This window comes from Lagenorhynchus albirostris, chromosome 11 (genome assembly GCF_949774975.1).
Source record: "Lagenorhynchus albirostris chromosome 11, mLagAlb1.1, whole genome shotgun sequence".
Taxonomy (NCBI): Eukaryota; Metazoa; Chordata; class Mammalia; order Artiodactyla; family Delphinidae; genus Lagenorhynchus; species Lagenorhynchus albirostris.
The window spans coordinates 4,970,878-5,113,192 of record NC_083105.1 but is presented as its reverse complement, the minus strand read 5'-3'; the positions used below and the strand labels follow the sequence as shown (position 1 = coordinate 5,113,192).

Genomic DNA, 142,315 nt, shown 5'->3' with positions numbered 1-142,315 from the left:
CCCCATCCCGCCCCTCTCTGCTGGGGCTGCGCGCTCTGTGCGGCCACGCTGCTCCCAGGGCCTCCTCCCTGGCCGGGTCCCTCGGGTGTCCTGAGAGCTGCCAAAGTCCCAACTGCAGCCCAGAGTCAGCTGGGTGTGCAGGCGGCCTCAGGTCTGGTGACAAGCTTGGCCCGGGAGGAGGGCAGCTCCTGGTCCAGCGCCACCGAGGCTGCTTGAGACCAAGCAAAGTGCCCTCCTGCCCAGCAGCTCTTGCTGGGGGTCGAGTCCTCTCAGGCTACCTGCAGAGGCCAGGCGCCCGCGTGCCTCGCGCCCCACGTTTGGGACATTCTTGCGCCCGTGGGGCTCGTGTGGGTGCTCCGGGCCTCGGACTGTGGTCCCTGACAACGTGCCGATTGCATTTCACTCAAGCAGCCTAACCCCGGCCCGTGTCTGGGTATCCCTGGAAATGTTTGCGTCCCCTTGTGAGGGACAGAGAGGAGGAAAGGCTTGCCGGGGGCAGACTCGTCCGCTGCTGGGCCGGCTCGGGGGCCACAGCGCCAGGGGCTCTGCCAGGGCTGCTTCCAGACCTGCTCGCCTCTCGACCGTGGAAGCCCCACTTGCCCACCCACAGCGTGGTGCCCAGCGGCCGTGGCCTAGGGCCCGCGGCTCAAAGCGAACAAAGGCACAGTTGCATCATAGGAGCATCTGGAAGCCTTTGGGCTGCTTGTTTCATGAGAATACCCCTGACCCAGGCATCCAACCTAGTTCGTTAAAGAATCTTCCAAGAGATGCTGGAGATAGAATGGCGACAGCAAGAGCCTTGCCGGTAGCGGATGCCCAGAGGGTATCTAGCCACTACTGCTGCCGCGTGATGGGCTTGGCCGCGGAATTCGCGAGGCGAGCCGGAATCCCAGGCAGCCCGTTACCCCGGCCGGTGAGCTGCCCTCCCCGGAGGCGCTCCCCACCCCGTCCTCCTGAGCAGCTGACGCTGCTCTCAGCCCGCTGTGTGTTTACGGAGCACACAGGACAGAGGATGCCCGACCCCGGAGAATTCATCTCCTGCGGTCCTGAGATTGGGCACGTTCCATTGCCAGATTATTCCTTTTGCGACATCAAATAATCCATGACCTGTGGGTCAGCTCTCACCGAGGGTACCACTGCTGGGCCAGGGATGAGTTGAGGATTTGTTTTCTTGTAAAGACAGAAGTACCCCCGACAGACAGAAAGCAGGTGGGGTCACTGGCAGTGGCGGGGCAGGGAAGGAATGACTGCCTAATGGGTGTGGACTTTCTTTGGAGCAATGAGAAGGTTTTAGAACCGGATGGAGGTCGTGACTGCACACTGTTGTGAATGTACTAAGTGTCACTGAATTGCTCGCTTTAAGATGGTGAATGTTAAGAATTTCACCTCAATCCAAAAAAAAGTACCTCTGACAACAACTGATACATTGTGCTCTTTCCAGGCACCTGCCTCAGAAACCTTCACCACCAGATGGAAGTGGTGAGCATGGCCGCCGTGAACAGTTGTGTAGGTTGTTCACTGCCCAAGGGCATTGACATGAAGGGCTACTATCAAGCGGGTCTCTTCTCACCTAGCGCTGGAAGGCGTCTGCCTGGAGGAAGGAGCTCCCGTTTCTACTTGACTCAGAGGTGCTCTATGGGCTTCTCGGCCATGATAGGATGAGCCCTAATGCTTAGTCTTTTTCATGGCTTTTCAGGGAAAAAGTGACACCATGGACATCATCCTCCCTCGCCCCATCCAAGCGGGTGGCTTTCCTGTGGCCAGATGTGAGCTCCTACTTCTGAGATGGGTAAAGAAATCAGTCCTTGTCCTTGAAGCTCAACCGTGATTTAGTTCATGACTTCCTACGCTGAGCGCGCACGCAGACATGTTGAGATCCCAAGAAGAACTCGGCACGTTGTGGGCAGAACCCGGGGGCAGGGGAGAGGTGCCTGCTTTTACCACAAGTGTCCAGTGTGGATAAGGGAGCCGGGCAACGACATCTTCCTATTTCTCCTTTCTTGAAAAAGTTGAGAAATGCAAGAGCGACCATCCTTTCAGGAATGAGGAGGCGTTCTCAACGGCTCAAGGACTCTCTGTGTGAAGTCAGAGACCTCCATCTGGGTTCCGTCCGGGGAAGGGTGGGCTCAGTGAATTGTCCCTGAGGACTTGGTCCAAAGGACCTGTGCCTGGGAGATCTGGGCATTGAAGTTGCTTCCACATTGCTGAACCCAAACCACGTACTGCGTGAAGTCAGCTTCGCATCATTTTCACAGCAAAGCTGATGATGGCTGGGGGTACGTGGCTTTCTGGGGGCAGGACAGTGTGGGTCAGAGGGTGAACTCCGGAGCCAGGCTGCTCCCTTCGGATCCTGGCTCTGCCCCTTACTGGTTCTCCTCTGCCAGCCTCAACTGACTCTTCTGTAAAATGGGTATGTTAGTACCTGCCTCATGGGGTTGTTGTGAGGATTAAATAAATGGGTAAATACGTGTAAGGGCCTGCAGGTCACATAGTCAGTGCTTTGGGTGGAGGGTACTCTGAGGTTGTTTAGAAATCAAACCAGCTAAGGAGACGCTGACATCCTTTTGAGCAAATGAAAAGATCCCACTGTGTCATCCCGGCCGTGCAGGCGGCCGAATGCTGGCAGGCGGCGGGGGCTGCTGGGGTCTTCTCCTCGAGCAGTTCTGGGGGTGCTCGTCCACCCGAGCATCTAGATGGGCTGCGAAGAGGCCCTTCTCTGGGTGTGAGAGGCAGGAAGGTGGCCCCGCCTGCATCTGCAGAACCTGGTGTCCAACAGATGCCTGGCTGGCTTGGGGTCAGAGGGGGAACAGGCAGAAACGCAGAGAGAAAGCTGAAGGGGGCTCCTGTGTGGGCAGGAGTTTGCACGAGGGGCTTCCCTGCAGCTCTAAAGCCGACACCTCTGTCCCCGCAGCCGGCTCATGCCAGGCACCCTCTGTCAGGGGTGGTGGCTAGGGGCCTGGGCACCCGGTCTGACTCCCCGCCTCATGCAGTAGGGGGAGCTGGTGCCCGTGGTTCGGCCTCCTGTGGGCTCTGGGCTGTAGCGGGTCTGAGATAAGACACCTGTTTTGGTTATGCAAGGTGAGGAGGTTCTAGAGAACCTGCAGGACAGAGGAGAGCCTGGGCTGACAATGCGTCACACACTTGAGGTGTCCTGGAGAGGGTGCATCTTGTGTCGTGTTCTTACACACACACACGCGCGCGCGCACGCACATACAGCATCGCACATGAAGGGGCACAAGGAAACCTTTAGAGGCAATGGTTGTGCCTGTTACCTGGTTGTGGTGATGGTATCACAGTGTACGCACATGTCCAAACTCACCGAATGGTGCACATGACATACATCCAGCTGCGTGCGTGTCAGTGACACGTCAGTGAAGCTGTAAACGGCGGAGCAGTCGGGGGGCGGCCGTTCACGAGGTGCAGGCTGGGCCTGGCGTCGAACTTCTCACCCAGCTGAGCCTCCTGTTCTTCTCCCCACTTTTCAGCTGGGTAAACTGAGGCTCCTTACTAGTCATCGTCCCGGGTCTACCAGGTGTCAGGCAGTGGACAAGTATATGTAAATAGTCTCACTGCTTGTGCAGGAGAACCCCTGCTTTCAGGGGGATGTGAGTGAATTCGGCCAGGACTTGCCTGCATGTGCTCCTTTGTGGGCCCCAGGGTTACCGTCCTGGGGAGAAATCAGAGGGTGTCTTGCTTGGTCCCCACAGTCATGAAGATGTGCCTCGCAGAGAGATGTTCAAAAGTGAAGCCACTGCCGACCCCAGAAACCGGGCCCCGCGAGCCCCTCTGCGCGCCCCTCCGGGAGCCGTGGGCACAGGGCTTCCTGGCGCTGCGCTCTCCTACATCTGTACAAATCCACGGCCATTCAGACTGGAAGCAGATATTTATTTTTATGCAGATGAGATTCTCAAGAGTGTGTGATGCATCCGAGCTCTTATGAAAGCGGAACATCTGCAGACGTGCGCTGCTTCCATTATGTTCTGGGTTTAGGTTGTGTCAGCATTTATGTTTCCTTAATATGAGAAATGCCAGCACTGTTCTTCCAGGGCTCCTGCTGCCAGCCCCCTCCCCCCGGGCCCCCTCATCTAATCATTTTTTTTATTCTCTTGCTTCTGTTGTTTTTAGTCACAAGTTTGGGAAAAAAGTCACCTATTTCAGCTATCTGAGTGAGCTCCATGAACACCTCAAATACGACCAGCTGACCATCCCCCCGGAGGTTCTGCAGTGAGTGAGACCCTGTCCTGGGAGGCGTGGGCTACGCCCTCGAGCTTCCTTGGGCCTCCGTCCCATCCCGTGAACGCTGAAGGCTTAATTTTCAGACGTGTGCCCGGCCAGATCCGGTTCCGAAATCTGCGGCCTCAACAAAGATTCACAGTGAAAGATGCTAACTGCTGACTCAGAGCAACGAGGCTGAGGATGGCTGTGTACACGGATGAGATGCGTTCCTCACCCACCACTGCAAAACTGATTAACAAAAAAAAATCAGCCACGGCGGTAACTGCTGTTCGCTGCCTTGGCGTTTACCATTCTTGCTTTGGAGCAGAGAACGGGGGCGATTTCTCGGGTGTGTGGATGACACCGTGGACAGCATGAAAGGTTCCCAGGCCCATTGCAGGTGTTCTGGAGGAGAGCCCACCTGGTGCTTCCGGCTAGAAGCCTAGTTAACGTGTCTACTGCTTTGTTTTATACAGCAGTGGTCCCCGACTTGGACAGGGCGTCAGGTGGGCGGAGGGAGCCCAGGAAGGTGTGTGGTCGGTCCCGGACCCACCGTTAGCTCTGGGTGGAGCTCAGTCTCTGAGCCCTGCCTGAGCACCCTCTGCCCTTTGCATCACCCTCTCTGGGGGCTCAATGGAGCCCCCAGAGAGGGTGCAGGGTCCTCACCAAGCTGCACGCAGGTGAGGCCGGCAGCCCCGCAGGGGGAGTGGAGATGTCGCGCTCCCTCTGGGCGCCAAGTCACAGGCACTGGGGATATTAGAGCCGTGTAGGGAGTGTGTCTGCCCACAGGACACTCGCAGGGAGTGGGGCCACGAGTCGGTGACAGTAGGAGCCGAAAGAGGGGCTGAACCCAGCTAGGGAGGGGACCGGTGAAGAGGGGATATCAGGGAAGGCTTCCATGAGGAGGTGACTTCTGAAGTGAGTTTCAGAGGGACTGTTGGCTAGATCGAGAGTCCAGGGAAAGGTGTTTCCTGCAGAGGGAAGCTCTTGTGTAGACACGTGGGTGAAGTATTGGCCAGGGGTTGGTAAGAGAGCCTGGACACTTGACAGAGGTCGGATGACCCTTGCTGGCTTGTGTGTGTCCCGTGTGTGCATGTGCAAGACAGCCATAAGGCACGTGGGCCCAGAAGGACGGGACACTCAGGTGTCCTGCAGACCTTTGTGGGGCATCTGCCCCCAACAGCACCTGGAGCCGGCCCCTTGTGGCCCGAGGCTTCTCGCCTGCAGGGTCACAGCTGTGCTTCCTCTGTGTCCACAGATACGACGAGGAGCTTCGGAACCTGCACGCGGGCAGGCTGCCCCCTCCCACAAAGACGGCCCTGCCGCGGCCCCTCTGCCCACCCAGCGGTTTGGCGTCAGTCTGCGATAGTAAGTCAGCCTCCCCGTGGTCTGCCCTTGTTTCCTGGGAGGGTGGGATGCTTCCGTGTGCCGGGGAGTTCTCTCCAGACCTTGGCCTCTGCATCCGAGCTTAACCCTGCAGGAAACCTGAAGTGTGAGCTTGGCACTGAGGCCGGAGTGCCCGCCGCTGTGTGTGTCTGTGTGCAGAGGACCCAGCCGTGGGCAGGGAGGGGGCGACCCCCAGGCCACGCTGGGATACCTCCCACCACCTTCCACGTGAAGTGTGGCCACGTGCTTTGCTCTGGCCAAGGAGACAGGAGTGGCCGCGGGGCGGATCACCTCCTGGAGGGAGCTTCAGGGCCAGTTCATAGTTCGCCTCTCGTGGTGACGGAAGCCGGGTGGAGATGGTGCCTCGCTGGCCTGCGTCCCTGAGTGACCACAGAGTGCCTCCCACTGACACCCACGCTGCGGGAGGGCACGAGTGAGGGGCGAACTTCTGTGGGGTTCAGCTGCCGGGATTTAGGTACTCTTGTTACCACGGTGTGTCCTACCCTTCCTGCCTCATCGTACCCTTATTAGGCCACATGACCTTGAACTCACTCCCCCTCTCAGCTTGTTTCCTTATTTCTAAAATCAGCAAGTTGGATGATGTGATCTTTAATCTTCACTCCTTGGAAACGATTCTGGGCCAACTGTCCATGCCAACTTTGTCTCTTTTAAGACTCATCTCACCTCCTCCAGGAAGCCTTCCCTGATGCTCTAGACTGCATACAGGGCCCCCCTCTATCGCAACCCAGATCTGAGCAGGCTGCTGTGGAGAGTCCCGCCAGCTGCTTTCCCTGCTCAGCGACGAGCCCCTTGTCCTCCTCCTATTTTCTGCTTCTGACACCAGGCCAGGTGCTGAGGCACCTGAAATGATGGAAGATGAAGGGGTTGTTTTAACCGTACAACCACCGTTGGGCACTTGGGTCTGAGCTACACGATGTACAGGGCCTGGAGGGTGGAGGATCCCGGAGAGGCGTATGCTCAATTTCATTTGTTAGTAGCTTCTTGTTAGAAACTTGCATGTGATCTGTTTCTACATAAAAATCTGATGATCTTTAAGACCCATGTTGGATTTTTTTTTTTTTTTTGGTTGCACTGGGTCTTTGATGCTATGCGGGGGCTTTCTTTAGTTGCGGCGAGCGGGGGCTGTTCTTCGTTGTGGTGCACGGGCTTCTCTTGTTGTGGAGCACGGGCTCTAGGCACATGGGCTTCAGTAGTTGCAGCACATGGGCTCTAGAGCACAGGCTCAGTAGTTGTGGCGCATGGGCTTAGTTGCTCTGCAGCATGTGAGATCTTGCCGGACCAGGACTCGAACCCGTGTCCCCTGCGTTGGCAGGCAGATTCTTAACCACTGTGCCACCAGGGAAGTCCCCGCGATTGCCTCTTTAAATTAATATTTTATGCTGTTTCATTGCAAATGACTATCATAAAATTGCAATAAACATATTAAATAAAGCACCAAATATGTAATTTGTTTGGACTATGAATGAATGAAAGTCATTAAAATTCATAAGCAAATCCTATTCACAAGCGTTAATTCGCTGAAGTTCAAAAGCACACAACAGAAAGCCATCACCTTAGAACAAGCTAATTAAGGCAAAATATTAAGGGGAAGTCAGAGATTCAAGAAGTCTTTGCCTGCCTGCCATCCCTGAAGTGGGACAATGGAAACGGACATGTGCATTTTGTGCAGCCCCATCTGGGCAGCTGCGGGAAAGTGGAAAGAAGGAGGGGGCTCCTTAGGGCAGAGGAGCGGAGGCAGCTCACATCCCAGCTCTAGCTCTTTCCAGCTCTGGGAAGGCAGTCTTGTGGCTTAACTTCTCACCCTAGTCTCTTCCTGTGTAACCGTAGGTATAACCCCGCCCTCCGCGCCCTCCAGGGCCACGGGATCTTAATAGGGTGTGCAGACAACGTGAGCCAGTTCCTGCTGCCCAGTGCTTTTCCTACTCTGTTCCTCCTTCTGATCCCCTCCTCCAGGAAACCTTCCCTGATGGCTCCACACAGACGGGAATCATCTGTTGAAAAGACTATTCTTTCCCCCATTGAATTGCCCTGGGACCCTTGTAAAGAACTAACTGACCGTACACCTAAGGGTTTATTTCTGGACTCTCAAGTCTATTCCACTGATTTGTATGCTGGTGTCACACGATCTTTATTGCTACAGCTTTACGGTGAGTTTTGCAATTGGGAAGTGTGATTCTTCCAACCTTGTTCTTCTTTATCAAGATTGTTTCAGCTCTTCTGGGTCCCTTGAATTTCCGTATTTTAGAATCAGCTTGTCCATGTCTGCAAAAAAAAAAAAAAAAAAGCAGCTGGGATTTCAATAGGGATTGTGCTGTCTCTGTAGGCCAATTTGGGAAGTATCGCCATTTTAACAATATTGCCTTCCAATTCAAGAGCATGGATAGCTTGCCAATTTTTTGAATGTTTTAAATTTCTTTCAATAATGTTTTATAGTTTTCAGTGTACCAGTTTTGCACTTTTTTGTTAAATTTGTCAAGTATTTTATTCTTTGTGATGTATTGTAAATCAAATTGTTTTCTTAAATGTATTTTTGATTGTTCATTGCTAGTGTATAGAAATACAATTGATTTTTGTATACTGATCTTACATCCTGCAACCTAGCTGAATTCATTTATTAGTTCTAATAGGTTTGTGTGAATTTTTTTTTTTAGTATTTTCTATATCTAAGAGCATGCCATCTGCAAATAGAGATAGTTATTCTTTTCCAACCTGGATGCCTTTTATTTCCTTTTCTTGCCTGGTTGCACTGGCTGTACTGTCTGGTACAATGTCGAATAGAAGTGATGAGAGTGGACATCCTTGTTTTCTACCTGATCTTAGGGGAAGCCTTCAGTCTTCTAACATTAAGTATGATGCTAGCTGTGGGTTTTTCGTAGACACCCTTGATCAGGTTGAGGAAAATCCCTTCTGTTCCTACTTTGTGGAGTGTGGGTTTTTTCTTTCATGAAAGGGTGTTAGATTTTGTCAAATGCTTTTTTTGCTCTATTGATCTGATCACATGACTTTTGTCCCTTATTCTATTAATATGGTGTTACACTGATTGATTTGCATATGTTGAACCAACCTTGTATTCTTGGGATAAATCACACATGTCCATGGTATGTAATCACACATGTTCATGGTATGTAATCACACATGTTCATGGTATGTAATCTTTTTCTATGCTGCTGGATTTGCTTTGCTAATATTTCATTGAGAATTTTGTGTCTATTCATAAGAAATACTGATCTGTAGTCATCTTGTCTTCTGGTGTCCTTGTCTGGTTTTGGTAATACCAGCCTCATAGAGTGAATTGGAAAATGTTCCCTCTTAGAAGGGTTTGTTCAGGATTACAGTTAATCCTTCTTTTTACATTTGGTAAAAGTCACCAGTGAAGCCATCTGATCATGAGCTTTTCTTTGCAGGAAGTTTTTTTGACTACTAACTCAATCTGTTTACTTGTCAATCTATTCAGATCTTATATTTCTTCTTGAGTCAGTTTTGGTAGTTTGTGTTTTTCTAGGAGTTTGTCCATTTCATCTAGGTTATCTAATTGGTTGGTGTGCAGTTGTTCTTAGTACTCCTTTGTAATCCTTCATTTCCGTAACATCACTGGTAATGTGCCCCCTTTCATTCCTGATTGTCGTAATTTGAATCTCCTCCCTTTTTTTCTTACTCTCGCTGAAGCCTTATCCATTTCAGTGATCTTTTCAAGGAATCAACTTTTGGTTTGATTGATTTTTCTCTATCGTTTTTCTATTCCCTATTAATTTCCACTCTCATCTTTAATATTTCCTTCCTTCTGCTTGTTTTGGGTTTAATTTGATCTTCTGTTTCTAGTTTCTTAAGGTGGAAGTTTTGGTTATTGATTTGAGATCGTTTTTCTTTTCAATGTAAGTGTTTAGAGCTATTAATTTCTCTGAGCCCTGCTTCAGATGCATCCCATCAGTGCTAGTATGTTGTCTTTCTATTTTTTTTTAATATCTTAATTGGGGTATAATTGCTTTAAAATGGTGTGTTAGTTTTGTCTTTCTGTTTTAATTAATCTTAATTTGTTTTCTAATTTCCCTTGTGATTTTTTTTTTCTTTGACCCATTGGCTTTTAGTAGTCTGTTGTTAAACGTTCACGTATTGTTGATTTCTCACTTCATTTCATTGTAGTTGGAGAACTTACTTTGTATGATTTAATTCCTTTTAAATGTATTGAGATCTGTATGATCCAACATATGGCCTATCCTAGGGAATGTTGCATGGGCCTTGAGAAGAATGTATACTCTGTTTTTGGGTGGAGTGGTCTGTAGATGTCTGTTAGGTCTTATTGGTTTGCAGTGTGGTTCAAATCTTCTGTTTCTTTGTTGACATTCTGACCAATTGTTCTATTCACTATTGGAAGTGGGGGAGTAAAGTCTCCAACTGTTATTATTAAATTATTTCTCCCTTCATTTCTGTCAGTTTTTGTTTTATATATTGGTATTTTGGGGCTCTGTTGTGAGTTGCATAAATTTTTATAATTCTTATGTTTTCTTGATTGATTGACCCTTTTTGCCTTTATAAAATGGTATTCATTGTCACTAGAATACCATTTTATAACGTTTAAAAATTGTCACAACAATTTTTGACCTCAAGTCTATTTTGTCTGATATTAGTATAGCCACTCCAGCTCTTTTTAGTTACTATTGGCATGTTGTATCTTTTTCATCCTTTTACTTACAATCTATCTGTGGCTTTTAATGACAAGTGTGCTGCTTGTAGGCAACATAAAATTGGATCATGTTTTTGCCCCATTTTGCCTTTTGATTAGAGTATTTAACCCATTTACATTTAATGTGTTTGCTGGTAAGGTAGGTTTACATCTGCCATTTTACTACTTATCTCTATGTCTTGTCTTTTTTGTTTCTCTAGTTCCTCCATTCCTACCTTTCTAGTGTGCCATTTTAATTCTCCTGTTTCTTTTGCTATATATTTTTTAGTATTCTTAGTGCTGCCCCAGTGATTAGAATTGACATCTTAATTTATAACAGTCTAGTTCTGATGAATAATAACTTAAGTAGGATACAAAAGAAATTGTGCTCCATTCCTTCTCCCTTCCTTTGTGCCATTATTTTCATACAAATTACATCTTTATTTTATGACCACTGGCACTAATATACAATTCTTGCTCTATGCAGTGGCCTTTTATATCAGGGGGAAATAGAGTTGCAAACAATAATACATGTACACTATCTTTTATGTTTACCTCTGGAGTTTCCTTTACCTGTGCTTTTTATTTCTTCATGCAGAGGTGAGAGGGTGGGTTGGGGGAGAAGAAAGAAATAGAAGGACTGTGGAATTTTCAAACACTTTGGAGAAGTGGGTGTGTGTCCCCCTCCCCACACCTCCCCTGCTTCTTTCCTGTTTGGAGGAAACATCTGATGGTGACCGATTCAGGGATACTCCGGGCTGTTCATTAACGAGCAGTGCCGCACGGCTGTTTCTGCTTCTGTGTCTCTCCCAGAGCTGAAGTCTTCGGCTGGCCAGGGCCCACTTTTGCAAAGAAGGAGAAGATGGGCATCTGACTTTCTGTTCTCTTTCCCTGCCAGCTCGAAATACACTCATCTGTGGTCTCCTGCATGGATGTCTGTCTGTCCAGAGAGCATAAGCTCCTGGCACTTGTGAATGGCCTCAGGTAGGGAGCAGGCTTCCCCAGGCTCTGGTTCTAGGTCATGTGAGCCAGCCTGACTTGCCAGAACTCCCAATCCCATTAGCGTTTTGGGGACTGGTCTAGCTGATGATACAAAGCGGTTTCTTATTCTTCATTCACCCCCCAGAGAGGGCCAGCTGTGCAGAGGTGGGATTGCAGACTTCCTGGGCCTTGTCGCCACAGATGACCTCAGCACCCCCATCTCACACCAAGCCCCCGACTCAGAAAGAAGGGCTGTGGTCTGCTCCAGGTACAACAAGGGCTTCGGAGTCAGATTTTGATTTGAGCCCTGGCTGTGTGACTTCAGATAAAATAATTTGTATCTGAGTTTCAGTTTTGTCGTCTGTACAAACAGGGGCACAGTGATGAAGCCAGTGGGCTTAGGAGCGCGGCCAGTGCACAGTAGGTCCTCAGCACACGGTCTTCCTGTGATTGTCTACGTGAGCTGCTGGGAGGGGATGTGAGACGAGTGACCATCTCAGAGGGCTGGGAAGAGCTGGGGTGGCCAGTGAGGCAAGCCTGGCCCACACTCCCTGTTACCACTGAGATTTCAGGTTGTTGGTCCTCCCTCACTGTCCCTACTGTCTCTAAAAACCACAGTCCCTCCTTACTTGTATTCTTTGCATGCACAACCAGAGAAGGAATTCATGCTGTGAATTACTGTAAGCGCATCTCCCAAGGTGGGGGATACAAACAAGAAGATGTGCCGAGAATCCCCAGTGTCCTCTGGGGGCGGCCGACTGGTCGAGAGCGAGCTGTGCTGACGGTGATTTGCGCTCCGTCTCTGAGAGCACCCCTGCCCACTGCGTACCCCGGAACTTCAGTTCAGGGTCTGGCCCTGGGCCACAAACGTGGAGATAGATGCACAGGAGGGATGTGGTGTGTTAGGATTCACCCCTGCCCTGGGCATCCCCACACAACCAGGATGTACACCCTGTTTTTAATCCAGAGTTCCTGGGGTGATTGCCATTCTCTGCACTGACTCTGTCAGTCCATTGAACAAGCCTGTCTCTCAGCCAGCAAGCAGGGGCTGGGGAGGGGAGGAGAAACCCAAATTGAGGGTTTCTGCTCTATTGAAAGCAGTGATTTTATGCCAGGGCCCCCATTCTGCAGCGAGCTGGATGTCGGCTCCTTAAGTGCTCGGGCAGAAGAGAGCGTGCTCAGCTGGGAGCCCTGCGTCTGTGGGCACATCCCTCCCCTTCTGCGACCTCAGTCTGCCCCTGATCCTCCAGGCCCCTTCCTGCTCTGGAAGTCTGCTTTCAAAAACAAAACATGGACTAAGCTATAGGCAAAGAGGTCTTTCAGTAGCTCATGGGTGTGCAGCCTTTGGGAAGGTCTCAGTAGAGCCCCCTCCCCAGGTTAGTTATAGCAACTAACCTGGGCTTCAGAATCAATAGACCCAGGCTCTCTGGCTGTGTGACCTTGGGTAGGTCACTGCAGCACACTGGGCCCAATTCCCCATCCATGAAATGGGCCACCTGTGTCTGGCCTGGGACGTCGCCCAGCCCTTGGCATTCCAGTGATTTTAGTTATTAGTGCCTTTGACTTACAGCTTAAAGCCTTTCCCATCGTTCACTGTTTATGACTTGCAGCTCCCTAGAGGAAGGTTGCCAGCATCCCCACTTTCCATGTGGGAACACTGAAGCTGGGGAGGCTCAGAGACAGGCTGAGGGTCACCCAGCTCCTAGGACAGGGCCAGGACTTGTGCAGTCTGTGTGGTTCCCAAGGAAACGGAGGAGAAAGAGAGACTGCAGCTTTGGAGCGTCCTGGGAGAATAGGACCCGTCTGCCATGTCCCTTCCTCCCAGGGGTGCAGAGGGAGACCGCCTGGACGCTGCTTGGGCCCCAGGCCACCTCCTCCCTCTCAGAGGAGACACACAGGAAATCACGTTGGGGCAGGGGTAGGGAGGGTCCAGGTCACATTCCTGTGGTAGCATGGCCTCGTGAAGGCAGTGACGGTCCCCAGGGCCCCTTTGCCAAATGGACCGTAGTTCGGTGTCCTGGACGGGCAGCTTCAGTGAAATCACCAGGAGGGACTTCCCTGGTGGTCCAGTGGTTAGGACTTTTTTTTTTTTACTGCAGACGTCAGTAGTTTATTGTTTGTTTAGTCCAAACACATTCAAGATGGAAACTCAAAGAATGCTTTCCACCTGAAACAATTAAACTAGATACTGCTAGCATATAATGCTTAACACATTACAGCAATAAAGATGGTAATCCATTGTCTTCTATACCTACTAAAGCCAAGATGGTGAAGCCAGTTTCTGCTGAAGGCTCGGATTCCATCCCTGGTCGGGGAACTAAGATCCCGAAAGCCGCGCGTCCAAACAAACACACAAAACAAACCATAAACCTAAATGTAAAATTCAGAACTATACAAATTCTAGAAGATAACATAGGAGAAATCACCAGGAAACCCAGCTTCCATGGAGATTGGGACATGCAAAGGCCTGTCACTACCGGTGATACAGTTTTAATTGTATTCACGTGGACCAGATTTGGGGCGTTCTGTAAATTTCAGAGTAAAATGGAAAATAGGACTGATATCACGTCCAGCCGATGAATCGCTACAGAAGGAGCATAGATCTGGGTCATGGCCGGCCTTGCCTCCAACTCTGCCACCTCCCAGCTGCGGGACCTCAAGCTGGTCGCCTGGACTTTCCCAGTGTCCATCTCCGATCCCTGATTTGGGCTAACAAAAGTACAGTGGAACTTAAATAGATAATATACAAGAATGAAGGTTCTAGACTCAAACGCGAGGGTCTGAGTCCTGGCTTTGTCCACTTGTGACCATGTTTTCCCATAATCTGTTGCTGTGTCATAAACTCCCCTAGCACTTAACAGCTTCAAACAACAACCTTTTTTTTTTTTTTTTTTCTGTGGTATGCGGGCCTCTCACTGTTGTGGCCTCTCCCGTTACGGAGCACAGGCTCCGGACGCGCAGGCCCAGCGGCCATGGCTCACGGACCCAGCCGCTCCGCAGCATGTGGGATCCTCCCGGACCGGGGCATGAACCCATGTCCCCCGCATCGGCAGGCGGACCCCCAACCACTGCGCCACCAGGGAAGCCCAAACAACAACCATTTTGATATGTATCCTGATTTCTGTGGGATAAAGAGGGACATTTTGTAATAATAAAGAAGACGAAATAACCCTCAGAATTTATGGACCAGTAACAGCTTTAAAATACATGCAGCAAAATCTGGTAGAACCAAAGGAAAAACAGATACACGATCCTAGTGGGAAACCTCAGTACCCTTCTCTGTATAGTTGATGGAACAAGCAGACAGAAAACCAACACTCTAGAAACACAATCAGTCAAATTAACCTAACTGACATTTAAAGAACACGCACCCTAAGAACAGCGAAACAGCGCTTCCCTGGTGGCGCAGTGGTTAAGAATCCGCCTGCCACTTCAGGGGACACAGGTTTGAGCCCTGGTCTGGGAAGATCCCACATGCCGCGGAGCAACTAAGCCTGTGTGCCACAACTACTGAGCCCACGTGCCGTAACTACTGAGACCGTGTGCCGTAACTACTGAAGCCCGCGCGCCTAGAGCCCATGCTCCACAACTAGAGAAGCCACCGCAGTGAGAAGCCCGCGCACCGCAACGAAGAGTAGCCCCTGCTCGCCGCAACTAGAGAAAGCCCGCGCACAGCAACAAGACCCAACGCAGCCAAAAATAAATTTTAAAAATTAAAAAAAAGAAATTGTACGCTCAGCACTACTAGGAAATGATATTTCATTGTGTTCAAATCTATTTTTTAAAAAAAAGAACAGCAAAACGTATTCTGCTCAATTAAAAAGTGGCAGAGGGCTTCCCTGGTGGCGCAGTGGTTGAGAGCCCGCCTGCCGATGCGGGGGACACGGGTTCGTGCCCCGGTCCAGGAAGATCACACATGCTGCGGAGCGGCTGGGCCCGTGAGCCATGGCCACTGAGCCTGCGCGTCCGGAGGCTGTGCTCCGCAACGGGAGAGGCCACAACAGTGAGAGGCCCGCGTACCGCAAAAAAAAAAAAAAGTGGCAGAGCAGGATCCCTGTCAGGCATGTCTGACTTCCAGCAGATGAGGAAAGAGAAACAGACGTGTTTAGTGGGAGCCCAGGGGTCCGTAGAATGGATCACTGTGGGCAGCTCTGGCTTCAGATCCTGACTCTGCCAGCTGGGGAGGGGTGTGGTGGGATGCGGCTGGGAGGGTCATTCTTTTATATTAGTACCCGTGTTTGAAAGTTTCCTTATGTGAATCTCTGTATCAAGTGAGCACATAAGAGACTGTTAACAGCCTGTCTGAGGCAACATACTGGGTTTTCACAAAGCATCTTTTTTTCTTCGGCCACACCGCACGGCTTGCAAGATCTTAGTTCCCCATCCAGGGACTGAACCCGGGCCACAGCAGTGAAAGTGCCAAGTCCTAACCACTGGACCCCCAGGAATTCCCGAAGCATCTTTTTTGATTGATCAGGTCTCCTGGTTCTGCTCTCATGGCCAGATCTTCTCAGGCCCTTGGGCCTTCCTTTGTATGTTTCCTTCTGTCTGGAATGCCCTTCCCTCTTTTGTCCTCTGCAAGCTCCTACTCATCCCTCAAAACCCAGTTCTGAAGTTGCCCCATGTGGAGCCCTTCCCAACTCCAGATCTCCCCCATAGCACATGCATCCTTCTGGTGGAACGCTCAGACGACGCACTATCATTTTTATTATTTCTGCCTCTCTTTTGGTCACCTACTTCCTTAGGGTCCAGGCTGTATCTCTCTCTCCCTGTACGGCATCTTGGTTCTGCGTTTTCACAAAGGTGTGGTGAGGACCAGAGCCCTGTGTTTGTCACGATCTCCCATCATACCCAGGTGAAAACCGTTGCTTTCTTTTCTCTCCCCCTCAGCCTCAAAGACAAAAATCAAGGTGAACTCACCCCCCTGTGCTGAGGTACACAGTGACATACCTGAGAGAGAAAGGTGAGTAAGAGCTGTCTCCAGCCAGGGGAGGTGAGGGCTGCCAGGTACACCTCCACAGGAGGCCTCTCTGGGATCCTGAGCGCCCCACAGGCCAGGGAATTGGAGGAGCTGGAACCTGGGCAGGGAAGGTGATCGGGATGGGCAGGGCTCAGGCACAGTGGCTCCAGCCATGGGCTCTGACCCTACTGTCAGGGTTTGAATCCTGGCTCCACGGTGTGCTAGCTGTGTGGCCTCAGGTGAGTGACTGACCTTCTCTGGGCCTCTGTTTCCTCATCTGTCCAATGGGGTTAATAACAGTATCTGGTGCACGGGGTTGTCGTGGGGCCTAAATGAGGTGAAGCGTGTGTGTTGCTTCTCACAGCACTCGTCTGCAAGAGGCCCACCAGGGAAGGGACTCCTTTGGCATGAGAGAGAAGCTTGGTTTGTAGATACCATTGCCAGTGGGGTGGGTGCACTCAGTGACTTGGAGATGAGAGCCCTGTGGCTCCTCCAAGACTCCTGAGGCCAGAGCTCAGATACACGGGGCAGGTGCATGGAGGCCGCTTCTACCCTAACAGGAAGAAGATGATTGCCTCGGAGGAATGGGCTGCCAGGGAGGAGTGGCCCCCTGCAGGTGCAGGTGCAGGAGCTGCAGGGGGCGGAGCGTCAGTCAGGAAGTGGCGTCCCTGGGGGTGGTTCCCAGTGTGCCCCAAGAAGTGTACGTTCCAGGCGTAAAAAGTTCTCTGAGACAAGGCTGTCGGGCTGTCGGGTCTGTGGTTGTCATTTGGAGCTGTCACTCCTTTGACATTTGTTTCTACTTTTCATTTGTAGTATTGCCTGTTCTGTTATGTATTTCAGGAATGGAAAAAAAGCTAGTGTGTAAACAGTTTCACAGAAACTATGAAAGGGAGTCTTCCTTTTTTTTTTTTTTAACATATTAATTCCTTTATTTATTAAAAAAAATTTAACAAAACAAAAAAACAGCCCATAGTAGGAACTCACTATATATTTGTTGGATGAATATGTGAATTAAACACATATTCATTGGGCACTCAGCTGTATCCAGCCCGGGTCTAGGCACTGGGGTTGCCATGGTGACCACAACACATAACCTCTGCCTTCCAGGGGCCTGTAACTGTGACAACCACAAACTCACAAGCACAGGGATGAGCTGGTCATAGACGTCAGGGGAACCTGAGCTCTGACGCCTGGGCTGGAGGTCCCTGTATTAGTTTCCTGTGCTGCGTAACAAATAGACACAAACTTAGGAGCTTAAAACAGCATGAATTTATTATTTCTAAAGTGTCTGGAGGTCAGAAGTCCGGGCGCACGGGGGTTGGATTTTCTGCTCAGGGTCTCACAGGGCTAAACTCAAGGTGTTGACCAGGCTGTGTTCCTTTCTGGAGGCTCTGGGCAAGAACCCACTTCCTTGCTCATTCAGATCGTTGGCCAAATTCAGTTCTTTGTGGTTGTAGTTCCAAGATGCCTGTTTCCTTGCTGGCTGTCAGCCAGGGGCCTATTTCTGTTCCTAAAGGCCGCTTGCTTTCCTTGCCGTGTGACCCCTCCCTGGAGAAATTCCCACGCCTGGAATCCCTGCCCCCATGCTATGAATCTCTGTTGCCAGGAAGACCCCAGTCCCTTTAAAGAAGCTCACCTGACTAGGTCAGGCCTACCCGAGATAATCTCCATATCTTGAGGTCAACTGCATTGGAACTGAATTCCATCTGCAAAGTCCCTTCACTGCAGTATCTGGATTAGTGTTTGAGTGAATACCTGGGACCCCAGGGTCTGGGAATCTCAGAATTCTGCCTACTGCAGTCACTCAGCAAAAAAGAGAGGGACCAGCCCCTCCCCCCTCAGGGAGAGTGAACGGCACGTGCAAAGGCTGAAGGTAGGAAGGAGCATGGAGCCAACTAGAGGCTGGACGGAGGGGTTTGTCTGCCCAGTGTTTACAACAGCCGAGACTGGGAAACAACCTAAGTGTTTCTCGATGGATGAATGGACAAAGAAGATGTGATTATACATGCAATGGAATATTATTCAGACATAAAAAACGAGGAAACCCTACCATCTTTGACCACATGGATGGACTAGAGGATGTTACGCTAAGTGAAATAAATCAGGCAGAAAAAGACAAATACCATACGTTCTCATTTAATATGTGGAACAAAAACAAACAAAAAACACCAAACTCATAGAAAAAGAGATCAGATCTGTGGTTACCAGAGACAAGAGGTGGGGGGAATAGGAACTGGAAGACAGTGGTCAGAAGTTACAAACTTCAGTTATAAGATAAATAATACTAGGGATGTAACGCACAACACGAGGACTGTAGCTAACCCGGCTGCATGATACATAAGAAAGTTGCTGAGAAAGTAGATCCTAGGAGTTCTTGTCACGAGAAGATTTTTTTCTTTTTATTCTGTCTATATGAGCTGATGGCTGCCGACTGAACCTATGACGATAGTCATTTCACAATATACGCAAATCAGACCATCGTGCTGTATGCCTTAAACTTACACAGTGGTTTATGTCAATTATTTCTCCATAAAATTGGGAAAAAAAGATTTGTCTGCTGCCACACTATATTTTGGGCATTTCCTGGTTGTTCTAGAACCATCTACATCTTTGGGTTAATTATTTATTTATTTATTTAAATTAATTAATTATTTATTTTTGGCTGCCTTGGGTCTTCGTTGCCGCGCGGGCTTTCTCTAGTTGTAGCGAGCAGGGGCTACTCTTCATTGCTGTGGCTTCTCTTGTTGCGGAGCACGGGCTCCAGGCGCACAGGCTTCAGTGGTTGTGGCTCACGGGCTCAGCAGTTGTGGCTCACAGGCTGTAGAGCTCAGGTTCAGTAGTTGTGGTGTACGGGCTTAGCTGCTCCGTGGCCTGTGGGATCTTCCCAGACCAGGGCTCGAACCCGTGTCTCCTGCATTGGCAGGCGGATTCTTAACCACTGCGCCGCCAGGGGAGCCCCCACCTTTAGGTTTAAAATATGTCTTGGTTGCCCGGATGGCTGTCCACACTCCTCCCTCCGTGTGCCCCGCCCCCTCCACACCTCTTCAGCCCCGTGTCCTGGGCATCTGGGGGGCGCCCAGGGTCTGCTGGTCTGAGTGGTATCGCCCGTCTCCTCCCAGCTCCCTCTCCCTCACCGGTCTCTCCGCACCCCCCGCTTCCTGGTTCTGGTTTTGCTCCCCTCCCCCTCCGTCCATCTTCTTTATCTGTCTTTGCTGTTCCTTCCAGCTCTTCCTCTCTCACCACTAAGCCGGCCAGAACCATCCTCTTGTACAACTTGAAAAGTGATGATTGTTTCCTTTCTTTTCTATTCTGCTACAAAGCGTTTTTTTTTTTTCCTCTTTCATTCTTTTTTCTTTTTTTAAAACACCCTCCAGCTCCAGCCAACCACAGCCAGGCCCTAGGGGCCCAGCCCCCAGCCCAGAGGGGTTCAGTTTGGAGCCCGAGCCAAACCCACCGCCTGTCCCCCCTGGCCCCAGCCTCTGGAAAACCTGCCTGGCATCTGCTCCCCTGCCCCCAGGAAGGTGTCTTGTTCTCATACAATTCAGAACAACCCTGAAACAGACTCAGAGTTCTGTTGCCAGGAAAAAGAAATCTGAAATAAAAATGACGGCTCCCCTAAGAGCACAGCACTGTGAACACCAGAATTAACAACGACATTAAATCAAATCTCATGCATTATGCAGAAAGGCTTACAGTGCGAAGCACATTTGTGAAATATATGTTTCAAATTTTCTGACTCCGAGAGGTGGCCCCAAGACGTTCTCCTGTGGCTGCTTTGATAACAGTCTCCCTTTCACAAAAGATAATTGTGGAATCCTAGCTCCAGCAGGCGTGGCCCTGTCACCCTTCCCTTGTATCAAAGCACAATTTCCACAGCCAAAGAAAGCGATTACGGTGATAACGTGTTGGAGACACATGCGGTGCGTATCAGCCTAAAACAATGAAACATGATGCAGAAATGAGGGCTCCAGGGTGTCTCTATTGACAGGACGTGTGAAAGAAATTGTCCAAACATTCACTTTTGCAGAAATGACGGAGATTTTAAGTGATTTGGGAGATTAGACTGGCTGCCCAGAACTTGTAGCTGACATCTCCCAGGAATGAATGAAACCTGCCCAGAACAGAAACGTCTGTAGGCAAAGCAAGTGGCCAGTCTACCCTGAAGGGATCCAGCCTGCCGTCACTGGGGGAGCAGGCAGTGGGCTCCCCGCTTCCGGTACAGCTCAAACTCACAGCCGTGTGACCCTAGGCAAGTCATGTCACCTAGCGGGGGAGTTCAGAGTCGGAAGGCTCAGCTTGGGTTTCTGTCCTCCACGGTGGGAGTGAGGCCGGGGTAAGCTCTTTGAGCTTTTTCTTGTTTGTGTAATGGAAGGGCAGCCTCCACTCTGCGGTTCCCTGTGTGCTTTTCAACCTCTGCTTTGTGCCAGGCAATGCCAGTCTCACAATTATAGAAGTGAGGGGGATACACTTCCTGCCTTCAAGGGGCTTGCAGAATACTTGGGAAGAAAAGCAAATAAATGCACAAACTACGTCTTTTTAGAGCTACTGCAGTATGCACAGGACTCAGGCAGGTGCGGGGAGAAAGATGGGAGACAGAGGAGAGTCCCGGGCAGCTCCCAGGCTTGAGCTATGTGGGCCCCTGAGGGTGGGGTGGATGGGATGGAAGAGGCAGGGCGAACCCTGCTGTTGGTTTGATAACAAAAAGCTTTACTGTTTTGTTATCGGAAAAATAATTGCTCGGGGGAAAAAAATTCCCTGACAGAAAGTGCAAACAAAGTGAGCATCCTTTAACATTTTACCACCCAGCGAGAAGCATTGTTAATATTTGGAGGCACGGGCACTTTCCTACACTGCTCGTAGAGATGTAAATTGGTACAATCACAATTTAGCAAGCTGTTGACGTTAAAGCTGATCTGGCAATTGTAAGTCGAGGGAAATAATCAAAAACGTAGGTACAGAGCGTTTCCGCAGCATTGTCGTCAGAGCAGATAATTAGGGGCAGCCTGAGTGTCCATCAGGAGAAGGAACAGCAGAGGAATGAAAGTTACATCCACGTGATTGAATCGTGTCCTGCAGGTAAAACGGATAAACTGGATCTCTATGTTTCCACATGGCTAGACCTCCAAATATTACGCTGAGAGGGGAAAAAGCTGCAGAATGATAAATACAGGGCGCTATCACTTATGTAAAGTTTTAAAACTCCCCAATCCTATATATAGTTTATGAATTGAAAATATTACACTTTTGGAACAATATACAGAAGGAATTTTTTAAAAGTGAGTAGGAAGGAGACATACCAAATTCCTCATGGAGGAGAAGAACAAAAGGGTCTTTAACGTTTGTTTCATTCTATCTAAGTTTTTCTAAGGATTCTTACTATATCTAAGTGTTCTGCTTCCAGTATGGCTGAGTAACTCTGTTGGGATTTGACTTTCCCACAGACAACATCTATAAACTCCAGACAAAATACAAAAGAACAAAAGTAAACAAAGAGGAAACCAACAATGACTGAAAGGCACTGGAGAATGAACGAGGACAGATTCTGGAGGGAAGTCCACACTTGTAGAATGGCAGGGGCTAAGGTTACATTATGTGGCTTTTAACCCAAGCCAGGCCAAAGCTTCAATTCTGATAGAATGGCTATGTCAACAGGAGAAAATGACAGTCTTTTTGGCTTGAAGAACAGAGGACAGAATTTGGGACAACCAGAGTCCCTAGAAGGTGGATAGAGGATTCCAGACAGGAGAGAAGCAGACAGGGAGAGCCTACACTTTGTGCATAAACTCTGCTCAAAGTTCTGCCTGATCCCAGAGCCACACAAGCAGGACAGACACCAGCTAACAATAAACTGAGGTTTGAGCTACCGACTGACAGAGCTTGCAGTTTGAGTTCATCCAAGTTCAATGCCTGCTAAAGCAAAAAAACCCAGCACTCTTTAGAGAACTATAACAGAACCCAGGGTCTCTACAATATAATTCACAACATCCAAGATACAATTAAAAAGTTTTCATCATACAAAGAAATAGGAAAATGCAACCCACTCTAAAGCACTCAACAGAGCTCAATCTTAAAATGATGCCGGTGTTAGAAATTGCAGTCAAGGATGTTACGGTAGCTATTACACACATCCTCAAGTATATAAGGGAAAATATGATTAAAGTAAATGAAAAGATAGGAAATCTCAGTGAAAAATAAAAATCATTAAAAACACAGGGAAATTCTATAAGAGCAAAATACAGTATCTAAAATTATTTTAAAAAGAAAAGAAAAAGAAACCCATTGCTTGTATACAATAGGAGAATGGAGTTTATAGTATAGAGTTATCTGGAATCTAGACTAATAGAAATTACCCAGTCTGAATAACAAAAAGTAAAAGGATTGAAAGAATCTGATCAGAGCCTTAGGGACCTGTGTGACAATATCAGAATGTCTCACACGCACACATAATTGGAGCTCCAGAGGCAGAGGAGGGAGAGAATAGGGCACAAAAAAATTTTGAAAATTAATGGCCAAAAAAATCCACAATTTGGTGAAAGACATAAATTTTCAGATTCAATAATCTCAACAAACCCCAAGATAGATAAAAATCAAAGAACAATACACCTAAACACACTATATAGAGACTTCTGGGAATTATGCAGAGAACAAGGAGACATTGCATACAGAGGACCAAGGATGGAAGTCAGCTGACCTATCAGCAGAAACTCTAAGGCCGAAAGACAGTAAAACAACATCTTGTTCCAATACAACAAAGGCACAATAAAAGGCCAAAGGAGGGCTTCCCTGGTGGCGCAGTGGTTGAGAGTCCGCCTGCCGATGCAGGGGACACGGGTTCGTGCCCCGGTCTGGGAAGATCCCACATGCCGCGGAGCGGCTGGGCCCGTGAGCCATGGCCGCTAAGCCTGCGCGTCCGGAGCCTGTGCTCCGCAACGGGAGAGGCCACAACAGTGAGAGGCCCGCGTACCGCAAAAAAAAAAAAAAAAAAAAAAAAAAAGAAAACCAAGGAACTTCTTTCACTGGCAGATCTGCATCACAAACAAATGCCGCAGGAATTTCTTCAAGGTGATGGAAATGACAACACATTGAAACCGGGATGTTTAGGAGGTAATAAAGAATGTTGGAAACAATAAATAAAGAAGATGTGGCAATATATACAATGGAATATTACTCAGCCATAAAAAGAAATGAAATTGAGCTATTTGTAATGAGGTGGATAGACCTAGAGTCTGTCACAGAGAGTGAAGTAAGTCAGAAAGAGAGAGACAAATACCGTATGCTAACACATATATATGGAATTTAAGAAAAACAAAATGTCATGAAGAACCTAGGGGTAAAACAGGAATAAAGACACAGACCTACTAGAGAATGGACTTGAGGATATGGGGAGGGGGAAGGGTAAGCTGTGACAAAGCGAGAGAGAGGCATGGATATATATACACTACCAAACGTAAGGTAGATAGCTAGTGGGAAGCAGCCGCATAGCACAGGGAGATCAGCTCGGTGCTTTGTGACCGCCTGGAGGGGTGGGATAGGGAGGGTGGGAGGGAGGGAGACGCAAGCGGGAAGAGATATGGGAACATATGTGTATATATATATATATATATATATATATATATAACTGATTCATTTTGTTGTGAAGTAGAAACTAACACACCATTGTAAAGCAATTATACTCCAATAAAGATGTAAAAAAAAATGTTGGAAACAATAAATATCTGGGTTAAATAAAAGAGTACTTTCCCCTCTTAATTTAAAAGAAGTAAACAGGATTGTTTGAAGCAAATATATATAATATTGTCTGATAGGATTTATAATATATGTAGGCGTAATACATATGACAGCTGTAGCACTGAGTACAGCAGCAAGGGACTTATATTATTTCAAGGTTTCTACCTTTTACATGAAGTGGTACAATATTAATCCTAAGTAAACTGAAAAGGTAAGGATGTATATTACAATCCCTAGAACAACTACTAAAAAATAATGCAAAGAGATATAGCTTTAAAAATAGCTAAGTTAAAAGTGACTTCTTAAAAATACTCAGAAAAGCTTAAATAAGGCAAGAAAGGATAAACAGGAGGAAAAAAACCACAGGGGACAAAAGGAAAAAAAAATAATATAAACGGTAAACCTAAATCCATCTGTGCTGATAAAATTATCTCTAGTGTTAATGTACTAGACTCTACAGTTAAGGGGCAGATATTGTCCAAATGGATAGAAAAAAAAAAAAAGGGCATAACTACATGCACTTTAAAGATAGGTCAAAAGTAAAGGGATGCAAAAATATATACCACGCACACAGTGAGCGTCAGAAGTCTGGGGTGTCTATATTAATAATAAATAGGCTTTAAGACAAAGAATATTACTAAACATGGGTGACCTTTTATAATGATAAAATGGTCAATTTATTTAGAAGACGTAACTATCATAAATACGAATGTACCTAATAACATAAGTTAAACACATAAAGCAAAAAGCCCACAACAGATTTAAGGGATTTCCGTAATTGTAGTTGGAGATTTTAGTACTATATTGCATCAACTGAAAGATGAACTAGATAAAAAGTTGGTAAAGTCATAGATAGTCTGAACAACACTACCACCACCTTGGCCTAATGGACATTTATAAAGTGCTACACTCACCAACAGAAGAATATACAATCTTGTCAATTGCACGTGATATAATCACCAATATAGACCAGATTCTGGGACGTAAAACAAGTCCCAATAAATTTAAAAGAACTGAAATCATGTGAAGACAACAATGAAATCAAATTAGTAATAAAAAGCATATCTAGGAAAAACCTAAATGTGTGAAAAAAAATTTTGGGAAGAAAAAGGAGCCACATTTCTGAAGAATCCACGTGTCAAAGAAGAAATCATAATGGAAGAGAGAAAATAATTTGAACTGAGCAGTAATGCAAAATATCGACAATTGGGAAACAGAGATAAAGCAATACCTAGAGAGAAATCTAAATGCTTATTTTAGAAATAAATAAAAATAAAAAAGAACAGTCTAAAATCAATGACTAATGTTCTACCTTAAGAAACTATACATACAGGCAGACTTCGGAAATATTGTAGGTTTGGTTCCAGACCACTGCAAAAAAGTGAATACTGCGATAAAGTGAGTCACATGAACTTTTTGGTTTCCCAGTGCATATAAAAGTTGTGTTTGCGCTGTACTATAGTATATTAAGCGTGCAATAGCATTATGGCTAATGAAACAATGTACATACCTTAATTTAAAAAATACTTCATTGCTAAAAAGTGTTAACCATCATCTGAGCCTTCAGTGAGTCATAGTAGTAACATCAAAGATCACTGATCACAGATCACCGTAACAAATATAATAATAATGAAAAGTTTGAAATATTGTGAAAACTACCAAATGTGACACAGAGACACGAAGTGAGCAAATGCTGTTGGAAAAATGGTGCTGATAGACTTGCTCGATGCAGGGTTGCCACAAACCTTCAATTTGTAAAAAAAAAATGCAATATCTGTGAAGTGCAATAAAGCAAACTGCAATAAGGCAAGGTCTGCCTGTATATATATTTGACGCCACCCTTTGGACACAGCTGATTATCCAGGCCTGGGGTCCTCAACCTACTGGGCCTATTATATATATATGTGTGTGTGTGTATACACACACACACACACACAGACACACACACACATATATATATATACACAAATCAGTAGAAGGAAGAAAATGATAAAGAATGAAATAATAACAAAAAATAGACAACTACAGAGAAAATTAACAAAGCCAAACTTTACTTCTTTGAAAAGATAAATAAAATTCATGAACCCCTAGCCAGATATATTAAGATAAAATAAACCACAAATTAAGAATGAGAAAGCAATGATCACTTTAGAGTCTACAGAAGGTAAAATGATAATTAAAATATTATGAGAAACTTTATACCAAAAATTCAAAATAGGTGAGATGAAAAATTCCTTGAATAATTCAACTTAACTGAAAATGACACAAAATGAAACATAACATCTGAATAGTCTTGTATATTAAATATGTTGAAATTAAAAATAAAGTCTTTCCACAATGAAATTCCTGGCCCAGATGGCTTCACTGGTGAATTCTAACAAATATAAAGATGCTCTTTCAGAAAATAGAATACTTTCCACTTGTTTAATAACACAATTTGACAGACACTGCAAAGCAATCTATAGTCAATATCCCTCACAAACATAAATACAAAAATACTTAACAAATATTAGTAAATCAAATAAAGCAATATAAAACAGATACTAACTACATCATGACCACATAGTTTATCCCAAGAATTCAAGGTTGGTTAAACATTGAAAATTGATATAACTCACTGTATATAGAGAACAATGGAGAAAATCCACATGTTTTTAAATAAATGTAGTATAAGTACTTGACAAAATTTACTAACCATTCTTGATTTAAAAAAAAAATCTAAGCAAACTAAGAATAGAAGAGAAATTCCTCTTTCTATTAAATAACATATGTAATGGTCAGACTGTTGAAACTTCTTCCCTAAAATCAGAAACAAGATAAGGATGCTTACGCCCACCACTTCCATTCAAATTATATTGGAGGTCCTAGCTATTGCAATAAGGCAAGAAAAATAATAGGCATAAAGATTGAAAAGAGAGAAGTAAAACTGTCTCTATTTGCAGGTGACATAATTGTTTATGTAGAAAGCCACGAGGGATCTACCAAACAGCCATGATAACTAATAAGTGATTTAACATGGTTTCAGGGTATAAGGTGTTCAACCAGGAAACAGAAACCACACAATAATTTTAAAAGGAAAAGTTTGGTATAAACAATCACTAAGTGTAACAGGGAAGTAGCTATGAAGGTATAAAGTGATCCCTAAAGAACAGTGCAAGAGAGTGTACCCAAGGAAGGGACACCTGGAAGGAAAACACCCCTCCCCAAGGCTAGGATTCAGACCCCTTTGGAAAAGTGTGGTTGCAGCCCTCTGGAGGCTGAAGTTTGCTGTGTTGCTTGGGCAGAGCTGATCCACCGTCACTGGATATACTGGAAACACCCCAAGGGTTGCAGGTAAGCTGAAGCTGGTGGGTGCTCATACAGAGGGAATTGGGGCTTTAAATACTTCTGTAAGTTTAAAAAAAGAAAAGAGATGGCTCCCAGGTACTCCAGCTTACGTGGACCTTGAGTGCCAGATGCTTCTTTCCCGATGGTGTCAGTGAAATCCCTGGGGAGCTCTCTCCCTGCATGGCTTGGGTCATGTGGCCCATCCTTTAACAAAACAGCATAGCTGGGGTGGCCCCGGCAATCTGAGTTTCAACCAGCCCCTCAGATGATTCTGATTCCCACTCAGGTTTGAGAACTGCTCCCCTAGAATTACATTAAAGGCATACCTTATCTCCAAGTTTTGGATAATTTTTCTTGATCCCCCAAAAAACTGGTCAAATTACATTTTGGTAGTATTTGGCCAAACTCATTCACATCAGTGCCGGAAAATGTGTTAATTAACACATATCGGCCTCCTTGTGAAACTGTTGCAGTTTAGAGACATACGTTTTTGGTGAACTGCTAAGGCCAGAGAATTTCCTTCTGTCTGGAAGTTTTGTGAGGAATCTAGGGTTGCATTTTCAAACCCATCAACTTTGGCTAATGCTGGACACAAGTTTACTTTGGACCCACCCTCCTCGACTTCTCTCTCATCTGCACACGTGTACACGCATGCATACAGAGAGCAGTCTGCTTCTAAATGTTTAACCACTGGCTCTCCAGGAATGTAAAGCCCCGATTTGTGGCATTTGCAATTTCCATGGTGTAAATACTCCCACCATGGCCAATTATGAACTATCAACATGAAGTCACGGACTTCCCTGGTGGTCCAGTGGTTAGGACTCTGCCCTTCCACTGCAGGGGGCACAGGTCGACCCCTGGTTGGGGAACTAGGATCCTGCCTACTACACAGTGAGGCCAAAAAAAAAAAAAAAAAAAAAACCATGAAGTCAGTGAATGAGGATTTGGAAGAGACGCACACAGTGATTCTCTGCGGCTGGCGTGAGCCTGCTCTGGCGCCAGTGACATACTTCCAGAGGTGGCCCGTCCCTGGCTGGGCCTCCCCTCCACTTCTGGTCAGTGCCTCCGCGGCACCAGAGCCCCAGCCGTGGAGGCCGTGGGGACAGCTTCTCCTGCTGAGCTGACTCCAGGTGTGGGAGAAACTGGGGGTAGAAGCACATCTGCACACACCCTCTGGAGCCAGCCTTCCTCAGCCTGGTTTTCTCACCCTGCAGGGACCTGCGGGCTGCTACTAGCACCAGTGGACCTCTGTCACCTGACAACAATAGGGACCCATTCGGAGCTGCCCCGCCGGTAGGTGGGAGTCCTTCCGTTCTGTTTGGAAACCAGGGATCCTTGGGGGTGGGTGCTGGGGCCTCGTCATGCAGAAGGTGGCCAGTGGATGTAGCAGCAGCTACGGCCAGCACCCAGCGCTCTGTGGGTCCTCCCAGGGGACGGAGCAGGCAGGACAGGGTGTGGACGGTGTGGCCTGGAAGGTGGTCTCACACCACTCTCAGATGGCAGCCACCTGCTCAGACTTCTCCCCAGGACGCCCTGGGAGTCCCTGGGGGAGCCCCCAGTCACAGTCAGAGCTGCTGCTCAGGGGAGGGCGGGACATCGAGGTGGGGACCAGAAACCACCCAGCGGCATCCCCAGAAACTGCAGGCACTGTTCTCGGGGAGCCATGGGGGAGTCTGAGGGATGGGTTGGGGGCAGAGCAGAGTTTAGCTAAGAAGCCCTACCCCCCCCCCACCGTGGGACACGCAGTCTGGGCTGAGAGGGTGGGGAAGGGCAGTGTGTGTCAGTAGCACTTGGCTAGCCTGTGCTCCCTCATCTGTCCCCTCACGCCTCGGTGGAGTCACCCAGAGGCCAGGTCGCCATCTGCAGCCCCAGACTGGCCCGCTAGCCGGGTCAGGAGTGCGCATGCATGCAGCCTGGTTGGGGTGGCCTCCAGCCAGCCACAAAGGCCCCACGATGTGCCCAGCGTCCAGTGTCCAGAGAGGCAGAGTGGCCGGGAACCACCACCTGGGATAAAGTCACCTGCTGGCCGTGTGACCTGGGTGTGTCCCTTTAGGTCCCTGTGCTTCAGGTTCTCTGGGAGGGGCTGACGTGTCAGAGCAGGTCCGAGGAAGAAGCCAGGTGGGGTGGGCACACGGCAGGTCGTCAGGGAACAGGCTCCTCTGCAGGATGACATCACGGCCTCTCCACTCTGCGGGTTCTGTGGGGACGGACGAGGCAAGGGGGGCAGCCCTGGGTGGTCCCGGGGGGCAGAAGCCGCAGGGAAGCTGCTTACAGACACCCTACGGAAAGGTGTCTGTTATGGGTTGAATCCTAACCCCCCAGTATTTGTGAATGTGACCTGATTTGGAAATAGGATGACTAAGTTTAAGTGAGATCATTAAGGTGGATCCTTATCCGACTTGTTCTTATGAAAAAGGGACATTTGAACACAGACATGCACACAGGGAGAAGGCCACGTCAGGTGGAGCAGAAACGGGGTGATGAGTCCACGGAAGCCAGAAACAGATTCTGTCCCACAGCCTCAAAAGGAACCAGCCCTGCTGCTACCCCTTGATCTCGGACCTCCAGTCTCCAAACTCCCTGCTTTCATGAAGTGGCCAAAACCATACGAAGGTGACTCATAGTAGGTCCAGGCCCAGGAATCAGAGCAGGGAAGGAGAGAAAATGCCAGGTCTTGTTGAGGGAGCCTGGGGACAGCTGCACTGGGAGGGGGCTGTGGTCATGTCCCCAAGCAAGTGAGGGAGACAGCTGGGGAGGAGCAGGCGGGTGAGGACACAGCATGTGCAAAGGCCCTGTGGTGGGAGCAGTCCCAGTGGGTTCCAAGTAGCACCCGGAGGCCACGTGGCTGGAACAGAGCCATGAAAGTGGAGCAGAGCAGGGAGGGAAGCTGAAGGGGTCAGAGGAGGCAGGTCCTGTGGCCTCGGGCACTTCAGCTTCTGCTGAGCAAGGAGGGGTAGCAGGGGTTTAACAGAGGCGCCGTCACACTGGCTGCCGGGGGAAGGGGAAGGCGACCATGCGGTGATCCAGGGGAGAGGATGGCTGAGACCCAGGTGGTGGTGTGGGTGGTGAGACATGGGCACATCCTGCTAATATTCTGAGGGCACAGCTGACAGATGGCCAATGGCCAGGGGTGGAGGTCTAGCCCACATCTTAGGAAGGCTGAATCCCCCCGGGATGGGGTAGGTGAGGGAGGGGTTAGCCTGGGGGAGACCGAGCCGTTTGAGATGTCTGCTGACATCAGTGGGGCTGGCGTGGGCACCTCGAGTCCATGGCAGAGGTCAGGGCTGGAGATGAAGACCGGGGAGCCACTGGCACGGAGACAGAAAGCCAGGAGGCTGGACAAGGCCAGTGAGAATTCAGGACTGGAGGGAGCACAGACCCGGGGTCCAGAGCGTTCAGTGATCAGGCAGAAAAGCTGGAGCACTCCGACTCTGTTACCTGGGCCGGGGGGGACAGGACTCCCACTGGGGGCTCCAGGGGGCAGTCACTTTGTATCCAGTCCCATTCTCTGGCCACAGCTGGTCCAGTGGTGGGCTCCTCTCCCCACTGGGCCAACCAGAGGCGTCTGCAATGTCTGGAGCAAGGATGCAGAGGGTCCGGCTTCCCAGTTGGGCTGTTTCCAGTTTGACTAAGCCCCAGGGCGGTTGTGGGAGCTTGGTACTGCCCGGGAGGCAGAGAAAGCGGTCACATTGATGCTGAGAGGGGCCAGTGTGGACACGGCCCCTGGGCTCCACACAATACCTGGCCTGGGTTCTGGTCCTCGCAACCATCAATCCTGGCCCTAACAGGTGCGCCTGCACCTCCCGGGGCGGGGGGATCTGTGCGTGGAGGGCGCCCAGAGCTCTCTCCTCTCTCCCTCCCTCCCTCCCTTGGGGTGGGGACCTGATCAGGAGGCAGGACCCTGATTTTCAACCTCTCCAACTCCCACCTCCCTGCCCCATGGGCTCCCAGAGGCCTCTCTGTTGAAGGCAGGGAAACAAACCACAGGGCTTTGAAACCATCCATCGAGTTTAATGCATCGTACAGAGGAAAACTACATCGGCATATTTAAGACAAACACTTTTTCTCTAGTCCCGCTATCCATCGGACGGTCCTCCTTGGTCCAAAAAACTAAGTCTCAAGACACATTGGCAGCTACCCCTCCCGGGTCCAACCTTTCATATCTTCCCGTTACATTTTTAAAAAAATTTAATTCAATCCATCCAAGAAGAAAAACCAACCAACAAAAGAAGGAACCTGAAGACATTTACATCGCAAGCCACGCGGTAATGCGTAATTGGCATCTAGAGTAACCAATATATAAGACGTGTGTCTTACAGTTCACTTTGTTCATCAATAAAAGAATATAAAAATCTTGTTCAACCCAGTGTTAAGTGTATTAAAATAGATCTGTATCGTACAGCACAGTTTCTCCCGGAGTCGTGAAAATGACAGGAGGGACCATGGCAGTCTGCAGGATTCCGGCCAGCCTCCTTGCTCTGCACCTGGCAGTGTGCGTGCATGCGTGTCTGGGGCCACGTGCGCACACGCACACGTATGTTCAATGCAATTCGGCACCGTGTGATGTGCGGGGGGTGGGAGTCCTGTGGCTCCCGGATGCTCATCTTGTTGTGCTAAGTCCCTCGGGACTGGAGAAGCCAGTGGGCGTGACGAGCCTGCACGGCCCATCCCGGATGCAGGGCGGCGGGCACCCTTCGCTCTCATGGAGACAGCAAGAGGGACCCTTCAGTCTCCCGAGGCCACTGCCCTCTCTTCCTCCCCCTCCCCCCACTTCTTAAAAAACCCTCTGGGTCCCTCCAGTTTGGCAGCTCCCCCGCCCGAGGGGTTTTCCGTTCATCCTGGCAGCAGAGACCACTGTGAACAGGAATAGAAGTCACCGAGTGTCCCCTTCACATTAAATATCTCACAATAAAAACGCCATACAAAAATGTAAAGTTATTTTTTGGCATAGTGTCTGTACTGGCAAGAAAAGAGGAATGGAATACTATATCGGCTCTTCCAAAGGAGGAAAGAAAAGGCTTCAGTCGTTAAGTTGAACGATTCAACCCAAAATAGAAAACCTGCCAAACGCCTCCCTGGCGTGGCTGCAGCTCCATCTCTCGCCCAGAAACTCCACGAGAAAAAGACATCGAGGGCAAGAGGAGTCCAGAAAGTCAGCGGAGGAGGGGGCGCACGGCGAGGGCGCCCCCAAGGCCGGGGGGCAGACGGAGGCCTGGCTGGGCCACAGCAGCGGCCCCTGGGGAGCGTCCTTCAAGTTAAACAGCTGCGATTCTGAACGCTAATAACACTGACAGCAGGGATGGGCGTTCTGGAAGGCCTGGCGTGAGCCCGATGGCCCCGTGGGGGCGGGCGGCTGAGTCTACCTAGATTTGCTACCCGCCTCTCGCCCCAACTAGCTCTACCACTTGGCTACGTCGTGTCCTCAGCTCCCCTCCCACAGGGCACCTCGGCCCTTCTCTCTCCCGCGGGGGTGGCACGAGGCCCAGGAGACAGCTGTGTCCAGAAGCCGGAGGCCCGGGCAGCCCCCCAACAGCAGGGAGTTGACTCTGTGCCCCGACCTGGCTTCCGGGCGTCCCATCTGACCTGGAGGGCGCAGGACTCCATCCCCACCCATCCTGGCTCTAGGACTCTCACTCAGCTTCTTCTCCCTTCTTTCCTGTCTCTGTCTGGTTTTATTTTTGTCTGAAATTCATAGTGTGTATGAATTAAGGCTGACAGAACCCTCAGGTCTTGCGAACAGGGTCCCAGTGACTTTCCGTGGGTGTGAAGACGGGTCCCTTGGGGTCAGTTGTGCCCCGGGGGGTGCTGGAGGGCAGAGTGCATGGCCGCTGCTGAGGGCTTGGTCCAGGGCCCGGCCAGCAGCGGGGCGGGGCTGGTGGTCGTCATGGTGACCTGGAGCATCTGCTCGCCCTGTATCAGTCTCAGGAGGGCCCTCAGGCGGTCCAGGGATGACTGGGTGCCCCTCTGCTGGGCCAGCAGGCTCGTCTTAAGCTCCAGGCATTTCTGTCAGGGGGGAGGGTGTCAGAGAGAAGGGTCTCAGAATTCAGTGACACAAGCCACCTGGGGCAGCCACCCCTCAGCGCTTTCTCGGAAAGCCCCTCCCTTCCACTGCAGAGGCTGAAAGGAACCAGGAAGAGGGCCTCGCGCACACCAGGCAGAAGCGAAAAATGGAACTAAACGGCAGCCAGGCCCGCAGGAGAAGCCTGTTCTAAACATTCAGGCTGGAAACGATGTGCTCGTGCAGGAGTGTGGGAACGTCCTGCCTCGCGGCTGTGAGGCTGCCTAGCCGACCACATCGACCTCTGCTGCTGGAGGAAGCTCCGAGCCTGTTCTGGCTCAAGTGCAGCCCTGCAGACCTCCAGGCCGCTGGCCAGTTTTCTGCTCTTCCTCTTGCCTGCTGTATTCATGGGTTTTTCTAGCCTTTTATATATCATAGCGACACAGTGAAGTGGTTAAGGACAGACGCTTCGAGTTAGAGTTTTAATTATTTGCTGCCTGGGCAAATAAACTCCTTGAGTCTGAGTCCCAAACTCTAAGAATAATCACAGAGGCTCTTCATAGAGTTATGGAGAGGATTAAATGGGATACTACATTTAAAGAGTTTTACCAGTTGCTGTTACCAACATCACCACCACCATCAGCACCATCACTATCACCTCCATCATCACCATCATCACCACCACCACCACCACCACCATCACCATCACCACCACCACCATCACCATCACCTCCATCACCACCACCACCACCACCACCATCACTTCCATCACCACCACCACCTCCATCATCATCACCACCACCACCACCACCACCATCACTTCCATCACCACCACCACCTCCATCATCACCATCACCTCCATCATCATCACCACCATCACCACCACCACCATCACCACCACCACCACCATCACCACCACCTCCATCACCACCACCTCCATCATCACCATCACCACCATCACCTCCATCATCACCATCACCACCATCACCACCACCACCATCATCACCATCATCACCACCACCATTATCATCATCTTGTTTATCACCACTCTACAGAGAAGAGATCACTGTGTTCACTTTATACAAGAAGAAACTGAGGTTCAGAGATGGTCAGGGCCTTGCTGAGGTCACAGAGCTGAGAAGGAACAGAGCCAGATGCTCAACTGCTGGACAACTAGTTGTGGAATGAGTCACACAGCTGCCTTCTCCACCTGCTGACTCGCTCAGTGATGGTGGTGATCCACCTGCTGACTCGCTAAGTGAAGGTGGTGAGTCTGTCTCCTCCTGGGGCCTCAGTAAGCAGACAGCGACGCTTTGGCTCTACACCCTGCGGTTCTAAGGGCCGACGCCGCACCCCCGCCCCGCGCACCTTCACTGCCGAGGCCAGGAGCCGGTCCCGCTCCTCCAGCTGCCGGCGCTCGCTCTGTAGCTCGCTGCCCCTCTGCAGCAGTTTCCGCTTCTCCTCTTCTTTGACTGTGAAAGAGAAGACCAGGCCCCACAGGGAACTGCAGGCAAGCAGGGGGCTGGGCCGTGGCTGAGCAGGAGAGGTAGAAAGAATCCTAGGCCCGTGCCTATACGTCATCCTGGCCACATCCTCCTGCAGGGGCCGGTGGCTCTCGCTGGATGCACAGGGACTGGAATTCCATCCCCGCAGTAACTGCCCTGCACACAGAACTAGTCCCAGGGGTCTTTGGCCCAGAACAGCCTCTGCTGGGCCCAAAGTGAGCCCAGCGGTCTAGGGGCGGGGTTGGACAAAAGGGAATCGGGGCCCTCTCCCAGCTCCCGAGGGTGTCTTTCTTACCTGTCTTATGGGTGACGTAGGAGTGCACAATAGCCAGCATCCCGGTCCAGGGCACACCTTCGTCTTTCTTTAAGGCCTGGAGGGCAGACGGGGAACTGAGGCAGCGGACAGCCTGGGGGCCCGCCACGCCCTGGCTGTGTAACCCGGGCTGGCGGTAGGGGCTGGGGTGGGGGAAGAGCTCCCTGGGCTGTCATATCCACCCTCTCCCTAGGTCCCCACAAAACCCAGAGTGACAGGCAATCACGAGAGTTATGTTTGATTTTTGTTTTTTCTTTGTTTTTTTTTTGCGGTACGCGGGCCTCTCACTGTTGTGGCCTCTCCCGCTGCGGAGCACAGGCTCCGGACGCGCAGGCTCAGCGGCCATGGCTCACGGGCCCAGCCGCTCCGCGGCATGTGGGGTCTTCCCGGACCGGGGCACGAACCTGTGTCCCCTGCGTTGACAAGCGGACTCTCAACCACTGCGCCACCAGGGAAGCCCCGAGAGTTATGTTTTTTGAAAAAAAGATGACTCCCCAATGATTTTACAAGTAATACATTCTGTAGAAAAGCCTACTTTTAAAAACACTGATAACTTCCCCACCACCCAGCCAAACACAGGTATTTTCTCCCAGGTTTCTGTTATTCCGCACACTGTTTTTTCTCAGACAGCTGATGATCAAACTATACAGCAGCTATAAAACCTGTGTTTTATTTATTTATTTTTGGCCGCACCACATGGCACGTGGGATCTTTCCCAACGAGGGATCGAACCTGCGCTCCCCCCTGCACTGGAAGCGTGAAGTCTCAACCACTGGACCACCAGGGAAGTCCTATTTTTATTTTTTTTTAAACGTAATCCCACATAATGAACACATCCCAAAGAACCTCAAAATCCTTGTAAAAAATCATTTTCAGTGACCACATCTCACTGAGGAAAGCGCTGGGATCTACTCCACCAACTCCTGGGGGGCAGCCAGGCTGGTTCCTTCTCTCCCTTTTATAAAGAAAGGCTGAGGGGCTTCTTTTTGCACAGAACTTTACCTGTATAGAACTATTTCCTTAGACTCTATTCCCCAAAGCAAGACGCCGGGTTTAAAAAGTGTACACGTCTTTAAGGCAACATGTACGAGTGCCCGCTTCACCGCACCATCGCCCGAAGGGAGTGCTGTCGTTTTTGCTAATTTGATAGCTTTTCATTTGCATGTTGTCATCAGTGAGCTCAAACGTGCTAACTGGCACTGTTTTTTGTGGTTTGTGTCGTTAGTGCGGTTCTTCCCTGGGAAATCTGGAGTCACCAAGTCAGACAGCTGCAGAGGGAACCTCTGCTCACTCCGCACCCGTGGTCCTCACCGGCAGTGTCTGAGACGGCCACGATGGGGGCTGCCGTTGGCATCTAGTGGGTGGAGGTCAGGGACACTGCTGAACACCCTGCAGTGCACAGGACGGCCCCCAAAATGGATTATCCTGGGCCAAACGGCAATTGTGGCCAAGTCGCAAAAGCCTGCTCTTCACCCAGCTCCTTCCTCAGCCCTCCACGGCCTTCCCCGTCTCTGCTCACGGCGGGGACGACCCAGGAAGCAGAGACGGTGAGTGGCCTCAGACACTGTGCCGGGTGAGGGAGGGCCCCGCGGTTCCGGGAGCTGGTGAGGGTGAGGGTGCGGCCGCTCCCCAGGAGCACGGCCTCCTGTACCTTCTGCTGGCACTTGGGGCACACCCACACGCCCTTGGGTGCTGTCTTGAGGGGCGGGTCCAGGCAGCTGAGGTGGTAGGCCCCTGGGCAGGTACCGCAGGGCTGCAGGTTGGCCCCTCGCTTGCAGGCAGTACAGTGCTCATCGTGGGTGATCTCGTTCTGGAAGAGACGGGAGGGTGGGAGGCGGGTCAGCCGGGCTGGGAGTTGGGGGGTGGGGTGCAGGACCTGCCTGGGGCCCAGCTCTTCCGCCAGGTTCTCAGCAGCTCGGGAGGGGAGGAGAAGGGGTGATGACCAAGGGGACACAGGCCTGGAAACCAGCAGCATCCGGGTCTCCTGCCTCAAAGCCAGCACCGCTGCAGGTGTGTGGGCTCCGCGCAGCAGGCCTCGGGCTCAAGGCACCTGCTGTCCCCACGCCCGGGCCGGCCTACAGCTACAGGGAGGCTGCAGACAACGCCTGCCCGCCACGGCTGCGATCTGCGACACCGCAGGGTTACGGCTGCAAACAACGCGGCCTGACGGGAGCTTCAGCACGCGGTGCTTTCCAGTGGTTTGACTGTTACAGGCGTGTAGGGACTGGAAATGCCTTTTACAATTAGACGTGAAACTTAGTAAAGAAAGACACTGAAAATCAACTCTGAAGCCACGCCCACAAATGAGGTCACGACCAGCCAGCATCCTGGGAAGCAGGGACGTGGTGCATCCTGGGAAGCAGGAAGCTCCTGGTGTATTCCAGGACGTGGTGGGCTGGGGTCTCACACGATCATTGAAATGTGGGCGTGTGGGGTGAGACCCTGAGACCCAAGTCCAGTCCCTTATGAGGTAGGGAACGAGGACCAGAGAGGACCAGCTCCGCCCAGGGTCACACAGCAAGGCCAGACAGAACGCATTGGCACCCAGCATCAGCTGCTTCCATTCAGGCCTTCGTGGCTCCTGGTGTCCCTGCGTCTGGAGGGCTCCTGCTTGAACCTGCGGGCTGAGCCCTGTGGTGATGTCCAACTCTGCCGGGCAGGCTGAAAAGTGGACTGGTGTTGTACGAAGCCCTCAGCACCAAGGACGGAGCCCGAGGCCCTCAGCTCCACTCCAGGGCAGCAGGATGCTGGGGTCCCGCGCCCCTTGCCAGGAGTGACCCTACCTGAACTGTATGGAAAGCATGCCCGCACCCCCCCAACCAGGCGTGAAGACCAGGGGACACGTACCTTCCAGCAGGGGTCCTCATTGGCTAGCACAGGGAAGAAGGGTGGAGAGCATGTTAGAGGGCACGGGAGGGGCACCAGTCAGGACTGGAGTCCACGAGGCCCAGTGTGAAAGGAGCCTGATGGGAGTATCATAGGCCCCAGTGACTCCTGGGTCCTCCCCCAGGGCCCGATGGGAGTGTCACAGGCCCCAGTGACTCCTGGGTCCTCCCCCAGGGCCTGATGGGAGTGTCACAGGCCCCAGTGACTCCTGGGTCCTCCCCCAGGGCCTGATGGGAGTGTCACAGGCCCTAGTGACTCTTGGGTCAGCCTGATGGGAGTATCACAGGCCCCAGTGACTCCAGGGTCCTCACCCAGGGCCTGATGGGAGTGTCACAGGCCCCAGTGACTCTTGGGTCAGACTGATGGGAGTATCACAGGCCCCAGTGACTCCTGGGTCCTCACCCAGGGCCTGATGGGAGTGTCACAGGCCCCAGTGACTCCTGGGTCCTCCCCCAGGGCCTGATGGGAGTATCACAGGCCCCAGTGACTCCAGGGTCCTCACCCAGGGCCTGATGGGAGTGTCACAGGCCCCAGTGACTCTTGGGTCAGACTGATGGGAGTATCACAGGCCCCAGTGACTCCAGGGTCCTCACCCAGGGTCTGATGGGAGTGTCACAGGCCCCAGTGACTCCTGGGTCCTCACCCAGGGCCTGATGGGAGTATCACAGGCCCCAGTGACACCTGGGTTCTCATCCAGGGCACCATGGAAGTAAAGGTCTCTGCCCCAGTCATGGCCAGGACCCACCCAGAGGTAGGTTCACCGTGGCCCCTGAGCTCCCTGAGGCACATGGCAGCAGTGAGCTGTCCTGCGGAGGAAACATTGCTCCAGGGATCCCTCAGAGTGACTTACTGTCAACTCGTCTTCAGCCATAAAGCACTTCCATTCTAGTGAGTGATGCCAAACCACATATTTTAATGATCACAAAAAACAGTTTTCTTTTTAATTTCTGGAAATCATACCATCCAGTGGCAAAAACAGCTCCTGCGTGTACACAGCACTCGACAGTTTACAAAGTGCTGTCATGTTCACCCCTCCTGTCACTGTCCCAGCTGAGAGGCCGGGACTATTATGGGCCCGTTTTCTATAGATCAGCAAACCAAGGCCCAGGGAGGTAACGTGGTACGTGAGGACAAGCGTGGCCATGGCGCAGAGGGCCTGGTGAGCTGTGATGCGCTATCCACCGGTCAGCAGCTATGAGGCCGCTGCTGTGGACAGGGCAGGCTGGGTAGCCGGGCCGCTGCCAGTGGAGGGAGGTACGGCCCAGCCCAGCACACAGCTGCCCTGCGGGAGAAGTGCTTACCTCTTGCTGTGAGGAACAGGGGGGTGTTGAGATAGTTGGACGCCAGCCGCTTCCTCTGCAGGAACAGAAAACCAAACCAAACCACCAGATCATGGGGAGCCCTCCTTGGCGACACTGACCCCGCCCAGGGCTCACCCAGGACAGGCTCCCCATCCTGGGCTCCGGCCTCCAGCCGGACACCCACGGCCAGAGGCAGAAACGGGTACAGACACAGGGCCGTGGGGAGGGGGAGAGACAGGTCGGCCAGGGCAAAAGCCAGCCAAGGCTCTGCCCAACAGGTCCGTCCCTGCTCCCCGTGGGCACATCTGCCTCATTCAGGAAGGGCAGTCAGGGCTCTCCGATGGGGGCAAATCAGTAACAAAGCTGACACGTGGCTGTCCCTCTGTGTTCCTCCTGTATTTTCTTTCTCAGCTGGTTCTGGGGTCAGGTGGGGAAATGAGGTGTATTATGGACTGGCTCGCTAAACCCCACTTCTCGGCACGAGTTCCAGGAACCCTGACAACAAAGAGCGGCCCCCAGTGCCCAAAACATCACGGGTAGATGGAAGCTCCTGGTGTGTTCCAGAAGGTGGCTTTAGCAACCACAGGCCACGTGGCTTCAGACTTCGGTGGTTCGACACGGCTTTGGCTGTGGCAAGAAGATGGTTCTAGACTTGGGTGACGGGCTGTAAACCCATCTGTCTCAACGTGATTGGGCCGCGTTCAGGGCCAGGGGAGGGACCCACGGAAGGGCTGCTCCTGGGCTACGTATGTGTCCAGGGCTCAAGGTCACAGGGCTTTGCGTCGGCTCTTGATTCGCTAATCAGGTCATCTCTGGCCGTGGCCACAGGCTTCAGAGAAGCCACAGGCCGTGCCCACAGAGCAGGGGATGCTTCCATCAGTGAGCACAGAGGACACACCGTCTCCTTGGGTGGAGATGCGGAAACGGCTCCGTGACTCTCACAAATGGGGCCCAGCGCTTGGGGCCCTGTCTCAGGACATGGCTTGCTCAGAAAATTGGGGAGGAAGTGAGCAGGTATAAACACGTGTGTTCTCCGAGCAGGAGTCGGGGGACAGTACAAGCAAGGACAGGCGGGTGGGCTGGGGAGGCAGGCAACGCAGACACAGGTGGGCTCTCCCCACAGGGCCACCCACGGGAGCCCCCCTCCCAGTGAGGGCCAGTTTGTGAGCCATAGATTTGGGACCACTGGCCCAGGCTGACGAACACCCCCGGGGACGCGAGCACGGCATTTCGGTGGCCCTCCTCCGGGCCCTCTGGAATGTGCCAGGCCCTGGCCTCTGCAGACGTGGCTCCACGTCAGGGGGCTGCCCGACTTCGGGGCCTTCAGGCAACGGCTTCCATCCTAGGGGAAGATTCCAGGGAGTTTTCCCTAGGAAAGCCCAGGCCGCTGGCAGCCTCTGCAGAGCCGGCTTCTGGGAGATGACATCTGGATTTTAGCCTAGAATTGTGGACTTTCATTTGCAAAGGCACGAAGATCTCATTGTGGATTCAGGTCCTCCCTGGGAATGTGCTGATGGGAGGGGGCCAAGGCGCTCCCTGGAAGCATCCTTAAGTCCTGACGCTGCATCGCTGGCTGGTGTCTGGTTACTCATCATCTCCTTACGGGGCACAGCGGGCCCCGGGCGGGCAGCCTGGACGGGATTTGGATTGGGAGGGAATTCCCTGCCTCGGAGTTCACTTTAATGCCCTATTTTACCAGTTTCGGCTACCCGGGGAAGGTGCGCGCTGCCCACCATGAGGACGCAGTCTTGGAGCCGGGGTACCGCCGTGTGAAGGGGAGCTGGGCTCAGTGCGTCGGGAGGAGGGGAAGCCGGGCGTGCCAGGCCACATCTCTCGTTCCTGGCCTCGCGCCTCCACGCGGACGGAAGTCAGCTGGAGTCATGGCCGCTCCCTTCCCTCCTCCCCGGGGGGACAAGGAACCACCCTCACTCAGCCCGGCCCCTTCCGGGCCTTTCTCTCCGTGGCCTCACATTCTCGGCTCTCCAAGTCATGAGCTCCGCCGAGCCGGCCGGGCTCCAGAGTTGGGCCTGAGTGGTCCCGGGAGGCCCAGGCGGCCAGCACTGCCTGCGACCAGACCTCGTGCCGGATAATCTGCAACCGGCATCCCCACCACACCCCCCAGGGCAGCCTAGGTGAGGTGCCCCACTGACACCCGAGCCTCTGCATCTGTCTCTCAACTGCCTCTGAGCCCAGGAAGTAAAGAAAGAATTATTGATAGCACTCCCTGAACTCTAATCCCTGGAGGGGCAGGTGAGGGAGGCCAGCCCAGGGGAGCCTCCCCATTCGCTGGTGTGCAGACGGCGGGTCCCTCACCTCTGTCTCCAGGAGGCCGCTGTAGGCGGGGTTCGCTGTGCTTCTTCTCTTCCGCTCCTGGCGCTTGCTCTGGATTTCTGGAAAGGCACAGATGCAGCAGTTACTGGCATCTTCCTGCCCCAGGACCCTGGATGCCTCCTCCGCAAACCCCGGGCGCCACCATCCCTTCCTGCCCTGCAGCCTCTCTGCCCAGCATCCGCGCCCCAGGGTGGCCCCGGGCGGGTGGGTGCCCCCGGAATCGCTCACTCTGAGGCAGGAGAGACCTGCTGGCCCCAGGCTGAAGGACTGACTGGTGGGAGGGTGTGAGGTACCCAGAATCCAGGCACCTGCTCTCTGCAAGGCCCCGTGTGCCATCCTCCGGCCCGGGAATGTCTCTCATGGGACCCTGGGGACAGCAGATGCCCACTGGTCAGACGCTGGCCTGGCTGAGCCGCAGGGTGGGACTCCGGGCTCCTGGGAAGGGCAGGGGCAGCCTCTGTTCGGCAGCCTGACCCCCAGGACGCCAGGCACGAGTCCTCCTGATGGGGGCCGGCGTGGTGGGCCTCATGCAGCTTGAGAACTGGGTTTTCTCTCCCCCTTCTCGTTTTCATTTCCTTCCTTTGCTCTGACTGCCAGGTGGGCCCTGTCTCTGCGTGTAGCTGTTTTGACATTATTTCCGAACCTCTTTCTCTTGGACCTGATTTCTTCTTTGAAACTGTTTCAATATTATTCGTGTGTTTCCTGTAAGGCACCTCAGACCCTCTTTGGGAAAAGACAGGGTCCAAATAAGTAAGTATTTAGGGTATCATGGGTGAGAGGGAGGAGAGTTTTCACAATGAGGATGATTTATAAAAATAATAACATTCCCAAATGTATTCGCAGAGTGTTTTTATCTCAGTTGCCACGACACCCCTGAAAAGTCTGAAAATGTGGTTTTCCTCACGTTGTAGATGAAGAGACGGAGGTTCAGAGTGGGGAAGGAGCCTGCCCAAGGTCACCCAGCTGTAAGCAGCACGGCCAGGACTTGAACACGGGACTACTGACGTGGATGTGCAGGCCAGTCCCACGGCCCCAGGCTGCCTCCATGACCCCAAAGGCAGAGCATAAACAGCTCTCAAAGGCTACCAAGCACAGCTGGATTCCTTACACTCAAGTTCAAGCAGGAGTATTCAGACCTTCAGATGGAAAGCTCAGAGAACCCCTTCCGGCCCCGCACAGCAGAAGGAAGGAGGCCGCAAGCAGGGGCTGCTCAGATGAGACTTGCCCACTGGGGCCAGGTCAGTGGAGCCTGGGGGGCTGGGGGGCTGGGCCACACCCCCGTCCCTCTCCACCCAGATCTACACCCCAGCTGCCGCCAGAGAGCGAGTCAGACCCAGGGAATGCAAATGGAGGTGGCCGTGGAAAGGCCTGGACCCACCTCCTGGGCACGTTTGACTCAGTTGTGCACAGGAGGCCCGGGCGAGCTGTGTGGGCTCCCCAGGTCCCTTCCCTTCCCCAGGCTTCAGTTACTCACCTGCTGTGATGGAGAGAACCTCCACCTGAGATTAAAGCCTGTAAGTGCCTCGGGCACTGGGGGATTCAGTTCATTCCTTTCCTCGATTTTAAGGAGGAAAAGCAAGTGAAGTTTCCTTCCTAAATCCAGATTTACTTGGGGTGTAGGGATGTTTTCACTTTATAAAATATCTTTAGCGGTGAGGTCAGAATCGTGGAGAACACCCTGAGCTGGGAGTCAGGAGACCTGGATTCCAGCCTGGGCCTGATACTGACTGGCTGTGGGACCTCGAGCAAGAGAATCAACTTCTCTGGCCTCAGCTTCCCCACAAGTGCAACCAGAAGGTTGGTTTCCATGCTTTCCAGGCCCTTAGATTCTATGACGATGCACAGAGCTCGTTTGTGATTGAGCCCATCGGTAAAGTCAAACAGCACCTGTAGTGTTACACTGACCTGTCTGCTCAAATAATGTTCTGATTTCCACCGATGGGTTTGGGGGCAGACGGGACCCATGGACCAGTTCAACAGCAGGGGAGGTGGTGCTGGGCATTCCTCTTGGTTCTTTACAACAATCCCAGGAGGAAGGGTGGGTTGTTATCCCATTACACAGACAGAGAAACTGAGGCCCAGAGGAGCTGGGGGACTTGCCCAAGCCTGAGTAGTTAGTAACGGCCGAGCTGGGCACCTTGCTCTTATCACTTCACTGTGCTGCCTCCAACTTGGGGGCCGGGAATGCCCAAGGTCCCTTCAATAGACACAGTGGGTTTCGTGCACAGTCACAAGCTGGGAGAGCGGGCAGGCGCCCTGGTCTTCGTGATGACCACCTGGCACTTGGCACCAACCGCGCAGAAGGTGGGTCACACCCGGGCGCTGCCATCTGACCGGGAATCCGAGACCCACTGCTTCTGTCTGATGCCAATTCAGCAACCCCCCGCCCCATCCCGTGGGCCAGGCCCAGCTCGGCCACAAGGGTCCTCACCTTCCAGATGCTCCGTCGTCACCAGGCCCAGCGCTACCATGAAGGCGATTTTCTGAGGGAAGGAAACAGAGAAGGGTTAACGCAGCTTTTCTGTTTTGGGTTTCCTTAGTTTTCATTTCATGCTCTTTCTCCGTCCCAGGACCCCACCCAGGACCCCATATGACGTCAGTCATCCTGTCTCCTCAGCTCCTCTGGGCTGCGACGGTTTCTCAGACTGCCTTCTTTTGGATGACCTTGGCCGTCTGAGGAGGACTGACCAGGAATTTTGTAGGCAGACCCTTGTCTGGGATTTGCCTGGTGTTTTTCTCAGGATTAGACTGGGGTCCTGGGTTTTGCAGGGAGACCACAGAGGTGAAGGGCCCTCGTCCCATCCCCTCGGCGCGCTGCACGCGCCGTCAACATGGCCGATCACTGTGATGTTGACCTTGGTCACCTGGCTGAGGTGCGGTTGTCAGGCGTCTGCTCTGCAAAGTTCCTCTTTACCCCACCCACCGTCCACACTGTCACCTTTGGGAGGAGGTCACGACGCACGGCCCACATCTAGGGAGGTGGGGATTAGGTCCCACTGGTGCTTTTTTTTTTTGGCCATATAGACCATTAAAAAATTGTACATAGTAGAATTTATCAGTATTTTCCTTTGCAGTGTCTGGATTTTTGCATCTTAGCTAGAGACTCTGAGTTTAGAAAGCAAGTTGCTTACGTTTTATCTTAGTACCTAGAGTTTCACTTTTTCCATTTAAATTTTTGATCTATTTGGCATTCATCCCGTTGTATACGGTATATATGGATTCATTTTATTCCACGTGGCCACTCGTTTTTTCCAATACCATTGATTGAAAATTCCATCTCTCCGCTTTTCACTGATTTGAGGAGTGAATCACACACACACACACACACACACACACACACACACACACACACACACACACACACACACACACACACACACGGCCCTCTATTCCGTTCCTTAAATCTTCCCATCTGTTCATAAGCTACCACCTCACTTGTAGTTCTCAAGGCTTTACAGTAATCTGACGGCATTAGAATCCCGTCCCTGTTTTTTCCTGTTCTGAGCTTCCTCGGCTCTACTTGTTTATTTTTTCATGAGAAATTTAGAAACCATCTTCGGTAGTTCTGAGAACGAGGGAATCGGTTGGTATATTTCCGGGGATGATACTAAAATTATAAATTAACTTAGGACATAATGACAACCTAATAATATTACATTTTCCTCTCCAAAACCACAAGGGGCTTCTGTTCTTTGTCTTCAGGAGTTTCAAACTTTTCCTCAAACAGGTATCGATCATCGTGTTTATTCCTTGGCATTTCATCCTTCTGTTGCGATCGCAAATGCAGTTCTCTAGAAAGCTGCTAACAGGTTGCTGTGCGTTTCTCTAAAGACTACTGACGTTTGTAAGTTACCACACCGGCCGCCACGCTGAATTCTCTCATTGTCTGCAGCAGTTTTCCCGGTGAGAGTCTCCTGGGTTTTCTACAGCATCTCACATAGCGACTGTTTACTCCTTCTTTCCAGTTACTTCAATGCTGTTGAAAATAGTTTGCCTCAATCTGTCACCTTTAAATCATATTCTTCGATCCACTGACAGTTCCAACTCCACAAACGCGACAATCTGAGAGCTCACTCCTCCTCTCTCCCTTCTCTCCCTCGCTCTCTGCTCACTTAGGTGAGTCTTACACGTTTTTACGTGTCATCTCGTACACGTAATATTTACATTCTGTGCCAACACCCTTATCCTGTTCCTTTTACTCCGCAGTTAAATATGCACGACGCTCAACCAGCGTTGGTGCCAAGCTTTCCCAAGCGTCTCGTGGTCGATGGGGGTTGAGTTTCTAGTAGTTTCTCACGAATGGCTCATGGGAGCATTTCCTGAGTTCTTGGCAGATTTAGAACCTTTAGTCTGTGGCCTTTCAACGTGAAGGCCATCTTGGCTGCACCTAAGAGCCTTGGGTCCCCTTCTCTCTCCCTGCTCTCCTGTGTTCTGGACTGAATGTTGCCATGGAAAAGTCAGAAGCCGGCCCAGTTGTTCTCCCTCTAAAGCAACTTGATTGCTTTTGCCTGGATGCCTACGGATCCTCTCGTTTCCATTAAAAGTCAGTGACTGGGCTTCCCCGGTGGCGCGGTGGTTGAGAGTCCGCCTGCCGATGCCAGGGGACATGGGTTCGTGCCCCGGTCCGGGAAGATCCCACATGCCACGGAGCGGCTGGGCCCGTGAGACATGGCCGCTGAGCCTGCGCGTCCAGAGCCTGTGCTCCGCAGCGGGAGAGGCCACAACAGTGAGAGGCCCGCGTACCGCAAAAAAAAAAAAAAGTCAATGACTTTACTGGCCTGTGACCCAATGTTAACCCAGCACACACTTCCCCTGGAACCTAGTGTGTCCTTGCAGTATAGAAATTAAAGTCTCCTTTTATTTCGATAAATTTTCTTGAATTACTTTTTAATTAAAGTTTTTTAAAATTATTATTATTATTTGGGCTGCTTTGGGTCTTGGTTGCTGCGTGCGGGCTTTCTAGTTGCGGCGAGCAGGGGCTACTCTTCCTGCAGTGCGCAGGCTTCTCACCGCGGTGGCTTCTCTTGTTGCGGAGCACGGACTCTAGGCGCATGGGCTTCAGTAGTTGTGGCACATGGGCTCAGTAGTTGTGGCGCACGGGCTTAGTTGCTCAGTGGCATGTGGGATCTTCCCGGACCAGGGCTCGAACCCACATCCCCTGCACTGGCAGGCGGATTCTCAACCACTGTGCCACCGGGGAAGCCCCTTGAATTGCCTTTTAAAAACAGTGAAGCAACACCACACTGTGAAAACTCAGGCCCGTCAGATTCAGTCCTGGAAGACGTGTGCTCACGTCAACACAAGACTACGAAAGACGACTGAGGTGGCCGCAGACCTGCTCAAACAGGGGTTCTGAGGTCCAGCAGGTCTTCAGCCAGTCGATGCCAGTGCAGGCTGCAGTTTGGTGCCACCTGGTTGCAGTGTCACTTCTCGGGTCCTGTGGCTGAATGGACAGTGGCCTCTAGGAATCTGCCAGTCCTGGCACCCCCTTCATTGGCCTGAACTGGGAAGGCTGGGCTGGGCCAATACTAGCGGAGCCCATGCTCTGCCTCCTGGTTCCCCACTTGGCCTTCCCTTCCCTCCAGCCCTTCCTCCGCAGAACACAACTTCAGCCCACCATCACCGACATAACAGGAGCAAACCGCCTACCATGTTATAGCCAAATTCATATCGCAAGGAACCGTGGGAAAGTTTTACTGTAGCTCTTCTGCCCCGTCATCCCGGTTTTCTTCTTTAAAGCCTCCAATTATCCACCTGTTGTATCTTCTTTGCTTGTCTTCTCTAGGTACCACTTCCTAATATTTAAAAATCCATTCTTTCTTTTTTGTTTTGTATACTTCTCTCACTCCTGCCTACTGGGTCTTCCTCTGTCTTCTGCTGTGACTATGGTGCCCTGTGCTCCCCCAGTTATGTAGTTATGTGATGGTCTTCCTATTTTTTCCTGAAAATTTCCAGCTCACGTTTCCCTCTCTCCAGTACTTCGGCCTAAATGGCCATCTCTTCCCTCAGCCCTTGTCTTTCAGCACTGCAGCTTCCTTCTTAGTAGTGATTACTGTATTGATTTCTTTCTTTTAATTCATAGTAGAATACTGGACTTTGGGGGTAGTGTTTTTTATTTATGGTAAAAATTGCTTCTCTTTCTCATATTTCTCCTTACGGTGGCTTTGTACTGACTTCACTCTTCAAATACGGTGCCTCAGTGGGATTCTGTTTTATCACGCCTCCTTGCTGCCCAACAAGGTCAAGGAGGGTCTGTGGCACCTTCTCTGCTCCCGGAGGCCTTACGGAGGTTCTCTTTCCATATCCCTTTGTGTGGTCCCAGCCCTGTCTACCCTAAGTGCGGCTCACAGACACTGCCTGTCCTTTTGCACTTGAATGCAGACTTGTGATCCTCAGCACGGATGAGTCGTTCTGCAACCTGCAGCTCCCTGGCTGTCAGCAAGGCCCCGCCCACACCACTCAGTTCTGCTGCTTCATATATATATGTGAATATATAATTTATACATATATAATTTTATATATAAAATTACATATATATAATTTTTTATGCTTCTTTGCATCTCTGTGCTATCTCTGTGGTACCATATTCCAAAGCACTAATTACCTCTGTTCATCCTGTCTAGTAATTTTTTTTTATCTCAATCACCGTGTTTTTCATTACCAGATGTTCAAATAATTTTTGTAACTGTCTGATGTTTTATTTTCATGATTTTTTGGCTTCATTATTCCTTATTTATTTCAAGTGAATGTTATTCCTTTATTTTTAACTTCTTTGAGTATCCTAAACATATTTAAAAGTCACTGCTACGAATATGCCACAAAATTAGCTTCATCTTGAATAAATTCATGTTCCAAAAGTTGATTTGATTGATTGTCCTTCTTAGCATTAGATCGCATCATGTGCTTTACAATTCTGTCCGCAGACTCACCTTGGGCACTGCTTCTTTTCTTCTCTGTTTTCTGTTTCATTTTCTCTCCCTACTGCTTACCCTCGCCTTATAGCAAGTTTGCAGTCACCCTGGCCTTGCCCAGCCCAGGGGTGGCCCCAGGCACAGGCTGGCTCCTGGACTAGCAGGGAAGCCTGGTTCTGCTCCTCTCTTGCCAGAAGAATTCAGGGGACCCACTGCCCCTTGGGAGCCGCCTGGTCACCCTCATCTGATTCTGAACCTGGGGGCCATGGTCTGGGGCATCTGTCGTGCTCACTGCCTGTGTTTCTGGGACACAGCGATGCACAGTCACATCTTTACTACTGGCTCTTCCTGCATGCTGTCTGTTGTTGCTGAGGGTTTGCAGCAGAGAGGTATGGTTCAAGCGAGAACTCAAAGCCATACTAATGGGGGCTGTGCTCCGATGGCTTTCAAGAAAGGGGGTGACCAATACAAAATTGAGGAGACCCTGCCATTTTTGATGACGTGGATGAAACTTGAAGGCATTACGCTGAAAGAAATAAGGCAACCAGAGAAACACAAATGCTCTATGATTTCACCTATACATGGAATCTTAAAAAAAGTCAACTCTTGGCAACAGAGAACAAATTGGTGGTTGCCAGTGACAGGGGGTGGAGCTTGGGGGAAATGGGTGAAGGTAAGTCAAAAGCTACAAATTTCCAGCTATATGATAATAAGTACCGTACAGCACTGGACTGAAGTTAACAATACTGTCTTGTAAATTTGAAAGTTGCTAGGAGAGTAGATTTTAAAAGTGCTCATCACACAAAAAATAAATAACCATGTGAGGTGATGGGTATGTTAACTACAATTACCCTGGTGATCATTTTGCAATATATACATATATCAAATCATTATGTTACACACCTTGAACTTATACCATGTAATATGCCAATTGCATCTCAATAAATTCTAAATGGAAGAATTTTTTTGAAAAGAAGACGGGTGACCTGGTTATTTCTGAATTGCAGAAAGATCCTTCTAGCTGCAGGGAAGAACCCATCTAGGGGCTGGGAGCCTGGGCAGGGCCGGGGCAGGAACCGGGGCTGTGGCAGCAGGGATGGCGTGGAAGGAGGGAGCATCTGTGTGCACGGGTCTTGCCCAGAGAGGCGGCCGGGGCTGGCGTGTGGCAGGGCTGGAACAGGGCTGGAACTCCTGCTCTGGCTGTCATTCCACAGGGCACGTGCTAATCTGAGGGTGACCAGCTTGGACAGATGCTGCCCGAGGCCAGAATAATGAGTAGCACAGAAAAGGCCAGGCTCTGTCCTAAAGAAGGCAGAGGACTTGGGACAGGAAGGAGACTATGGGGCCTGGGGCAGGAGTCTGGAGCCCTGGTTCTGTCTGGGTCGAGTGGCGGACACGCTGGCCTCTCTCAGCCCGCCTCCTCGTTTGTACGATGAACACTGTAACTCCTGCCCCACCTGCTTCGCAGAGCTGCTGGGAGGATGCAGGAGAAAAGGGGAGGAAGCACAGTTAGCTACGAAGGCTCACTCGGCAGGGAGGTGGGCTCACTGCGCGGGTCCCTTCGATGTCTCGGGTGGGCACTGTCATCTCATCTCATCTCACAGGCGCCTGCGGGCTCAGAGGTGCTGTGCGTGTGGGATGTATGGACACTGGGACCTCGACAGCCGCTACCCCAGAAGCCACCGTACAGCTGAGCCTTACAAACAAACGTCAGTGTCTCTTTACCCCAAATCCACGCCCCACCCCAGGACCCCTGAGCCTGCGCCTGGCTCAGCTGGTGACGTTTCTGGGGCAGCTGCTGCTCTGGCCTCAAGTGCTCCTGACTTAGATCCTTCATGAACAGGTTCAAAGGCCGCCACGAAACCCGTGTCTGTGCAGCACGACCGCTCCCAGCCCTCTTCTGAAAGCAACTTTAATAAGGATTTTTACACCAGGACGTATTGTAATTGCAAGTTCTATTTAAGTCATTACACGTATTTACACTAATTATGTAATTAGCTGTAATTATACTAATTGTATAAATGCACAATAATTGACTAAGATATACTTTGAAAGAATAAAGAGAATGTACCCAGAAAACCTTCCCAAAAATTAAGGGTGCAGCAAACCTCATGGGAGGACAGAAGGGTGCTCATGGGAGCCTGAGCTGCGAGCTGGCCCCAGGCCTCACCCCGCACACGGTAGGAGCTCATACATTGCCACCAAATGGAATGGGTTGTCTCTCTTGAGACAAAACTGGGCCTGAAGCCACAGAGGAGACTGGCTCCATCTCAGCCTCGGTGAGTGGTCGACTCTATGAATTCCCAGCAGGCTTTCTAGACATGTCAAAGGACGATAGCCAAGTCACTCTCCTGCTCAAAGATACTCCATGGCTCCCCACTACCCAAGGAATCAAGTCCCACCTGAGCAGTGTGCATCGGGTCTTCCAGAACTGGGCTCCGATGTCCATCTGTAACCCCACGTCTAGACATTCTCAGGCACACGTGCTACCCACGGTCCAAACAGACCAGCTGACTTTCCTGGGAGTGCTGAGTCCTTTCCCTTCTGCCCCGGCAGTGCCCTCCCCCTGCCTCTTGCTCTTTTACTGAAACCCTACCTGTTCCCCTGGTCCCTTCGATTGTGCCCCTCCCTTGCAAGGCCTTCTGCAGTCCTTCCAGATGGAAACACGGCTCTCTCCCTCTCCCTGGGTCTCCCACAGCTCAGAATCTGTAACTCTCTGATGACACCTGACAATTTTTTAACCCAAGTTCAAGTCCTAGTGGCCGTGCCTGTGTCTGCCAGTAGGAGTGAGTTTCCCTAGAGCCGGGACAAACTACATCTGCCCCGTCTCAGTGTCCCCACCCTCAGCCCAGAGCCTGGCCTGCAGCAAAGGCTAAGACATGATTGACAAATAAATGAATGGATGAATGACTTCTTTGGATGACAGCACTTTGATAAAAAGAATCAGAAGGAACGGGAGGAGCCCAGAGGGATCTCTTCTGCCTGCTGGGGATGGGTGGTCTGGGAAGGCTGCCTGGAGGAGATGGTTTCTGAAGGGAATCTTTTAAGATAAAGCAGTCAATAGGGAGAGAAATGGGGGCTAAGCAGGGGCAGTCACATGGAGAAAGGCCCAGGGGGTGGTGATCTGGGCCCAGGACGGCTGAGGATGCAAGCAGGAACACAAGGATGTCGCTTGCTGTGACCAAAAATCCCACAAAGAGCTGACGTTTAAGGCCTTCAGGGTCCTGCCGTGCCACCTTCAGACATTCAGTGAACAGTGGGGTGGAGGGAGGAGCAGGGCTGCTTTAGGGCCACATGTGCCAAGAGCAGCGCTGTCCCCTGGACGGAGGGTCCTGAGGACAGGGGGACGGGTGGGGACAGCGGGGGCTTGGGGTGGTGGGTCACAGCCAGCAGTGCCCAGGCACTGTTCTGGGGCCTCGGCAGACACTGACTCACGAGATCCTCCCAAAGACGCCGCCAGGAAGGCAGACTCATCCGTGCCGTCCTCACAGCTGAGGAAACGGACGCGATCTGCTCCCCACCCCCGCGCACCCCGCCACACCTGCGCTGCGATGCAAATCCAGGCGGTCTGGTCTACGGCTGGTGCTAACCACTGCCCCACGCTGCCGCTTAGCCAGCAAATCCCGGACACACAACGGCTGAGACCTCAGCTCACTGGGCCAGTGCTGCCTGGAGCTCCCACGGCCCAGGGCGGCTGTGCTCTGGGCTTGTCGGGGTGAGGCCCGTCCCCACTCCCTGGGCAGCCGTGTCCTACAGCGGCCCCCAGACCACAGCCACCCACCTCGGGGTTCTCCTGGCTCGGGGGCCGGTCTTCCTTCTTCTTTTTGGTGGCCTGAGCTCCCTGAGATGGCTCCTCTGTGGGCGGCCGCGACTCCGCCGTGCTCTCGGGCTGCGTCTGCACTTGAGGCTGAATGATGATGACCTGGGGACGGGGCAGAGGGGTGAGGGGGGAACGGGAGGGCCCAGGGAGGGCAGGCCCACAGAGCCCAGGGCCAGGTGTGTCCGCCCCAGACGGGCACGGGGCCTCGAACGGCGGTATCACAGAGGAACGAGGAGGCTTGCACCCACCTCTCCAGTCCACGGGGTGCCTGCACCCTAAGGAGAGTCTGCACGAGAAACGGTCCTGGTTTAGGAACCAGAAGGCCTGGGTCCAATCCTGTGCTACTGGCTCCCGGCTGTGTGGCCTCGGGGAGGTCACTTCACATCTCTGAGCCTCAGCTTCCTTATCAGTAACACCTTCGCAATACCTACTTCCAGGCAGGCTGTGAAGATTCAGGCGGAAGGAACACTCAAGGCAGGTTGGTTTCTTTCTCCCCAGTTCACATGCAGGAAAACTGAGGCTGAGAGGGCTCAGAACTGCTCCCTGCCTGAGCTCATCAGGTTAGGTAGCAGAGGGGCTGGGACCCTTCCCGGGTCTGTCTGGCTGCCTGCCCTGCTCCCCCCTCCCCAGGCCACTGTTTCCGAGGTGCTCAAACCTGGCCTGGGGGTTCGGGCAGGTGGGAGAAAGGAGGTCCCGTTTTGCTCACTCTGAGGGGTCCTGCCAATCCTGGGGGGATGGAGAGGGGGAGGGGAGTCTAGACCCCACTCAGCATCAGGCAGAGCAGCCCCGATCCAGCGGTCCTCATGGGGCTCAGGGCTCATTGGTTGGGGTGAGGTGCCTGGAGCTGAGAAGTCTGAGATTGACTTCTGCTGCCCGGCCTCTCCCTAGGCCACAATCGCCTTCACCTGTGAATCATCTAGCTTATTTATGTTTTTGGACATTGAACTGGGAAAGAATCGTTATCTTTTTCATGGATCTAGGTGAAAGAATCTACCAGGAGCAGCCCTGGGTCTGGCCTCAACCAGGAGTGACTCGAACTGTTTTTCCCTCCTAAGAACACATAGTGACTTGTGAATTGTTTCCTCGGATACTTGCAGCAGACTTTTTTTTTTTCTTTTTCTGTGACTTGTGAATTTGAACCTCTTACACATGAAGAGAAAATGCATCCCATTTTTCTGCTGGCTTAAGGGAAAGGACTTTGTTCTTCTTTGTAACATAATTTTGAAATCCCAGAATTCTCTGGATGGAAAAAAATGCTCCCTTTTTATATCCATGGGAAGAAAACAGTAAGATCCCCCCAGAAAAAGGGGCAAAGAATACCCTCAGATGAGTCACATGGAAGGAGACAGGATTCTTGAAAAGTACTGGGAAACCTTCAAGTTCAATACTAACCAAAGGAATTCCGCTTTCAATGACCAGCATCTGTCTGCATCAACTAAAGGAGCAAAAAGCATTTAAAAATGACAACACTGGATGCTAGCGAGGTTGCAGTGAAACAAGCACACTCAACCAACAAACGTCTGCTAAGCTCCCCCTCTGGACCAGGTCCCATCCTGGGGTGCGCGTTTCCTCACTGGAACTTGCCATCCGACCCTGGCTGGCGATAACTCTTTAGGCTTGGAGAATCCTTGGGGATACTGTCCATAAGTGGGAGAGCTCAAAAACATACCCAGAAATGTACTGAGTGCAATAACATACGGCTGCAGGAAAGTGGCTGACGCTAGGGCTGGGAAATAGGGGACACGGGCCATAAGCAAGAGAGGGGCAGCCTGGTGGACCCCTGAATTGGAAACAGAGGAAAAGAGACCAAAGAGAGGAAATGGAACCTCCTATGCAGCCCCAAACACCTCACACATCATCAAGGAGCTCAGACGGGAACAGGAAGAGGATTTTAGTTTTAGTTTTAAATCTTGGCAACAAATCATAGATATTCCGTTCAGGCACCCGGGGTCCAAAAAGTCCTTGACTATCTCCCTCCATTGGCAGAGACTCTTCCAGTGGTCCACTTGGCCACACGTTTTATTAATTAATTATTCCAACAAGTGAAGTAATTCATCCATCGACCAATCATTCTTTTCCTACTGGTATTAATTCATTCAGCCACACAGTCTTTTGTCCACATATTCATTCCCTTGTACCCCCATTATTCCCACGCCAATTCACTCATTCATCCACACCCTCATTCACACACCGTTCATTCTACCACTGACTCATTCATTCATTTGTACACGCCCCACCCCCACCCCCCATTTATGCACTGATTCATTCACTTATTGTTCATTCCCACGCTGTTCATTCAGTCCTCTGTTCACACTCCATCCATTCCTTTGGCCACCTAATCGTTCCGCCATCCGGTCATTCATACTGCCCGGGCCCCCTTCACCTGGCCCCTTGGGGAGCCTGCCCGCGGGCGCCCTCACCTGGTTGTCGGCACTGATGAGGAGGGGCTGGACTTTGACGCTGTCGCTGACCACGGACACGGCGGTGCTGGGGGCCATGGCGGTGGCATTGCTGGGGGCGGTGGAGATGAGGGCGTAGGCCACCCCGGCACTGCTCAGAGGAGAGGTGACGGTGGCAGGCTCGGCGAGGGCTCGGGGCTGGCTGCCGGGCGTTGGCACATGGCTCACGGTGTTGTTGGCAGTGGGGAGGGCTGGGCTGGGGTTCTTGATACTGACCACGGTGGCCTTCTGGAAGGTTGGGGGCTGCTTGGGTGGCCGGTCCCGGCCCGGGGTGACGGGGAGGCTGTCTGGAATCAGAGTCTTTGGCCTAACCTGGGGAGGGAGGGACAGTGGCACGGTCAGACAGACACACAGACGGGGTGATGACAGCCATGGCAGATGACAGGGGCACAGACATGACCTGGTCAGGGACTCCCACGTTAGAGGTGAGGAGACGGCAGCGGAGAAACCATGGACCTGCCAAGGCTGCCCGGGTCCTGGGCGTGCACTGACTGGCCTGGGGGCTCTGGTCGCGGGTGTGTGCGTGTGTGTGTGTGTGTGTGTGCACGCGCGCATATATTGGGGCAGAGGGAGAGGTGGCCCTTGGACTTTTACAGTTGAGGGATGTACGTGGGAGTGAAAACTCCTAGGAAGACAGCACTGGCCTTGAGCAGAAGCCTTTCCTTGGAGCCCCAGTCCTGACCCTCCCTTGCTCAAAAGCCTTCCGTAGCTCCCCACGGCCATTAAGTCACGGACAGGTAAAGCGCAGCTCCATTACTCCACATCCAAGGCCCCCAGAAGGCCTCTGCTGACGTCTCCAGAGCTATGCCTGCTCCCACTTCCCCTTCCAGTGCCTCCAGGCCTGCGGTTCTGGTCTCCCCACTGCCACCTGCCTCCTTTTCTCACCCCCGTGTCCACATGCTCCAGTATCCTTCTGGGGTGCTTGTCCCCTGAGGCCTGCCTCCACCTTGGACTACCAAGACTTCCTACCCTCGGAGCCCTGCTTCTAGCACCATCTCCTCCAGGAAGCCCTCCCTGACCCCCAGGCAGGCTATGAGCCTCCTCGAGGCTCCCATAGCCCCCGTGACTCCTTCTGACTCAGGCCAATCACTCTGGGTTCAAATCGTCTGGCTCCTTGTCTGTCCCCCTCCTGGAATCTGAGCCTCTTGGGGACAGGATCCTGTCTGATTCAGCACAGGTGGGCATTCAGCGAGGCTGCCACAAGGACCAGCGGGCCCAGGGCGGCCGCCGCTCACTGTCCTCGAGCTGGGGGCATCGGCCCAGGCCTGCGGCCCCAGGACAGGCAGGAGCCGTTGTCGCCTGTGCAGCCGGCAGCCCCTCGCAGCTCAGCAGCAGGTGCCCCGCAAAGCTGCGTACTGGGCGGTACCCAGCAGGCTTCTGCTCCAGACCAGGCCCGGCTACAAAGGCTTTGTGCCCCGATTCAGTCCTCACGGCCGCCAGGGAGGCACTGGCACCACCCTCTCTGCAGACGAGGAGACGCAGCCCAGGTGACTTGCCCAAAGTGCAGGGCCCAGCGGGGGACCCCGGCTGGAACCCAGGCCCAAGGCCTGGCGTCTGCACGGTCTCCTGAAATGCACCCTTTTGTCCAGAGCTTCTAACACTTTTTTGACTGTGACCCATATTCAAAGATCTCCATTAGGACTTCCCTGGTGGCGCAGTGGTTAAGAATCTGCCTGCTATGCAGGGGACACGGGTTCGAGCCTTGGACTGGGAAGACCCCACGTGCTGCGGAGCAACTAAGCCCGTGCACCACAACTACTGAGTCTGTGCTCTAGAGCCTGCGAGCCACAACTACTGAGCCTGCGAGCCACAACTACTGAGCCCACGTGCCACAACTACTGAGCCTGCATGCCTAGAGCCCGTGCTCCGCAACAAGAGAAGCCACTGCAACAAGAAGCCCGCGCACCGCAACGCAGAGCAGCTCCCGTTCATCACAGCTAGAGAAAGCCCGCGTGCAGCAACGAAGACCCAATGCAGCCAAAAATAATCAATCAATCAGTCAATAAATTTATATTAAAAAAATCTCCATTACGTCGTGATCCAGTCCAGAAACAAATTGTTCACAAAAAAATGCTTATGACGCATCTTGGTATTTTCTGCTGTCTTCTAGTCCAGCCTAGTTTATTCCATTAAAAAAAAATCCTGGTCATGACCCACTAAATTGATTTCTCAATTCCTCACTGTGTGAAAAACTGGGTCTCGTCCAAACATCTCCTCTGAAGGGCAGGCAGAGGAGGCAGGAGAGGAAAGGGACTCCCACGACGTCACACCCAGCTCAGGGCTCACCTAAACCTCACTGCTGAGGGGCTGTGGACAGACAGACAGACAGCCCGGGGCCCACCCGCAGGCTGCTTACCTGAGGTAGCACTGCCGCTCCTTGCCCGGCCAACCTCTGCAAGGAGCTCACCTGAGGACCTGTGACAGGCACTGCAGTGATGGTTCCCAAAGCCTGGAAGACAAGAGGAGGGCAGCACTGAGACAGGACACGGCACCGGGACTCACGCGACCCCACCCGGCCAGCACCCGGCGACTCTCCCCAGCCTGGCGGCGCAGGGGTGCCTTGGAGACAGCGAACTCTGCTCTGCTCTCCTCTCTCTTAATGGTAAGCTTTTTTTTTTTTTTTTTTTTTTTTGCGGTACGCGGGCCTCTCACTGTTGTGGCCTCTCCCGTCGCAGAGCACAGGCTCTGGACGCGCAGGCTCAGTGGCCATGGCTCATGGGCCCAGCCGCTCCGCGGCATGTGGGATCCTCCCGGACTGGGGCACAAACCCGTGTCCCCTGCATCGGCAGGCGGACTCTCAACCACTGTGCCACCAGGGAAGCCCTAATGGTAAGCTCTTAAATCACAAAAGTAGTATGTAACATGCAAGAAATTTTGGAAACCAGAAAAAGAAAGAGAATGACATCCCCAGAAAACTATCACTGTCTCACATTAGCTTCCTTTTAAGTACGTTTTCTCTATAGCTGTACATGGAATTCTGTAACCTGTTTGTTTTTTTTCTTATTGATTCCCTGCAAACATTTTTTGTTATTTTATTTGACCTATGAACATACAAACATGCAAAGTGAAAAGGAGGAAGGAAGGGGCAGAAAGAAAATGAAGGAAGGAGAGAGTCTGAGAGACAGAGAAGAGGGAGAGAGAATAGAGCAGGGAAGACAGAGAAGGGAGAATAAGGAGTTTATTAGATTTATAAATATCACCTTAAGCACACACAGCTCAATCTGCCTATAGTTGTGACCTCAGTAATCCTGTCAAATTTCAGGACAGGTTATTTAGTAAACATGATGTATATCTTGACAAAATAAAGGAGGCTACTAATAAGAACCAGCGAAGGTTAATTAAGAAAAAAAATCATGCTAAACTTGGAGCTTCCTTCCTTCCCAGTTTCCCTGGACTTGTCTTTTCTCATTTCCCCAGAGTGGAATCCACTCTCATTTTACCCAAAGACCCAGCACCACTCACACCAAACAGAATGTGATGTGTAACCTGTTTTTCTACTTGTACTTAAGGACACATGTAAGGTTTCCTGAAGTTGTTACAATCTCCATAAATCACCCTTTAATGGTTATAGAGTCTTTCATTCAGCAGACATCAATGCTATTTCCTCAGCCAATCCCATCCTCCTAGGAATTTGGGTTTTATTCCCATCCTTTTCTGATTAATAAACAGTGGTGCAATATACATCTCGATGGATAAAGCCATTTCCACGTCACAAAGTGTTTCTGTAGCACAGGGTCTGAAAACAGGAATCAATGGGTAGGGATTTTATTTATTTAATTAGTTAGTTATTTAGTCTGCATTGGGTCTTTGCTGCTGCACGCGGCCTTTTTTCTAGTTGCAGTGAGCAGGGGCTTCTCAATGCGGTGGCTTCTCTTGTTGCGGAGCACGGGCTCTGGGCGTGTGGGCCTCAGTAGTTGCAGCACGTGGGCTCAGTAGTTTCAGCTCACAGGCTCTAGGGTGCACAGGCTTCAGTAGTTGTGGCACTTGGGCTCAGTAGTTGTGGCTCACGGGCTCTAGAGCACAGGCTTAGTAGTTGTGGCACATGGGCTTAGCTGCTCCACAGCATGTGGGATCTTCCCAGACCAGGGATTGAACCCGTGTCCCCTGCACTGGCAGGCAGATTCTTAACCACTGCACCTCCAGGGAAGTCCATCAATGGGTAGAAATTTTAAAAGGTAGGACTATTTTGGGCCCTTGATATATGTCCCCACTGTGCTAACTCAGGAGGGGCCATGACCAGGGCTCACCCCAACACACCCTCAAATCTCAGCCTCCGGGTCAGGGCTCTTTCCAATGCATGATGGGATGGCCACATCTGCAGCAGGGTGGACATTCAGGGTGTGGAGATGGGAGATGACACACTCCCAGGGACTCCAGGCCCACACAAATACAGAGGATGTGTTTTGGGGTGCCCGTTTGCCTAAGGTCCCTTTTCTAGGAATCAACACTACCTACAGCTGATGAAGGGGAGGTTCCACATGGCCACGTTTGTACCCCATGAGCCTGCCTGATGGGGAGAGGCATCTCTCACTTGGGGCCAGCCAAACCAGAGAGGTTCTCTCTTGAACTCAGAAGCCAAAATTCTTAACGAAGTGTCAGCAAGTCAACCCCAGCAATAATATGAAGGATAATACATCTTGAATAAGTTGAACTCATCCCAGGAATGCAAGGCTGCATCACCATGTGAAAATCAGTCAGAAAAAAATGATATGGTTATCTCAATGTATGCAGAGAAAGCATTGAACAAAATTCAACATCCATTCATGATAAAAAATTTCAGCAAACTAGGAAGAGAAAGTAACTTCTTAACCTGATAAAAGGCATCTATAAAAAATGAACAGCTACCATCATACTTAATGATGAATGTTTTTCCACGGAGATCAGGGATGAGGTAGGGATGTTCTCTTACCACTCCTGTTCCCATTGGACTAGAAGTCCTAGCCAGTGCAATAAGGTAAGAAAAAGAAATAAAAGGCCTTCAGATTAGGAAGAAGAAATAAAACTGTCTCTGCAGATGGCAGTAGCAACTATGGAGAAAATCTGACAGAATGTACAAAAAAAGGTTGTTAGAACTAATAATTGAGCTTACTGAGGTTGTAGGATACAAGTTCAACATACAAAAAGCAACTGTATTTCTATATACTAGCACGAACACTTAGAAATTTAAAAAATGTTTACATGCCATTTGCAACAGCATCAAGAAATGAGGAACACTTAGGGATACATACGACAATAGCTGTATAAGAGCTATACACTGAGAACTTTCGAACACTGATGAGAGGAATTTTAAAAATACCTGCATAAAGAGAGAGACATACCATAACCACGGATCAGAGACCAGTGTTATTAAGATGTAAATGCTCCCCAAATCGACCTATGGCTTCAATACAGCCTCCATCAAAATTCACCCCAAAAAGGGTAGAAAATGACAAGGTCCTTTTTAAATGCATGTGGAAATGCAAAGGACCCAGAATAGCCAAAACAACTTGAAACAAACAAAAAACAACATCAAACAAACAAAGTGAAGGACTTATATTTCCCAACTTTAAGACCTATTATAAAGCTATAGTAATCGAGACAGTGTGGTATAGGTGTTAAGTTATGCAAATAATAGATCAATGGAACTGAAGAGAGTCCAAAAATAGACTCAAACATATATGGTCAATTGATTTTTCAGCAAAGGCTGCAAACTCCATTAACATAGTGGAGAAAGGACAATAGTTTCACAAATGGTGTTGGAACAAGTAGATACTCGTATGTTAAAAACAAACGAGACGTAACTAATCCATACGTCTCACAGATTTTTAAAAAACCCAAATGGATCAGAGACCTAAATGTAAAGCCTAAAACTGTAAAATTTCTAGGAGAAAACACAGGAGAAAGTCTTTGGGGCTGCGGGTTAGGCACAGTGTCTTGGATACAACACCAAAAGCATGATCCATATAAGGACAAATTAATACACTAGACTTCGAAAAATTAAAAACTCCTGAGCTGGAGAGACAGTGTTAAAAGAATGAAAAAACGAGCCACAGACTGGGAAAAAAACATGTGCAAATTACCTATCTGATAAAAGACTTGTATCCAGAATGTATAAAACAACTGTCAAAACCCAATAACTGGAAAACAAACAACCCAATTAAAAACTGATTTGAACAGAACACATCACTAAAAAAGATATGCTGATGACAAATAAGCAAATGAAGAGCTACTAAACATCATTCGTTAGGGAAATGCGAATTAAACCACAGTAAGACACCACTATGCACCCATTCAGACGGCTACAATAAAACAGGCTGACCGAGTCCAGAGCTGGTGAGGTGCACGCACTACTCTTGGGAACGTAAAGCAGTGCAATCGCACTGGAACAGTCCGACAGTTTCGTAGAAAGTGAAACATACATTTACTGCTATGGACTGAGTGCTGATGTCCGTCCCCCCAGAACGTGTATGTTGAAACGCTAATCCCCAGTGTGATGCTTTTGGAGACGGAGCCTCTGCGGGTGATCAGGTCATGAGGGTGGGGTCCTCACGATGGGATTAGTGCCTTCATCAGGACAAACCTAAGAGGGCTTGCTTCCCCTCTCTCTCTGCCACGTGAGGACACAGCAAGGAGTCTGCCATGGTTTAAATGTTTGTGTCCCCCTAAAATTCGCTTGTTGGGATCCTCACTCTCAATGTGATGGTGTTAGAAGGCAGGGCCTTTGGGAGGTGCTTAAGCCAGGAGGGGGGAATCCTGATGATACGAATGGGACTCGTGCCTATAAAAAAGGCTGCAGAGACTTTTCTTTTTTAAATGTTGAGCCTTCTTTTAATTTATTTATTTTTATTTTTGGCTGTGTTGGGTCTTCGTCTCTGTGCGAGGGCTTTCTCTAGTTGTGGCAAGCGGGGGCCACTCTTCATCGCGGTGCGCGGGCCTCTCACTGTCGTGGCCTCTCTTGTTGCGGAGCACAGGCTCCAGACGCGCAGGCTCAGTAGTTGTGGCCCACGGGCCCAGTTGCTCCGCGGCATGTGGGATCTTCCCAGACCAGGGCTCGGACCTGTGTCCCCTGCATTAGCAGGCAGATTCTCAACCACTGCGCCACCAGGGAAGCCCTGCAGAGACTCTTAGCTCCTTCCCCCAGGCAAGAATACACCAAGAAGTCTGCAGCCGGAAAGAGAGCCCTCATCTGACCATGCTGGCAACCCTGATCTCCAACTTCTGGCCTCCAGAACTGTGAGCAATAAACTTCTGTTTACAGTAACCACCCGGTCTGTGGTATTTTGTTACAGCAGCCCGAATGGGCAAAGACAGCATCCATCTGCAAATCAGGAAGAGGGTCTGCACTGCAAACCAAATCAGCCAGCACCTTGATCCTGGACCTCCCAGCTTCCAGAACTGTGAGAAATGAATGTCTGTTGTTGAAGCCCCGCCCCACCCCCAGCGGGTGGTATTTTGATATAGCAGTCCCAGCTAAAACATTCTACCCCTAGGCGTTACCCAAGAGACATGAAAGCACACGCCCACACAGAGGCTTGTTCCAGAGCAGTTCGCAGCACCTCTGCTTGCGATCGCCCCAACTGGAAACAGCCCAGATGTTCATCAACAGGTCCACAGATGAACAAACTGTGGCAAATCCGCCCAATGGACTATGACTCAGAAATAAGAAAGGAATAAGCAATTGATACACACAACGGGGATGAATCTCAAAGTAATCTTGCTGAATGGAGCAGGACAAAAAAAAGGACTTATTATTGTATGATGCCAGTTATATGAAATTCCAGAAAATGCAAACTCATCTAAAGGGATCAGAGGTTGTGTGGAGATGAGGGGATCGGAGGAAGGGATCAAAGACACAGCGAAATTTTTGAGGGTCAAGGGTGTGTTTACTATCTTGATTCCGGTGATGGTTTCACAGGTGTAGACCTATGTCAAACATCTTGCACACCCCTACTTCCCCCCTTGTAGCTCTCTGTCCCTGGAATGAGCGTCGTCCTTCTCCAAATGACACAGCAGAGCCCCACAACCCACAGAGCTGCTTCTCCGGATTATGATGGGGTGGCTCCTCCCTCCTCTGGAATTTTCCACCTGCCCTAAAGTGGGCGAAGCTCTGAGGCTCCCGTCCTTCCGGCCAGCTGCTTGCCTCTGCATGAAGCCAAATTATCCACATTTAACTGGAAAGTCCCTGTGGACATTTGCCGGAACAGAGCTTAAATGCAATGCAGCGAGCACCCAAACAGACGCGGTCACTTTAAGAGGAAGCGTCTCAATCCACAGCGCCGCTTCCAGTCGCTCTCCAGCACCGCTTGGGAGCCCTGCCCAATGCCCGCCTTCTGCAAAGGGATGCGCGTAGAAGGCTGTGCCCTCTCCCTCCCCTGGACCTGCGGTCTCATCGGCATCACAACCCCTGGGCCCCGGCCCAGACCTGGGCAGGTGAGAGGCAGGCACGAAGGGAGCACCATTTGACTGACAAGCTTCCAGACGATTCCATCAACCTGGGGACCACAGGATGAGAGGAAGCTGGCCTGTCCGTCCAGCAGGTTCTGTGATGAAAGGCCCACACGGGCACTTCCCTCCATCAGTGAGCGGAGCTGTGTGGTCCCCTGGGTGCAGGGGTTCCTGCGCGGGTGACGGGTAGCCAGAAGATTCCAGGGCCCCGGGAACACAAGGGCAAATCCATGCCCAACACCTACAGGAGCCAGGGAACAGGCACAAAGCTGCTTTCCCTGGGGACTCCCTTCTGGCTAAGATGCCCAGTCAAGCCCTCCAGACGAGGGGTGTGTGCCGTCTGTGTGGTTTTCCAGTCCGTGTGTCTCTGCACGGAAAGGCGTGAGGGTTGCTGTGTGTCCGTTTCCGGGTGTGTTTTCGTACCAGCTACTCCATTCTCCGGCATCCACGTGGGCGCCTGTGTCCTGTGTGTTTCCATATGGATTCTTCTCTGGGTACCTCTTTTGCTCTGGTCCGTGTGTCTTGCGGATGCCACCGTCTGTGGTTCTAAGCCTTCACTGCAGGTCGGCGCTCAGTCCTCTCTCCTGACTTGGGACACGGGGGACATCTCTACACACCTTAGAAATTTGCAATCAGGGAGGAGGAGGGAGGGGACCACGAGAGGGAGGGGTGGGTGGAGGCTCCTGGGGGGGCAGAGCCCCCGAGGTCAGAGTGGGTAGGGGGGGAAGATAGGGGGAGCTTCACTTTGACCTCGTTCTCAAATACTCAGTTACCAAGAAAGAAACAGGACCCGCCACGGGGGAAATACCGAACGCCTGCGGGATGTTCACAGCACAAAGGTGGTTCACTTGCTGACTCCATGAACTAAAATAGTGCCTGACTCCAACCCGACGGCTGGCATTTATACTACTGCCAGGGACGCGGGGTGGCCGACGGCTCTTTAAGGAGCACCTTACCGTGTGTGGGGCGCCCTCTGTGCCACAGCAGCAGGAGGAACACGGAAGAACGGATGACTCCCTGGGTCAAAGGCCGAAGTCCCAGGCTTTGGGGAGGAGTTTGCTACAAAGAGGCTGCTGAGCAGGGTCCCTCCGCCGCCCCGCTTCTGGGAACCGTGGGTTCCTTCCGGGAACACCAAAGCCCCCCTCCAGCCCCTGTCCATCCATCCTGTGATCGCCGTCTATTTGCTTCTCTTCGCTCCAAGGCTTACCCCAGAGCGCGTTTTTCCACATCCTTATAAACCTTTAATTAACAAGCCGAAGAGACATTTTATCTGGCAGGGCCTGACCTCTCTGCTCCGTGTTGGGATTTATCGATACCGGCAGAAACAATCATCTCAGAGACTATTTCACAAGCACCGGATAGCTTAGAGCCACACTTTTGTCGAGATAAATGAGCTCCTGGGCGTCCCCGGTGGCGCAGTGGTTGAGGGTCCGCCTGCCGATGCAGGGGACACGGGTTTGTGCCCCGGTCCGGGAAGATCCCACATGCCGCAGAGCGGCTGGGCCCGTGAGCCATGGCCGCTGAGCCTGTGCTCCGCAGCGGGAGGGGCCGCAGCGGTGAGAGGCCCGCGTACTGCAAAAAAAAAAAAACAAAAAAACGAGCTCCTTATAACTGCGGTTACAGCTCTAAGCATTTTAAGGGGGACAAAAAGGGGCATGAAAGTCAAAGATAACTTCACATTTTTCCTGCATCGGTGGAATCCCTGGGGCAGCCTGGGAAACCCTGGAGAAGCTCGGTCGTGGCCGAGGCAGGTGGGAGGCGCCCAGGAGACAGGTGTCTGTATACGGGGTGGGGACGGACTGGGCTTGGGGCTGGGCTCGGGTTCTGGCTCTAACACCAGCCACGTGTGGCACCCTTGCTCTCTGTCCCCAGTCTCCTGGTCCACGACAGGAAGAGTTCCCGCTGCAGGGGCGGGAGGGGGCTAAAGGGATGGGCCTCAAGGATCAGCACGAAGCCTGGTGCGTGCACGTCTGGCTCCGTGAGACCTGGGTGGAGAGGAAGCGGGTGAGACCCGGCTGTGCCCGGAACTGGGGCACTGAGCGGGTGCCCGGGAGGGACGTACAACCCTGGCGTCCCGGCAGGGACAGCCTCGGGGTCAGCCTGTCCAGATGCCAGTCCTGGAGTGGCCCCTCTCCTGATGGGGAAGCCCCCTGTGCTCGCCAGCTCCTACCTCCCCGTCTCTAACACGGGGCATACGTGCTCACCTCCCCCGCAACAACCGGAGTAAAGTACACGAACGTGAGGAAGCGTGAAGAAGAAAGAACAGGAAACGGGTGTCCCAGGCTTCCTGCTGTGCTCGGTTCAACAGCTCTCTCCCTCGTCAGGGGACAGACCCCGGAGCCAGCCTGCAGCCAGGCTGTGTGGCTCAGGAAGGGGAACAGGGTGGTGAACAGGACGGGCAGTGCCCGGCCTCACAAAGGCTGCTCTCATCCCAGACCCCGACCCGATGGCTGGCTCAGAACTGGCCTTTCTCATCTCTGCTGCCCTGCTGGATGGCGGATCCTGGAGTCCAGCCCAGGTACCGGCCCGAGCAGGAGCTTGGTGAAGTGACCGATGGATGTCGTCAGACAAGGAGGGCCGCGGACCCCCAGGGTCCAACTCCGGGACCCCGGCAGGAGATGCTCAGGGAACGGCTGAGGGCCAGGGGAGCAGGACTCCTTGAACCCTGCACACACGGTCACCCAGAGCCCCACTCCACGAGGCAAGCCTGCCCCCGACCCCCTGGGCTTGGCTCCAGTTCCTGCGCCCAGCGAGACCCCAGACCTCACAGAGCCCCCCTCCCAGGGGGACCCCTGGCGTGTGTTAATGGGTTTTGAAGCGGCCCGGTCCTGTCTACGTGAACGTGTTCCCAAAGCAGGCAGAAAGCCAGTCTTGGGGACCGGCCCCTCTCCAGGACTGGACAGGACAACCCCACGCGGCACCCCGAGCCAGGGTCCACCCTGGCCTTCGTCTGCCACATCTCGGGCACCATCCGTGAGCAGGCCTCCTGCCCGGGCTTTCCAGATGGGCCTGTTAAGCTGAGTCCAAGGGCCTTGCATGCTGGCAGCAGGGAGAGCGGCAGTCACAGCCCGCGGCACGAGAAGCGCCAGAGCCGCGCGGCCGGCTGTGTCTCCCACGCGCCCTGGCCCTGCGACACGCAGCAGGTCGGTGAACTCAGTCCTCTCTCCTGGTTGCAGGAGGAGAGGAGGGCAGCAGTGGGATGGGGGCCACACTGAGCCCTGCCCCACGCTCCACGTGGCCTCATGGCCCCCCCCAGGCCACGTGGGCAGGGCTGAGAGGAGAGAGAGTTCCCCAAGCCTCACAGCTGGGGAGGCAGAGACGCAGGGCAATGCCCCACCTGGACGCCCTTTTCCAGAACTTTCTCCACTCACGGGACTCACAATTCAGGGCTGACGCCTGCTCTAATCCGGCCTGTCCCTGGACACACTATGCGTCTTCTCCTGACCCTGAACCCAACCTCCGACCCTGACCAGCTGCATGCCCTGGGGGGCTGTTCCCTAGCCTCTCCGTCCCTCAGTTTCCACAGCTGTCAACCACAGACAACCTCACGCCAACCTCTGAGGACGGCTGTCAGCGTGAACTGTCGCAGCGGGCGGGAGAGCACGAGGCAGACCAAGCCCAGCCCTGGGCCAAACACAGGCCACACGCAGCCCCTCCAGACGCTCGGAGCGAGCACCCACCCCCAAACTGGCCACGTTCGCACAGTTTCGATTTAACGCTAGTGGCACAGAGGGCTTCCCTGGGGTGTGAGCTTGGGAGGCTGGTGCAGTGGGGGCATGTACAGACACTGAGGGCTTCCACACGCCTTTTCCCCAGCCTGACCCACCGAACCCAAACCACCGACCCTCAGACACGTGCCCCCAGAGAAGACCCAACCCTGCTTCCGGTTGCACCCGGGACACCAGAAGCTATTTAAAAAACTTATTTCCGTGCAGCACTAGCAGAGCTGGCCGCACAGAGGGGGGTTGCCATGGCAAGAGCCACCTGGGAATGCAGTTGGGGCGGGTAGTGGCCGTGCGGTCTCGCACTACCTTGTGGGGGACACTTGGCTCTCACGCTCCCGGGAGCCCGGGCTCCTGTCCCCACGTGGAGGGGGCGGAGCGCCTTGCCCCGTGAGCTCCAACAGCAGTGACTGTCCTCACCGACAGTCACCAGAGACACACATCCCGCCCTCTGAACTCCCGTCCACGTGTCATGACCCAATCGCTGGGCAGAAAGGGCCACAGATCGCCGCTCAGAGGCTGCGGGGTATGGACCCAGGGAAAAGTTTTCTATTTTAAAATCTCAGAACCCAGAGGACAGAAACTTCTCAATCGGTGCTCAGTGGACTTGCCAAGGGAGCTCTGCTTTCCCTTCAGAGAAACCGAACGACGCGAAGCGAGTGTCTGGTGGGCACCACGCAGTCCCCCCATCGGTTTACAGGTGGAGGAACTCAGGCCCAGAGGCTGAAGGCGTTTTCCTAAGGCCACGGGACTCTCGGCCGAAAGCTCAGGTCTCTTCTCGGCTAAGAGCAGGCGGCCGCGAGAAGAGAAGGAATGTGCAGCTGGAGAAAGGCTGGACCCTGCCCCGCCCCGTCCCGGACAGGCCACGCCGTGGTGCAGGACACACAGGACACACAGGAAGCCACGACGGCTCGTCGTCCGCTAACCTCGCTCGGAGCCCGGAGCACCAGCGGACACAGGAAGAAAGGCCGTCAGGAGGTTAGGATGACTGGCCGAGCCATGGACGACTCAGACGTCAAGAGTCCATCCATCCAAGGAGGTGCCGGGCCGGCGGGCGGTGGAAGGTGGGAGCTGAAGAAGGTTGTGCAGGGCCAGCTCCCACAGGACACTCCCGGTGGCCCTGGACATCAGTCTCCGGCTAAGCCAGGTCCTTCCTGAAGGCCTCCCGGGGAGAGGGTGCAGCCTTCACTCCCGCCTCCCACGCACAGTGCTGCCCGTGTGACCTGGGCCTCAGTCTCCCCATCTGAGAACTGGGAGCTCAGCCTTCCCCTCTCATAGGGCTTCTGAAGACTTGGCAGTGATACTCGTGGCGCTCCAAGTGGGTCCCCGGCCCCTCAAGGGGAGGGCGGCACTAGCCACGGGCGTTGGGATTAAGCCCCAGAAACTGGCGCCACCGCCCTGGGGAGGGAACGCGCTGGTCAGGTGGCCACAGCTCGGTGTCTCTGGTCTTCAGGCCCCTCCGCACCAGGCCGCTGCTGTGGGACATTCAGCAGGGTTGGGTTTCTCCTCGTCTGTATGAAGCCCAGTGTCTATGTCAACACAGATATGCAGATAAAACTAGAAAAACCGACTGGGAAGCCGTCCTAAAGAAATGACATCACACGATGTGTTTCCTGTCGAGACTGCGTTGAACACGGTGGGCAAGGCTCCTAAGAGGGCTCACCTGCTGCCACGGGGCAGCCAGCGGGGCAGTCTTTGTCAACTGAGGCCCTGGGGCGGGAGAGGGACGTCCCGAGGCCACGCTCTTGACCCAGAGGCTTGAGCCTTTGCCCTCTGCCGAGGTGTAAGAGAAGGTCGTCTGTGCCCCCGGGGCCCACCCCAGGATATGCTTCCTGGTTCCTTCCCGGGCCAGGGGGTGGGGGTGGTGGGGGTGGTGGGTGGTGGGGGGGAGGGGGGTGGTGGGTGGTGGGGGGGAGGGGGGTGGGGAGGAGGGGGGGTGGGGGGTGGGGGGGAGGGGAAGCCATCACTCAAGAGCAGGGAAAGCAGGGACTTCCCTGGTGGTCCAGTGGGCAAGACTCCGTGCTCCCAGTGTAGGAGGCCCGGGTTCGATCCCTGGTCAGGGAACTAGATCCCACATGCATGCCTCAACTAAGACCTGGCACAGCCTAAATAAATAAATATTAAAAAAAAAAAAAAGAGCAGGGAAAGCAGCCGTCCAGCTGGTCACCTTCAGCCGCCCACCCCGCCCACTTCCGGAAGCACAGCCCAAATCAGTTCACGGGAAAGGGCTGCCTCCTGAGTGGTGGGGGATACGGTCGTCTGCACAGGAGCGATTTGCTGCAGGGGGGTTCGCGCCATGCCTGGACCAGGCAGGAGCTCGACCAGGGCTTCTGTGTCTCTTCGTCGCCCACCAAGAAAGAAAAAGCAGAAGCTGAGTTTCGCTAAAGGCAGCCAGCCAGGTACTGCCGATTCCCTTCCCATTTACCTCTGCCACGCCTCCTTCCCCACCGAGGGATGTCGAGAAAGGGGGCCGGTGCCCCACGGCCAGCCTGTGGTAGGGCCTGGCTCTCGCCAGAGCCTGAGCCCTTGGCCACCACGTGGGAACCCCAGACAATTTTGGGGGGGGGTTCCTGGGGCCCCCGTGTCCTCAGTCCCTAAATGTCCCTGCAGATCTGTCCCCTGGTTTCATCCCAGGTGGGCTGCTGGCCCCTCCCTGGCATCACCCCCTGCTGAGAGATGCCCACAAACATCCTCGTGGTGCAAGGTGAACCCTGGGCTGGGACGCTGTGTCGGAGGAGAGGATTCGGGACTCGGAGCTTGGTGGGGAGGAGAGCCAGCGGGCGTGGCCCGGGAGCCGGGAGCCCGTGGCGCGATCAGCCGGTGGAGGGTTTCCGGGCTGGGCAGGGAGAGCTGAGGCCGGGTCACAGCCTGACCCTTAAGGGGCTCAGAGTTCATCACTGGAGCGGTGGTCCCCGAGGAACGACGCTAACCACACAGGGACGAACGTTTCTACAGCACACGCTCCTCTGTCTCCTCGTCTGACCTGGGTGGCCGGGATCCAGCCAGCAGTGTGGACACAGAGCAGGAGTCCCCTGGGAGCCTGGCTCCCGGCAGGAGGAGGAAAGCCCCGTGTCCTGAGCGTCCTGTATCCGGGCACAGTGCCCGTGACCTCGATTAACCCCTTCTGGGAGGCTGGTGTCCCACAGTGGGCCCTGGGGTCAGGTCAGGGCAGCTGGGGCCCCGGACGCTCGCCGTCAGGTCTGCGGGCCTTCAAGGACGGTAGTGGCCGCTTCTCCAGCCCCTCCGCTGTCTGGGAAAGTGTGTGCTGAGCTGACCAGAGAGGGGCCCCTGCTCTCCACACCCACGAGGCTCCTGCCTCTGTCCGGCTGGGTGAGGAAAGTGGGGCAGTAGCCCCAGATGTCCAGGAACCACGCCGGGCGCCCCAGGAGAAGGCGGCCTGCTTCCCGCCCTGCGCCCACTGAGCGACTGGGCAGCTTGTCGAGCTGCAATTTTCCTCGTATCTTTATGGAATCACTCTGATGTGGGGCAAAGGTAACAACGATGCTGCGACATCTGCAAGTATTAATATAACGTAAGCACCACTTTCACTGTCGTGTGAAACCAGTTTATTATTCTCAGATGAAATCCGACTGCCGCCTTTATCACTGTCGGGAACTGAGACGTTCCCTGTGCTGCGGGCCCCAGCTCCTCGGCCCCATGCCTGCTCTCCGCCTCCACTGGCCCCGAGCTCGTCCACATGGGACCTTCAGAGGCCTCTGGGGGTGCATGTGAAAACCCAGGGAAAGGCACATCTGCCTCTGCTGCCCCATGTCTCATCCCGGCCCACGCCTGGGTCCACAGCTGGGACCCAGCACATACCCGGCTGGGGACCAACCAACCTGCACTTGAATTCCACTCCCCTGTTGGCCTGGGTCACACCAAGCACCCCTGTCCTCACCTCCGAAGCAAGAGGATCAAGAACCACTTTCCCAGGACTTCCCTGGTGGTCCAGTGGTTAGGGCACCATGCTCCCAATGCAGAGGGCCCAGGTTCGATCCTTGGTCACGGAACTAGATCCCGCATGCTGCACCCAAAGATCCCGCATGACGCGACTAAGACCCGGAGCAGGCAAAAAAATTAATAAATATTAAAAAAAACCCAAAACCAACCCCTTTCCCTGTGCCCAGGACCAGAGGTGGGGGTCACCGGGCACCGAGCCACTGGTGTGAGTCCTTCAATGGGTCCTCGATTCCCACATGCACATCAGGGACCAGGTGTCCCGGTGACAAGGGAGGGGGAGGGAAGGACTCGAGGGGGACAGCACTGGCCCGAGAGGGCAGTGGGGTCTCCTGATGAGGTGAAGACCAGCACGCCCAAGCCTGCGGCTCCCCTTCTGGGCACACCCGGGGCCACCCGCGCCCACGTGCACAGGGACCACACGGGAGCAGCCTCACGACAGCACCTGCGACGGACAAGACTGGGAACAGAGCCGTCGGCCCATCTGCAGGGGGCGGATCAACGGGAACGTTCTCAGGACGGGAAGCCTCCCAGCCGCCACAGTGAATGAACCACCGTACGTGCGTCTCCTGGTGAGCAGGGGCCTTGGATGCCGCACTTGGAGCTCGGGCCGTTCCCCGAGGGTGACGGGGAGCCAATGCAGGCTCTTGGCCGGTGTAGGGGGCCGAGCGGGGCTGCTGCAACGGAGGCAGGACCCGAGGCCAGGTGTGACGTGCCAACTGTGGCCCAGGGCGGAGCCCTCTGGGGCTGGGGGAGCGGGGGGCTGGGGCGCATCTTCACCTGTTGGGACATGCCAGCCGCCTCCCTGGAGGGGCAAGGGGTCAAAGTGGCCAACAGTGCTGCAGAGGCCGGTTTAGATGTCCCCTCCTGGTGCTGGCCATGGTCGTGAGGCTCCTGCCCATGGGCGCCCACACCCTGGGCATCCTGCTCTCTCCCGGGGTTTGCGGAGTGGTCCCCAGTACACTGCAGCTCCCGGGGGAAGGGAGCTATACCCAGGGGACCCTCGGGAGACCATAACACTGGGTCTTTAAAACAAGAACCCTCGTCCAAAACCCGCTTCCTCAAGCCTCACGAGGGGAGTCATTTTCTGCAGCTCGGATCCCAGGGTTGCTGCCAACTGAGTTTTACTGAGCGCGCCTGGGGGACCAGCTGCTAGCACAGGTGGCTCCAGCCAGGCTGGGTCCCGGTGACCCCGACCGAGCGGGGCCAGCCGAGCAGGCTGCCCGGGGCCACTGACCCAATGCAGAGGTCTTTACCGGGGAGGCCGTTCTTAATCAGAAAGCCCCAGAAAACACAAGTGGCTACCCGGCGCTGACATCTAAAACACCCTTCCGGCAGCCCCCAGTGTGGCAAAGTGGTTTAATTAACTTGAAAGGGTGTAATTTTATGCTATTTAGTAGGAGACACACACTCTAAATGGCATCGTGGACTAAGTATTGGGGGCTGTGATCTTGAGAGCGCGGAGAAAAAAAGAGCCACGAGCCCCTGGCAACCACAGGTGTGGGGTGGGTGCACGCCGGAAAGCCCCCCCACAGACGGCAGTCTCTGAAGCCACGCGGGATCTGGGGTGGAGGTGTCCACAGGGCCAGCTACGTGGCCGCGTCCCATCAACTCTGATGGGAAGCAAACGCCGGGTCTGAAAGAGAACTGAACTTGGGGGAGGCTGGGAGCCGGTCAGGACCCCCTGTCGAATCCCCCTACTCGGGCCCCCTGGGTCCCTGTAATCCCGAGGGCGAGGTACCCGCCTTGCTGCCCGGCTCCGCCTGTGGGGCACGTCCAAAGTCACAGGGATGGGGGGCGGACAGTCCTGGATGGCAGCCCCTGGCTGGAAGCTCCCCCGTCCCCACTGAAGGGGCTGCCTCTTGGGGAGGAGGCCAGCCTCTCAGCCCTGAGGCAGGAGGGGCGAGGTGGTGTCACCCACAGAGGACCCAGGGGCTGGGGCTGCAGCCTCACGGGGACCCTGGGAAGACCCTGGGGCCGGCTCTCCTTACTCTGTCCGTCCCCTGGAACGACGCAGCAAAATCAGACACCGGAAGGGCGTGGGCTCCTGTCCAGGGCTTCAGCAGAGGGGTCACCGGGGCTGCTCCCTCCCCCGGAGGAGAGGGGCTGCCCCCGGGGCCTGGGGCGAAAGGAAGGCACCGAGTGGCGGGTGCCGGCCCCTCTCCGTCCCCCGGGGCCCACGGACCGCCTGGCCCCCTGGCCTCACGCTACCCGCTACCCCAGACTTGGGAGCAGTCCTGTCTGCTCCTCGGCAGGAGGCTCCGGAGCCGCTCCCCAGGCCCTGGGGGCCACAGGCAGCCACCGCCCACCACACGTCCTCAACATGAATCACAGTGACGGCGCAATGCAATCCACGGGAGCGTCCTGACGGCCTGCCCCGGCCCGCCCCCCACCGACCCTGGACGTCCGGAAAGCAGTCATTTAGGAAACCTGATTTCCACGTGTGATCGGCTGGCGCCCGCCCCCACCGGCCCCGGCTTCATCATCCTGCCGTCTCCGACGGCCCGGAATCTAATTCAGGGGACGCACATCTGCACGGCGCACCGGGGAGCCCGCTGACGGCCACGACTCGCTCCCCTATCGGGAGAGGCCCCCTGTGGCGAGCCTCAGGTGGGCAGTCAGGGGGTGGGGGAGCACCGGTCCCCCAGAGGCGCCTGGCTCTCCAAAGCGGGGGCCCACAGGTAAGACTGGGACAGTTTACTCACTGTGAACCGGAGAACTGAGTGTATGGCTCGAAGGATTTTGACAAATGCCTACAGCCAAGTAACCACCACCTAGACCAAGATCCAGGACACACTAGCAACCCTGGAGGCTCCCAAGAGCCCTGCAAAGAGGGTCTGGCTGGGGGAGCAACGTCCTGCCCTTGGCAACCGGCTCCTGGTTTGACTGCCTGACCCAACAGCCAATAGAAAAACAGGATTAAATCGCCACTACTTTCTCAACCTGTTGCCGCTAATTGGCACCGTTTATTGAGCAGCTACCCTGCGCCGGGCCCCATGTGGACAGAAGGGAGCGAGGCAAGGTGGCCGCCCTGCCTGCGGGGAACTAGCTCCAGGCAAGTGCTCGGCCAGTGGAGATGCAGGCGGATGGAGGTCCCGCCAGGAAGGCAGGGGTGGGAGGGTGCTGACCGCCGTTGACAAAGCAGCTCTGTGTCTAGGTGGCCTCCTCGCTTCTGGGAGGTGAGTTCAGGACCCCGGCGTGCAGACAAGGAAAGTGGAAGGAGGCAAAGTGACCTGCCCCAGGCAACAGGCTGCTGAGATGCACGTGGGAGGGGACCTGAGGGGGGCCCTGGCCCTCAAAGTGGATGGTCCTTCCACTACGTCAACCTTGCCCTTCCTATACGCTTCCTCCTAGCCCTGTCCCGCAGGATGAGACCAGGCCAGAGGAGAAAGAAGGACACACGGAGAGGAGCTCGGGGTCCCTGCGGGGCTCAGCGCGGTCATCTCAGACACACAGGCCGGGGTGCAACAGTGCACGGCTCCGTGCCAGACCCAGCCTGGGCAATCACAGCAATGGATTATCTGGGAACCATTAATGGGCTAGTGGGCGGGCATGTGACCCAGCAGAGCCAATCAGAATCCCTCCCTGGGAGTGATTCTCCGACACAGAGAGAGAGGCCGTCCTCCTTGCTCAGGGACCGGAGGTTGTCCCCCAAGCCCTGGGGCCCCAGAGCATCCCCACTGGGCTGGTTCACAGTGAGTAGAGGGGAGAACACAGGATGGGAGCCCCGTACAGGCGGCCCTATGCTTTAGAAATGAGAGCAGTGCCTGCTTCGCCCAAGGGGAAATTCCTGGGGCCTCTGAAATCTTGACACCTGGTTAAACACACCCCCACAATATAAATACCTACTCTGAATCAAGGAAAAACGCAGCGCCTTCAAAATGCCACTCCAGCCAAGTGCCCACACGTGCGAGAGCTGCCATTGGTGGTTCCCAGGAAGAGTCCACTGTCACCTGCGCCCCCAACACGCTCCCCAGGAGGCCAGCGGCGAGCAGCAGGAAAGCGGCCTGGGGCCCTGTAGTCAGAGCCCGGTCCTGCCACCGCAGGGCTATGAGACCCTGCACAGGTTACTCAAAGCCCCTGAGCCCCTGCTTTTCTCATCTGCAAAGCAGCGACACGTAACATGCATACAGGTTTGCTGTCAGGTAAAAGAAAAGTGTGTGGCACACACCTGGAGCCCAGGAGTCCCGGAAAAAACGGTAGCTACCGTGAGAGGGAGGACGACACGTCCTAGGGCAGCCGGGACTTTGATTAGGCTCCCTACGCTTCCGAGCCTCAGTTTCTTCACCTGTAAAATGGGTATGTGGAAAGCAGCTCCACAGGGTGGTGGAGAGTCAGTGAGATTAGGGACGTAAGGAGTCCAGCTCGCCAAGAGGTGGTCCTGCCCCGTCTCTGCCCTCCCCCAGGATGCCCAGGCTTCCCACAGAGCCCGCCGAGCTGGACCCAGTGACCTGCTGAGCTGTGCCGTGCCTGGGGATGGGGCGCCCCCAGCCCGCTGCCCTCGGAGGACACTCGACACTCTGTCCTCTCCGCTGAGGTCTTTTTTAGAAGGGAACAGTACTTCCGGCTGGAAATGAGTAAAGTGTTAAAGATAAGCTCTAGAATTTGAGGTAAATGTGCTGGGGAGTGGGGAAGAGGGAGGGACAAATCCTCATAGGCTAAACGTAGTGGAAAACAGTGGGAGAGTCCTGAGGAAGGCAGCGCTGCTGTCTTCACTCCTGGGATGAATGGCGAGCGCTACGGCAACGGGGCTGGGCCTGTTCCGTTGCCCCCACTTACAGGGCCCTTGGAGGCCTCCTCCCAGCAGCACCATTTGGGGCAGGGCTGCCGGGGCGGCGGGGACAGGGACGGGAAGCCACTAGCAAACAGACCAGTTCAAAGCATCGCCGTGCAGAGGCTTCCGTGGGCACCCAACCACAAGGCCACACGCTCTCCCCCCGACCTGGCAGAAACGCCGGCCCCTGGCCGACAGCCCTCATCTTCTCACTGTGCACGCACCCATCCCCAAACCCCTCTCCTCTGAGCTCCAGACCCTCCCCTTCCTCTCAAGCCATCTCTTCCTCCTGGGTTCCCACGGCAGGAAGGGGTCCCCTCACTGCCCCTCTCTGCCCGTGTCACACCTGGGCTCATCCCTGCCCCTCTTCCTGTCCTGGAAGCCTTCTCCGTCTCCCCGGGCCAGGTGGGAGCTGGGGCCCTCACAAGCTGCTGGGGAGTGGGAGAAGGTGAAACACTTTGGAAAAGAATTCGGTAGTTTTCTTAGCAAATTCAACACACCCTGTGCCCTCGGACCCGGCAATTTCACTCCTAGGTACTGACACAGAGAAATGAAAAAGTGTCCTCAAAACAACGTGTGCACCAATGCTCAGAGCAGCCTCATTCATAATTGCCCCAAAGTGGAAACAACCCAAATGTCCATCAACTGGAGAGTGGACAAGCGTGGTGACACAGAAGGGCCGCGGGACGCACAGCAATGGATGGTGGGTACGCCAGCATCAGGGAGGGGCCTGAGAGCACGCAGGGGGACAGGAGGGCCATTTACTGACAGGTGCATCCACACGGAGTTCATTGAGGTGAGAGGAGCAGCTGCCCTGGGGGAGAGCTGATGGGGCAGGTGCCTGAGAGAACTTCCAGAGGAGGTGGGAACGTCTGCATCTCCATCCCCATCGCGGTGTAAGTTACTCGGGCGTATACAACTGTCAAAATTCATCAAACGGTACAGTGAAGACCTGTACATTTCAAAGTTTGTAAATTATATCTTAAAGAAAAAAATTATATATTTAAGAAAAAAACAGCGAGAGCTGTACCTCCAGCACTCGTGGGAAGAAAGGAAAAGGGGCGGTGCCCGCGGAGGCGAGTGCAGACCCCCCCACGCCCATGGATCTGGGATCACCAGATCACCACACTCATCCGCCTGCCACCTTTCAGAGGCTTCACAGGCACCCTGCTGCACTTGGATAGGAACCCGCAGTCCTACTTCTGTCAATGAGGGCCTGGACAGCAAGGTCCCGTCTCCGGGAGGGAACCCGGGACTGGAATCGGATCGGTATGATTTCTGGGGAGCGCTGAGGAAAGCACTGGAATGGACATGGGCCATTTACGGAAATAAAATGCGGACGGGCCTCACAATCGTGGACAGGACTTTACTGTCCTGTTACATACTTTTGTTCTCATGTCTCTGAAAAGCATCAAAAGCACCTGAAACAGCAGGGAAGGGGTGCCGGTTGAGGACTAAGACGGACGGAGGACGTCCCAAACCTCACTCAGGCTCCTGGGCCGGGTACGCGATGCCTGCAGCAAACGCGCAGAGCGGCACCAATCAACGGCAGCACCGCAGTGAAGGGACAGCTCGGAGGTGCAACAGGGACCAGAGGCTGCACAAGTGGAGGCAGGGAGGCCAGGGAGGAGGTGCAGGGGGCCCCAGGGAGGCCACATGATATGACGGACAAGGCAGCATGGAGACCTGGGGGTGTTTCAAGCAGGACGTGACACAAGTCATGAAAAACCCAGCGAGAGCCCAGAGCTCATTGGTCGGGACACAGCTTTGAAAAAGGTGAAGTCCCTGTCTTCAAGAAACGCACAACCAGGGCTTGGGGGAGTACAGCGCGTGGGCAAACTACTGCCGCTCTGAGCCTCGATTTCCCCATCTGTAAAAGGGAACCGTCAAGGTAAAATGCGGACGTGCCCAAAACATGACCATCCTGCACCGGGCACCATGCGGTGAGATCACAAGGAAACGGACGCCTCCTCACGGCAAGAGGGCCTGATCCTGCGGTCTCTGGGCAGGCCTGCTCCAAACCCTCCAGTCAACTTAATTATCTCCACACTCCAAACAGGAAACCCGGTCCTTAAGTTCCGCGGGAGCCTGTGTCCTCGGCGTGGTTCTAATTACCGGCGTTAGCGCTGCTGATCTGCCGCCCTCCTGCCGCGAGCGACTTCCTAGGTGGCCGTGGGCCAGCACCGCATCCTACCCATCCTCGTGTTAATAAGCCGGCATAACGAGGCCGTGCGGAGCGCCAAGCCTCGCCGGATAGAAAGATATTTTAATTTCACGCCCGGGGTCTCGCGTTATGAGGGACAACCAGAGGTAGCAGCAGGCACGACCCCAGGGGGCGCGAGCAGGAGGCCAAGAGACTGCCCGGGTCAGGCAGGCTCTCGGAGGACGTCGTGGACCAGGCTGGGCTCTCGGGGTGGGGGTGGGGGGCTTTCTGTTCAAGCTGCACAGATGTGTGGGCCCCTCGCACCACCCCTGCCTGGGTCTGTCCCTGCACACCCGGGGGGCCAGGACACAAAAGGGGGCACAGCTCAGAGGGAGCCCATCTCGTTGGCCCTCACTCAGGGGGAAAAGGAGAGTCGCTCTCAGCCATGACCCCCGCCCTTGGCCGGGGAGCCCTCCAAGCGCACCCACACCTGTCCCCGGTGCAGACGGTGGGTGCCCTGGAGTCCCCCAAAGTGCCGAGGGTGAAAACAATGAACGAGCAGCCCTCGGGGAAGGAGAGGACCAGACAGGAGGCCAGGGCGCGAACAGACACCAACAGACAAACTCCCTCGCGAGGCCTCTGTGCACCTGGGACACCTGATCCCCGAATCGCCCTGCTGAGGAGTCGGCTGGGCAGTGGCGCGGCAGACACACGGGGGTTCTCCCACCACTGGGACCTCCGCTTCCCGCCCACTCGCTCCAGCCAGGCCGGGGGGCCGGGGTGGTGTGGGGTGGGACACACCAGGGCCCGAGGCCTCCAGGGAGGCGGACTTGCGGTCCAGGGGGAAGAGAAGCGATGGGCGGGGGCAGGGCTGCAGGGCATGGCTGGGAGGGGGGCGTCCACCTGACCTGCAAAGGGGGACTGGCCAGCTTACCGCCATTTCGTGGAATTTAATTTCGTGTTAGTATGCCAACCTCTGAACACTCCAACTTGTTCCAATTTTTAAAAGCTCAACAAATATTTGTCGAATGAGAAGAGGAATTAGAGAATGATAATTCCAGCATCTTTACCAAGCCCCTGCCGTGTGTCACGCAGCCCGGAATTTATTTACTACTTCAGGACCCTGGAGAGCACTCACGACGACTGTTCCCTTTCACACAGGAGGACACGGAGGACCAGAGGGGCTGAGTGACTTGCCCAAGGTCACTCGGCTTTAAGCCCGCGATCCACTTGAGGGAAATCCCAGAGACCCCGGGTCGTGGGGCAGCAAGGACCACCAGGTCCCTGCTGCAGGCTTGCCTCCCAGCCCCTCCCCATGTCCCCGGCACCAGGCCTCCCCGCGAGCTGCATGGCACTGGGCTCACAGCAAGGGCCAGGTGTGGCGGTCTGCCCGAGTGGGTCAGGCCAGCCTGTCCCTTTGTGGCTCAGGTCCTGCACCTGCAGGCTCGCCCCCTCCTCTCCTGCAGCCCTGCTTTTCATCTCAATTGCTCAGAACAACAGCAGGCATAGGAGACCGGGGGGGGGGGGCAGAAAGACCAGAGATTACAGGTCCCATGGAAGCCGAGAATGTCCTGATTCTCTGACCTGCTGCTGGACACGGAGTGTAGACTGGTGAAACTTGGCCAACTCCACCAGCCACACTAACGGTGCGGGGACCTCAACCTGGACTCTCAGAGCCTCTCCCCCATTCAAAGACCTGAGCTGTGCACCTACTGTGTGCCAGGCACGGGGGCTGTGGGCAGGCCTTTGGTCCAGTCCGTAGTGACAGGCCAAGGTCAGGGCACTGGGGGCCGTATCAGAGGGAGTGGGGAGGCCCTGCCCAGCCTTCGGAGCTGCACTCACTCCTTCATCGATTTCCTCCTGCCTCCCCTCCTTCGTGCAGCATCCTGTTCCGTGCAGCCCATCCTCAAGGGCTTGCAGTTCAGTGTGGACAGACCTGCTGTCTGCTCTGTTCATGGGAGGCAGAGGAAGCATGTCACCTTCCCAGAGGAGGCGACAGTGAACCAGACCGCAAAAGGAAAGGGCACAGCTGAGCAAAAGCCTGGCCAGGAGCAGGGGCCCCCGGGGACGGGGAGGAGCCTGCGCCAGGCGGCAAGTTTGGGGCCAGAAGGGCCTCGGAGGCCAGGCTCGGGGCCACACTCGTGCTGGCAGTGCCCGAGGGTTCACTCCCCTTTCCCAGCTGGACTCACAAAAGAGACTGACATTCACCTGAAACCTGGAGGTGGGGCCTGGTAACACAGCGCCAGCACCACTCGCAGGGCAGTGCCCCGGGCCCCACGGAACACAGAACCTGGGGCAGAACAGCCACAGGGACACGGGCCACAACGGCCCTGGCCCAGGCCCGTCACGGGCGCGGCTGATCCCCCCCGACAGCGCTTTGAAAAAGCACCGGTCTCATCCCCACTCAACATACAGGAAACTCAGCTTAGCGACTTGCCCAAGCTGGGAGGGGTAGGGGGCTGAGTCTGAACCCGGCGCCTGGCCGCAGGGCCTGTGCTCTGACCGCTGCTCTAACCGCTCTCACAGCTGTGCGCCTGCAGCTCGGGCACAGCCTGGCATCTGAGCTGAGACCCAGGGCAGCAGCTGGGAAACCGCGTGGGGGGCAGGACCGCCCGAGCTGCCAGGGACACACAAGTACGTCTTTGGAGACCAGCCGGGGAAGGAGGTGGGTGTGCAGGGACCTGGTTCACTTCTAGCAAAGCCCTCGTCTTGGCTGGACCTCAGTTTCCCCATTTGTATGATGGGCCCTGAGGTCCAACATGAAGGGTCAATGCAGGAAGAAGGTGTGCAGGGCTCACCGTCCATCCTCTGTCCCCTACTGACAATTTCACCTTCGGTAACAGGCTGAGCCCCCTTCAAGCCTCAGTTTTCCCATCTGTGATGTGGGAATGACACCACCACTCACTGGTAAGAATCAAGTGGGATGTGGAGGACGTTCTGTAGGCTGTGAAGGGCTCTGAACTAGGCAGCTTGACCTACCACTCGCATCATCGGGCTGCGTAAACTGACAACGAATGTGCTCTAAAACCACATCCCTTCCAGGGAAATTCAGGAGGAAACAAGCTTCGTTTCCACGTGCATCTCATTCCCACGTACATCTCATTTCATGCCTTGGTGGCATCAGGGATGGCGTCCTGGGCCGGGGGGGGGCGGCGGGCATGCCTCCAGACCATATATTTGCCTCTAAAACCCATTTCAAGCTGTTCTTCCTCCCCCAGTCACTTAAAGGCCCTCTGGATTCTGGGAATGATCATGACTTAATGACGGCCACCAGGAGGCCCTGACAAGGGCCTGGCCATCAGGAACACGAATGCATTATTGCCTCAGTACAGGGACCCCCAGACAGGCATGAGCAGAGCTGGAAGATGTACTGACAGTCACACAGGACGCCCAGCCTCACCCGGCCCCTGCCTGCTCCAAAGCCAGCCTGCCAACCAGCGAGCTGACCTGACCCTGGGTTAGGCCGGCACACCCTGGTTCCGCATCGGTGGATGTGGGTGTGGGACGCCAGGACCGTGGGTGGGGTCCTCAGGGCAGGGGAGGAGGAAGTGGGCAGGGCTCCTCAGAGTGAGTGAGTGAGTGAGTGACTTGAGGAAAGACGCATTCTTTTCTTTTTTTCATATCTATTTATTTATGTATTTGGTGGCACCAGGTCTTAGCTGCGACTCGCAAGCTCCTTAGTTGCGGCAGTCCTGCTCCTTAGTTGCAGCACATGGGCTCCTTAGTTGTGGCATGCAAACTCTTAGTTGCGGCATGCATGTGGGATCTAGTTCCCTGACCAGGGATCGAACCCAGGCCTCCTGCATTGGGAGCACGGAGTCTTATCCACCGTGCCACCAGGAAGTGCCCAGGAACGACGTGTTCTGAAGCCAAAAATAAAGCCGTGGACGTGCAAAGAAGGACACAGGGAAGAACACGTCAGGCTCAGGGTCAGGCAGAGAGGGACCCTCTCTCGCTCACTCGTTCTCGCCTTGTCGGGTATCCGCCTCTCTGAGCCTCAGTTTCCTCCCCTGTAAGCCGGAGCAAGATGCTTTCCTCATAGGATCACACGAGATTTCTGCATAAAGGTTAGACTGTGTGTCTAGAACCTGCTTACTAATGGCCCGCTCCTACCTCCTCCTGCCTTAATTTCCTGTCAACTGCCGGTGACGCCGCTTGAATAAAGACAACGAGTAGAAAAGCCCTTAGTGCGCAGAAAGGGCTGCAGGAGGAGGGCTCAAGCTCTCATTCACGAGTAAATTCTTTCATCTTTCTCCCGCATCTTGGGAGGCCCGTAGGCTCCATGCTTCCCCGGGAAGAATAGGCAACGTGGTTTTCACAGGAGCCGGTAGGAAGAGGGTGAGGGAGATGGGGGTCTGATCCGGCTCCCCCCTCCTCTGTGAAATGGGGCGATTTCATTCCGGCCAGATGATGTGAGGTCTGGTGCTTCCCATGCAGACACACACCTCCTCCACTCCCGAGAGGGAACCCAGAGCTCATGAAGCTTCTGCTTTCTACAAACCCCCTGCTTCGTGAGTGAATGTGGCCTGGGTCCCGGGACAGCAGCGGGCAGCCTGGGCTTGTCTCCCATCCATGGCCCTGGCCCCAGATCTCTCCTCTGCTCGGGGCTCCTGCACCTGGGCTCAGGGCAAAGCACCTCTGAGAGGGCTGCAGTGGAGGCAGGGACAGTGGTGGGGGTCCTGGGATCCCCATCTTCTGCCACCCGACAAGGCTCCCCCAAATACTGATGGCAGGATGGGGGCAGGGCTAATTGGTCCCTGCTTACCTTGGCCTTGGCAGACAGCTGTGGGCAGGCACAAGGGGGGCAGCCTGGACACACCTGAATCTTGGGGCTCCACAGAAGGCTGACGGTTGTGCCTTCTGCCCGGATCACTCTTTCCTCACTCTGCCTACATCACCACTTTACTCACTGCACGAGGGGGGGGGCTTGGAACCTTGGGGGCACTGAAAACTCTCAGGGCCCCCCTTGGCCGGCCCTCAGGAAAGCTGAGCAGGGGGCGCTCAGCCTACTGACCTAGCTCCTCCCCATTCTGGAGACCCTGGGGTTTCTTCCGTAGCAGCCCAGGGAGGGCGGGGGGTGGGTGGGCTGGGTGCCAGGAGCCCACGTTCCAGGCCGGACCCCAGCCTGAGCACTGGAGCCAGAGGAGACAGTCCCTACTGTGACCTCCTCAGGACACCGAGGACCCCTGCCAGGGAAGGGACGCTGGTCCCGGGGAAGGGACGCCGGCCCCGGGGAAGGGACGCTGGTCCCGGGGAAGGGACGCTGGTCCCGCACCTCGGGACAGGAGGCGCGTGCTGGTCTCAGTGTGGCTTCCCCGTTTGCTTGGTTTTAACTGGAAACTGTAACACGAGGGCTCCTGAGGGCCCCCTCCAGTCGCCCCCAAGTCTTCCGCAGACCCGACCAGTCACAGGCACCACTGGGCTTTGGTGGTGTGACCACTTTTCAGTTTCCCATGTTACCTTTCATTTTATGTCTCCTGCTCTGAGTTATTCATTAATCTCTCTGCTCGCAACATAATCCCGGCCCCGGAAGGGATCTTCTAACGCAGCCAACGCCTCTGACTGCTTTCTCTTCCAGGGCGCTGGGGAGGAGAGCGGAGCGGAGCAGGGGCTTCCTGCTACAATGGAGACTCCCCGGGGGAGCCCGACCCGACCCCGCCCAAGACCCGCAGCTTCCAGGTGTGCGGGTTTGGCTTCCCGGGCTTACGCTGCCTCCAAGCTGCGACTTTGTCTTGTTTGGCCCTGAAGGTGCCCCCTCTCCCCTCGGCTGGGGCTCCCCATCTGCCTCCTCTCCCGGATGGACCCGCCCTTCTCCCATCACTGCTCCCAGGCCTCAGGCCGGCCCTCCAGCTTTGGCCCACCTTCTTCAGGAGCTTCCTTGGCCCCTGGAAGGGCCCCTGCTTTTGCAGGGAGCGAGGGAAGCCGCACAGCCCGTGAGGTTAAGGCAGTGCTGTCGAGGGCGCCTTCCCTGAAGGCACCGATCCGCCACAGCTTCTTCCTTTCTCTTCCCAAATCCCCTTGCAAGATACTCGTTCAGCACTTTCCTGCCCCTGAAAGAGTCCGCAGCCACCAGGACACATCGGCCCCTCCCTCCTCTGGGGCCGAGCACCTTCATCTCAGAGACACTGGGGGACTTTGCGCCTCTCCTGTGAGCAAGCGGCTCCTCTTCACCTCTGAGCCCCGCACACACAGGGATCCTGCCGAATTCTTTTCTCTTGTCCTGGGAAGACTTGGGTTATACGGTCTCAGCGAATGAAGCTGCCCCCTCCCCAGCAGAGCCTCCGTGGTGAGGGGCCCCTCAGGTTAACCCAGCCAACCTGAACCACACGGGACGTATCCCCGTGTCAGGTCCTGCCCCGACTTTACCAGCTTCCACCCTGTCACACCTGTTTCTCTGCTGGCATCTGTCTGGTCTCTCTGGGGCCATTCGGGTCTCCAGATTAACTGAGAAGCACAAAATCATCTCTTCACCAATGGCAACGTCCCTTCCTGCACCAAGTCCATGGAGTCTACCCATCAGGTTCAAACCCTCCCACAGCGCACCTGCAGAACACACGTGGGAGAGCGAGGAATCCTGACTCGGATTCTGCTCCTTCCGTCTTTAGCGAGGGGGCCCTGGGTCCCCGGAAGGCCACCAGGCTTCTACGGTTCACAGGTCAAATCAGGCCCATTGCCTGTTTCTGTACAGCCGCCCAGCTAGGATTTGTCAAATGGTTCGCAGCGGCAGTGGCCGGGGGCGGGGGTGGGAATCAAATAAAGAATAATATTTCAGGGGCTTCCCTGGTGGCACGGTGGTTAAGAATCCGCCTGCCAATGCAGGGGACACGGGTTCGAGCCCTGGTCTGAGAAGATCCCACGTGCCGCGGAGCAACTAAGCCAGTGCGCCACAACTACTGAGCCTGCGCTCTAGAGCCCGAGAGCTGCAACTACTAAAGCCCACGCGCCTAGAGCCCGTGCTCCACAAGAGATGCCACCACAATGAGAAGCCCGCGCTCGCCACTAGAGAAAGCCTGCGCGCAGCAACGAAGACCCAACGCAGCCAAAAAGAAAATTAAAAAAAAAGAATATTTTGTGTCATGTGGAAATTACATGAAATTCACATACTCGGTGTCCACGAATGAAGTCCTACCGGAACACAACCACACCTGTTCTCTCCGTACTGTCCACAGCTGCCTGACAGCTAGCTACAGAGCTAAGTAGTTACGACAGAGGCCCTGCGGCCCATAGAGCTGAGAAGATGCACCGTCCGGCCCTTTTCAGGAAGTCTGCTGACCACCCCAGCTAAGCGAGATGAAGGGCACGTCCAGACCCAACCGTGTGTATGTGCGTGCAGACGACGCGTTTCTTTCTGGGGCTGCTTGTGACTTCCGCGGACACTTGGAGGTCAAACAAGGCTCGAGCTCGTGGCTGGGCCTCGCCATCCACTCCATTCAGGAGGAAGAGCCTTGACTGCACCGAGGGCCCCAGACGGGACAGCCAGAGGGACAGGCCACCCACAGTACAGCTACTACGAAACACAGTTTACTCAGAACCCAGGCTGCCCGTGTCGGGAGGGACGTGAGGGGTGCTTTTCGAACGCAAACACCTACACTGCACTGATGAAGCTGGAAACAGAGAAGCCTCCACAGCAGAGGAGTGTGGTGGCCTCGTGACAAGTTGAGGGCAGCCTGGACCATGACGGGATGGGGCTCCGGGCCTGGGCTAAGCAATCCCATGGGCTCAGGTTTGATTCCCAGCTCTGTCCTTCCGTACCTGCGAGGGTCTGGGGAGGGCACACGCCCCCGGGGCCTCATCTCCCCCACTGTCTACTCTGAAGGACTCCTGTAAGGAATAGAGAGAAGGGACGTGAAGCAGAAGGACAAATGCCAACGCAGGGCACGTGCTCAGGACATCGCAGCTGCTGCTCTTATTACCAGGCTGTCTCAGCTCAGCTCCCAGACAACATAGTGGGCTAAGTATTCTTATCCTCGTTAACATTTTTTGAAATAGACTCAAAGAGGTGATGTGACCTGCCCGAGGCCACGCAGCAAGATGTAGCTGATCTGGCTAGACCTGGGCCTTCTGACACCAGATCCACTCCATCCAAGGGTGTGCCCCGGGGAAGAGCCGTCCCACCCAACCGTACAGGTGGCGCTGGACGGGGCACCTCAGTCGGGCTTTGAAGAAGGGGCAGATCTTGACACATGGCACAGGGGCTGCCCTCCAGGAACACGAGAAGGGATGTCCAAGGCAAGGAGGTGTGAGTCAACGAGGACAGCAGTGCCATGGGGTGGGGTGGGCAGGCAGGCAGCCCAGCAGTCATGGTCAAGCTAAGCCCAGAGCAACCGCAGAACGGACCACAGGCCGGCGATCCAGCTGGCTCAGGCCTGAGTGGGCAGAAGGTGGTGGCACGGTTCCTGGTCAGAAGCAATGGCTCTGGACTTAGCCTGGTGCAGAATCCTGTTCACTACTCCTTGGCTGTGTGACCTCGGGAAGATCAGGAACCTCTCTGGGCTTCAGTTTCCTCATCTGGGTAATCACGACCTGTGATCGCAGGGCGGTTGTGACCATTAACTGCCATGATACAGGAAATGATGGAGCAGATGCTAAGTCCCAACAGGCTGTTCCCGAAGGCCAGAGATCTGGGCTCCTCCGTGGGAAACACTTTAAAGTGAGGCGAGATCTCCCAGGAGGAGGACAAGGTTTTGCGAGCCAGCCGGGGCAGGGGCTGAGTAGGAATGACAGAGACGGGGGCTGTCCAGATGGAGAGCAGGCCCAACCACCCGGGCACCAGATCGATGGGGTGGAGGCCTGACCAGGCGCCTGACAGTCAGGACCGTGTCACCGTCACAAGTACATCTTTTCCTCATTACTCAACTCTTAACGGGGATGACAGCAGGATTAAATAGTAAGTCACCTCCAGCCCCATTACAGCCCCAGCAAGATGGCTCCAAATTAAATCTAACAGTCAATGAAATTGTCAATATTTAATTTACTCATTGCGGGTGGCAATGCAGCCCTCGTGACGCTATTGTTTAATGGCAGACATCCTGGGATTTATCACGCATCACGGGACTCAGAATTGGTGGGCTCTCTCCACGAAGCAGCCGCTGGCCAGGCGAGCAGGGGCTGGAACCCTGGGGGACCCTCCACTCACTGCTCGGGGAGCCCGCCCCCACGGCCACTGCGGGGCCCTCCCAGGGCAGTGGTTCCCATTTCTTTTTTTTTTTTTTTGCGGCACACGGGCCTCTCACTGCTGTGGCCTCTCCCATTGGGGAGCACAGGCTCCGGACACGTAGGCTCAGCAGCCATGGCTCACGGGCCCAGCCGCTCCACAACACGCTGGACCCTCCCGGACCGGGGCACGAACCCGTGTCCCCCGCGTCGGCAGGCGGACTCCCAACCACTGCGCCACCAGGGAAGCCCTCTTGGAGGATTTTGATTGAAAGTTTGGGGGAGCTTCTCCTGCTTCCTGCATGGCCTCCTCATCCTCTTTTTTTTTTTATAAATAAATTTACTTATTTATTATTATTTTGGGCTGCGCTGGGTCTTTGTTACTGCATGCGGGCTTTCTCTAGTTGTGGTGCGCGGGCTTCTCATTGTCGTGGCTTCTCTTGTTGAGGAGCACAGGCTCTAGGCGTGCGGGCTTCAGTAGTTGTAGCACGTGGGCTCAGTAGTTGTGGCACGTGGGCTCAGTAGTTGTGGCACGTGGGCTCTGGAGCGCAGGCTCAGTAGTTGTGGCGCACGGGCTTAGTTGCTCCGCGGCGTGTGGGATCTTCCCGGGCCAGGGCTCGAACCTGTGTCCCTTGCATTGGCAGGCGGATTCTTAACCACTGCGCCACCAGGGAAGCTCCTCTCCTCATCCTCTTCAACCCTGTTTTCTGTCTGTCTTGGTCTCTTCCTTGTTAGAAGTACCCCTGAATGCACGGTGACCACTGACTATATGTTCCCATTTCAGAACAAGGGACTGGAAAGCCTTTTGGGGATCTGTCTGGGTCATCAAAGTTTTCTACAAAATGGGGGCCCTTTGCCCTGATCCATCTTCTCACGTGCCCACTGGATGCTTCATGTTCCAACTACGGAACTTGTCACAATTCCTGGGCCCCTCGGTGCCTCAGTGCCTTTGCTCCTGCTGTGGTCCCTCTTCTAACTGTGCTCCAGATGAAGGATCCCACCCCAAGCCCTCTGGAAGTGTCCACTCACTCAGCAGGCATCTGTAACACCTGCTGCAGTGGCTCGGACCCCCAGAGGAAGCCGGGGGGTAGGGGTGGGGAGGTGGGCAGGTGTTAGAGACAGGCAGGAGAGGTCCCAGGGGCTCTGGAGGACAGCGTGGTGGGTGCAGCGGAAGGACCCAAGGGAAGGGAGAGCCAGAAGGTCTTTACGTAAAAGAGCTGAGAATTGAAAAATGTGCGGATGGTAGACGGGTGAACAGGAGGGAAGACGCTCTAGGAGAGGACACAGCTTAGGTAAAGACCAGAGGCGGGAACAAGGCCAGTGTGTTTAGGGATACGCAGGGATGCGGTCCAACTGGAGCGAGGGCAAGGGCATGGGGCGAGCCAGGCACAAGTGAGCCCGGTCAGCTCCCCAAATTGGCGGGAGCCCCGGGAGCGGAGCAGGGTGGACGCGCCGCCAGCGTGCGGTGGGGAGCACGCCCTCCCAAGGCGCTCAGGCAACCTCACGCTTCTCTCCACACGCCACCCTCACTGAAAGCCCACTTCCAAGGGCGCTTATTCACCATCGTGCATCCAATGTCCAGCACGAGGCCCGGCACAGGGTAAATGCTAAACAAACACCCACCTGGAAGAAACCACCGTCCCGAGACATCCTCGGAGGCCGAGTCCTCCGTGAGCCAAGGGACTACTTCCCGAACGTATTTCTGCTGATTATTCCCAGTTGTCCTAGGTCTGCAGAGACGATCCCCCGCCCACCTCCATCCTCGGCTACCTAAGTTCAATGTCAAACGCTGGCTTTGAGAGAGAACGTCGAGACTTCCTTTCTTTTTCTGCCTCAAAGATTAAGGAAATCTGTTCGGTGCGCGATGCGGTTTGGCACCGTGCAGACACGGCGGGCCCTCCCGTCCCTCGAGGCCCAAGGCCATCCCCTGTCTGCAACCCCCCCCCCAAACCCCCGTCTCTCCTCTGCCAGTTAGAAGTCACTTGTGGCTGGCCACGCTTCCGGGCTGCAGTAGGGGATGTGTCCTGCACCCCCGGGGCTGCTGGCTCTTTCGAAGGCCCGGTCCCCCCAAAAGCTGTGTGATGGTTAATATATATCAGCTTGACTGGGCTGTGGGGCTGCAGACAGGGGGTCACGCCTGATTCCGGGTGTGTCTGTGAGGGCATTTCTGGTTGGGATTCACACCTGACTCCATGGACTGAGGACAGCAGACCGCCCTCCCCGATGAGAGTGGGCCTCACCCAATCCACTGAGGGTCTGAAGAGAACAAAAGGCTGAGGAACGGGGAGCCCCTCCTGCCGACCGTTTGAGCTGGGACATCGGCCTGATCCTGCCTTTGGACTTGAACTGACGTGGGCCCTTCTGGGATCTCGAGCCCGTCAGCTTCTGGGGTGGAACTTAAACCAGCAGCTCTCCTGGGACTCCAGCTGGCCGGCTGTAGATCTGGGAATTCTCAGCCTCTAGGACTGCCTGAGACAATTCCTCATCGTAAGTCACATACCCTTGAACAACACAGGTCTGAACCGCGCGGTCTGCTAATACGCAGATGTTTTCAATAAATACAGACCAAAGTAACTACACGACCCGAGGCTGCCAGAGCCCGTGGACGGGGAACCAAAGAAACAGAGGGCCGGCCGGAATGTTACAAGCGAATTTTTGACCGCTCAGGGGGTCGGCGCCCCTAACCCTGCGTTGTGTTCAAGGGTCAGCTGTACATCTATATCTATACTTCATCTATCCCCATTCTACTGGTCCTGTTTCCCTGGAGAAGCTATCACAAGCTGAGTCGCTTGTACCCCCGTGTCTCGTTCACAGGGGACACCATGTTGGGTGGATACAAGGAGAGCCGCTCTCATTCCTCATAGAACAGGGGTTGGGGTGCAGGGCGGGGGACAGAGGAAGGCAGACCCTATTCACGACGTGGCCAGAGGACCGAGGTCTCCCAGGAGTGCCTTGCTGGCCTGATACAGATCGACACACTGCAGGGCTGTTCTTCCAAGCGCCAAGGTGACCACGGGGATAAAACCAGCAACGATTCCTGCGAGTCGTGCAGCGTCTCGTGGTTGACAGAGGACCGGCTCCTCCATGTGCCTTTGATTCTCTCGGCAACCCAGGGAGCAGGCCGCACTAAGTCCATTCTGCAGATGAGGAAACTGGGTTCTCTGGGTGGCAAGCGCTCACCCCAGGCCTCACCTCGTAGCAGAATCCAGGTCTTGCCCCAAGCCAAGTGTTCTCTCCACAGGGACCCTCTGCCAGCTGTGAAATGGGTTCCCGGCCCCCTCTTCATCTGGGGATGAGAAAGGAACGGTCCCGTGAGCCTGGGCGGTGGCCCGCTGAGAAGTACAGGGTGAATGTCACACGGGAACGCTGGACATGCAGGGCACTCGGGATGAAGCGACTCTTGCTGTTCCAGTGCCTACGGGTTTGTTTTTACCCAGAAAAGAGCGACTGCTACGAAGGCCCCTCCAGGGAGCCGGTCCGGTGGCCCCAAGATGGCTCAACTGCTGTTTCTCCGAGTCTTTGGGGCAATCATTGTCATCATTACCATCATCCCAAGCCCAAAGTGCTGCTCGAGGAAGGACGGTGCTTTCTAAACAGCCCGGCAGAGTTCAGACGCTAACCGCCAACCAAAGACTCCGCTTTAATTCCGAGACCCCGAGGCCTTTCCCTGACCGTCCACACCACAGGAGCCAGGAAACTCTTGTAAGGGCAAACACCCGCAAAGTCAGGGCCCAGCCCGAGCCCTCTGCTCAGGGCTTCTCTCTCCACGTGGAGGGACATGCCAAGGACCAGCCCCAAAGGTCGATTCTGTGAACATGTGTGTGACCCGCCTTCAGCTCAACTCCCTGAATCCCTCGTGATGGAGAAAAGCCTGGCAGACAGAGGGCACTCAGAGTTCTCCGAAAGGGCACCGGCTGCGTTCCCACCCAAGCCCCGTCGTGTCCAGCTGAGTGTTAGGAAGGGCCCTGGAGGTCTCAGCTTCCCTTCAGCACCACGAGGCCAACGCGAAGGCGTCTGGCTGGGCTGCTGCCAGATGACATGATTCCTGACGCAGGTCCCAGGCCCCTGTCCTCCCCGCGTGGTGTTTACCATCATCTCCCTCAAAACACAGAACCCCCCGAGACACACCCTGCAGTCGAGTCCCTCTGCTGACGGAGCGCTCTGGCCCTGAGAGGGCGGGGACGGCGTGTGGCCCACCCCTGGCCCTGACCCCTCCCTCTGGGTGTCCCTTCCACACCCCGCCTCCAGCAGGACAGCAGCCCCCCTACCCCACAGGAGAGAGCCCCAGTCACTGTGCCCCGCATTCCAACGAACCAATTATGCTAATTTCAGCTACAGTGAGTAATAAGTACGTCTTAAAGGGAGGTACCTCCCAGGGCGAGCTTCCTGGGGGAAAGTTCTTGCCTGCAGCAAAGGTTCTAATGTGGCTTTAGACAAGAAACGGGTCTCCCCGACTTATTTATTTATGTGGCGGTGGGAGGATCAAAGCTCTTCCATCCCCGGTTTAGGCCCAAGTCACCCGTAGCCCAAAGGGAGAGACGTGCCGCTGGGCGTCCCGGAGACTCACTGAACGCTGAGCCTGGAGCTGCCTCTCTGCACGGTTCTCAGAGCGGAGCCTGTGGCTCAAACCCATTCTCGCTGCTTTCTGCCGTGTGAGCCCGGGCAAGCGCCTTACCCTCGCTGATCTCGGCTCCCTGTCCGTACAGCGGAGATGAGGCGGCTGGGAAACGACGCGTCGCAGGGCTCGTTACCACCCTTCCTCTCCTCTGTGGCTGGTGGGTCTCCCCGCCAGGCTGCCTCGCCTGGTGCGGACGCCCCAGCTGCTCTGAGTCTCAGCCTTGGAAGCCGCGGATCGGCCTGAACCACCAGCCTGGAGGTGGGCTTTCCGGGACTCCCCCTCCCCCAGCCTCCTGCCCCTCCCCACCCACCAGATGCTGGTCCTTCGGGAGCTGTGCTTGCACTGCCGCCCTGGACAGCACATCCCCTACCACGCTGCCCGTTCCCACCCCTCCAGCCGCTTCCACCTGGGCCTTCCTTCTGGAGAAGGGCAGGGGAGCAAAACAGGGTTCTGAGCGTCAAAACGCCCCCATCGGAGCTCATCCCGTTCCAGCGGGAGCCTCGCCACTCCTGAACCTCCCTCTTCACCCCGCAGCCTCTCTTCAGGCTCTCCCCACGCTTCCTGGCCCTGGGCCTGATCGTCATCCCCCCTCATCCCTCCAACTTGCAGCCTGAGTTCCCAACTGTCCTTCAAGACCTGCCCAGTGGCTCCTCCCCGACTCCTTTCCCAGCCCCGTGGGCCCAGCTGATCCCCCACACTGGGATCCCCTCCATCGCACCCAGCCCTTCTCCAGATGAGGGGCTGAGCCTGACCCAGGACCCAGCAGGCAGGGCCTCAGGAAGGGTCTGCCCAGCACCTCCTCCTGCAGGGCCTTGAGCCTGGCATGGCCAGCCCACGGCGACAGGGGAGGTGTTGGAGCCGCTGTCCGAGCACGGCTGAGACACAGCTGGGCAGCGGAGGCAGCCGGTGGACCCCGGAGCAGCGTGGCCTCGGTCAGCCACGTGAGGCACCCCTCTGCCCCAAGGCCCTGCTCTGCTTGGACACGGTCCCCTGTGGGCTGAGGCCACGCCACCCACCGGCTGGGAAGTCACACGTGAGACAGAGCCAGGTGCCAGGTGACGGCAGGCACGAGCCCACCCCGGCAGCCTGGGTGCAAGGACTCGCCAAGGACTCGCCCACCCCACAGCTGCCCAACCCCTGCACACACTTCCTCCCCACGGGAGCCGGAGCCCCAGCCAGGATCACCTGCATACCGTCAGCGGGTGCTCGGAGGGTCAAGGACGCTTCTTGTGGCCAGGGTCACCCCTGGCTTCATGGAACCAATTGACGAGGGTCTGAGCAGCACGGCCTCCACGCGATGGTGGTGCGGCCTGGCCCTGCTCCCGTCAGGTAGCAGGAGATCCCTAGACAAAGGGCGTTTCCAGCACCAAGGACACCCTGCAGGTAGCGGCATAAACATCTAACAGCTGTGGGGTTCCTGCCCCTCAGATTCCCCCTCCCCCTGCCCCCGCCCTCGTCAGAGGCCCGGCACAGCACACGACCTGTGGAGTCAGGAGGCCTCGGGTTCGACCTCCAGACCTGTGCTCACCAACCGACAAACAGATGCTTGAGGGTAACAGGAGAGCAGGTGTGTGAAAGGCCGAGAAGCCAGGTGGAGCTTGAGAATAATAAAGTCTAGCGTTTGTTTGCCACGTAGGCTGTACGTGATAAATCTCTACTCTCTACCGCCGCCTTTGCTCCTTGTCACAATCCTATAGAGGCCATTTTACAGGTGAGAAAACGGAGGCACAGAGAGGTTAATTAATTGGCCCAAGGACATCCAGCTACTAAGTGTCAGAGCTGAGACTTGAACCCTGCCTCATTTCTCTGGCAACCTTCAGGGTCACGGTTCTGTCACCCTCATGTCCCGCAACAGCATGGTCATCTCATGAAGCCACAGGAGGTGAGTTCTGGAAAGGCCCAGAGGCCACAGCCCCCTCCCAGCATTTGATACTTGGGAAAAGCAGAGCCCAGAGAGGCTGTGCGGCCAGCCCAAGGGCACACAGCTTGCTCGTCAGAAAGCTAGGACGGCTTGCCTGCCTCACCGCTCAGCGTGCCCACTTCTAGGGAGGCACGTTACAAGGGTCCTGAGATGGCAGAAAGGTTGGCAAATTCTGAGCCTCCTGATGTTCGAGGCCCTGGGCAACATGACCTGCTGGTGCATCCCCACCCCGGAAGCTGGGCTGGCCGTGTGAGCTGCTCCTGCAGAGAAGGGCCGGGGGACTCCTTTTCTGCACACTGTTTTCTCAGGATGGACTCCAGCAATTCCCAGTCCACAGGCAGCATCTGGGCCAGGTGAGGGCAGGGCTGGGCAGGGCCAGGTGCGCTGGAAGGCAGCCCCGCCACTACCCACTGCCTAACTGCCGGCGACGCACCAACACAGACCCGAGCCAGCTCCGTGTGGCACGTGCAGGCGACCCCCAGCCCTGCCTGCGCAGAGGAGTGACCTCTGCGGCACTGGCACCCTCAGGAGCAGCAATTCCCGGGCTGGACTCACCCGCCCTCCCTATAGCTGTGGGCTCAGCGGGCAAAGGTGGGGCTGGGCACCTGTGTGGCCAAGGCTCCCCCGGCTGCTCTGGGGAACGCCGCCTCGGCGTCCGGGTCCGGCCTCCACTTCAAGTGTTCCCCTCCTTGCCCCCAGGGCTGGACGGGACGGAAGAGGGTGCTAACACACCCTGGGGGTCTTCCACTCATGGCATTTCCTCATTCAACACCCCTCACCCCGTGCCCACAAAGCCTGTTACAAGTCCCTGGGACGTGGCCCTTCTCCACACACTGCAGCTGGATTCAGGATTTCAGCCTCTTGCAGGGGTCAATGAGGGCTGGCCGGACTGGCCCGAGGCACCCAGCACGCAAGGCAGACCTACCCTCCAGAGTCGGGAAGATGGAAAGAAGGGGCTTTACATTTCCACCCCGGGCGTGTCCACGGTGTGTCCACCACTGACCGCAGGTACCTGCAGACGCCCGAGGGACCCAACGCAGCCCTGATTACCTGCAGGACAGGACGGGCAGCCGAGAGGGGGCCTGGCCTTTGGGCAGTCTGGTTTCCCCACACTGTCCTGCCCGCCTGCCCGCTGGAGAACACAGACCCACCCATGCCCCCGCCACGTGCCCAGTAGACACTCTGTCCCCTGGGTCCCAGTGTGCCGTGACTTGAGGCTGTGCTGACCCTTCACACACAGGGGTCGAGTCTGTCTCCTCGCTGGACCGAGGGCGCCCTAAGAGGTGCTACATCCTACAAGCCTCGCAGCCCCCCTGGGCACTGGACAGGCGCCCCACAGCTGCAGACAGAAAGAAAGGAAGCCGGCTCGGATCCTCGAGGCTAGGCACTCCCAGGTTAGGGCAGGGGGGGCGGTGGGGTGAGGAAGAGGCTCCCGCGGGCTCACGACAGCGCTGCCCACACTGCGGCAGCCGATGCTTCAGAGTGAGCACCGATGCCACTTCGTTCACACTCGTGAGCTCCCTGACGGACCACAGCTGAGTCTTGGGGGAGCCCTCAGAGCAGAAAACATCCATGAGAGATAAAGGCTGGGCTCTGCAATTCAAATGCCTTTGCGTTCTTCACCAACTTCTTCCGAGATGACTATGACCTCAGGTTGGTATTTCCAGAACTAATCGCTTTGATGTTGTTAATGAAAACATGAAAGGTGATTAAGGAGAACTCCTTTTCTTTTTTTTCCTCTTTCTTGTTTTCTTTCTTTTTTTTTTTACTTTGGGGAAATGTATAATGAGTTGTGGATTTAGGCATTCTGACCTATTACGCTTTTCATCATTTTGTTAAGGGGGGGGAACCCTGAAAAGCCAAACAAGTCTGGAACCTAGTCCTGGCTGAGCTGACTTTCCGAGTGGGTGGAGGAAACGGGTGGGGCTCTTACGGCCCACAGGGTTGAGCCCAAACTCCTCTCTCTGCGGGGCACAGCTCAGGGGTGCTCTGGGCAGAGCCAGGTGCAGAGCTGGGATGTGCAAGCCGTCAAGCCCTCACTTAGTCAGTCAACAGACACTGAAGGAGCACCTCCTCTGAGCCTGGCCCTGGTGGAGCTGTCCCCGGTGGAGCTGTCTCCCTGGGACTAATCTGATCCCAGCCCTTTCCCTCTCCAAAGCAGTGCACCAGCTCCACCAGAGCTGTGTGGGTGTTTGCCCCGACAGACAGGGAGCTCCTTACTCAGCAGGGATGGTGTCTTTGCTGCCAGACAACTGGGGCCCTAGTACAGCCTGGTACCTGGCAGGTCAAAGGAGGGGAGGCAGGGGATGGAGGCAGGAGGCTGCCTGGACACACACACAGACAGACAGGTGGCTACAAAGAATCACAGCTTACCAGGAGCACAAGCTGGGCAACTGGGTACCGGCAGGAACACTGATAAGGTAACTTCAGCAAATTGCTAGAAGCTGAGTGGAGAAGAGTTTGAGAGCTAAAATCTCCTAGGGGCCAGTCTAAGGGTGGGGCCCGCATTTTTGGGTTTTACCTCCAGGAATCCCATCAGGTTCTCACAGTGAACCTGAAGAAAAATTCTCTCACGTTTGGCAAGGGGAGGGGGAAAATAACTATTCCGAAATATAACGAACACACGTTGAGCACCTACCGTGTTCCCAGCTTTGGCAAGGCACCATGAGAGGTGGATGGGGCACCATGGGAAAAGAATGTGGCCCCTGTTCCCAGAGCTGTGCAACCAGCAGGGGAAGACCTAGCCCAGCACTGTGCAGTCAGGGAAGACTTCTCAGAGGAGGTGCCAAGTCAATTTTTAAAGGATTAGCAGGGGGACTTCCCTGGTGTCTCAGTGGTTAAGAATCCGCCTGCCAATGCAGGAGATGTGGGATCGAGCCCTGGTCGGGGAAGATCCCGCATGCCACGGAGCAACTAAGCCCGTGCGCCACAACTACTGACTCCGTGCTCTAGAGCCCGTGCTCCGCAACAAGAGAAGCCACGGCAATGCGAAGCCCGTGCACCGCAACGAAGACCCAACGCAGCCAAAAAATAAATTAAAAAAAAAAAAAAAAAAGGATTAGCAGGTATGTCAGAAGAGGCAGGAAAGAGACAACACAGGCAGAATGAGCAGAAACAGCACCGGGTGCATACGTTTTAGACACTTGATGAATCATCCCAGTCTATGGCTTGGCAGGGGCCGTTGTGTCCGTGGAGCCCTGGACTAAGTTGACCCCTCCCTGCCCAGAAAGCACCATCAGCTTTGGGCTGGGGTCCCAGCAGTTATGACAACGGACAGGAGTGAAACATCAGTTCCACTCTTGGCCCCAAAGCGGTGGTGTGCGATGGTGTCAACACGCATATGCGTAAGGACACAGGGGTCTCACGAACACGCCCGGACGTGCCCCACGCTTACCTTCTCACAGACACAACCTGCACACCCAAATGTGGTGTCACACAGCACCGGCTCCCTTGGACTTAGGTTGAGTTTTATCGCTAGACAAACACTGCCCACAGCTGGTCACTTCCAGCCCTTATCACCACCTCACCAGCTCTGACTACAGCGTATGACACGTCAGGCCAGAAATCAAGGAGAAAGGAGGACAGGTCTTCAAACAGCAGGAATCCTTGCACCCATGCTGGGCTCAGAGTCCAAAACAGAGCTGCCCAGTGTGAATGTGATTTAGACTTCATAAGGCCAGGGCGGGATATGGAGATGAAGATGCCAACCGACTTGTTTCAACTGATGGAATGTTTTCCTTGCTATTGAGAGTCTAGATCATATAATACTCCCAGTACCCAATCACTGAACAAATGAATAAGAAAGAAATGTGCATTAACAGATGGGTGTTGTTGTGACTAGAAGCAGCTGCCCCAGAATTTAAAGCTGAGAGAATCCCCTCCTGGACGGACGACTCCCCACCCTCGCCTCTGTCCTCATGCCTCCTCCACCTGCTCCCCAGCCGCATGCATGGTCGAGGGCCTTGCTTCTCACTTCACTGAGAAAAGAGAGAGAACTTTCCAGAAGCTGCTGCCACCACCGCCGCCATGTGCATCAAGCCACCCTCTCCGGAGACTGACGGTCAAGGGTCCAAGCTCCTGGCCGAGACGCCTCTGCTCCCTGCACCTGCCCCACCCCTGGGACAAGCCCGAGGCGGTGCTGGCGCCCTCCTGGCCTCGTCCTCCTCTGGCCACCCTGAGGCTGGTCCTGAGCAGGAAGTGAAGGTGGCAGACGGGCAGGTACGTTGCAGAGCGACAGCAGGGCTCCCCTCCGCCCTGCCCCTGTGCAGCAGCCTAGGCAGCGTGTGAAGAGCCTGGTGACACCAGTCACCACCATGGTGTCCTCCACATGTCCCATGACTCCCAGAGGCAGGACAAATCTGGCTTCTCCCACCCTGACGTGCTCACCCTAGCCCCCATAACCATCCTGTCACCTAATTAGACACTTCACAGAGACACGTGCTGAACCCACCTGTGTGGGGGAAAGGAGCCTCTTCCCCTCCCACAGCACAAAGGGTTTTCTAACCAGGACGCCCACTCCCAGAGCACATGCTGGGGACCCAGCTTATCTCCCCTCCAAGGAAGGCAGGAGGGAACTGAGGCTCCAGGGCCCTAAGAAATATGCCCAAGCCCACACAGCTAACAAGCGCAAGAGGCAGGATGCCAACCCAGGGCTCCAGGCTCCAGGCTCCAGGCATCCTCATTGGCAAAGCTGCCCCACTCGACAAGGTGCGCCTGCGCCCAAGCAGGGAAGCGGGGTCGCGGGCGCTGTCCGTGGTGCTGAACCAGCGCGGGCACAGCCCTCCTCCCGCTGGAGTCGCCAAGGCTCCTTCTCACCTTGTCCAGGAGGGGGCGCTAATCAGTCCTGCTTCATTTCCAGATACATCTTGGTTAAAAACAAAACTTTTAAAATGTGGCCTTTACGCTACTTCAGGAAAAAAAGCAAATTTATGACTCATGTTTCACCATATACGCAGCTGGCTTCATGCACTTTTGACCATTCGGCCTTATTTCCAAAAGTTACACAACTTTTTTCCTCTAGGAAGCTGGAGGTGCCCTGTCCCTGCAGGTTTTACGGCCAAGGACAGCCCTGACCCATCTGCCTGCCTAAAGCACATAATCTCACAGTGGGTTTGAGGCAGGATGCCCCATTCCGCAGGTTCACTTTATTAAGGTTTTTATTAAGGACTGAAGAGATCCTAGACATAATAAAGTGCGTGACATTTAAAGAATAACAATACCATCTGTGTACAAAGTACCAGCTTAAGAAAAGAAAATGAGGGACTTCCCAGGTGGTCCAGTGGTTAAGAATCCGCCTGCCAATGCAGGGGGCATGGGTTCGATCTCTGGTCTGGGAAGATCCCACATGCTGTGCAGCAACTAAGTCCGTGCGCCACAACTACTGAGCCTGCGCCCTAGAGCCCGTGAGCCACAACTACTGAGCCCACGCTCCACAACAAGAGAAGCCACTGAAATGAGAAGCTTGCACACCGCAATGAAGAGTAGCCACCGCCTGCCGCAACTAGAGAAAGCCTGCGCACAGCAATGAAGACCCAATGCAGTCAAAAATACAAATTAAAAAACAAAACAAAACACTAGCTTTGAAACACCCCTGCCTGCCCTCCCTACTCCCTCCCACATATGAGTAACTATTATTTCGTATTTATCATTCCCTGACTTTTCTTTATAGTTTACCAAATATGTTTATAAATATAATATACATTTATATGTATACATTTTATATACCTTATATACTTATAAATGTTTATGAATATATATAAATATATAAACATATATATATTTACACGGTTTGAACTTTCTATAAATGGACTCATACCAAAGCATTTTTCTGCAACTTCCTTTTTGGACTCAAGTACACTTTCCTAAGTTCACTGTGTCACTGCACGTAACCCGGCTCATCCCTTTCTGCTGCTACACGAGTCAGGCATGTAGCTGTGTATCAATTTACCGTCAGGGGGCATCCAAGTTCTCACCGCTTTTATTTGTTGGGAATGTGCGGGCCTCCTGGTACACCGTACAAGAAGTTCTCTAAGGTATGTACCTCGAAGTAGGATTTCTGGTCACAGGGTGTGTGTATCTATCTTCAGCTTTACTAGACGACTCCAAATTGTTTTCAAAATTAGCCAGTTTCTGGCCCACAAGCACTGCAGAGTTCAGGTGGTCCACACGCCCACCAGCCCTGGACACTGTCAGCACTTTCCACTGAGGTTAACGTGATGAGGAGGAAATGGAATCTCACCGTGGTTTTCACCGGCGTTTCCTGAACTCAGGTAGGGCCGAGGGGCTTTTCACATGTTGATCAGCTATGCTTTTCCTCTTCTAGGAAGGCCTGTCCAATCCCCCAGGTCCGGTAGGAAAGCTCTGGACCACGGTTTCATTCCAAGGGACCAAACACGTGTCCTTTGCGGGACTGTACAGGCTAGGGTGCTGTGTGGGCTCTGCACAGAGTCCCCTAGCGAGGCAGGCCACCCACCCACCCTAGGGACCTCGCTTTACAGGAGAACTCATGTTCCCAGTTCACAGCTGAACATTCCTTTCGCTGCCCCCCCATAATAATCCCTTAAACTGAAATTGAACTTTGAGTTCACAAAGCGTTTCCTCAAGCTGTACCCCTTCCAGCTCCCCTGACACTCCCACCACATGGCCTCGGGCAGCTCTGGACAAACAGCGCCCCTGCCCGGCTCCCGTGGGCAGACCACATCTGTCTTTCTCTGCTGCACTCGGTCCGGACCCTCCTGATGGCTTGGGGGCTGCGGGGATGGGGAGAGATGCTGTCTGGGGGCCGCCCCTCTGAGCAGCCCTGGCAGATGCAGCTGCTGAGGCCAAGTCCACCCGTGATGCCAGGGAAAAGGGTGGCCACACTCCAGAGGCTGCTCTGGTCCCTAATGTGCCCAGGCAGCCTGGGGCCATCGGGGCAGCCTCCTCCCAGCCATAAAGATGGCCCACACTGCTCCCTTCCTGCAGTCCCTGGAGGGCAGCCAGGAGCAGAAAGGAAACACGGTCTTACCTCTGGTGGCTTTTCTCTCCACCTCTCCCCCAAAGGATGCACCGCACCTCTGCGCCTGGGTCTTCCCTGCACCCCAGGCCTCACGGACACGCCTCTCCCCTCCTCTCCCTTCCAGCTCTTTCCCACCTCAGAGGCAGACTCGGCATCCATGATCATCTCCCCTTACGAGCGCTGAGTTTTCAGAAACTTTATCTCACTAAAGCCCCTGAGATGCGCCCAGTTTAGTGTTTGGACTTCCAAAATATCTCTTGGCACTTTTTTTTTTTTAATTGAGGTGAAACTGACATAAAAATAACCATTTTAGGGCTTCCCTGGTGGCGCAGTGGTTGAGAGTCCGCCTGCCGATGCGGGGCACGTGGGTTCGTGCCCCGGTTCGGGAGGGTCCCACATGCCGTGGAGCCGCTGGGTCCGTGAGCCATGGCTGCTGAGCCTGTGCGTCCGGAGCCTGTGCTCCGCAATGGGAGAGGCCGTGACAGTGAGAGGCCCGCGTACCACAAAAAAGAAAAAAAAAAAATGTTAAAGTGAACAATTTTGAGGCTTTCAGTACATTCACAAGGCTGGGCAACCACTACCTCCCATCTAGCTCCACAACATTTCCATCACTCAGCAAGAAGCTCTCGGCTGCTTCTGCAGGACGGCTGCTTCTCTGGCGTCCCCATCGCAAGTCTGGAAACTCCTGGAAGACAGGTAGAGTCTTGGGCATTTCCATCCCATCCTCCATCTTTGTCAAGGTGACTGACAACACAAGTTGAGGTCAACTAACTTGTAAACATGCGGTTACATAGCTCCTGGTGTCTCCTGAGTCTATGCCAGCACCTTAAAGCACTACTGGCGTGCACCACGCATCAGCAAAGGCAGCCCAGAGGTCCTCGCTGCAGCCCCGGCCGGGCCCTGGTCTCGGGGAGAGAGGCCACAGGTAAACCTGAATGAACAGCGTTGGGAGAGACTGTGTATGACAAAGGACCTATAGAGAGATGTGAAAGGAACGAAACCATCCACGGCTGCTGTCATCAGTGGTGCCAACGCAGGGCAGGCTGGGAGGGGCTCAGACTCCCCCAAAGTCAAGCCCACTGCCCCCCAAACATCACGAAGTCACTTTACACAGCACCAGCAGGTCTGGCATACGTCTGTGTGATGTGACTAATTAGCTGTTACTCAGACTTGCTGACAACTGGGCTGGGGTCCTAGGCGCTCCAGGGAGCCGAGTCCCTTCACAAGGGTAGAAGTGCCCTCCCAGTCCAACCCGGGACCAGGAAGCAACATCTGTCACCCGGCACTGCCACCCAGAGTCATCAGCACAGCTAATTACCGCTAATTGTAATATCGTTTCTGTCTTGCTGCTAATACATTTAGACTTGCTAATCAAATCAAAGCATTCCACCTTGCCGCGCCGCTTTCCAATAAACATTTCTGCAGAGCGAGAAATAAATAAGTAACTCCCGAGCTTTGTTCTCTCCTTTCTGTAGCCCCTGTCTGCAGAGATATGGGGGGGGGGGCGGCATTTATTTGTCTCTGGGACCAAAGGCATAGAAGGAATCTGATGCGGAACCAGCGTTTACCGCCCAGAGCTTCCAAAGAGACAGAGGGAAAGACACACCTGGGGACTGGGAGGGAAGGGGGGAAGCAGACACAGAGGGAGGCAGGGAGGGAGGGAAGGAAGGGAGGCAAGAAACTGTCACAATGGAGCCTGCATGATCCGTTAGGCACCCTTCCTGTGTCACCTTCACCCTCTCGGGGATGCAGTCTCCTGCACCCCTGGCTGGACCGATGGCTCCTTTTCAGGACCCCACAGACCTCTGAGCCCCACTGCCACTCACCAGTGGGGCTGCTCTGATCTGTCGCCAGACCTGGCTGTGAGCTCGTCGAGGGCAGGGGCCCCGTGCTGCTGGTCTGTTTCCCCAGCACCGAACAAACAGCCTCGCGACTAGGCAGACGCCCCTCTACCTGCCTGCAGATTGAGGAGACTGAGGGTGCTAAGTACCCGCCTAGCATTTGTGATCAGTAAGAGCAGGACCTAAGAGTCAGTCCTGGGCAGGTCCGGCCCTGCACCTGTGCTCCTTCAGGAGGGGGAAGGGGGACGAAGGTGGCGCTGGCTCCTCCGTGGGCCTCAACAACAGCCACACAGGGACCGACGAGGAAGTGCAGGCTCCAGGGTGCTCTGCCCAAGGACACACCGCACAATTCTGAGAATTCCGGAACGGAAACTGACAAAGGGTTGACCGTGAATGCAACTTAATATAAAGGCACCCAGCTACTATAGCGATCCTGCAGAAGAAGTTCCTCACCCTACACACCCACCCAGTGCTGAGAGACGGGCAGGTGATCACAGAGCTTCCCAGCCACGGCCCTCAGCCGGCTCCCTTTGCCTCGGAAAACGCCAACTCCGACCACCCTGCCAGCCTCGAGAGCACAGGAGTGGGGCTGGTGGGAACAGGTCCTCGTGGATGGGTCTGCAGGCCCGGCCTGGACCACGTCATTCCCCCACCCCCAGGCCAGTGCTTGTGTCCAGACGACAGGAACTGTCTGGCATCCCTGTCCTCTCTGCCTCCTGTCAGCTTCTGTTTATCTGGCAGCAGAAGTGAGGGAGGGAGGGAACGAATGAAACCACAGAGACTTTGCAAGGCTGGTTTGCTGCAGGGAGAGTGGGGAGGGAGATGGGTGAGACCAAGCCCGGACCACTGACTCTGACCAGGCACATCCTTGCCATCGCTGGCCAGCGATGCTGGGCGGCTGCTATTCCTAAACCCATTTCACAGATGAGGAGCCTGAGGCTCAGAAGGTCATCCGACCACCAGAAGAGGAGGCAGGGCTGCCAGCAGCGACTGGGCAACCCCAAACCCATGTTCTTCCCACTCCTGCATGGTGTCCTCCAGCAAACGCCCCCGCCCGGCCTCTCGCAGGCACGGCTTCTACCCAAGCAATGTCCACACGGCTCAGATACAGAACTGAAAAAATAAGCAGCACAGCCTGCGTCAAATGAGGCCGTCGATTTTCATTAATTTCAGACTCTGTGCGTTTCTGGCAATTATCTGTAACAAGGTTTACAGAGGACATTTAAAACTAATTGTGATTTTTATCTAGAAATCAATGCTTATTTTTTAAGAAGCTCATCAGGGGTGAGTATGTATTACGGGAGCAGCGTGCTCTGTGTCAGGAAGGAGGCACGGGGGGCGAGGCCAGCAAGAGAAGACGCCTCAACCGCGACGGCGAGATCAAAGCCCGCGGAGTTAGCGGATGAAGCTCCAGTGGACGAAACAAAATCTGATTTGGATGGAGCAAAGGCCAAGTGGGGGGAAACCTTTTCAATAACCTAAAAGGGGAAAAGAGAGCCGGGCTGCTTTCACTCCTCAGCCTTGGCTGGTGACTCTTGGCGACGACCGGCCGCCCAGGCCACTCGGCCCGGGGAGCTCACCAACCCGGGCAGAGGCTGCGGCGGTGGCAGCGCCGTGAGTGGCAAGGCCCCCGCGAGGAGGGCAGAGCCGAGGCTGTGAGGAGGGGCGGCTCGCGGGTACCAGCGGCCAGCCTGGAAGAGCCAGGACAGGGGACACGGGACCCAGGCCAAAAGGCAGGTGATGACGACTCGAGATTACCTTTTGCACTGTCTGTGTTTGTTTTTTAAAGTTTTAAAAGGAATACGTTTTAAAAGTCAACCTAGAGGGACCAATGCAAGTGAACGGAAATGTCCAAATACATCAAATATAAGGGACAACAGCCTGACATCAGGCTGTTCACAAACCGCTGGCCCTCCTTCCACCTCTCCCTCTTTACGCAAAGATGTCACATGATTAGAAGCGAGCACAGTCCTCTGAGTTTGAATAATAAAACCACGAATATTTACAGAAGCCTTACAGCTAGTAAAGATATTGCTACTTCCACTTTGCAGGCAGGGCAAATGCGGTTCAGGAAGTTTCCACGCCTTACCCAAGTGTGTGAGACGAGTAATCTGAGGACTCAGCTGGCTTCTCCTTCCAGGCTCTAATCTCCTCAATCTTTCCCTGAGGTTATAGCAAGGGATGACATCACCACCATCATCACCGCCATCTCATCATCACCACCACCACCATCACCACCATCACCACCATCATCAACACCATCTAATCTCTAATCTCCTCAATCTTTCCCTGAGGTTATAGCAAGGGATGACATCACCACCATCATCACCGCCATCATCACCGCCATCTCATCATCACCACCACCACCATCACCACCACCACCATCATCAACACCATCATCACCATCACCATCAACACCGCCATCACCATCATTACCACCACCCCAACCATCACCACCATCACCATCACATCATCACCACCACCACCATCACCACCACCATCACCACCATCACATCATCATCACCATCATCACCACCATCACATCATCATCACCATCATCACCACCATCACATCATCACCACCATCACATCAACACCGCCACCACCACAATAATCACCATGATCAGCACAGAAGAGGAGAAGACGCAGTAAGGGCTGAAGAAGCATGCTGTCCGTACCTTTCCGTTTGGGCAGGTGGCCAGGGGAAGGGTTATCCTCACCCTGAGCCCTGGTTCCCACACTTCAGGGGCCCCAGAATCCTGAGGGGAGCCTGCCACACACACTCTTGGGCCCAGTGGTGAAGCTCCTGGTTCCACAAGTGTGGGGTGACACCAGGCATCTGCTGGTAAATCCTGGGAGATTCAGATGCAGGCAGCCAAGGGGCGGGCTCCGAGGGACCCTGAGCGAAGATTCAAGCAGGGCCCGAGTCTTTGCCAAGCCTGAAACCACTAGTCAAGAGTAAAGGGTCACCTGAGAGTTAAAAAATGTTAAGCAGCAATTACATCAGTGAAAATACTGGACACGTATACTCATCTGTATTAAATCTTGCTCCACAATTTATCAAGTCCATTTTTAAGGTGGTAGGACTACTTATCTTGTTGTTGTTTTTCACTTAAAGTTTTAATTTTCAAGAAAAATCATACACCATTTTCCACGCCTGTGATTTCCTTCCAGGACCTCAGCGGTGCCCACTGGCGGCCAACAGAGCTGCAGGCTCAGACAGAAGAGGGACAGACAGCTTCCAAGGAGCTGACCTGGGATGTTCAGACCTACTGAGTGACATCAAATGTCACAAAAATAACTGCAAAGAAAGATGCGTTTGCATTGAGACACGCAATCTGAGCCCCACAGTCTTTAAAAGTAATGTTGGCAGCATTTCGTGTTTTATGTCATCTTGTGTTTAACTCTGTAGGGGGTTCCCGGGTGGGACACAAGGGACTTTGTCGCCTGGGTGTCCACATCAGTGACTTTAGAACTCTTAAAGCTTTTTCCTTCTTCTTTACACAAACCTCTTGTCTTTAGGACATAATATAACAGCAACAACGTTTCCATCACGTTTACAGTTTCTAAGGCACATCCACTATCCATGAATTCACACGTAACTGCCGTGAGCCTGTGTGTCAGACACAGACATTTTACTGAGGGGTCTGATCGCCACAAAGTAATAAAGCCAAGACTGAGCAGCGCTAGTACCCGATACGTGTCTCTGTTCTCTCCAGTGTATAGCGGAGATGACATTTCCTCATAGGGATGTGTTGTGACGGTAAGTAAGTTAAACTGGAAACGCTCAGACCTACCACAGGAAGTGGCCAGTACATGGGAGTTCCACCGTCATCACTGATGTTATCATCACCATCCCCATCATCATCATCACCATCATCACCATCACCTTTATCATCGCTAGCATCATTACATCACCATCCTCACCATCCCCTTTATTACCATCATCTCATCATCCTTACCACCAATATCACCATCCTCACCTTTATCATCACCATAACCACCAGCATCACCATCCCTGCCACCCCCTTTGGCCCCACCATCATCAACACCGCCACCACCATCACCAACACTGCCACAACCACCATCACCACCGTGACCATCATTACCACCAGTAGGACCCAGTCCACATGAATCCAGAGGTGCCTTCCTTGAGGGTAAGGAGCTAATCTGGGCTTTGTGGGGTGGGCAGGATCTTGTTCAAGAGAAAAGGGCAGTCCAGGCAGGAGCGCTGCCCTAGGTTAAGACCTGTGACCCACAGGCATTTATTATGTCTGGGAAATGGTTAACAATTCCGTATTGGGAGATGAGGGTGAAGAAGTTACGTGAAACCAGAAAATGAAAGGCCCTGTCTATTGACTGCAGAGAACTTCTGAACCTTCCTCCTCAAGTTACTGACTTACAGACTGTGTTCCCCGCTGCCCCAGGTGTCTCCACCTGCCAGTGGTCCTGGAGTTGGACCTGAGGCTGTATGGTGGGGCTCTAGGCCCAGCCCCAGCTTCAACACAGCAGCTCCTCTGTCTGACTCAACTCACCTGGGCAAGAGGTTAAGGAAGATGTGAAGCTCTTGCTGTGGGCAGTGGGGTGTGGGACATACTTTTTAAGCACAGAGAAGTCACCTAAGGACTATACTTTAAAAAGACAACCTTAGTGGTGGTGTGGAAGACAGACCCCAAAGGCAAAGAGAGCAGTCAGGAGGCTGCTGAGAGGTGAACTGGAGTAGCAGAGGCAGGAAAAAGTGAGAGAAATATTTAGGAGGCGAAATTGGCAAGACGGTGGTAGGGATGAGAGCTGAGGCCAGTGGGACTCCAGAGAGATGGGTGTCTCCGAAACTCAGCAGCAGAGGATAACGGCCTGGCCTGGAGACACTGGGTGAGAACTCGTTTCTCCGGAGCCCTCACTGTACACCAGGCTCTTTGCTAAGCTCCTACCATCCATCACCCTGCCCCATCCTTCGAGTTCTACGGGCAATTGCTCGTATTATCTCCACTTCTCAGGTGAGTAAAAGGAAGCTGAAGGATAGTCAATAACCTGCTCAAGGTCACAAGACGAACAAGAATCAGAGATGGGGCCTGAGAGTTGAAACCACACGGAATTGTTCAGGGTCAAGGTTTAGAGCAAGAAGTCTCCCCGTCTTCTGACCTCCTGGAGCACAGCTGGCTGCCATCTCTGGTCATCACATCCTGATCCCAGGCTGCTGCCTAACTGCCCTCCATGGTAATGAGTGGCTCCCTGACAGCAGACATTGAGGCTTACGGTTCTTAATTCTATGGAGCACCCAACACACACACACGGACACACACACACACGCACTCCATTGCCTACCAGTCCGTGGATCATAAAGGTCTCCCCCAGTGGGTAGATGGATGGATGGGAAGTATGAGAATTGATGGGCCTCAAAACAAGGTGGACTGCCCTGAAACTCAGAGCTGTCCAGGCCTGGGTGGACTTGTCAGGAGGTAGTAAGCGCCCCGTCACAGAAAGGACTCAACCAGTGGGAATGATGAAGAGGGAATCCTTGGAGAACTTGGTCAGCATCTGTCAAATTTCTCTAGAAAGCAGAGCCTAGAGATAACCTACTGCAGAACACCATGAACTACTGACACACCTAATCCCACCAAGAAAAGACTTCACTGTAGAAAACAGAACTGCATTTATCTACACGTAAAAACAGACATTCTCCGGGTCTTCAAAATAATCGCAGTCAACTGTACGTTTTTGTCCGCTACTTACGTCACTCTGTCCTCCGCTAGAGCCCAAACAACAAGAGCTTAAGCAACACTAACGCCAGGAAAAGAAGATTAACTGCGAAGAGTCTGTGGATGCTCCTCTCTTCTGCACGTCGGGAGGAGCCTGTGCACAAGCTGGCGGCGGCATACCTCACCCTGGGCCAGGCCAGGCCAACACGGCGAGGGAACCCAGCTGAGGGTTCCCTCAAAGAGCCAGCCACTTCATTAGCAGACTTGGGGAAACTTTCAACAATGACACCCCTGAACCCCTGGTCAGGGAATGGGCAAGACTCGGCCGTGGTGACAGTGGCTCCAGGAAGCGGCCTCCCAAGCCCACGGGCCTCCCTCCTCTGGGTTCTTACCCATGGGGGCCGTGGACGTGGCTTTTTCACCCATGAAACGTGACCTTCCAGTAGGTTAATATATGTGGCAGTGCTGGATACACCGAAACACCGCTGTATAGATGTTAGTCGTTAATGAGCGAGAGGACTCCAGGGAATCGGTCCCGTATCTGCATTAGCTAATCATTGTAAGAGAAAAAAATGGAAAATAAATCACATACTGTAACGTTTGCACAAACTACCACAAGCAGGTTACATGTTTAATGTCCGTTGTTTTTTTTTTTTAATTTATTTATTTCATTTATTTTTGGCTGCGTTGGGTCTTCGTTGCTGCGCGCTGGCTTTCTCTAGTTGCGGCGAGCGGGGGCTACTCTTTGTTGCAGAGCGCACAGGCTCTAGGCACACAAGCTTCAGTAGTTGTGGCTCGCGGGCTCAGTAGTTGTGGCTCGCGGGCTGTAGAGCGCAGGCTCAGTAGTTGTGGTGCACGGGCTTAGTTGCTCCGCGGCATGTGGGATCTTCCTGGACCAGGGCTCGAACCCGTGTCTCCTGCATTGGCAGGCAGATTCTTAACCACTGCGCCACCAGGGAAGCCCATTGTCCATGTTTTTAATGTCAACACAAAACTCCAGCAGGAGAAACCCTTGCAGGCGCGAACGCCCCTTCGTAAAGTGTGCTCTGAAGGAGCCGACAGGCTTCGCGGATGCTTCTGCTGCTTCCACATGACCCACACCCACCTCCACAGTGCAGAGACTGGCCAGGGACTGGGAACCCAGCGGGGACACCCCAAGCTCCCTAGAAGATGATGATGTCGAAACTAGGGATCCCAAGGTCACAGGACGTCGGTCTGATGGAGGGGACTGACCCTAGACTGTCTACGCTCGGGACGACTCAGGCAACTGCTCAGGCTTCTCTCTGCCATGGGTTTGTCTAGGATGAAAAGCAAAAGTCCAGCCCAGCAATTATACTTCTGGTATGTACCCAAAATAACTGAAAGCAAGGACTTGAACAGATACCTGTATCCCCACGTTCACAGCAGCATTATTCCCATGAGCCAAAAGGTGGAAATCACTAAAACGTCCATCAACAGGTGAATGGATAAACAAGAGGTGGTGTATACATAGGATGGAATGTTATCCAGCCTTAAAAAGGAAGGAAGCCCTGATACAGGCTACAACACGGATGGACCTCGAGGACATTATGCTCAGTGAAATAAGTCAGATACAAAAGGACACACACTGCATGATCCCACTTAGAGAGGGACCGAGAGTCATCAGATTCAGAGACAGAACGTAGAACGGCGGTTGACAGGAGCTGGGGGAGGGGGAGGGGGAGTTGTGTTGAGTGGGGACACAGTTTCAGTTTGGGAAGAGATGACGGTGAGGGGTGCGTAACATTGTGAATGTACTTAACGCCACTTAACTGTCCCCTTGAAAATGGTTGAGATGGTAAACCTTACGTTTTATATACTTTTCCACGATGGAATATTCAGTGTTACTTAACAAATCCATGGCGTGTTAACAAAAAAAGAAACGGCAGAAGTCCACTAACTGCCCGTCCGAGGCGAGCTCTGTGCACCTCCGAAGGGACGCTGCAACGGTCAACGGTGGGGTCAACACAGGTCCCCCTCCTGAGCCTACTTCTGGGCCTGCCCACCCCTCGGGGCTGTCACGGGGGACGGGACAGCCTCAGCTGCTGTCCAGAGCAGTGCAAGCGGGCCTTACTCCAGCTGGGGCACAAGTCAGTCATGAACGTTTGTAATTTTCGCCTTTGTGCACCAAGGATGTGAAGTGAGAATGAGTAAACCTGCCTGGAGAAAGAAGGGTCTTTCCAGAGGCCGTGTCCTGGCTGGCGGCTCTGTGCTGCCGCTCGCCTCCCCCGCCTCCCCCGCCTCCCAGTTGTGCCCCATGTGGCCCCTCCTCCAGCCTGACTCTTGGCTCTGCTGGCCTCCATCCAGGCACATGGCAGGAGGACTCACCTAGGGACACGGGACAGCGTCCCCACTGGTTTTTCTGTGCTGGCCAGGGTGTCAGCTGGGTTTGGAGAGGGAAGGGGCTGCCAAGAACCCTGGACTTCCCTTCCTTTGGTGCCTCCCAGAATGCACTCAGTAACGTGTCGATGAGGTAGCTAAGAACGGAGCCGGGGCCCGGGGCCACAGACTGCTGCGCCAACTCCTGGTCGGAGGGGATCCCACTTGGCCCCGTCTAACCCCACGTGCAAATACCCCCAGCATCCCTCACTGTGGCAGAAGCTTGTTACCTCCTGGGGTGGCCAGCTCTCTCCACGCACACCCCGATCCTTAGAAAGTCCTTGAGGTTAGGACAAAATTCAGCTCCGTGCGATTCCCGTCCCTCCACACCCTCTGCAGTCTCAGGAAGTACCACTAACTTCCCCTCCAGGGAAGGATTCTGCAAGGGTTTGGACAGAGCCACTTGAAGCTTACGTGGCATGGAAGGACAGTGCAGCCCTGCCTGCCGGGTCAGAGGGGACGCTCGCGAGCACGGTGGTGATGGGCGCAGAGCAACGCGAATGAGCTGCAGCCTGAACTGGACTCTGAGCTGGGAGGGGAGCGGACAGCAGAAAGGGAAGGGAGCAGGCAGCGTGAGCACGGCCGAGCCAGCTCGAGGTCAGGACGGCAGGGCTCCTCCAACCGCGGCTGCAGGCCTCCTCCTCTAGCACAGCCCAGGGGAAGGGAAAGCTCTGGGGTCGAAGACCTGGCTGGGGGCCTGGAGCTGGTGACGTGGGAAAGTTACTTGGCCTCGCAGGGCCTCAGTTTCTTCATCTGCAAAGTGGGGATGAGAGGGCCTCCTGCAGTCAAGCAGATGCTTCCAGAATCCAGGTGCTGCCCCTCACTCACTGTGGGCCTTGGGCAGGTCACCTTATCTCTCTTCCAGTTTCCTCATCTGTCAAATGGGCAGATTCACAGCCTAATGCTTCCCAGCAAGAACTGAGCGCCACCAACCCTACCGGCAGCTTCACCCCAGAGGCTGGTACCGGAGCCCCCGTGACAACTGGGTGCAGCTGCTGTCAGCCTGCTCGCTCCCCCTCCCTCATTTCCTCCCTCCCTCCCTCCCTCTCCCCCCATCTCCCTCTCACTCTTGTTCTCAGAGGCTGTGTCTCGTAGACATCCAAGTCCCTGACATCTGCCACAGGGCAGGACCTAGAGAATTAGGAGGGGTGGATGGAGCGGGGTGGGGTAGGGGTAAAAGGACACACAAGCACCCACATGGGGTAAAGCAGACTCTGACTGATGACACCAATATTGATAGTAACGATGACCCCAGGCCACCTCCTCCTCTTTATCTCTCAGGCCACGGTCACCTGGTACTGAGGACACAATGGTCACTCACCGAATACTGGCTGAATGACCCACTGAATGACCAATGGTGGTCTTTCAACAAATGCTTCCGCAGGTCCACACTGAAGCAGCTGATTGAAGAGTGGCCCAGGGGAAAAGGATTCCTTTACAAACCACACACGGCCAGTCCCCCAGGGGCCAGGCCATTGGCCAGCTCCTGCAGTGTGCCCAGAGCCAGCAGGACAGGAGAGGCCTCGGGGGGGCCCCACCTCACGCAGCTCCCACTGTCTAGTAATCACTGGAGCAGCAGCATCGGGTGGGGGGGGCAGTACTGGAGGCAAAGAACAGGGGCCCAGGGCAGTGGGTGTCAGGGAGGCACTGCCTAAAGGACGACGGTTGAACCCTGACCTGTTGGCAGGATCTGGGAGCCAGGAGAGCACACGTGCGCGCGGCCCTGGGCACAGGGCAGAAGAGGTCTCTACGGCCAAGACGGCAGAGGCAGAGGCAGGACGTGGACCCACGTGTGTCCACCGGGAGGCAACTCCCACAGCTCATCCTGAGTCTCACCTGGACTCCAGGACCTTTCAGGGGAATGGGATGCACATGTGCAAAGGAGCCACTTGGGCAGGCGGCTTGCTGGGCAACCAGCTACATAGTTTGGCAGGATGACATCCCGCCCTTTGTCACGTGACCCTTGGGGCCCTTGCTCATCCTGTGGGCCCCACACCCAGCCCTCCGAGCCCACAGGCCGGACTTCCCCTTGTGTTTTTTCATCTCACCCTCACAATTACCCTCTGAGGAAGATGGTAAAGTGTTAGCCCATCTTACAGATGCAGAAACTGACTCAGAAAGATCAAAGCTTATCCATCAGCCCTGGGGATGTGGCAGGGATTTGGCATCCTCACCCTCAGTGCAACAGGGATCCCCCCAGTCCGCCACTCCCCGAGGTGCCAAGGGCCACATGGCATCAGATGCGGGGAAGGGGGGCATTGGTGAACCTCAGATGCCGTACACACGTGTGGCGTCCCTGGGCTGGCAGCACGCTGGCCCTGCTGGGTGTTCTGTCTCGGTGGCAGCCGGTATGATACACAGTCGGTGCAGGGGCCGGAGACCCAGACCACCCTGGTTCGTGTCAGCCCAAGCTAAGCCCCTGGATGAGTAACTGCACCCCTCTGAGCCTCAGTTTCCTCCCCTGAAAAACGGGGGGCGGTGGAAATCCCCTGGCAGTCCAGTGTTTGGGACTCCGCGCTTCCACTGCAGGGGGGCCTGGGTTCGATCCCTGGTCGGGGAACTGGGATCCCGCAGGCTGTGCGGTGCGGCCCAAAAAAAAAAAAAAGTAAGAAAAATGAGGACGGCAGTACAGTTGTTGGAAGAAGTAAAGGCACATTCTCACCTGCCACAGCGGGGTGCAGGCTCCATCCTCCCACCCACAGAAGGTAATGCGTTCTGCAGACACAGCCAGCCCACTCCCGCAATGGGGCAGGTTGCCTTTGTTTCTCCATCTCGGCTCCTGGCTGTAGGGAAGGCGGCCCTGGCAGGGTCAGCAGGGAGCAGCCTCCACCTCCTTGGACCCCCAACCATAACCTGAGGCAGGCGTGGTGAGACTAGCTTCAACTGGTAGCTAGAGTGGGTTAAACAGTGTCCCCCCCAGAATTCACATCCACCCAAAACCTCAGAGTGTGACCTTATTTGGTAATTGGGTCTCTGCAGATATAATTAGTTGAGATCATACTGGATTGGGGGGCCCTAAATATAATGATTTGGGTCCTTGTAAGAAGAGAAGACACAGATTCAGAGGGAAGACGGCCACGTGAAGACAGAGGCAGAGACCAGGGTGGTGCGGCCGCAAGCCCAGCAGCGCCGGCGGCCCGCAGGAGCTGGAAGCCGCAGGAAGGATCCTCCCCTTGGCTCTGGAGGGAGCGCGGCCATGCAGGCACCTCGATTTCAGGCTTCCGGCCTCTAGACCAGGAAGGAGTAAGCGTAAGCTGCCCGGCACGTGGCGCTCTGTTACAGCAGCTGCGGGAGCCTCACACGGCAGACGAGAGGGAGTTAAGACTCAGGGAAGGGAAGTACCGGCCGAGGTCCCTGGGCTCAGGAGCAGCCAGGCCGGAAGGTCCCCCCAGCCCAGTGCCCCAGCCCCGCTCCTGTGCTGCCCTCCCCCATGTCCACTTCATCTAGAACGCTGCCCACCCCCACTTACAGGCTTGCTGATTACGAGGAAAGATTTGCAAATGTCCCCACTTCCGCCGTATCCAAATTAGTGTCAAAACAGGAAAGAAGTCCAGATAAAAATACCCAAACCCAGGGTGCGCTGGAGAGAGATTCAGCATGTCCACAAGGCAGCCTGCGACACCGGCATCCGAGCTGGGCGGCCGCCCACCCTCCAGGCTGCGGCCACCGTCCCTCCTGCCGGCCTGCAAGGTCCCCTGCTCCTGGCACCCTGTTTGCCTTTTTCATCAACTAAACAAAGCAGAAGGGATGCAAGCCCAGCCATGAAAAATCGGGTCAGTACATTCCTCCCTCCAGTCACCAAAGAAAGTCAGAGTGGGGGGAGCTGGGGGGGGGGATAAATTACCGTGCCCGAGTCCAGCTGCACCGGGACGTAATAAAATGTGTTGCTAAGATACAAGTGCCAAAGAAGTTCATTAAAGGACACTTTAAACCAAGCTGTCAGACTCTTCTCCCTTTAAAGCCTGCTTATTTGGTACCGTCCCTCGTGTTTATAATTAGATCCGCGATATGAGAGCGCAGCCCCCATTCAAGCCCACTCAGCAGGCTCATTAATAAAGTAACTTCAACAAGCCACCGACTTGGGCCCGGGCTGGGGGCGGGACTGTTTTATTTACAGAAATATATTTGAGCGCCACTTCTTTATCTAAATGAGAGATGAAGGCTCTTGAAGAAACTCAGCGGCCCTCTAGTCGCACCATCATCGACCGTTCCCCCCATAACAGCGCTGGGGGCTCCAGGGCGGTGGGCTCGCTGGACCTCAGGGCTCACGATCTGACTCCAACTCGCCCCGTAGCTCTGAATGTAGCTACCACGCGGGATGGTGAGCGGGGGACACGGAGGCAGGGAATTACCAGATCACGGCCAGCCTGATGGAGCCGGACGAGGGGACTCGGAAGGGCGACCAGAGGATGCAGGTTCGGTCTGGGCTGCGGAGTGTCCTTTGGGCCAATGCGTCTAGAAAAGGCCGTAACGTACCACCCACATCTAAACTGCAGATTTCTCATAAGCATGGGTTTCTGGCTCCCCTTGAAAAAAATCAAAAAAGCAGGCCGCCTGGGGCCCACGCCAAGTGATGGCAGGGGTGGCGCTGGCCTGGCTGCCCCCACCCCTGCCCCCGACCCCGTCCCCTCATACCGCAGGGCATGACTCCCCAGCAGGCCCGGCCCTCAGCAGGACCGCTCTCCGGCCCGCCCGCAGCGTCAGAGTCTGTGATCCTGAGAGGGTCAGAGCATCTCAGGTTGGGACTGGTCAGGGATGGAACCCTGATGAGCCTGGGCGTTTCTGAACCACAGAACCTCAGCACAGGGCCAGCCAGCCTGGCCTCCCATCCAGCTGGCGCTGCTGCCGCTTCCCCTTTGCTATGAGGTGCTGCCTTGGCGGTTAAAGGTCTCAGAACAACCAATTCTAGCCCCAGGCAGATCCCTCTGTAAGGTAATCCCGCCAGACCTGGAGCTGAAACTGGCCTTCTAGTACCTTCCAGCTTCTAGTCAAAATTCTGCCCCACGAAAGGGCCGCTTTCGCTTCTTCATCACGGCCAGTCGGTGATTTAAAGGTGGGGGTCAGCTGTGCTGGACAGACCAGTCGCCGCCCTGTTCCATCAGCTCTCTGACCTCCCCCCCGTCACACTCACCTGTCACTCACTCTCCCGGCCGCACTGGCCTCCGTGGGAAACGCCAGGCATGACCCATCTCAGGGCCTTTGCACGAGCTGTTCCTTCTACCTGGGACACTCTTCCTGCGGAGAGCCACAGGGCTCACTCCTCCAGCTACTCCTGCAGGCCTTGGCTCCAAGGCCCGAGGGCCCTCTCGAACACACTATTTAAAATAGCCGCCTGCCCCCAGCCCCGCGCGCCTCGCCCGCTCTACCTCTGCCAGAGCGCTGGTCACCTTCCCACCAACTCCATAACTCATTTACGATGGTTTCTGCCTGTTACCTGTTTCCCCTCTCGGACTGTGAGCACATCTCAAGGGCCTCTTCTGTCCACTGCTGTGTCCCCAGTGCCCAGCACAGACTGGGCGCCCAGTGGCACGTGCCAAACGTCCCAACTCGGTACCGAGCTGTGGCTGCCACCCTCACCACCCAAGCTCTCACTTCTGCACACGCTGGTGGGCACGCCCCGGAGGAAACACAAAGGAGCACGAGACACAGGGGCTCTGCCACCCTGTCCCCTTCCAGCTCCGGACGCCGCACCTCCCTGGCCTCCCAGGCCCCGGATCCTGCTCTAAGACCCAGCCGGGCACTCTTTGCCATGTGCCCACTTCCCAGCGCCTGCAGCCGTAACAGCGTCCAGGGCCCCTCCGACCTCTGTCCACAACAACACGGCTGACTGTTTTGTCACCTCTCGTTGAGCCAGGACAGGCCCTTGGAGGAAGCTTCCTGAGCCCGTGTCCCCTTGGCAGTGACAGCTGGGAGAAGGACGCTGGTGCTGAAGGTACAGAAAACTCTGCACTCGGCGGGGCCGTAGCTTAAGGAATAAAGCGGCGTTCACCTGGGGTGCAGTTCATCACCACTGAGACGCATTAATCACGGAGAAGAGTTGGTGCCACTGGTTGTAAGGAATGCGGCTCATCACCTGGTAACCTGCATCTCGCAGGAAATTCTGGATCACAGTCTCTAATACGTATATATTTTTAATTGCATTTTCAAGTTCATTTACATGTGCAGATTCGCTTCCCGCCTGAGTTACATCGAAAAGAAACACACCCCTCTCCCTTCCTCTCTCTGCCTGCCCCATCCCTGTCTTGTTCTCTTTCCTGGGGCAAAAAGCTTCTCCCCAAACTGATGACGGTGTCCCCCACGATGGCCTGCTGGGATGTGTCCCCCAGGGAGGCCCCAACAGCCAACCCCCCATCTGCCATTTCAAGTAACTTTCTGCTGCCTCCACCCAAGAGATCAAAAGGCAGCCATTATTTCCCCTAAAGATGGATCCCCCCCAAATTAGTGTTTTTTATCACCTTTTCTACTTTGGAGGGTGACTTTGCAGAATCTGATAGACGCTTCCCTGTTTGTGAACGTGTAGGTTACGGCCTCGGCCATACACACGTCCGCAACCAGTCTCCACCCCCCAGTGCAGACGCGCGTGCAGGCGGCCTGGGCGGCAAGCAGGCTCGGCAGGTACTCATCTTCCTGCAATGTACCTGCACCTAGAGGTCGACAGTCAATTTGATGCAGTAAGTTTCATGAAACGGACAGTTCCGGAATGCACCGTGTCCTGCCAGAGCTGCCACCCCGACTTGTGCCAACCGGAAGCCAGCTGCTCTGAAAGTACGACCACCTTCTGAAAACCACCGTGTTGTGCCCCCAGCGGCCCTACTGTCGGCACGAGAACATCGTGTGTGGGACCCCAGCATGTCTCAAACAGCGGCCACCCTCGTGGGCAAGCCGCTTCTGAAACAAAACACCAGCGAACAGAACTTAATGGCTTAAAGGAGAACCACGGGCTTCTCGTGTGGCTGCGCCGTGGTCAGGACGACTGGAGCCCTGGGACCCCCGGGGCCCCGGGGTGTCATCACCACCTCTACTCAGGGCCGTAGTTCCAGGTGGAAAAAGGGGGCTTGGGGAGGCGCCCCGCAAAGGCCCCCCCGGCCTTGCACATCCTATGTTTTACGCCGTCAGACCAAGTCTCGGGTCCAAAGACCAAATCCCAAATTTAGGGCCCAGTCCCAACTGCGGACACACCCGTCCATGGAGACAAAGAAGCAACCCAGAGGTCTCTGTCCCAACAAAAAGCTATAGTTGCCCGTCTACTTCTCCATGGCAGTAGCATCTCTGGGGCACAGCCAGATCGCTGCTTCTCGTGTGATTGTTAATAAACTATGCTAATAACAGCTCCCCTATTACTCAGCTGCCCCGCTGCAGGCCAGCCAGGAATTACACTTGGCACTCGAGACACGCGTCCTCATTGACCCTTGGGACAACCCTGCTTGGGAAGTAGCACTGTCCCCACTTTGAGACAAGGACCCACACAACCTGACCTTATCTTACCTGAGGGCTAAGGACCGCTCAACCCTGAACTAAAAAAGAAAAAAAAAAAATCCCCCATGGATGTACTTCCTTCTGCTGCACTTTAACAAGACCAACACAGGTGCCTAGCCAAAAAAAAAAAAGCAAAGCGCAGCCCATCTGAGGCTTCAGGGACGCCCGCTGGTGGCAGTCAGAGGTCATCACCAGAAGAAGCTGCATCAGCGTTTCTCATCACACGCTCGCTCGGAAACTACTACCAAACAATAAGTAATGACCCAAAGGGGGAAAAAAACTTAAGGAAGCGTGTTCGTTCCTTTGGAGAATACAGGCCGTTTCCAAATGAGAAAGATGCCTCCACCTTAAAGTAGAAAACAACAACAACAGTGATAACAGGAAATACTGAAGTAGCCAAGCCAGAGAGCGGCGCAGGCCACAGCAGGGATGACAAAGCAGGGGGTGGAGGAGTATTTGCTTTGGGGTCAAGTCCAAACCTCCCGCCTGCCGCCGGGCTCAGCTTCTGCACTGCCGAGACCCCTCACTTCACCCAGCCTGCCCCACACTCCCCAGCCCGGTGCCAGAGGCAGAGACCGGATGCAGACCCAGGCCCCCTCCCAAGTTCCACGACCTTGCACTTCAGGGTAAAATTCCCACTCGTTATCGCAAACAGCTGCTAGCCTGCTGGTGGCTCTCTCTGACGTACCATCTCCATTTCCTTTTACTGGAACACATGCCCTGGAGTTACATGACACACCAAACTTTTCATACGCAGGGCACAGTGTTGTCATGTCTCCGCCACATGCTCCAGCGTAGGCGCTAAGATAGTGAGGCCACAAGGGCCCAGAACTGGACTGCAGCTCCTTCCCTTGCCAGCTGTGTGATGTCAACAAGCCACTCAACCTCTCTGGGCTTCAGCCGTCCCCCAAGTAAAATGGTAATTAAGAGCGGGCCTTCCCTAAAGGGCTGTGTGAACAGTGACCGACTTGGTCCCTGGAGAGCTAGAAGGGGCCTGGCCCAGGGTCAGCATCAGATGGGAAAGCTGTGACTTGTGACGCCCGCACCCCACCTGCTGAGGGCTCACCGTGGCCCGAGGGTCACGTCTCATCTCATTTAATCCCGCCAGCGCCACGTGCGTGTCGTCTCCCGAGCACCCCACATGCCAGCACTCGGCTGTCTCACGGGCGCTGCACTGTTACCCCATTTTACGGCCTTCGAAGCGCGGAGCGGGGTTTACAACTCCAGTCTACCCAGTTGTAAAGCCGGTGCTTAACCTCTTTCTTACGTGCTTCTCGGAGACAAACGTGAAAAGCCTTCTTAGCGGAACTCTTCTGCAAGTGAAGTCAAACCCAGAGTCCTATTTCCTGAAAAGCCGTAAATTCCAGAGTGTGGAGAAGGTGAACAGCAGCTGCACCCTCCTCCAGAAAACCGCCTCTGCCCCCAAAGCCCTCCCGTGTCTGCGGCAAGGGCCTTGGAGGGCGAGCCAACACACACCCGGCAAAGGGGCCTCCTCAAGCCCTCCGTGCGTGACCACGGTGTGCCCGGGACGCTGCCCCGCGGGCAGGGCCCCCCACGTGCTCAGGCCCCGAGCCGGGCTCGCTGGCGGACCGGACAGCAGCCACGTTCAGGCATGAGCTCGCGCAAGTGGAGCAGAAACGGCGGCAAGCCCGCGATTCGGTCCTGAAAAGACAAAGGCGTTGGAGGAAAAACTTGCTAAATCACAGGGCTAATCATCACAGCCAGCAGCTCTAATGAGGCATCATGGGATTTCCAAAGTTATTATCAGAGTCATCGCCTTGAAAAAATTCAAAGTTGATTGAAATCAATTGTACAGTTCCGACAGCAGGTGTTTTAAGAGGCTAACGTATCAGAGCCAACTCCTTGGACTGGCAGAGAAGGCGGCGCAGTCAGCGTCAACCTCTACCAGGAGGGACGAACAGCATACGCCCCGAAGAGGCACCAGCAACAGTGCAAAGGCTCCAGCCCCCCAGGTGCAGGGCAGGGCAGGGCGTGGCAGGAGTGTCCTGGGGTCACTGATGCAGCCAACACAGTTCTCTTCAAATCAACCCCTTTGCTCTGCTCGGGAGTTTAGATGCACTTTCTCATCTTTGATCTGATTTCATCGCAATAACCCGGTGGGGTAGTTTTTACAACTACTACACCCACTTTACAGAGAGGAAACAGAGCTCAAGGAAGCAGAATGACTTGCTCGAGGCCACACAGCCAGAGGCAAAGAGCTGGGATAGGAACCCTGGTGTCCTGACTGTCGGGCCTGTGCTCTTCCAGCTACGCTTTGTCAGACCCTAGAGGCAGGGGGCCAGCTAGAGGCCAGGCAGGGACTGAAACAGAGGGCACCCTCTCCGGGGTCCCAAGCCGTCTGACCTTGGGAAGCTGCCCTTCTCTCACCTGCCCCGCCTGACCCAAGCCGTGAGATGATCACGACAATCAAATAAAAAGACGCGATGGAACAGACCCACCGAAGAATACCAGTGCTGCAGAGAGCAGGGCGCTGGGTGTGCAATGTCTCTGCTTCCCCACAGGTGCAAATGTCACCTCCTGAGAGCAATCCCATGCACCTCATCACAGCACATCACCCCATCTGCTGCGGGCTGAGCCCCCGAGCTAAACCTCTCCTGCAGAGAGCTCACGGGAGGGGTAACGGTGGATACGCCAGCCTCCCCAACTACATGTGAAACTTTCTGCAAGCAGAGACCAAGCGAAACCACCTCGCAAGGGTAAAGCCTTATAACATGCGATGCCGCGATTACTAACAACAGCACATCACCCACCGTCACCCCCGCATCCTCCGCCAGGCAGGAGCCCATCATTAAACGTTTGTGGAATTAAACTGCGTTGGTCCCAAGAGATGTCCGGAACACAATGTCAAGGGTCAAAAGCAAGTTTAGGCATAGCGTGCTTGGTAGCGTATCCACTAAGCACGTTTATCCATGTTACAGACGCCGCGTGCGCACAGAGCACATCCTACGATCACACCTCAGAGCCAGCGCTGCTCTCGTCCACGCGTAGGACGGGGCAGAAGAGGGGTCACGCTTTATGACTCTCACATCTGCGCTGCGAATTTTTCCCCAACGAGCAGGTGTTGCTTTCACAATAAAAACTTTGTTAAAAGTCGAATTCTTCCTTAGCTCCTAATGTTACAGAAATAACAGCAAGCATCACCGCCTTCCTCAGCGAGGTTTTACTTTAGCAGGGGCGTGTAATTATTTGTCTTATTTCAACAAATCCTTCCTCTCATTTTAGTAATAGAATCCTGGACAAACTGTCAACTGACGTCATATACACTGCATAGACTTCACGCGTATTTACCGGCACAAGTCAATACACAGTTGACCCTTGAACAACGTGGGTTTGAACTGCGCGGGTCCACTTCTATGCGGGTCCACTTACACACAGGTTTTTTCAGCAGTGCATACTGCAGTCCTATGTGATCCACGGGTGGTTGAATCCACGGATACGGAGGCCCTACCTTATATGTAGGACCAACTATATACACAGCGTCTGTGCAGAAGGTCGCCACCTCTGACCCCCGCGTTGCTCAAGGGTCAACTGTAATTACTATTTGTTATTATACACTTTATAAATAGAAAAAAAAAACCAAAGTCAACAATAAAAATATAACCTATACATGCAAATATGTTATATACACACACACATTTTTTTCCCTTAAACCAACCGCGCAGAGATGCCCACCGAGTCATCTTCTAGAGGGTTCCAGAAGTGCCCCCCACTAACTCCTCAGCCTTAAGAAGCTCTGGTGAAGGCGGGGGGGGAGGGTCCGCACAAGTCCCTGCCCTCACAGCCGTTATGTGCCGGTCACCCAGGGTCCAGCAGCCTCCTCTCCTCTCCCGTCACACGCGGGTGTCACCATCCCTGCAAGAGCCTCCAACGCAGGTGACAGGCATCAGGGAGCTCACATGGCCGGGCCAAGCTGGGAGTGGGTTCAGGCCTCCTTCACGCTTCCCCCTTCTAATCTCCCCTCAGCACCAGAGCCCTGAAAGCCCCCGGCCATTTCCCAGCCCTGGCACAAAACCCAGGCCCTTCACCTGGCATTCGGTGCCTTCCTGGCTCCGGCCCCAGCCTGCCTTCTCTGCTGTCTGTCTGTCTGTCTCTCTCCCATGGTTCAACTGCCAGAAACTCGCCAGCACCTGCAGGTTTCCTCAGGCCATCAGCCCTCAGCTGGGCCACCGGCTCCTCCTGTCCACGACCCCAGGCGCCCTTGGGGACCCCCCTCCCCCAGGAAGCTGTCTTCCATCCCCAGGGGCCGCAAGGCGTGGTTTTCACAGAACTTTTCTGGAATTTCCTTGACACGTGGTTACCTACACCTCACTCTCCTGTGAGTTTCCGAGACCAGGGAGCTTCCAGTCTTATCCATCTCTGCCTGCTCGTTCCAAACATATGATTTTAAGACTCTGTTCACTGCAGGCCTAAAAAGGACGGCTCCCAGGGACTCCAGTTGGGCCCCGCTGCTCACCACCACCGATCGCACACCTATCTTCTTACGGTCACCTGCTCGTTCACCCCATAAGCATCCAGCCCGACAGGGCACTGCTCTCAGATCCCAGGGGGAGGAGTGGAGCGGCGCGGCCCCTGCTCCTCAGGGAGCTTACGGTCCAGCAGAGACGTCGGACGTTCAGGAAAAGATGAGGATGGATGACGGGAAGATGCTTGCGGTACCCGAGGCCCTGCTGGGTAACAGCCAAGGAGCCGCACTGCTGGGGGCCGAGCAGGGGGGCAGGGTCAGCCCCCGCAGAGAGCAGCGGGGAAACCACTGGAAGGTCTCGAGCAAGGGAGCGCCGTGATCCTGTTCAAGTTTTAAGACACTTACTCTGGTGGAGGATGAACCAGAGGGGGCATGAGGAAACGCAGTACACTGTTCACAGGAGCCTAAAGGTGGAAACAAGCCCAGTGCCCACCAGCTGGTGAACGGATGCAAAACGCGGTCTCCCATACAATGGACTATCATTCAGACATAAGAAAGCGTCGAGTACTGACACGCGCCACAACTTGGAAGAACCCTGAAACATTATGCTCAGTGAAAGAAGCGCGTCATATAAGACCACACGTTATATAACTCCATTCACATAAAAGTCCAGAATGAGTAACTCTACAGCGATAAAAAGTAGATTTATAAAGACAGAGAGTAGCTTAGCGGTTGCTTAGGGCCTGGGGGTGGGGTGTGCAGCGGGGATGACACCCAAAGGGTTTCTTTCTGAGATGATGAAAATGTTCTAAAATCGATGGTGGTGATCGGCTGCAAATATCTGTGCACGTACAAAACAATACTTAACTGTAAACTTTAAATGGGTGAAGTATGCGATACGTGAATTATATTTCAATAAAGCTTTCTTTTTTTTTTTTTTTTAAGTGGATGCAGTGTGGAGGCTACTGTAATCTTCCAGCTAAGAGATGATGCGGGAGGGACCAGAGGGGTGGACAGATGGAGGGGAAGAGGGGCCCCAGGAATATGGCTCAGATCAAAGTGTGGGTCTGGGAGACTCTGGCTGTGGGAGGGGGAGTCAGGGGTCAAGGCCAAGCAGGTGGCAGCAGGCAAAGCCAGGACTAGGCCCCTGCTGTCTCAACCCCATGCTCTTTTCCAGAATATGAAAGGCGGAGCTTGGAGAGACAGCGTTAGTTTTCTCTTTCACATGTAATCGTGCTAGTTTAAGAATGCGATCTTGAACTCTAGATCAGGAAGATTAAAATTTGGCCTCCTGGATGAGAGCAGACTCGGGGGCAGAGCTTGGACAATGGCGCATCCTTTTACTGAAGGACTGAAAACAACTGGGGAGCTTTCAGTATAAACCCACCCTGCAATTTTGTTTGGTGGACGCTTCCACTGTGGAATCCCTCTGGTGTCCAAGGTACAATAGCTAGTGAATGACAGTGAAGATGTGATTCAGCGCCTGGGCGAATGCCACATACGTTAATACCTTTCAAGAAGACATTTTTATTGCCGCACTTGAGGACATCCCCTCGGAATCCGGAGTCCATCAAGTCGGCGGATGGAGCGGCACACAAGGCCCCAAGTTCACTGGGGCGGAGGCCGGTGCTCTCTCTGCCACGCCAGCTCGGACTGCAGTTGAGACAGGAGACTCCTCTCACACTCTGTGGGGAAGCTGGACTTGCGTGAAGTTCAGGTCTGAAGACGCCTGCTTCCCGTGGCATCTACATGTTGTGCCGAGAACTCCAAAGAGGGAGGAAAAAAACACAAACCCTCCAGGATTTATGACGGGTCTGTTATTTACACGGATGTGCTTGTTGCTTGACAATTTAGATGAAAATGTTACTGCCTCTCTGCATGTGCTGCAAATTCACGGCATAAAACCACTGGAGCAACTAATGAAGTCTTCACACATCATATCTTGTTAAAGACACGGACGGGGTCCATCTTCCACCGGAATCACAACCCAGTGGTGAGGGGCCGCCACACCTGGGAATGCAGCCTGGCCAAAGTGGGCTGGCCCACAACTCAGATCTGACCACCTGCCCCACAGCTCTCTTCATTATTTTTTTAAGGAAAAAATATGAACTCTGTTTTCAAATAGCACCGTCCTATGGAAGCTGGTTTCTTGTTTATCCCCTAGTCCACCAATGGTGGGAGAAACGTTGGACACTTACACAGACTTTGTATCTCTCTACTTCTGACCAACAAACAACCCATCTTCTTCTAGGAGTCCTTGATAAACATCTTTAAGCACCTGTCCATGTTTCTAGAAGTAACTAAGTAAAGTCCAGTGCCAAGGGCATGAATGGGAAATTGGTGGCTAGGCACCAAAAGGTATCACTCGCCGCTACTGTACCTCTCACAAATGTGGATAATGGGGTCATCTGTCCGTTTTACTATCAAGCTCATCCTCCTCGTGTGCACCTTTAATTGAAACGTAACCTTTCTATCCCATATTCCAAGCGGGAGCAGGACAAAAAAACCACATCTCCCGAGAGGAAGATGGTGTGAGCTCTTCCCCAAGCACATCACTAAAGGGACACTACCTTTACTCTTCTGTTGCGTTAAAAGCAAACTCTGAAACACTGGCTTTTTAATCCCTGATCCGGCATTTCCGCTCCTCCCGGGCAGGCGCTGGGGTGACTAAGCAGAGCCTACTTCTCCTCTTCGAAGCCCTGGGTGCAGCCCCAATCACCTCCAAGGGCTCATGCATCGACCTTTCCCCAGCCAAGCTGCCAATCTCCACCAAACTCTCCCAAGGAGAGAAAGACAGTAAATGTTAAGTCTGCCCAACTCATTTCCTAGGTGACCTCTGAAGGATTTCACCGCGGAGCGTGGGAGAGACAAGGCAGCTTTATTAACATGCTACACCACAGCCCCAGGCCCTCCCTCCCTCTTTTATGAGCCCTTGCTATATAAAATGCCACAAAGGAAAAAGGAAAAACAACACACTTACAGTTACAAACACAAGTTCCAATGGCCAGGACAAACGCCGGATACTTACCGGATGTTATTTTTAGTCATTTAAAAGAGAAATATTTTTAAAAGGCCAGAGAACAAAAGTTTCTGTTTTTTTCTTTCTTTCTTTTTAAACACACACTCACACACACACAAAAAGATGGAGGTACATTCCGTTCACAAGCATCCTTCTCCGAGTTCAATTTTAAAGGGAAAGGCAGCCTGGAGTAGGACAGTTCCTTCGCCGGGCGGCACCGCAACCTTCAAACATGATTTTCAAATGTTTCTCTCTGCCTCGTCTAAATTCAAGCATGACAGATAATAAATCGCCACTCATTTACTATCATCATAAAAATTTAAACAGCCTTGAAATAGTTGGCTACAATACAGAAATGATCAAACCTAAGCTCCGAAAAGCCACTCCAAACAGTAAAACTACTGCCATGCAGAAGCACACATAAAGAGACATTGTTGCGATAAAAGCTGCCGGATTATTGGATTTTCTCTCTCTCTTTTAAATCTTCTACTCCGAGCATAAGAGTCAACAACTTGCCGTTTTACCCAGTGGAAAAAAGGCTTAGTAACCCTCGGCTATCACACTGTACCAGATTTGGTGGTGGATTTTTTTTTTTAAAGAAAGTATTTGATTTGATTCCATACCGTGATTAAACATCTTTGTGCTCAGCGGAGAAGGGTCTTCCAACCCCTCCCCCTCCAAAAATGGCATCAAAGCAATCAAAATGGTAATGCCGGGCCTGGGTCCCCTCCCCCCGCGAACTCCCCGACTTCGCCGGGGCCGCGCGCCGCCCCCCCACCCTCCGGCGGGAATGGAAGCTTCCACTCCTGAGCGGGGGCGCGGGCCGGGCGGGCGGGCGGGCGCGCGCGCGGCCGGGGAGGGGGGCCGCGGCACCGCCAGAAAGGGGTTAATGCATTCGTCCCAACCCTCCCGTCCAGCCGGGCGCCCCCGACCAGGCGCGGACCCGCGGGAACAGCCATCTTTCTTTCCGCAACCCCCGGCCCCCTCCTCTCCCGCACGCCCCCTCCCACCACTTTTCAACTTTAAAGACTCGAAATGAACACCCGGCCTCCGAGTTCTCCCCCGCCAGTCTCGTCCACGTCTCTCCCCGCACCGCCAATCCCTCCGGGGAGGGGGCTTCTGCACGGGCCGCCCCCGCCGGGAGTTTGGGGAGGAAGAAGGGGGCCACCTCAGCGGCCGGTGGGGGGGCGGGGGCCAGAGCGGGCCAAGTTTGATGCTGACGGCGGCGGCCGGCATTCCGAAGGAAGCGCGATCGATGGCCCGGGGGCGCGGCGGGGCGGGGGCGGGCCCGCGGGGCGGGCGGAGGAAGGGGAGGGGGCAGCGGGGAGGGCGCCGGCGCCCTCGCCCCCGCCAGCCTCGGAGCCCCGAGAGCGCCATTGGCTGTGCCGCTCAAAGTTCTCGGCTCGGGGCGGCTCGGGGAAGGGGCGGGAGTGCGTGTGCCGGCAGGGAGCGCAGGGGGAGGGGCGGAGGGGGAGGGGAGCGAGCGGCGGGGAGGGAGGGGGCGGGGGCGCGCGGCCGGCCGCGCTCCGGCGGCGGCATCTGTTCGTGGTGCTGAAACCCCTACCGCTGAGCTCAGCGCAACTAAGTCACAATGGACAACTTTTCCTCGCCGAGAGGCCGGGAGGGGTCGGCGGCCGTGCCCCCCATCGCAATGAGCTTCTTGCGTGTCCCAGTCTACACCTGATGCCCGGAGACCAAAGTTGGGGCAGAACTGGGGGGGTCCTGGGGGCGCCTTTCTTTTGTTCCCCGGGAGCTGGCGTCAGGTTCCAAGAATAAAAGTGATGCTGGAGAAGTGGAGGGGAGGGGGGCCCAGAGGAACGATTCTTTAAATAAGATTTGCAACGGAACCCAGAAATCGCTTCCAAGTAGTTTGGTGTCCAGGCCCGAATTACCGCCCCCTCTCCCCCCACCCTCACAACAGCGTGAGGCGGGGGACACTGAGCCGGGAGAATTTCCACATTCCAAAAACATGTCCACCAACTCAAAATGGACGCCGGGCTGCTCGCCGCCTTTTAAGTGCAGCTTCTCTCTTTCGGCCACCGCGGGAGCCGCGCTCTCCCCCCTCGGCCTCCAAGAATCCGGCTCTTTCTTTCCAGAAAAGGGAGTGCGGGTAACTTTGAGTGCTGGAGAGACTCCTTTGGGAGTCTGAGCGCGCGGCGCCGAGGCCGGCACTTTTCAGGGTGCTGCCAAAGTGCCCGGCGACCCCTCCTCCCCACCCCGGGCGGGAGGCGGGGGGCAGGCTCCAGCTCGCTTACTTGTTTGTCGCTGAGCGCGGCGATCCGCGGCTGCCTCTCGTGGAGCTGTTTCTTGAGGTCGCCGTTCTGCGGAAACACGGAGGAGCGGGCTCAGGCCGGCCGCCCCGGGCGTCAAGTGCGCCCGGAGCCCCGCGGGCCGCAGCCCCCGGCCCGGGCCGCCAGCCGCGCGCCCCAAGTTCCCCCGGCCGCGTCCCGCACGCGCGGCGGCCGGGCAGTGCCGCACGGGGCCGCTTACCTGTGGCTGCCGCCGCATCTGGGCAGCTCGCGGGGCGGGGCGGGGGCCGTGGCCACCCGGCGGCGCGGCCCGAGCCGTGCAAGTTTGCAGGCCGGGGTACGTGTGCGAGTGAGTGTGAGTGTGTGCCGGGGGAGGGGGGAGGAACAAAGAGCCAAGTAAACACGGCGAGTCCGTGTCGAGCAAAGCTCATAAATATTCAAGTCGCGTCCTAATCTCCCCAACACACACACGCGCACGCCGCAATACCGCTCGGGCTCCGGCCGCCACGCCGCTGCTCGCCCGAGCAACAATCGCCAAAACTACTTCTGCAAACTGTGCAGGATTGCACCGGGGGGTGGGGGCCGGAGGGGGTCGGCGCACACACTCTCACACGCACCCCGGGCAGGCGCACCAAGGGGTCCCCTCCCGGGACCCCTGTCCTGCAGACCCTGCTCGAGAAAGAGAAGACTCCAGGCTCGGGTCCCAAGGGCCCTCGACCCCCAAACTGTGCAGGATTGTACGAAAGGAGGGGGCAGAGGGGAAGCCCAAAGGGGGGTCCGTTCATGTACATACTCCCCCCGCCCCTGGGGCAGGCTCAAGGAGGGGCCCCTCCGAGCCCCTCCAGCCCTGAACACCCTGCGACGGGGAAGACGACGCGGGTCTCCGGTGCCTGGAGCCCCGACCCCAGGCCCGCAGCCCCCGACCGCCTACCTGGTGGCGCGCGAGTTCCACGGCGAGCGCCTCGGGCCGGCTCTGCAGCTCCATCCCGGCAACTTGGGCAGCACTTTGCGCTCACTTTGGCCCCGGCTCCGGGGAAGTTGCGCGGCTCCGCGGGGGCTGGAGCGGACGGGGGCCGACCGGGTCTCCGAGGAGGGGGGGACACGAGCCCCCTCCCCCACGGCCAAAAGGGAGGCGGGTTCTGGCGAGGGGGAAGAAAGGCGGCCGCCCCAACTCCTCAGGCTGCCCGGCAAGTTGCGCCGGGTCCCCAGGCTGCCGGCGCGGCCCGGCGCATGGCCCCCCGGCGCCGGGAGCCCCGCGCAGCCCCGCGCGCGCCCGCCCCGCCGCCGCCGCCGCCGCCGCCGCCGCCCGCGAGAGCCGCCAGCCAGCAGGGACTATATTTCCTGCGGAGCGCGCGCCTGGATCTCGCTGGGCCTCGGCAAAGTTGTGCCTCGGCACGATGCTAATTCGGCAGTGCCCGGATGGAGCGGGCCGGGGCGGCGGGGGGCGGTGCCGGAGCCCGCCGCCCGCCCCGCCCCCGCCCCCGCCCCGCCCGCGCGTGCGCACTGCCGCCCCGCCGCGGCCCGGCGCCTGGAGCGCAGAACAAAAGTGGCGGCGCGGAGGGGCGCAAACTCCCGAGCTCGCGGCTTGGGGCGCCAGCCCCCGGGCCGCTCGCGCCGGCCGCTCCTCCTCTTTTCTGCGCCCGCCCCCAGCCAAACCCGAGGAAAACCGGACGCCCAGCTTGATGCCGGGGTTGGAGATACTTTCCGGTGGGAGGGGAAATGTCCACTTTTCCATTTCTGTTCTCCTCTGGCTCTCGCCGATCCCTCTTTCCCGCTGCTCCCTCTTTCTCTGTCTCCGTCCGCCTCCCTCCCCTACTGCCTCCTGTGCACTGGCGCTGCGACTTGGGAGATTAAATTACTCATGTCGCCAGATTCCGCCACCGCCTGATGGCCACCGTGTTATTTAAACAGTATGAAAATTGATCTCTTGACTGTTCCTTTAATGATTTTTTTTACACTCACAATTAAACTCTCAACAGATGTCATTGGACTTTTTAAGACTTGTTAAAAATCGTAAACGTGCCCGGTCAATGTGACATTAAACAATTATAACTACAGCTGCCGAGATCGCATTTCAAAACTCCCAGCCCCGCAGCCAGGAGGTTAATGTCTCCGAGTCGATAAGCATCGTGGAGTTACCATCTTTACCAATTAACTTCGGAAAGCTTTGTGCCGTATCGGTAGCATCCTGGTATGTTTGAGAGATGCTGGGGAGAAATGGTGCAACCGTATTACTCAAAGTAAACGTTAAACGTTTACACCGATAAATCATTATAGCTTCGTATTCCTCTGCAGCACAAAAAATACCCAGGCACAGGCAGTTAACAAATGGCCCCTTTCGGCATGTGCCAACGAGCCGCCCCTTGCTTCTACTGTCAGCAGAAGTTGTTGGAATTTTTTTCAGGTCGGGACCCCAGTGTTGTTCTGACCTCCTATTCAGGACATTTGCCACAAGTGACTTGCTGTGTTTCTTGGGCCCCCCCGAACACCAGGGTCTTCTCCCCACCCCCAGCACCTAGCCTTTGGGAAACACTCAGTGAGGAATCACTGATTACTTTGTGAGCTTTGTTAAAAACTCAAAAAACTAATGCGTGTGCTAAGTGCTGTCATCGGTTTCGTCTAGCGCCAGCTGGGGAGAAGCAGGGCTCACCAAATGCAAAACAAAAAGTCTGACTCTGGCTCCTTCCACTCCAGGTTCAGCCCAACTTGGATGGTGTCCCCTCTACTTAGCACTTGAGCTGGCCTGGACGCCAGCCAGGGAAAGTGGACTGCGCAGGGACCAGTGTTCCCAGGGCCAGAGGGAGAGTGCATGCAAGAGGGTTCCTATTGTAATCTCTGTAAATGTCACTGGCTTTTTAGTAAAATTTCATAATCATTTCATTGGCCATGTATGTAATTAAATCAACAGAGAGGATATTCAAGCTGTCCATGACCTACACAGCCTCAGGCAGACGCTGACTGGGGGGATGGTGCTGTTGGCAAGTTTCCGTCAATGATCCTCTTCTCTGTTGTTTTCAGTTACCTAATTCCTGAGCAAGTGACAAAGGCCTAGGGCTGGGTGCTCTCTGACAGTGAGGGAACTGGTTATGTGGAGAAAAAAGAAAACGAAAACAAAACCTACAAGGAGTCCTGTGCTGCTGCTTCAGACACACTTTTCCCTGAAAGCGTCCTGCACGCCGGGACACCCTCCCTTGGCCCATGCTGTCCATCTGGAATGCCCTTTCTCTCAGAACCCGCTTTTTAAAATCCTCTTCATCCCCCAAGAGTCACTTCAAATGCCACCTTTTCTGGGAACTTCTTCTAATTTCTACACATCAATTCTTCACTCCTCCCTCTGAAGACTCGCCGTGAAGAGCTTACTTAGCAAGGGGGACATTCCGCCCCAGAGTAAAGGTAACTGCTTCCCCGCTGGAGCCTGAGCCGACTCTGGGTCTGGCTTGTGGGCAGAGCATAGTATACGGGTGTTGACGGAAGGCACAGGGCCCTGGAGTCAAGTAGGTGTTTACCTGATGGATAAGTGAGCGAGGGGATGAATGAATGAAGGCTGAAAGGAAGGTAGGTTCCATTTTTGGAAAGGTGAGCTGTTAATCATGGCCACAGACGTGAGCCGTGTCTGCAATTCATCCCAGCGTCCACATTTCTCTTACTTGCATTGTGGTCAGGTGGACGGGGGCCTGGACTGGAGCCTGGATATCTGGGTTCGAGACTTGGGTCCCCCTCTTGACAAGTTACTGAACATCTCCTAGCCTCCATTTCTTCGGATGTAAAATGGGAATTATCCACCCAACCACAGTTACCCCCAGACCCACTCGGCGCCTCCTGGCCCCAGACCTTGGCTGCTTGCTCAGTGGAGAGCCCCAATCACAGTCTCTGCCCACCCCCAGCTTAACTGGCCTCGAGGTGAGGGCCGGAGCACAGCCTCGGCCACGCTCCTGCCACAGGGGGAGCTGCAGTGGCCCCAGCACCGTGTCCAACCCTGTGGACCCTTGGGGGCCCTGCTGCTCCCGCCTGTTCTGGCTTCTGAGTGAAGCTCTACACCTTGGGGTGGACCGACCAACGGGCTGAAAAACACAACTCAGAAGTCCAGGGGAGCGAGTTACTTCATCAAATGAACTTGGACCAACTAGAAACAGGATTCAGGAAGGAGCCAGCAAATCAAAATCGCTCCGTCCCTAGCTGGTTAGAATGCTCTGGGGCCCAGTGGGCCCACCAGGAGGCCTGTTAAACGTCCCACAGAACCCAGCGAACAGCTGTCATTCGTGGGAAGTGGCGGACAGCCCAATAATCCGTCCCCGTGGTTTTTCTCTCTTTCTCTTTCCCTTACTCTTGCTGCCCTGGGATTGCACCTCAGAAACAGACTTTAAGCTCGATTTGCCCTCTGCTTTGGAAGGACCCGACTCAGAAGGGGAATAGCTGTAGCTCTCATAACGCAGCGCTCTGGGGAGGGTTAATGAGAGCCCGTCTACAAAAGCCCTTAGTCCACCGGAAAGAACCGAACATCTTTGTGAATATTTTCAGAATAAAGAATGAGTCTTCAGTTTCTTCCCCCTGGGAAAGATTCCTAAAAGGCCAAGGTGAATGTTGAAAAAGGACTTCACAAGCAGCTCAGGGAGGCAGGTGCAGATTCCTGGGGCTACCACAGACTCGGCACAGAGGAAGTGAGGGTCTGGGGGGGCTTGAGTGTCTGAACAGGCATAGGAGTGAGTTCTCAGGGAGGGTACAGATTTGACTTCCATCAGTGTTACTGTTGTAGGCACCATTTATTGAGAGCCTTTCCTCTGCCCGCTCTAGAAGGCATCCTGTATTTCATTGGATCCTATGAAGGTGAGTCCAGCTATGCCCACTTTACAGATAAGCACACTGAGGCTCAAAGTGGTTCAGTAACTTCCCTGAGCTGCAGATGGGGTACCCACACACGTCAGGTGCCTAGGACTGTCCCGTTTATGCCTATTGCCCTGGGTAATATTTAACAGTGCCCCCTTCTACTCTCAAATGTGTCCCTGCTTGGGTGATGAATTACAGGGTCCGCCAGCTGTAGGGATGGAGACAGGATTCACCCTCCAGTTTTCGTGACTCCAGGGGCTGCTGTCTTCCCAATGCTCCACTTCATCTTACCCAGGCACAGTTCCCCTTGGTCCAGAGCAGTGGCTAGAGGTCAGGGACGGTGCTGTCTAGAGCCTGGGACGCTGGTGCAGAAGACTCAGGCCTCACTCGCGTCGAGCCATAGAGCCAACAGCAGCATGACAGACTGTCACTCTGCTTCCTGCAAAGTGGGTGGCCAGACCCTGTCCAGTCACTTGCCTACCAGCTCAGAGGCTGCACGATATCGTACCTGGGAGACACCTGCCGGACGCTGGCGGGCTCGGATCTGTGCCCCAGCTGCCCCGGTGCATCTCCTCGGAGGTTGCTGGGCATCTCCACGCAACACATGCCAGTGTGAGCTCAGCAGCCCCACAGGGCATCGGCCCCACCCATCAGTTCCTGGAGGCATCCTCTCCTCTCGCCAGCCCCATATCACACACACTTCTGCTCATTAGTTAAGATGAAGTTGTACTGGATCAGGGTGGGCCCTAAATCCAACGTGACTGGTGTCCTTATAAGTAGGGGAGCGGAGAGAGACACACAGGGAGAAGGCCCTGTGACGACGGAGACAGAGGTTGGCGTCTGTAAGCCGAGGAACGCCAAGGACTGTCGGAACCACAGGAAGCTGGAGGAGACTTCGGGAGGATTCTCCTCCAAAAGGAACCAGCCCTGCTGACACCTTGATCTAGGACTTCTGGCCCCCAGACTGTGAACAAAAACATTTCTGTGGTTTTAAGCGCCCCCTCCCCAGTCGGTGGTACCTTGTTACAGTGGCCCCAGGAATCCCACACACAGTTTAGTTCCAACGAGCAGGCACAGGCTCTACTCCAGGTCCCACTGCCCCGCGGCTCTCTGGCCTCTTGGGCGGCTTCTGGGACCCTCGCTCCTGCGTCTCCTCATTAGAAGACGGCGCGAGGTCTAGCAAGCACCCAGCACGGGGCCAGGTACGTTCTGATACACACTGACCAAAATTTCTCAGATTTTAATAGTCACCCGAAGCGTGTACCAAACATTCCTGACCTCTCCAGCGGGTCACCTCATTCCTCAATAATCAAACCTCGGTGTTTCCACAGCCAGATGCACTTGTACTCACCAGAAGTGCAATGAGAGCAGCGAAGAGCCTCCTGTCAGCTCAGGGCAGGGTTTCCCGCCAAATAAGCATCACACTTGGTGGTGGAAGAAACTCAGGACGTTTGGGGCCTCAGAATTCCCCCCCGGGGGGCTGTGCACATGGACGGCTCGCCAGAAACGTGTCGATATCCCTTGTCAACTCCATGCCCCGGCCCTCGGAGGGTCTGCTTGACGCCACCAACACAGCAGCTGCAGAGGCCTGGGAGGGCAGGAGTGATGGCCACCCCCCAGCGAGTGAGGAAACGCAGGCACAGAGGAGCGACCAGGACCTGTTCACGGTCACGGGGACACGACCTGGGGCGCCACGAATGCCCTGGACACACGTCCAGCACAGCACAGTCCCCACCCCTTGGACCCTCGCTGACGCACTGGAGGGAGGGCTGCCCATCCCCTCCTCCAGGCGCCAGACAGGACCCACTCGCCCTGCAGTGTTCAAGGCCTCTGCTCTGAACGCAGACTTATAGATATATTTTTTCCTAAAAGTGCTGTTTTCCAAAAAAAAAAAAAAAAAAAAGGAAATGATCTCCAGAAAGGAAGTTCTTCCCTTGAGCATCTGTCCCCTGCTGGTGCTCACTTAATCCCTCCCGCAGCCTCTCAGTAGAGGGATCCAACCACCCTGGATGCAGCCTAGCTCAAGTGAGTTTGAGGAACTCTGTGTGGCTGATTGGTCCAGAGCAGGAATTAACACTTACTACGGGGCCCCTGTGGAAGTTTCCTGGGGCCGTCTTAACAAAGCACCGCGCACAGGGAGGCTTAAACAACAGACACGTACTCTCGCATAGTCTGAGGCCGGAATCCGAGATCAAGGTGTGCACAGGGCAGGTTCCTTCCGAGGGCTCCCAGGGAGACAGTTCCAGGCCTCTCCCCTGGCTTCTGAAGGTTTTCTGACCGTCTTTGGCGCTCCTTCGCTTGTAGACGCGTCACCCCGACGTCTGCCTAGGTCTTGGCGTGGCCTCCACCCTGTGTCCAAATCCCACCCACTCCCCCCCCACGCTTTTTTTTTTTTTTCCATTTATTTTGACCACGCCCCGCCGCACGGCACGGGGGATCTTAGTTCCCTGACCAGGGATCCCTGGGTGGTGCTTCCCTTCTCTGACCTGTAAGGGCCCTTCCTGCCCCAGCACTCAGTGGAAAGACCTTGTTCAAGGTCAGGGGGGAGAGGGACTGGAGCTCCGGCCTCCTGGCTTCCCCTCATGGATATCAGCCAGACATTGGTTGACTACAGTTTGAAATTTTTGTTTCAAATACACTTATTCCAAGAAGTCTCAAAGCTTTTCCCTGCAAAAACCTTCGCTGATCCACAGTCGCATTTCTCCACTATACACCTCTTGATAAGTCAGCTGACAAAGCAGGACGCGTCCTCTGTGTTGTGGATTGTAGGTTGACAGTCAACCAGACCAGGTAGTTCCTGCAATCCCAAGTCGCTTCACACACACACAAGACTGCCCTGGAGGGGCAGGATGGGGGAGGTTCTGATGGGTTGAGATGGAGGTCCTCAGGGTGCCGGTCTGAGGCTGAGGTTCCCTGGGTATTTAAAGAGGGAGAGATGAGAAAGGAAACCAGCATGGATGGGTTACCCATCACCATATGTGCCCACCCCGCCAGGCCGACTAGACGGTTTCACTACGTCATCATCTAAGTAAATCTCATGCCTCCTGCCCACCCGGGCGGCAGATGTAATCACTCGCTTTTTGTAAAGGACTTTTTAGAAGCCCAGGGAAGCTAATAACTTGTCTCAGGTCTTGGCCAGAGTGGGCTAGACTCAAGATTCCAACTCAGGGGACTTCCCTGGTGGCACAGTGGTTAAGAATCCGCCTGACAATACGAGGGACTCGGGTCCAGGATCTTCCCTGGCCCAGGAAGATCCCACATGCCGCGGAGCAACTAAGCCCGTGTGCCGCAACTAAGCCCATGTTCCACAACTACTGAGCCTGCGCTCTAGAGCCCGTGAGCCACAACTACTGAGCCCACGTGCCACAACTACTGAAGCCCGCGCACCTAGAGCCCGTGCTCTGCAACAAGAGAAGCCACAGCAACGAGAAGCCCGCGCACCGCAACGAAGAGTAGCCCCCGCTCGCCGCAACTAGAGAAAGCCTGCGAGCAGAAACAAAGACCCAATGCAGCCAAAAATAAATCAATAAAAATAAATAAGTCTATTTTAAAAAAAAGATTCCAGCTCAGGGCTGATTCCAAACCCAGGGCGTTTCCACCACCTCTGGCCACCTGCCCTTCTAGTTGGGTCTCCTTCCTGGTGTTATTACAGGTTCAGGATCAAAAGCTTTGCAGAGGTGGGGTGGCTGTTTTCCTATTACACATGCATTTTCTTACCTACGCTGCAAGCAACAGTATGATTTTCAGAGACCGAATTTAAAACCCAGAGAAACCACATGATTGAGGTATGACTGGAATACAAAAAGCTGTATATATTTCCTGTGTACAACTTGATGAGTTTCGGAGATAGGGATACACCCATGAGACCATCGCCACAATGGAGACCATGAACTTATTCATCCAAAAGTTTCCCTCCGCCTCCTTTATTAAAAACTTGTTTTTCACTTACTTTTTTCTTTTGTGGTAAGGGCACATGACACCAGATCTACCCTGTTGGCAGAATTTTAAGTATTCCATGCAGCACTGCCAATGATAGGTGCTACAGCAGACCTCCAATCTGTTCCTCTGCCTCGGCCCCAGTGGACACCTCTGTTCCCCCAAAACAGATGTCGGCTGGGCTGAGGTAGAGGAGTAGAACCAGGAAGGTGGCGGCTGGGCTGGGGAGGAGACTAGAATTAGCGCTTGCAGAGGACGTTCAAGCACCAGCACTGACTAGGTATTGTTACGTATGTTATTTGATTGTCTCCTCATAATAGCCCTGGGAAATAGTAACATGATGCCCCATTTACAGATGGGAAAACTGAGGTGCAGCGATGTGAACTAACCCAGCCACCCAGCTGTGTGTTGGGAGCCCTATATTTGAACCCAGGTCTGCCAGATCCCCGAATGCCAGCTCTCAGTAATTTGAGAGGAGGTAGCCCCAAAGGAAGACGCTCTGGGACCCCCGCCGGGAGGAGCGTGGGGAACTGGAGAGACTGGGGTTGTACGCAAGGTGCGGCGGCCATGCCCACAGCCTCAGGGGAGCATCCCCGCACCACCTCCCAGCACAAACTTCTCTGGGAAGGACAGAGTGGGAAGGTGGTACCTGGCCATCTTGGGAGTCAGAAACTGCTTTCAAGGCCTGGTTCCCCTGGTAAAGGTGGCTGACGTGCATCAAGTGAGAAAGTGCCCAGAGAAGGATAGGTGCTCCCCGGGTGCACCCCTGATGGCCTGCAGCCCCACTGCGGGTACCGCAAAGGCAAGTGCAGTCCCCACGGGAGCCGAGCCTCGGTCCCACCTGACACTGTCTCTGTCCCAAAGCTCCTATTATTAGAGCTCCATCCTAATTAGTACTTTCACACCCACATCATCAGAGGCTCTAAGTCAGCTGTGCAGTTCTTGTTCAAGAACGTGTCCGTGTGTTGCACATACGTGGAGGATGACCCTTATAAGGAGGAAGGGAACACGCAGGCGGGGAGGGGAAGGGGGGCAAGCCCTCGGTCTCTCTCACCTTTGCACGAACACGCAGGCGGGGAGGGGAAGGGGGACAAGCCCTCGGTCTCTCTCACCTTTGCACGTGCGAGACCGAACGAAGCCGAGGGTGGAGTTGGTTCTCTGGTTTCCTCTCTCATTTGGTGACGGTTTTACTTCCAGACTCATCACCCAACCGTGATTCCGAGCCTGGAGCCTTTCTGCAGAGCAAGAGAGGAAGTTCTTTTTTACTCGTCTGACCCCAAGCCTGCTTCTCCTCTCCGTGGACTAAGCCGAAGTGCTTCCAGGGGAGCGATTATCAGGGAGCGGAGTGCTCTTGCTTCACGTGACAGGCGTCGCGCTGGAGGCTATGGGGACATTGGTACCTTCAAGGGGCTCCCAGGCTGACGGGGACAACACCACCTCAGAAGAGGGCCCAGGATAGATGCCAGCAAGAGGCATAAACAGGGTGGGGAGCACCGAGAAGGCAGTCCCCATCTCCACTGGCGAGCCTCACACTCTATGATCTCCCTAACCCCTCACGATGCCCTGGGGTGATTGCCGTCACCTCCACTCTGCGTGGGGAAACTGAGGCTCTAGGCGGTTAGTTTACTTGCAAGTCACCTAGTTGGTGGATGTCGGTGACAATGGAGATCCTGGAAGCTTGGGCTTGAGTCTGAGCTCCGTTGCTTTCACAGTATAGCTGTGGGGCAGGGCCTTGCAGGGCAAGGGGCCCCGTGAGCCCTGGCGTGGAGGAATAAATGCACAGGTGGGAGAGGAAGGAGGTGGTGGCTTAGCTTGGATTTAAGCCAGAAGCTGACCCTGAACTAGGATTCTATTGAAGGAGTTTAGCTGGGAGGTGATCCCCGGGGGTGATCCCAGGAAGCACCTGTGGGGTCTAAGAAGGAAGTCCAAGCAAGGTGACTTAAGGAGCAGTTTACCACGATGGGACCCAGGGTTCCCGACTTGTCCTACTCAAGGGGACAGAGCTGAGCTACTTCTCTCTTGTTGATTCTGAACCCATAGGCCACGCCCACTCGGGAGACTGGAGCGTCCCAGGTGATCACAGAAGCCTCAGGGGGCACGGGAGGGACAGGGCAGGGCGGCAACTGCCCTCTCCAGAGGATAGGAGGTATGCCAGGAACAGAGGCAGAGGCCAGACGCTTCCCAAAGCAGTTGGGATGGTCAGTAGGTGAGGGGAGCCATTGACACGTAAAGTGCCGTGACAGCGTCACTGTCTGCAGATTCCAGGTGTCAGGGGATGTGGGTCAGGGCGACAGGTTAGGATGCAGCCCTGGGAGGACGGGCCAGATCTGGCCCTGCCCAGGTGGAGAGGCAGGTGGGTTGAGGGGGTGCTTAGAGCTGAGGCCAACCTCAGGCAAGACCGCGGGGACAGAGGGGACGCCCCAGTACTCCTGCGTGTCTGACCTGTGAGCCCAAGTGGACGGTGATCTTGCCCCGAACAAACCAGGTTGATGGGCCGAGAGGCAGGTCAGGGAGGGTTTGCGGCCAAGGGAGACTCTGATGGTTAGGGTACCTGGGTGGGATCCCAAGCAGGGGCTGCAAGTTTGGTCTGAGCACCGAGAGAAGAGCTCAGTAACCCTCTTTGGTCCCTGATGTGCTGCCCCAAATCTGCCCAGACGTCAGCCTCCTGGGGGCAGGTGACGGGGCCCCACGGTGTCACTCTGGGATCCTGCGCATGTCTTTTCCGCTGGCTGAGGCTGGGGGGTCTGAAGCTTGGCTGTCACACCCACTGGCTGAATGATGTGAGCTGTTTGCTCTGAGTGTCCATCTCTCCGTATAAAATGGGGATCATGCCCTTGCAGACAGTTACAGGATACGCACTGCGTGCCGGGGGAACGTTAAGTAAGTGAATGGAATTCCTCCTCCCGGGCAACACTGCTAGGTGAGCTGTGCAGTGGGTGCTGGGATGGACCAGTGCCCGGGCTGCAGTGGGCGGGAGGCAAGGTGGCCCCCACCCCTGAACTGCCAGTGCTGGGTTCAGCTGGATCCCCAAAGCGCACATGGCACCCCTGCGAAGCAGCCACCTGGAGGAGGTCCCGGCATCAGAGGCCAAGAGGACAGGCCTTGAAGGTTTGGGGCGAGGACCTGCTGGTCATCAGCAGTCACTCGGCCACCACTGGATGGAGGGGTTTCAGCCCCCGACCCTGGAGGCTGGGACGGGGACCCAGGATGGAGCGAAGCAGTGGGACCCATGGGGTAGGAAGGGTGAAAGTGACACAGGTTGACAGGGGAGGGGAGGGGAGCGAGAGAGAGGAGGGCGTCCAGGGCAGCCTCAGGAATCTGACCTGGGGGAGGGGACAGTGGAGCGGGTTTGGGTGAGTGGGGAAGGGGAGGCTGGGGAGATGACAAGGTTGGGGTGCTATGGTCCCACCCCACCCCAAGCTTGTTTGGGGGACATTTTGTGAACCACACACGGCCGGGTCCTGATGCAGGGGCGGCACGGGGGGAGCAAGACTTGTGGTCAGCCCCGCTTGTTCCTTCTCTCCTTCACGTTCCTTCCTGCATGGGGTCGGATATGTCCCCGAAAAACTCACAACCTTCCCAGAACCTCAGAAGGTGACCTTATTTGGAAACAGGGTCTTTGCAGATGTTATCAAGGTAAGATGAGGTTGTCCTGGGGTAGGGTGGGCCCTTCGTCCAGTATGACTGGTGTCCTTACAAGAAGAGGAGAGACACGGAGACAGACACCGAGGAGAACGCCACGTGACATCGGACCTAGGACTGCCGGCAACACAGCAGCCAAGGGAGAAGCACGGAGCAGATTCCTTCCTAGGGCCTTCAGACAGAGCATGGCCCCGCCAACGCCTTGATCTCAAACTTCTGGCCGCCAGAACCTTCGGAGGATACATTTCCGCTGTTTGAAGCTGCCCACCGGAGGACTTCCCTGGTGGTCCAGTGGTTAAGACTCTACGCTTCCAATGCAGGGGCGCGGGTTGGATCCCTAGTCAGGGAAAGGAGATCCCACATGCTGCACAGCTCGGTCAAAAAATAAAATAAATTAAAATAAAGTAAAGCTGCCCACTGTGGGACTCCGTTATGGCCACCCCAGGGCACCAATACGCTCCCCGTCTTTCCTTCCTCAACCAAGGCTCACCCCTCACCCTACCTGAGAATTCCACCTCCTTCTCGGAGCCACCCTGATCACAGTCCTAAATCTCCTTGGTTGGAGGGTTGAGGCTGGACCTGATTCTCCTAATCAGTGTCACCCCGGCCTGGCTTCGTCAGGTGGTGCTTCCCATACTCTCCAGAGGGTTGGGTTTAACATTCTGCCTCTGGTCGTGATGCAGGGGTTCTCCCATCTTCAACCTGGATACTCTGCTGTCCTGAAATCCCGCCACCTCCTCCCTCGGTGGCTGATGTATGCAGGCCTAGAAGGCGAGTTCAATTATTCATTCACACATTCAGCACACATTTTTTTCCATAGTTCATCAAAAACTTTCAAGGACTTTCGAAAAAAATGTCTTTTATTCTCTACCCATTCAGCTAGCTGAATGCCAAAGCAGCAGAAGAGAAGAGGGCCTTGCTTCCTGTCTCACCCACCCTGTCTCCCTGCTTCTCATCTCGCACGCAGATTCCAAATTAGAGAGCCCTTGTTAGCACCCACCGTGTGCCAAGTACCTGACAGGCTTTTAAAGTTATCATAAGAATAAGCTGCTTATTGAATGAAGTGCATGTCAAATGCCAGACATCATGCTAAGGGCTTTCCGTGTTGTCTCATTTTAATCCTTCACAATGATCCTTTGAGGTAGGTGTTAGCAACCCCATTATACAGATGAGGAAACTGAGGCCAACTTATCTAATGACTTAGCTAAGGAAGCACAGCTGGTAAGTAATTGTTTCTGACCAGAACTAGCCCAGGTTGATACCATGCAGTCAACAGGAGGAGATTTGGGCATAGTACCCGTAGTGGGTCGAGCGGTAGCCTCAAAAAAAAAGGTATCCACATCACAACTCCTGGAACCTGTGACTGTGATCTTATTTGGAAGAAAGGGTCTTTGCAGATGCAATTAACTTACAGGTCTCAAGATGAGACCATCCTGGGTCACCCCACGACAAGTGTCATTGTAAGCCTGGGTTACCCCACGACAAGTGTCGTTGTAAGAGACACCCAGAAGGAGCAGGGCAGGAGGCCACGTGAAGACAGAGGCAGAAGTTGGCCTGATGGAGCCAAAAGGCAAGGAACTCCTGGGGCCCCAGGAGCCGGAAGAAGCAAGAAGCATCCTTCTTTAGAGCCTCCGGAGGGAGTGCACCCCTGCTGACACCCTGATTTCAGACTCCTGGCCTCCAGAACTGTGACAGAGTAAATTTCTCTTGTTTTAAGCCACGAAGTTTGTTAAAGGCAGTCCTGGGAAACTAGTGCATCCCTGGAGCAAGAATTCAGGTGTTGCAACGGAATTCGAGCGCCAAGATGGGAGCTCCACTTATTGATGAGACCAACTGGACCAGGCAGATACAACCATTACCCCAAAGGTACACACAGGTTGAAACCCTTGCCCAGGGCCAACGGGCAGGGCCCACTCCCTCGCAGCGGCCTCCTCTCCAAGCCGGGCTGGGGGCGGGGCAGGTCTTTTTCAGGGGGTGGGGCTTATGATGCTCGGTTCCTGCCTTGTGGGCAAAGATTGCTAAACTCGACGGAGCCGAACTCTGAGATTTGAGCTCAGAATCTGGGGAGTAGCCCCAAAGTACAGGGTAGAAATTTTAACAGGAGTTTGCTTGTTATCAAAGGGTTTGTTTTTCCCTAACTCCAGGTGAACAGGAGTGGATACAGTCGGCACTATATTTAGGAGGGAGGGAAGGAATTTAGTTTATTAAAAGAAATGAGGGCAGAGAGATTTGGTAGTTCTTACGTTATTTAAAGCCTTTCTTCTGCTTAATATTCTCCGTAGGATATTGGATGTGTGAC

The 142,315-nt window shown here is 54.5% G+C and overlaps 1 protein-coding gene across 1 annotated transcript; it reads right to left on the bottom strand.

Moving 5' to 3' along the window:
* Positions 1-31,268: 31,268 nt before the first annotated feature.
* On the bottom strand, positions 31,269-128,773 carry PHF21B (PHD finger protein 21B). Its single transcript, XM_060164690.1, has 13 exons — positions 128,546-128,773; positions 127,621-127,686; positions 57,159-57,251; positions 54,764-55,114; positions 52,305-52,445; positions 44,044-44,095; positions 41,595-41,671; positions 39,282-39,336; positions 37,942-37,964; positions 36,746-36,904; positions 35,077-35,152; positions 34,645-34,748; positions 31,269-33,281 (listed from the first exon to the last, which is right to left on the bottom strand). Exons 1-13 carry the CDS (start codon positions 128,597-128,599, stop codon positions 33,063-33,065), a joined length of 1,470 nt encoding a protein of 489 aa, XP_060020673.1. The 5' UTR covers positions 128,600-128,773; the 3' UTR covers positions 31,269-33,062.
* Between the last annotated feature and the right edge of the window lie 13,542 nt (positions 128,774-142,315).

Excerpts from the sequence above, each read along its gene's own strand:
- PHF21B (XM_060164690.1), bottom strand. The coding sequence starts at position 128,599 with ATGGAGCTGCAGAGCCGGCCCGAGGCGCTCGCCGTGGAACTCGCGCGC. Across the intron at positions 57,252-127,620 it reads CCGCGCTCAGCGACAAACAA|GCTTTGGGAACCATCACTGC; the intron begins GTAAGCGAGCTG and ends CTTGTCTTCCAG. Across the intron at positions 44,096-52,304 it reads CGAGCCAGGAGAACCCCGAG|AAAATCGCCTTCATGGTAGC; the intron begins GTGGGTGGCTGT and ends TCCTTCCCTCAG.